Source organism: Centroberyx affinis, unplaced genomic scaffold (genome assembly GCF_046629955.1).
Source record: "Centroberyx affinis isolate AG114_WGS23_722 - 3 ecotype Tasmania unplaced genomic scaffold, CSIRO-AGI_Caff_v1 ptg000133l_1, whole genome shotgun sequence".
NCBI lineage: Eukaryota > Metazoa > Chordata > Actinopteri > Beryciformes > Berycidae > Centroberyx > Centroberyx affinis.
The window spans coordinates 51,644-186,947 of NW_027278833.1; the positions used below are offsets into that span (position 1 = coordinate 51,644).

At 38.7% G+C, this 135,304-nt stretch overlaps 1 protein-coding gene across 1 annotated transcript; it reads left to right on the top strand.

The window, feature by feature from the left end:
• Window positions 1–19,175: 19,175 nt before the first annotated feature.
• Window positions 19,176–120,509, top strand: LOC139653627 (glypican-6-like; the record flags this gene model as incomplete). Its single annotated transcript, XM_071530529.1, has 4 exons — window positions 19,176–19,335; window positions 54,220–54,378; window positions 100,395–100,786; window positions 120,344–120,509. Coding segments are annotated over exons 1-4 (877 nt in total), but the record flags the coding sequence as incomplete, so codon positions are not given.
• Window positions 120,510–135,304: the final 14,795 nt, after the last annotated feature.

Below are 135,304 nucleotides of genomic sequence, written 5' to 3' on the forward strand. Positions count from 1 at the left end.
AAAAGAGACTTACACACCTGACTCTTATTCATGTCCACAGAGACATAGTTGCCAAGTTTGACATTCATTCCATGATGAAAACTTTGACTAGTGTCACCCCTGAGTGAAAGAGGATATTTGGAGCGCTCTGACTGCAGCATAATGTCGAAATAGTGGTATATTATATTATACAAATTGGAGGTAATTTTGCTTCTTTTAAGCATTTGCATTACTTAGAAACAAGTAAAGAGTAATGGTGGCCGTCTACAAACAATGTTAAACTTGAAGGAAATAAAGGGTTCCCACAATTATTTTAGAATTAAATTCCAAAGCTACATTTCGACGTTTCAGTGTTTAGGTGTGTAAGATAATCAAGTTGAACTTAATTGAATAACCTCTGTTGTCTTCTTTTCCATTGGTCTTGGGTTATTTTTAATGAACTGGATCTCTATGGTGTTGGATTTCTATATCGTTGCGATAAAGTGCTCAACTTTGGCCGTTAACATGGGAGGTACTGGTTAAGTTTTAGCCTAAAGTGAGTTATTTTGTAGGCTGTGCTCTATTTTCTTGAAGGCCGTATGGATGCCTTGTTGTCTTTTTTTCAATTGGTTGTGAAGCAATTGCTGTCTTGGTTATTTGCAATGAAGCTGATTTCTATACTGCTGTGACAGAGTGCTTAACTCTGTCCCCAGTTCTTTTTAATGAAGATCTCTATACTGTTGTGATATAGTGCTTAACTTGTGCTATTAAGGGGATCTGGAATCTCCCTCACCGCCTGCACACACTACAGCACAAACTGCTTTTTTTTTTTCTTTTTTTTTTTATTTCTACAAGTCTGTTTCTTTTTGTGTTTGTTCCTGTGCAGTTGTATAGGCTAGTCTCACCAAAATTTTGTGAGTTTTGTTCTTATCGTGCTTTTACTGTTTTTGTGCCCTCTGCCACTTTCTTTAAAGCTTTACTTACTTCCTTACTTACTCAAAACATGTTCCCACACCCCAAGTCTTGTGAGCCCTTTATTTGTATGCAGAATTCTTGTTTTATCATGATATCCATGGGAGCATTAGACACACTATAAGATTTGGGGTCCGTAAGGAAAGGAGCATCCAAGACTAAAGTTAAGGTCAGAATCATAACTATGTATCATTACATCATGTATCATGTATCATTCCTGGATTTTAATATTCATCACCACAAATAGTAGTGTAGCTGCAGGATTGGAATTGACAGAGTGGGGTGCGTGCAGAAAAAAGGACCTATTGCACTCCTGCCTGGCACTTAATTCAAGATCTGAATCAGGCCCATACTGTACAAACTGCAGCTTGAAATACCCTCAATAAAGCTTTGGCACCTGGGACCATATCTTTCCTAACTCTTGCCGTGACACATTTTCCTTTATCCATTATTAAAACACATAAATAAATGTACAGACAGAAAATCATATTTTATGATGAATAATTCCAGTTAAGCACTGTAGCAGCCATGTACAATATTAATGCTGAACCTTGGCTCAATCCATAACAGCAGCCGTCTCAATGTAAATTAATATATCTGTGTTTTACAGGAACTAATGGCTTTATCCATGTTTACTTATTGGGTTGACACAGCACTAAAAACAATGGCTAATGCCATGAATGGCAGCAACTAAGTATATGTTATCAATATCAAAAAGAGTGCTAAGAAAGCATTTGATTGCTAAATAAGTCTTTTCCTTAGCATTCCACAAAGTAAACTCAGCAGGATTATATTGTAGAATGGCAATGTTTGGATAATGACAATGATCAAAATACTATATATTGTATTAATTACACTTGAGGAAGAGATGGAGAACCACTTTTATATGGATTTCAACTTATTTGATTTTTGTAATTGTAAGACTGCAAGAAGCCACAGTCAATATGTTTAAATTTGACACCAGCTTTAACGGTTAGGGACAATCTACAAATAATAATAGTATTTCCTTTTGATGCCACAATATTGATAAATTTGAATTTTCACAGGTCAAACCAGAATTTGCGTTCATGAACACGAGTAAAAAAATGAACAGTTACTCAGGTCTGCCAAAACATCTTTGGTTCCATGGTCCCTTTAGATGAAGATGAGTGGTCTATGGCCATATATTATGCTTAAAAGTATGGACCCAAGTAAATTTTTCTATTAGCCTAGAATTATTTCTTATTCATGCATGATCTAGTATTTATTCATAATTTGTTTTCAGGCATACTGTGCTTATAAGACTAGAAATCAAAAATGAGTCAGCATAGCTAAAATGGGCAAGCAAGACTGTCTTTCTGTCACAAAGATAAACAATAGAGACTCTGTTGCGTGCCCCATGAATTTTAATACAGCACTTTGGAGGTAAAGGTCACAGGCTTATGCAGGGGTCCTATTAAGTGTGTGTGTGTGTGTGTGTGTGTCTGTGTGTATTTTTTTCAAATCATACTCTGCATTTATGTAACACAGACCTGATGGTTGTTTAATCTGATGGCTGGTATCCATACTGATTTAATTGAGTTCATTCAATTCAGTTAATTTAATTTTTTCTGAAATTACATACCAAACCTCTAAATGAAGCAAAAAGTGTAGCTATATCCGATTTAAACCTACAATATGCAACTTTTCGCCTCGAAGCAGGATGTGTTTTGTTAGTCCTGCCCTCCTCCCCCTCAGTCGGTGAACTTCCCGCCCTGACACTTGCCTCCTATCTTGATGAGCTGTCCACTTTGAAACGGCATCCACCCTCAGGCTGAGGCAACTGACATCTGTAACGTCCACATCAGACGATTAAGTAACAGAGGGTGAACATTGGCAATCTGCAATAAAAAAAACAAAAAACAATGCCAATATTCACTTGTGTTTTTGAACGGGTCTGCCACACATTTATCTTCACTATTCTTTTGATTTTTACTGCGTGTTGTTGCTTAGACTTCCCTGCACTTGAGAGCCACAACCCACCTCACCACTGATTGTGCCCACAGCAAAAGGCAAATGAAAAACATCTTGAACATCCTTGAAAAGACACCTTCAGTTCGATTCAATTTGGAGCAAAATTGCAGAACTGGTAGCTACCAGCTACGCTCCTCCAAGTGGTTGTTTTTTAATGTACCCGGGGTTTTGACAGATCTGGGGAAAACTGCATTTTCCTACTATGCACCTTGGGCATGGAATAATCTACAAAATGATCTAAAATTAGACACATTTATATCCATTGATGAATTTAAGGGCATCATAAAGAATGTGGTGATGGAGACATGTAGTTGTTTTTCTGGAGAGGCCACTGTGTTTGAATAGCTGTACTTCTGTTTTATTGTGGATTTTTGCATATTATGTTGTATATGCTACATTTTAATATGTTGTGATTCTGTATGGCTGCTACCTTGGCCAGGTCTCTCTTGTAAAATATATTTTTGATCTCAATGGGACTTCCTGGTAAAATAAAGGTAAAATAAAATAAAAATAAAAAAATGAGCATTATTGTCTCACTGCACAAAGACAGAGCCTCAGCCAAAACAGAAAGAAGACTCACTTGAACTGACTTTAACTGAATTGCTCTACTTGTTCATAAGATGTGGTTATCCTGATTGTTCCAGGACTGTAGTAACTTCAACTACAGCAACAGCTGATGCTGCACACCTACCTAGATGCTGTGGGACTGGACAGCATCTGTACTTCTACTTAAGTACTTGTTTCTATGTAGAGTGAAGCAGTCCTTTTCCTGTTTTGATTTCATTCAATTTTGACGGCAATGGTCTTGTTTTTCTACAGCCATTATACTATCAAAATTAATTTGGGAATGATATATTGAGATATATATTCTACACAAAGGGGTTTTAATTGCATTCACCTTGCATTCCAGGTGTAAATCAATCCCTGATTAAATGACTAGAATGAAAACCAGGAGGACTCTGAGTTACCGAGTGCCAGGATTGAAAACCTCTGCTTTACAGCAGTTATATAAATAAATACATTATAAATACAAACCAAACAAAGCATCCCAGGGTAAAGTCAATACTGAGCAGAGATACTCACTGTCATCTTTCCAGTGAAAAAAATAATCAATGATTACATCCGCATTTGTGCATGAGATAATGGAACATTGGCTTATAGCTGACAGAATGTTGTGCCTTTCTCAGTGGTTACCATGGTATTTGTACTACTGAAGCAATGCATCACTTTTACACTGAAGATTTCCTGGGGGGAAACATACGATTTTTATTACTAGGGTCAAGAGATTAGGTGAGAGCATGGACTCCATTTTTGAGAGCTTGTCATATCACACAAATGCGCTTTTAAGTGTCAATTTCCCAGCACATGCAGTTTGCAAAGAAGAAATGGTTTCAGATAGAATGCTTTTCTAATATCACATAAGTTGAGGTCTCGTAAGGCTGTGTATCCTTTCTGTAGAATGCTTCCAACGGTTTGAAATAGATACACTTACATAATAGCTCCTTGCTTACAGTATTAAGGGACCCTGTTAACTTCAAATCTTCTTATAGAAATATGCGCACATGTCATACAGTACAATATAAAAAAATCATCACTTACAATCAACAAGTCCTGTTCATTATCTAATATCTTGAAGGACAGATCTTTAGCTCATACACTGAGCAACACATTTTTGGCTATGTTATGGTGATTACTTTTCAGCCTCAACCACACTGGAAACTCTCCCCGCAACTCATCAGAGCCTATTTACAATAAGACTCAGAACCCTAATTACCAAGCCTTAGGACATCATTAATTAGCTCAAAACATTTTTCATCCCAGGAAAACAACCACCTGAAACTATTCTGAATTATGTATGATACATTAAAATGGCTCGCACTGCAATAATTTGAATAAATTATCAAGGCTTAAATGGATATCACAGAAAACTAAGAGTGCTGTTAAGAATCAAAGGAAACAAACTAACATCATGGCATGTTACCTGGCACACCCAGTTGAAGTGTGTGTGGAGTGTGTGGGTCAAATAGTATTTGTTAGTGTTTGACCTGCTTGGAGTATGTACTTGTTAGGTAGATTGTTAATCGCAGAAAAATATACTAAGTTGACTCTCAGTTATCCTAAAAATCCTAAATACTGTACTCGTTATTGTTCTCTCTGGTAAAGCTCGGCCATCTGATACTCCGAAAAGCCTGAAACAAAAGCTAGGAAATTATGTACAAATAATATTTCACCCAAGTGTGTTTGCTTAATCTAAATAATGCCTGTCAACAATGGATTGATGCAACTTTGACATGACCTTTTCCATGTTGTGTGAAAATGATTAAGGAATGGGCGTACTGTGATTTAACATTTAAGCCAGCATGCAACTTATTGATTGCATCTTCACCTCTGAAATCATTAGCCAGTATGAGCTTCTTGCAATATATTTGATTCTCTTTAGCTTTCATTCTTTAGTCTAGTCTGCTTTGTTACAATTGCTGCTGTTTATATTATTTGTCAACCAGCATGGGTGTCTGTATTTATGAGCATATTTTAAACTGATAATCAGATCTGCTCCTTGATAGATTATGGTTAGTTTCAGTGGTGGAAAGAGTACTATCCTACTCAAGTATAAGTATTGTTACTTTGCAGATGTTTTTACTTAAGTAGAAGTAAAATTACTATTGTAAAAATCGACTTAAGTAAAAGTGAAAAGTAGCTAATTTAAAATGTACTCTGAGTGAAAGTTACTGAGTTATTTTTTAGAAAAGAGGACATTGTTAGATGTGATCTTTCCCATGAAATTCTAAAAGGACAAGAGGACAGAGTTCAAACTAGATTATTTTAATTGGAAAAAGTGTAAATTACAAAATAAAGTGCACAAACAAAGTAAAGCCAGATTACTCTTCTCTTCTTTGCTGACTGACCGTTCAATGCAAAAGGCTCCAGTCCGTTTGTCAGTTTATGTTGGTCTAGTTTCTGATGCTTATGGAGAGCCACAAAATGTGTACTCTTAAAATGTATTGTAGTATAATAATTCAGTAAAAATGTACTTAAGTAAAAGTAAAATTACTGACTTAAAAAAATACTATACTACACACAAAAAAGGTAGTTGATTAAGTAAATGTAATTATTTACTTCCACCCTTGGTTATTTTCAGGTTATTTTCAGGCATATTCCAATAAAACTTACACAAAGACTTACAATAAGGGGCGGAGGACAACTCTACCCTCAAGGCATGGCCAAATTTCACAAATATTTATTCAGAGAGAAAAAAGCCACGCCTGACTTTTGAATTAAGTTTCATATTTAATTGCACCTTTGAGCACAACCTCTGGGGGTCCTGATCTTGCCCTAGGTGAACTATGAAAAATACTTTCCTTATGCTTTCCTTATTTCAGTAACTTTCCTTTAACCCCAATCACAATTCATTTAAAGTCTGATGAAAACACTGTACACTTGAGCGCTTTAAATTGACACTATAGCAGCCTTGTTTTGCCTATTTTTTAGCTAAAATCATATGCTTTGTGGTGAAGTGTAACTGAAAACAATAGTCTCTTAGATACTCTCAGGACCCGCAAGTTTCAAATCATGCATTAGACAACTCTCGTGTTTTATACTTAGACACAATAACAGGATTTCTTGGTGTGCATAAGTTTAAAATAAATATACTTTCCACGGGCTCTCATTCTTTAGTAGTCATAAAAACACAAGCCGATCCAATATTCATGTTAAGATTATCTTGGCCAAAAATATTGCAGTAACTAATATTAAAGTAGCTTTTGTCAGTATTATGCCAAAAATGTAGAAAATAGGCAAAATATGCTTTCAAAACAAAATATTTAATATTCTATTTAAATCTTAACACAGTTACATTGAGCTCTGCTGACCACCCTCTGCCATGATCAGTCTTTCACTTACGTCTTTCACTGAAATGTATCTATCATTGTGTTGATATTCACAGCAGTCATGATTGGACATTGGTGGCAGTGTCATTAGCCTACCATTTTGTAGTTTTAGTCTTAGTGTACTAGCAGATAGTGAAACCAGCATACCAGCCCACTACACAAGTGCATGGAAATATACTGTATATTTTCAGACCTTGCTAAATTTGCATTGACACAGCAGTCATTGCACATACAGTAAGTACTTTTAACTGCAAAAAAAGTTTTGTGCTTACCACTTTTCCCATGTCCTTTCTTCCATCACAGCCAGAACAAAATGAAAGGTACTTCCTAAATTTGTCTCCGCATAACAAAAACAAGCACAGATCCTGTACAGACCCATGGCGCATGTGTTCAATTCAATTCAATGCACTGAAGCATCACGACACGGTTATCGGTTAAATAATTCCACTAATGTCAGATACCACAGGTAACAACGTTACCTAACGTTAAAGTTTATAGGGCAACGAAAGACGTGGATGTATGTAAATTAACAGCTAATGGCTATGTCATTACTAGTGTCTCAAAGATCTTTATCCGACTCACCGTTAACGAGAACTTCATTTAGCAACACCTTCCAAACGCTATATATTGCTATTATTTTGAAATGAATTAATATCACAATCAAAGAAAATTATGTTTTATGTGTAGGAGACTGTAGACTGGCTAGCCAAATATGCTTCCAGCGTTCTTGTTGGCAAGATTGAAATCCACCAAGCTAGCAGCTTGTTCAGTGCATTTTTCCATTTCCCCAGCTAGCTTGCCAGTCCGTACACAAAAATGATACATAGTCTGCATGAAATATGTATCTATGACATGGTTTGGTGTCACAAAAATTTAAACTTTGATGAAAAATTTGTGTGTTTTGTAGATGTTTCAAAATAATAGAGATCTCTGCCGAGCCTCGGCAGGTCGCGCAGAGCGGTTGCCACGGTAACGAGGGACTCAACTGCGTTGTTACAGCTGAAACTTACGGTGGCCAAGACGTGTCGAACGAACTGCATATCCAAAACGCTTTGCAAATTCGAAAAACACAAGTGCATTAACGGAAAACACAAATGCAAGAATCACAACACAAATGCAAAAGCCACAACACAAATGCAAAAGCCGCAACATAACAACAGAAGTGAGCAACAATGGATGTTGACAATGAAACCGACTATTATTGCCGGCGGACTATTATTGCCTGCACATGTGGAAGAGGAAAGTTCTTGCCCGTTTGAGAAGTAAGTGAAACGTTGTTCGCTAGCTAACTATGATTACTATCGCTATGTGATTGTCACAAATGAGCAATGTTGTTCAATGTCTTTATATTTCTACATGTGCACAAAACACAAAACACAGCTTTTTGGAGCCGGGTTACAGCTACTGCTACCACGCTGATGACGTCGACTGCGCGCACAGGTCACATCAATGTCATCAGTGTGGTGATGCGACATCTTACTAAGCATTACCTGACTGACTGACTGACCTACCTGCATTTGGCTTGTGATGCCCTGGCTGCGCCATGGGAAAAACTGTACAGATGCCTTGATAAGGGAGGTGAGTCAACTTGCAATGCACCAGTTTAATTTTCAATTACTACAGTCAAATAAACAAAAAAATGTCTGCTTCGATTGATAGCAATACACTCAAATATTTGGCACACTCAATCAACCACGATACCAGCTTACAAGTGGTTACAAGTACAAATTACTGCATTTTGTGATGAACTTCTATGTGAAGCACATTTGGCTGTTTTCAGGCATATTATTGAATTTAGACCTTGTAGTAGATTCTGTTGATTAACTTGAAAAATTCACATCCAAATCCTTCACTTCCATGACTAATATGCCCACTCCTTTACACGTTCAATTTAAATCTGCACCACTACTTATATAAATGTTTGATAACATTGCTTATCTGAAAATCATAAAAACACAACAACGCTTATAATGTGACGATACAGTGCATGCTTAGTGGGTTTACTAAATTACAAACGTTTTATCCCATTCATTCCAAAAGATTACTTTCATTATATATTTGTCTCCCAAAGAACAAGCTATCAATTTTCTTTAGGAGAACATTTTAAGAAAATTGATAGCTTGCAATTTAATGCGTGGGATTGCGGCATCACAGAAGTGGTAAAATTTGATTCCATACACCAAACCAGTTGAAAATTAAACTGTACCACTCAATGTGTACAGTTAATTGTCCCATAAATACTGTGGCTTAGAAACAGAGTAGGATAATTTGATTAGATACTGCATTGTACTGCAACTCTCTAGGAAAATACCTCCATAAAGTGCAGTAATACGTTTGAACAGAACAATCGGTAATTGGCATACTTACATAATGACCAATTCCTGCCCAAGTTAACTGCCTGTTATCTTCTCTATACTGATGTTTCAACCGCACCACTATTTGCATTTAAAAAAGCCAATTACCAGGGGTACAAGTGTGTTAAGGATCTTGTACAACAGATCAGATGAGATAAAAGGAAACAGACTTACCTCCAAACAAGTGTCAATGTGGATACTCCTCATATACATAGCATCATGAAATTTTAATGAGTTTTGTCCTCTCATTAGTTCTTTGTCAGGTGCATGATGGATATTTTTCATCATCAAAAACGCTGCCATGTTGAGTGGAGAGCACTCACTACATGGATAGCTCAGAGATAACCGATGTCCGAATCAAAGCTATTTAATGAGCCTCCTCATTTAGATGACAGATGACTGGACAAAGGTTTGTTCCTTTTAGAATCCATATATATAAATGCACCTTTGCAATCAGAAATCAAATGACATTTTTGACACATCATTCAGTAATTATAGATCTCTGCAGATTTTTTTTATCCTACATCTTTCAGCTGGAGGTCCTCGCCTGGAAAATGTTAAGATTCTGAGACCTTATTTCTTGCATTCTGGTAACTTTTTATTATATAAAATAATTGGGAAAATACAGTATGGAAACTGCATCTGCATCTTTTAATTTCTTGTAAAAAAGTGATTTTATTCAAAACAAGCACAGATCCTGTACAGACCCACGGCGCATGAGTTCAATTCAATCCAATGCACTGAAGCATTACGACACGGTTATCGTCACTTACTGTAGATACCACAGGTAATAATGTTGCCTAACGTTAAAGTTTATAGGGCAACAGAAGACGTGGATGTATGTAAATTAACGGCAGAGGGTGGGGCTCAGTCTGGGAGCAATGCTCAGCTAGCACGATTTATCGGTTAAATTACCTTTCCAACAATGTCACAGACCACAGGTAATAATGTGACCTAACTTTAAGGTTTGCAGGACAGAAGAAGATGCGGATGTCTGTAAATTGATGGCGAAGAGTGTGGCTCTGTGTGGGATTCAAAATGGCATTATCAGTATGGGACTCTATGTGGCATTTAGCCCATAGGCAAGAGGCCATCTAGTCAAAGACGCCCTCTCGAGGCCATCTCATGAAGCGACATCTCACTAAGCGTTACCTGACTGACTGAGTGACTGAGTGACTGACCTGAATTTGCCTCGTGAGGCCCTTCGCTGCACCATGGGGAAAAAAAAAAACACTTCATAAAATTACCTATTTCACTATTTATATTTCACAATTTAATCTGAACATATAGTTCTATACATTTTGGCCTATAAATTATGTACACACATTTGGATCTTCAACCTCCACTGAACTAATTAATAACAAAGATAATGTAAGGAATTCATCTCGCACATGCATACAACTGTCTAAAATTACAACGTTATCATACTACGCATGCGCCGAACGCGAGCACCTACGAGACATAATTGTTTTTTTTGCAAATTTAAAGACCTCACACCGCTATCTGTAGCTTACCGAGACCTCACAGATGATGCTGTTTTGCTTAAATCAAATAAGCCTCTTGCAGAAAAAAAAAATAATATTGGTCTGAATGTGACACACTGATTCCTAGCCAAAAAAGAAGCAGTGTAATCTGCCTAATGGTATTTACAGTGAAGACAGAAGTTGTCAGAAGTGAGAACTGCTAACAATATAAACATGGAGACTGCATTTGTATAGGGCCTGGATTTTTGTGTTACTATTTTTAACAAATATAGGAAATGGCCAGATTTTGAAATGTAATCAAAATGAAGAGAAATTAGACCATGAGAGAGCAGTGGGAGAGGGCCATGAAAAGTCTCATGGGAAAATCGTGAGAGTTGGCAAGTATGACGTCAACACTTGTCCACTTATTTGTGCACAGCAATTCGGTTACTTTGGCAACACAATTTGTTACAAGAGTAGCTGTGTAAGTAAGTGTAATTAACCAAATCAAATAAGTGTTGCACATTGTCTCAGTAGAAAATGAAAAAATGACAGGGGGAGGACCATTGTTTACAGGTGCAATAACACAAATGAGGTACATATTGGACTTTTGGACTCACAGTGCAATCACTCGTCTACAAAACAATTTGATTAATGCTGCACAAGCTGTTTGGGGTGATTTTATGGTTATTTTTGTCATGTTGTTTTGTTAAACATGTTGTCCCCCACCAGTTCCACCCTTGGGTCAGTCAGTGATTGCTGAGTGTACTTGAAATATGAGTGAAATTGTATAAGCATTGTCGTATGGGACAATGAAAGGACAGATTGACCATATATTTCTGTTGCCTACTCTCCTCAGAATTAGGCATACAAGTTATATCTTGAAATGTAGTAAACTGTAATTGTCCTGTTTTTACTCAATACAGTACAAAATATAAGAACTACAATACGCAATAAATACAATCTGTACATTACACAATGTATACTACAATACAATTTATAATACAATATACAATATAACATACAACACCAGGAGCGTGAGTGTTATGAATAATATAATTGCTAAATGATAAGTGATATATGGGATTGCACAGTAGGTAAGTGGTAATATGATATAAGTAGTCAACACTGACAGCACAACAGTACAACAGTCCAACAACTGTACAATAACTACAGTGTCTTGTGGTTAGAGGTTTGCCCAAAAATTCTCCATTGACTCTCACTTCAACACATCAACCCAGTCTGATGTCTCCAAGTGTGTAGCGTGTGTAGACTACTATGTTACCTATGATAACTTTAACTGTATTGCTTTACCACTGAGTCCCCATTCATTGTCAAGCAGCACAAAGTCAACGTTACAGTGTGACTAACGAACAAACTAACTAACTAACGGACGGAGACCGATCCACAGTCCCCCCTTTGGTGGGGGACAATGAATGAATTTCCATTTTGGGGTGAACTGTTCCTTTAAATGGTTTGATGTTACCCTTTAAACATTCTGTCTAATGAATAAAAATCCTACATGTATTTTCAAAACTCTGCTTTGAAAACACAAAAAATGTACAGTAGATCATTTGGTATTTCAGATAACATGCAAGCTATTTTGAATGACATAATGTGTATTTAACACCTGTAATAACCTCAGCAGGTCTCATTTTGGTCACACTGCTATTTTTGTGTTTAGCACAGGCATCAAAAAGCCACAGTCTTACATCTGGAAAAAATAAAAAAATATGATTGTTGCTTCTTTACAATAATTGAACATATTTGTCTTAAACATCCATGAATTATAAATACATGATTAATTATTCATCTCCTTGCTTGCTGTGCTAATGTGAGCAAAGTGACCTTATTTTTCATCTGCCTACAGTGCACCTCACACACAAGCTATGACATTGCATGCCATACCATTTAAAACAAGCAATGATTTAATGCTGTAAAGAACCACAAAACAAAATTACGATCACTATTACAGAAACATGGGCATATACAAATGTGTTGCTTGTTTATGTTGATGACATTGCATTACTTCAGCTGTGTAATATTTCTTTTCAGGAAACCTTTAAAACAAATGAGTAATAAATGATACGCAAGTAAATAGTTTAGGGAGAACTGACAATAGATTATCTTCAAAGAGGGAAAATAACAACACCTCTGCATGTGTGTGTGTATGTGTGTGTGTGTGTCCTGATTCTGCCCCCTTTCATCTCTGGTCCCACAGCATTTCAAAGGCTGATTAAACTGGTTGAATGGTTCTTAGCCTATGAGACCTGTTCTCTTTATATTTGTTTGCAAGAGCCTTCTCACAGAACCATTTAAGTAGATTTGTGATGACAACATATAGTATGATGCTATCTATCTATCTATCTATCTATCTATCTATCTATCTATCTATCTATCTATCTATCTATCTATCTATCTATCTGTCTATCTATCTATCGATTAATTATAAGTTAAACTTTGAAAACTCTGTAATCCCAGTATTAAAAATGTGAAATCAGATGACAGAGTCTCACAAACAGCAGGCCTGTCTGCTGAAAGCTGAGTTTTCCCTGTGGTGCACTGAGCATGAGTCATGATGAAGCCCGTGCTGACTCCTCGTGGTGAGCTATCGATCCACTACCAGGATCACCTTCTGGCCATCATCTCTAGGCCTCATTAGCAAGAGCTTATTAGCTTAGTCGGAGCATTAGCATCTCTGCTGTGGCTATTACAGCCCTTTGCTGTTAGAACCACTGGTGAACAGGAGAAATATATCTTGGACTTTCATAGCTGACTGGCATTGCCTTCTAGAAGAGAAGAGAAGAGAAGAGAAGAGAAGAGAAGAGAAGAGAAGAGAAGAGAAGAGAAGAGAAGAGAAGAGAAGAGAAGAGAAGAGAAGAGAATCACCTTGGTGCCATTACAACAACACTCTGCTCACAATTATACAAAGAAAAATACTAATAATTTCTCGTGCCTTCTCTAAGCAATCGTCAAATGTTTCATTGTCAGTGACTGCACCTCTTCAGAATCCATAGACAAAAAAATATATATTTCCATATTAATCTTATTAAACAAAGGCTTTCTATCAATGTGATAAAAAGGACAATATGAAGCTAAATTAATTTCATTTTCCATTTCATTTAGATCACATAAATGACTCAGTCTATCTTCCTCAGCAGTACCAAGATAAAGTCCAGTTTTGACACGGAGGGGTAATATCCTCAGTCTGATTTGGGCACACAGTGATCTTTTGTTCTGGGGCTATGCTTTCCATACAGAGTTTATTTTTAACCACACAGTTTGCCCGAGGTTTGGGTTAACTCCATGTCCATAGCTGTTGCCGATTTATTTTTCAACTGATAAATTAGATCTTATATTGCATTTATATCCATTTTTTCCTTTAACGTGTATGCTTCTTCATAGCCTACAGTACATTCTGAAATAAATCATAGATATCAACTGTCTGAAGACCCTTTTTATTAGAATTTGTTACAATAAGACCAAGTGCAAATTTCTTATGAACAACTGCCTTTATAAATCTGTTTAGATTTTCCATAAAGTGAGATTTTCTGTTACTGGGAGCTCTGTGTCATGTTTACTCAGGGTCCTTTGAATAACGTTATTATCATCATCCACAGCCATAAGTTAAACATTGTTTCAAAATAATTTTGGATTTAAGACATATTTCTGAATAATACAAGTCCTCTAATTGCATTTTTCCCCAAAAGTCTGTCCAGAATATATAATACTGTATATAATGTAGAATTTTGATACAAGGTATAATTGAACACATGTAACCATGTCTACCCTTGTTATAGGCTTGACATTTTCCAAACAATGTAAGGATGAGGATAAAAATACTTACTGTACATACATGACGTTTATGTTGTTTTCTAAATAACTGAAGCAGTAACGAGTTGTTCCTCTGAAGATCAGTAAAATGATTAATCTCCCAAAGATGTGTATCACAAATGTGGAACTGGAATTGTCTCGTGTGAAAATCCAAACAATTGCCATTACAGCAAAATACATACAATACATCTCATATGGAAATGATATACAATATCTTAGACACATCAATGTGGTTATAAACAAAAACACACTTTGGTTCTGTAGTATTATTCATGGTATAGTCATAATTTATTAAGGGGTAAATGATGGCCATGGAGGTCTGCATCAATGCTTGTAGCCATTGAGGACATTGGCCTTTCTGCCCTGCGATGGATGTGCAAAACGAATCATTACTATCAGTCAATCCATTTGCAAGGGTTCTATTTTCCATCGCAAAATCCTACATAAGGACATGTTCACACCGCTTATTTTTATTTTAATTTTTTTTAAAGCACTACCTCTGAACAAAAAATAGATATGCATACATGTTGCATGTACCACTAGTTTTGTTTTGTTTGCTGTATTTTGTTTGCTTGGCAAAGAGACGACCGTTTGGGAAAGAGAAGACTGTTGGAATATGTTTCACATTACCTTGTTAGGTTTGATAAATTCTGTATACACAAACAGAAATGTATTAAATTATATCCAGTACTCAAAATAGATAATTGTATTGCTTTGTTAAACCTGCAATAAGCAATATCAGACCTTATAACCAATCCTGAAATGAATGTGTGCTATGTGGAGATTTCATTGAGACATAATGATATAAACCAGTATCCACACAGCAGGCCAGCTGTGTTGCTGTTTTCACCTCTTTTCTAAAGCTTGTTTTCAAATTCCGCTCCAGAACGAAGCTCCTACTGGTCCATTCAGTAGCTTTTAATTTTTTTTAAACTAGCTTGTCTCCTCCCTCCCTGTTTAAAAGCGGCGCTCACCCCCTCCCATTCCTGAAAAAAATTATCGTACTAGCAGAATCGATGATTGATTGATTGATTGATTGATGTGTTTATTTGGGTCTCCTGCACCATTTATAGTGCCCAGCCCATATGGGCTTACAAGACACTAGACAACAACAACAGTCAGGATGGCCACATGACACATCATAATATACAGTTCCACAAATTCAAAAAGAGAACACTTCATAAACATTCAATTTCCATGACAGAAATGACCTATGTTGGATACAATGTTCTCTGTCTTAGTTGCCATGCATTTTCTATAAATCTTGCAAAGACAAAAATCACCTCATTAAAGAGCCAACTCAGCATATCACCTTCAGACAGCCAAAACAAATCAGGGTTCTTCAACTGAATTTTTTCAAATAGATGATTCCTCAAATCGCTGTACATGGGACAGTGAAACACAAAATGAAATTCATCCTCAACAACACCAAGGTTACAGAAAACACATAAACGCAGCACTTCAGGAATACCTTTATATCTGCCTACCTCAATTGCCAGTGGTAAGGTACCAGTTCTTAACTGAGCACATCAGGACCTCTGCCCTCTCTTTAAATTAAATGTTATATAAGGTTCTGTGAAGTAATCTTCTTTAATTTGGACGTAGTTTCTGAGCTTTGGCTTCTTCCAAATCTCCTCCTTCCATCGTTCCTTATGGATCTTTAACAGTTTTTGTTTGACCAGAAAATATTGCAGAAACCTCTCTTGACCAGGGATAACTGTGCTCTGATGAAGCGAGCGAGTAAACTTGTTCAACTAGTAAACTTGCTACCTACCTCTTTACTTGTCATTGTGGGACATGTAACTTTCAGTGGGAGAAAGTTCTGGAAAGGCAAGACTTCTCCGTAGGTACGTTTAGCTTAGCTATTAGAATTTATCCTTCCATTTGTCCTTGGTAGGCCTCCTTTGCTGTGTTTAGTTACAAATGTGTTACGGTTTCTGTCGCCCGCTAGTGGTCAGAAAATTTTGCTCTAGACCATGGTCTCGTTTGTTCACAATGATTATGCCAAGGTATCACAATTAATTTGACAATGATATATTGATGTATAAAAATGCACCTTTTAAAGGAAAACATCAACCAATACATTTTTAAAAAAAACAGCTATGCCAGCTTGGATGATGTACCTTGCATTCCTGGGTCCACTTTGTTTGGTGGTGTATTTTCCTGTGGATACCTTGCCAAATGTAGACAACACGTCATCAAATTGAGCCATTGTAGCACAGCTAAAATGGAGTTTAATAGGAGAAAATGGAGTTTAATAGGAGAAAAATTTAGTTTAATAGGAGAAAAATGCTCAACGATCTAACACATCGACGGTTAACATCAGGTATTGGTGTCAGTCCCTCAGAGTCAAAGAGGGCTTCTTTCTAGAGCCACCATTTTGCACTGACGTTCAATAATCACACAGGGAGAAATCCATCGGATACCAATTTCTCCACAGACAGCAGCCTCAATAGACCATAATGCAATGGAGCCACAAAGACACAAGACACTTTTTCTCAACTGGAAAAACTCACTCTCTTGCTGTTACTGTTGCTATCGCAATCTTTATAATCTTAATTGCTCTTTCCACCTTCATGCAAAACCAACAGCTGGATGCAACAAGTCCAGGCGAGTTGACAGGGGCATGTCAAAAGGCATTCTGGGAAATATAGGAAATTACTAACTGAAGCAAAAGTAGACAAGGCAGGTTGCAGGAAAGTGGATACAATAAAAAAGTAAAATTGCAACACTTGATCATGAAATGACTCCCGAAACGCATTAAACATCACAGATTGATAACAGTGTCAGAGTGTCTGAGGGTGGCATTTCCCTTTAAAGTAAAAAAAAGTTTTTTATGTAACTGAATAAATATGAACAGTAACTTGGAGGCAAAAAAAACCCCACTATGCACTATGAGGAGCTCCAAGGATGTGTTTCAATATCACACATCCTACGTTTTCTCTTATACAGTTCAAAGAGCCTATAATAATCAGTAACAACCTAACACTTGGACATGATTGATAAATTTGAGAAAATTAAGAAATACTTCAGATGTAGAGAAGGTGTTTCATTAGGCTACCCCGCTGTGTGAGCAGTAATTACTACATTTTGACCTGATAAGAGTGAAACCACTGGTGAAGTGGAGTATATATGCCCACACATCTGTAATTAGCCTGAAGATCATCAAAAGATCTGAGGCCTCACGAGTCTAGTAACACATGATGTGTAAAAGCTGCCTCTTAAACAGTGAAATTAAATTAGGTGAAATCATCTTCATAAATGTAGTTGAGGCCCTCTAAACACCTCTCCCCTAAGTAACTACACAATCCTCTTCTAGTCCTGCGTGCTTTAAAGCATTATGGTTCAGTAAGTAAGTATACCCAGAAAGACAGTGTAATTTAGGCGAGAATGGGCAAAAATAGATTGGCTGTCAGGAGGAAGGTCGCATCAAAGAGCTTAGGTAAGCAGTGTGTCTGTCTGACAGAGATCTAACCTAAAATGAGGGAAGTCCAAAAACAGTAAGTTTATCTTTTGCGTTGCACTGGGGATTCAAAAGAGCACAGAAATGGAATTGGTTTAAGCACTATAGCACACATTTCTTACTGTATAGGTGAGTAATTTATGTGCAGCTTGATTCACATGGTGTGTGGAGACAGATGAGTTGCTCATCACGGCTTTGAAATAACATTTTAAAGTGTTGAACGGTGATAGGAAGGCATTTTTCAATTTTCAATTATCTGGGATGGTAGAAAGAACATGCTCTACGTGTGTGAGAGAGAGAGTTTGAGTGAGAGACAGAGAAAGAGAGAGGGGAGAGAGAGTGTGTGAGAGAGAGAGACAGAGAGGAGAGAGAAAGAGACACACATAGAAAGAGAGAGAGAGAGAGAGAGAGAGAGAGAGAGAGAGAGAGAGAGAGAGAGAGAGAAAGCCCCTTGGTGATAAATTATGACAGCTGCTATAAATTAATCTATTCTATGTCCTCTTCTGGGTCTATTTAATAGCCTTTATCATATGACTTATATATACGTTATTATCATTAAATAGGCAAGAAGCCGAGGCTGCATGGTCATTCACCAGTGCTTCGGTGAGCTTGTGTTATGATGCTATAGGACTAAAGCATTGGTTCAAATGGAAATACCTTAAGTGTTGGGTTCATGTCTAGTTCCACCCCGCCTACACACACGACTTGCCCGGGCCCCCGCGCTCACCACATGTGTCTACGCCAGTGCAATGTGCTACACGGCGCGCATTACCAAGGATGCATAAAAGCACAGGACATTACGCACCTCTGGATGCGAGCCGCTGAAGTCGCAGCCACTCCACTCCATGTTTTGCCCTGCCCTGGTGCGCTCCGCTCGGCGTGCGGCGTGTGTCTCCGTTGCATTTTGCTCTCCTCGCACTGACAGAAACACAGCGGTCCTGTGTGTAGCGGAGAAGTTGTTGGCACAGAGAGCGCCAGGTACTGCTGCCTCCTGAAACGGATTTGTTCAGGCTGGGTCCAACTGGACTCAAAGGGTTCTTCTTTTCGAGGGGAAGAGACGAAGCTTTTTTTTTTTTTTTTTGGCAATGAGATGGACGTATCCAAAGTGAGGAGTGATTCCTGTCTGATGAACATATGACATTCTGCTCACCGGAGAACATCTTTCATTCAGTCTTTCGGATTGTTTTTCTCTTCTGACGGATTTATCAGAGCTCGAATTTCCCTGTAAAACACTATCAAGGATTTATCACTGATGTATGCGATGTGGAGACTACAAGTCGCCTTATGTACTCTGTCGGCGCTGTCCCTATCGTTTGGTGGTGAGAGCAAAGCGCGGAGCTGTAGCGAGGTTAGACAAGCTTATAACGCTAAAGGATTCAGCCTTGTCCATGTACCTCATCAGGAAATATCAGGTAGGCGAAATCGACAGTCCACCGATGCGTTTTGCCGCCTTTACCACGTGTCATGCCTTGTTTTCTGCAAAATCAAACAGTGTAATGATAGGCACACACAACCTCAACTATGTGATCTCCCTTAAACCTTTGAATATTTAGGGCGGCCTGTGTTACTAACGTCTTTTCATCTTCCCGTTTTATAACAGAGCATCCAAATTGAAGTAGGCTATGCATTATCAAGTCTGTGTCTTATTAAAAAATAGCCTTTTTTTAAATTGCGATAGCCTTTGTCAAAGCCTGAACCAAACCCCATGCGTTTAGCATTTTTGTTAGGCTTGTTAAATATTTCACTAAATCAGAGGATGCGTTACTGTTAATGCATCATGGTTAATGCGCTACTGTTCAACCATGTATGATTTCTGTTATCCTTAAAGATCAGTATCATCTCCTCCATTTCCACGTAGCCTAATGATGAAGCCACAACAAGTTGCATTTCATTCATTAACTTCCAAGAAGTATATGAATAGGCTACTGGATATAATATCCTCGCTCATTAGAAGATCTAAATATTGCCCAAATTATCCTAACCTGAATCAAATGAACAGTCATGCTGCTCAATAAGTCACAGACTTCCCATGTGATATCTCCATGGTAGGCTGTATTACACTATAAGCGTTGCAAAGGTTTTTTTTTTTTTCTCTTTTTCTTTTTTTTACATTCTACAGTCAGCATGTAGGCTTAGGCTGCTAGTTTTTTGCACTGATATTGGTGTGTGTATAGCCTATATAGTCTGTGAGTACTGACATAAAATGATTGGTCCTAATTCAAACTGAAAATATTAAAACCCACTTGTTACCTTTCAAGAGTTTTATTGATCATAAAAGACACGTGTTGCAGGACTCAGACAGGTGATTTCACCGCAAATATTATGGAACATTTTATATTAAGAGCAAGAAGAGCAGAAGTGTAACTGACTTCAAACAAGGAATAGTTCTCTGAGAAGACACTTCAATTAGAGATTTCTCTCCTGCCTTAACCCTGAAATCCAAATCGATCAAAATCAAATAGGACTACAAAAAGGAGCTATTGAAACGGTGACTTTAGAGCAGTATGAACATAACTGATAATAGCGCCTTACAGTTGGCCCCAGTTATGTGTTTTGAAATTCTTAGCATGGCATAGCCTACCTGTTGCTCATATTCAACAGAGCAGCATAAAGCTTGTTGTATTTGGCTAAATAGTGAGTATTGTTTACCAGTAGGGGGCTGTATGCACTCAGCACGGAATATTCCATTTTTCGAAATTCCTCAAGGCTACAGCTTAGGTTTTAATTCATGCTCTTTGGTACAGCAGAGATAGGGGTTTTTATTATCTCTTGTGTGGTGGTAATCACATTTATGGTCAAAGCAGGAAAGGAGATTAGTCAGTAAACATAGTCTGCTTCATGAGAGGGAAGAGAGGAACCAGAGAGGCCTGGAGTTAATCCCCCTATTGCCTCTTACAGACAAAAAATAGAGATACAGTATCGGTAATTGGCAGTGTCACTGTAAGGCAGTAATGATCACAGAGCTGTGTTAGTTGTTCTTTACATGGTTTTGGTTGGATGGTAATTTGATAATTGCATTATTGGTAGAATGTGTGTGTGTGTGTGTGTGTGTGTGTGTGTAATAATGTGTGACAGACATGTGATAGGTAGACATCTTCTACAAAACTCATCTAAGAGTTACAATACTGTACAGCTTCTTATCTACAGCAGATAAGAAGATTAGTGCACTCATTTACCATTTAGACCTTTCAAAATGTATCAGAAATGACTGGAAATATAGAACAATAAAACAATTTATATGTTCAAAAAAATAGAGAAGTTAAGACATGCACCTTGCAGGAACTGTAGTGTATTCTTAAAAAGAGCATAAGGGAAAACTTAAAGTTTCCCTACTGAATCTGCTCCAGTGATATTCAATTTATCAATGCCTCAAAAGCACACTTTTAGGAGAGGTCTTTATCAGACCGCTTAAGTAAAGAGACCACACCATTGGGGGAGAATAATCAGTGTGCACAATGTTTTTCCTAAGCGCTAACACACTCTTGAAATTTAAATTTTGATACCAAATCCCAACATAAGTTAGATGAAGTCTTTAACATTTATATAATTTTTCTTTTATAACTCATTTCTGATACGACAGAAGTCAGAACACAGAAAGACAGACATGGAAGTTTCTGGTGTTCGCTTCTATGGGGTCACCCACCGCCCTTTTTCTTGCCATTACCTTTTTAAAATAATGATTTGTAATTGATCAGAGATTTATACAGTGGATACAAATGTGTGAACAAGCCCTAAATAGTGTTTGGCATTGTGTAACTTCGTAGGGGCAGTGAATGTTAAGGCGGAGGTCACCAATTCAGTCAGGCATTCGCACAATATGCAGTATCTAGTAATGAAACTTGAAAGTATATTTCACAGAAAATTGTGTTGCATATTTTTGGATGAGCCTGTTTATATTTGGTTTATTTTGTAGTGTATTAGTCATTTTATGTTGTGTGTAACCTATAAGAACACATCTATGACCTCACTGAGTGCGCGCATGAGTTCATATGCGAGTCTTTGATTTTGAAAGTCCTTTTAGTGTGTAATCCAGTCGTGTGTTCCCAGTATTTGGCCACCAGATTTTAGTTTGTTTTAACCTGCCTGGAGTACTAGATGGATTGAGTATAAGACAACAAGAATTCATATGGTGTCAGGCAACTTGTCAATCACAGACAAATACATTAACTTGAAAATACTTTTGTTTGAATATGTCAACTTTTTTCCACTTAATATTCTGTCTCATGTAGCATCCCCCACCTATCTGGTACTCCCAGCAGGTTAAAACAAAGGCTTATTTATTTATTTATTTTTCTATTTGACACAGGTCTGTTGGCTACATTATACATCAAGCTGTTTTTGGGGCTGTTACATGGTGATGAAATCCTAATTACAATTCACGTAAAGCCTGCACGCTATGTGTAATTGGATTTCACTGTCTCCAAATAACCTTTGCATAAATACAACAGAGGTTAGATATAGCCCTCAGGAGATGGGACAGTAGAAAGCACTCAATTATGGCTCATTAGCAATGCTAATACAAACGTGTGGTAAGCTGCATGCATAGTGTTAGTGCTCATCCCTCCATCATTTGCCTTGTCATGCTAGTGCCATGCCTCTAGATACAAAACACACAGGTTTAATACATCTGCAGAGGTGGCTACCTTCGGTTGTAAGCTCCAATTTGCATAAGCTAATTATTTTGACAGCTCTTGCCACTGACAAGCCGAGCTAGATTATTACGGAGGTGACAAATACAGATTTTTTCAAATACAGGTTTTTTGTTTGTGCGTTCAGAACTGAACTGAATGAAACTAATCATAGCACAATCAAAAATATTTAAAGCTACATCCACAATTTAACTGCAATTTACAACCGCAAAATAATCCCACTGTGTTTTATTTACATCAAGTCTGTGCGTCTTCCTTTGCCAATTGAAATCTAAACAAGGGGCGCATCCTTTCCTAGATTTTTTTGCCAGATCCTTTTTGAATGAGTACAATACATTTACGTCCAAATTCTTCAGCTTATATCCAAATTCTTTAGCTGTAGAAGAGAGATAAGCAGCCTTATTTCCACACTGATGACCATACATTTTTTAAATATTACAACAGCATTGGAATGATTCTCATGGGCTCCAGAGTCATGAAACGTATCCAGTACATAAAGAATCCGGTAAACTGTCGAAGTGAAAAAACATAAAAATTGAAGTTTCAAGGTTGTCACTAGGCATCTACGTCATTTCTTCATGGCTTTTGCTGTCGTATTATCAAAATGAAAGGATTGTTGTGGGCAGATATTTTCAGTGGATTTATCATGTGCCCTTTGTCAGCCGCTGTATAAATGCCCAAAGCCATTTTTCAGTGACAGACTGGAAGGCTAATGTTTATTCCTTACAACTACGAATATAAACATAAAGCATAAACATTCGCTGTACAGTCCTCCATTGCCTCTGAGACTGTAAAATTTACATGTGTGGTCTCACCATGAAGAGATGTAAATGCACGCTCAGCAGTATAACGCAGTTCTATCATAATCACTGCAGTGCTTGGCAAATTGTCATCATACATATTTTTCCTCTGGGACTGAAATAACTGTTTTGGCAGCGATGTAGACATGAGGTAATTGGCTGTGTTAGCTGACTTGGATAGAGGTCAACCATACTACCCACTTCATTGATAAAAGAGTGCTACTTTCTCCTTCTGCCTAAGGACTCTTGAGTGCTTCAGCTGGCATACAGTACGTGACTGGTGGGAGGTAGAGGCTGAAAATTCTCCCACTTGTTTTAGACTAGTTTTTATACAGTAAGAGGCCCCCAGGAAGACTGTCAGCATTCTTTGCAAAGAGCAGGTGGGTGGGGTGGGGTTTGGAGGGGGAAAGTGCTGAAATATGTGGGGTGAGTTTGAAATAGGCCTGGACTGTTAGTGTCTGAAACTGGCTGGTCGACAGCTCTGTTAAAATAGACCAGGTCCAGCCTGCGATTCCTCCGCTCTCGCCGCTCATCCAGTCAATGCAACATTTCACCCTGTTCGTTACTCGCCAGTCAGCCGACAGCAGGGTTTCGCCGTGAGAGTCACCTCTGTGTGCATACTTTGAGTTTGAATGTGTTCGTGTGTGTACACCTGCATGTTTCTATGTCAGTCATCAGTTATAGTAGGGCTGGGAAGTAACTCAATATTATCGTTTGTCATCTTGCAATAGAATCATATTGTGATGAAATAATGAAATGGAGTTATCGTGATACACAATTCTGATGTCTAAATTTAGGGAATATTAGTTGAAAATCAGTTTTATCATACTTTGTTTCCATGCAGTTTAATGCTATGAACATCAGTTTGATTGTTTAATGTGATTTTGCATGCTAGCTGATATCGTCATATATAAATATTGAAAAAAATCCTTATGATAATCGTGACATTAATTTTGTCCATATCACCCAGCCCTAAGTTGTAGTGTCACTCCTTCGGTGTTGCTTCACTCTTCCCTTCCTAAGCACAACGGCTGACGGATGCTTCACTCAAGCCCGGCTCTGCCGCGGACCTCTAAAGTTGCTCTAAGGCTTTGCTGTTAATATCAGCATCTACTTTAGTTGAGCACTTGGGATTTTCATGGGTGGACTCAACTCTCTACTACAGCACAGCTTTGAAACAGGATCACTTGATGTATATAAATGCATTTCCTAAGTCTTATATTTCCTTTCTGAAGAATAACAATTACCTGTGGGGTTCATCCATAGCAACTTTAAAGAAAATGATTTGATTCCTCTCAACAGAACAGTTTATTAGCTGTTATACAATAAAGCACAGTACAGACAGTCAAATGCATGATTCTGTTTTTTCTCATTGTGGATTCCTAATACTCTCTCTGCCTATCACTGTGATCGGCACTTGGCTGTTCGCAGCTTCTGGGATGCATGCAGCCCCCAGTACCCCTTTAATATGGCTGGTAGATCAGATTTCTTGGCTGTATGTACCTAAATGGGTTTTAGGACCTTTGTGAACCTCCAGCATAGTTATATCGTCCACACAGGCATCATTGGAAAGGTAATTTTACCTTTCATTTGAGCTTACTTATATATCTGTCATATGAACACAGACAACACTCTCGCAGTTAGAGATGACCCACCCTACCTCGCCTATAAACACCTAAACCATTAGTTCTGCCTATAGGTTGACTGTGACCTCAGTATCAATATTAAAGACAAACACTTTTAATTTAGTATTTACACACATGTTTCAGGTGGGTGTGAGCCCATGTTGTTACTTATTAGGTAGATGTTTTGGAGCCTCATTCTGTTTATTTGCTGAACATTATTGAAGGTCTTTTAATGGTCTTAATGGTGATGCAAATGATGCATAATACAAATGATGCATAATTGAATGTGTAAATACAATTTTTCAGTGGTTGTGAAGTAAGTTCCCTTAAGACTTCAGTGCAGGAATCAGCATTTCAGGTTTAAAGCTATTCAGCAATATGTACACACATGCTGTATATCTCATAATTTCTGTCAGGAGTTTTGAATGACACATTGTAATAGAGAAAATGTGGTGACGCTCCAGTTTTGGTGAATTTTGGGCAGTTTTGGTGTTGTCACAAAATTATGTAACTAATATTCTATAAGTCGCAATCATATTAGATCTATTTATAATTTCTCTAGTTCATATGTAGTGCATGCAAACAAAATAATTTCAGTACTAACTTTAGATGTATCTTCAGTCATACGCCTAATCACTCAGTAATGAAATATCATGGGACTGTAGATGAATGTGTGGGAATACCACTCTAAAAGCCTTAGCCGAGCAAACATCCATATAAAAATTCTTTGGGGCATTTTTTTTCCTTTTTTTCAAAGCCCATTAACATGCTCTTGGCTCTGCCAAATTGGAAATAAGTCTCTTGCCAGCCTGTATACTTCTTCAGAGGGAGCAGTTGATGAGATGTGAGGGAGATTAGGCATTGTGTGTGTGTGTGTGTGTGTGTGTGTGTGTGTGTGTGTGCGTGTGTGTGTGTGTGTGCGTGTGTGTGTGTGTGTGTGTGTGTGTGTGTGTGGTTTCCTGGATGTGTGTGTCAAACAGTTCAGCCTAAATTTTCAGGTCTTGCCTTTGCATTTCTGGTACAGGTTGGCATACAATAACTGTTGTTTGTTTTTCATTAGGAAAGATAAAGGTGTCATAATGTATTTCCATTTCAGTTTGATTGTAGATCTTCATCCCAGCTGCACTTCTTCCCTTTTGTCAAATCTGGCAGATGAGAATATCTGACAGTTGTCCTGAAGGATGTGTCAACCCTCTGTAAGCATTCATGCCTGAAATGCATATGGTCTGCAAGCTTCCTGGAAGCCTTCCTCAGCACCATGTACGGTGTTTCCTGAGTAGTGTGAAAAGCCTCCGGCTGGCTTAGGAGACCGCTATAGCACTTTTTCAGTTTTCAATCAACTGCTGGCCTAAATCAGTAATGGAAGGGGGATTAAGGATTTCTACCCTCTCATGCCCTGGAAAAAAACTAGAGAATAACAGGAATAAGTTAAAGTAAGGATGTGATTGTAAATTTAAGGATTAGCATGGAGAGGGATGGAGAGAAAAGAGAGAGCATAGAAAATAGGAAAGAAAGACTTCCTGGGTGAATGAAAGCATCGGCCTGCAGAGCATCGCGGCCTCACCATGTGCTGAAATCACGGCTCCAGTGGGAGCTATGTAAGGTGAGAGAGGAGCTCTGGGATAAGAGCAGTGAACATGGAGAGAGGTGGGATGTAATCCATCTGAACTTTGAGGGATTAGTGATCTGACTTGCTGTTTGTGTTGGGCAGAGGCCATTTGTCCACACTGCTTGCTAAACTTGTTCCTATAGTAAAGAGAAGACACATTCAACTTTTCTTCTTTCAGAGTTACATTAGGACACAAATGGACTCTGAAGCTGACAGAGGGAAAAGTCACATGTGATATGTGTCCACTGGGAAAGCCATATAAAGCAATACTGTACACTACTGGGAAAATTACTAATCACTTCGTCTATTTTCACCCTCCAGCTCTGTTGATGCAATGATATCCCTAGTATTATCCGTTATGTGTGTGTTATAGCATCAGGGAGTTCTGTGTTGTTCATTGCTATGGCCTTTCTCTTTGCCCACAGAGCCTTTCGTCTCCTTAGGGTAATCTCTATATAGAAGTCCCAAGCCTGACACCAATGATGAGGCTCAGAGAGAAGAGCCGCGTAGTTCTTCGGGAAAACCCACATGGGTATATCATATCAAGGTGTCAGAGATGCAAATACATTTCACACTGGGGACTTTTTATTTTTGTTTTCCCCGACACACACAAGTGCACATGGCTGAGGTGATTTGCTGAATATGCCGCCCCTCAGAGACTTGGAAGTAAACAGGCATCAAGCGCAGATAAACATGCCATGCCAAAATTGTCATGGCAACATCAGATGCTGTCAACAGACGTCTTGGGCAGCATTGGAGTATTACAAACTTGACAATGACAGTGCCACTGAGTTGAAGAAACACTGACAATTTCTACAATGAAAAGCCCCCGCGCTTGTTACAGTCTGGTGAGACAAGCATGGGGCCTTTTTGATGCATCAGAATCAATAGTCCAGATGCTGCAACATTCAGACACTCTTTCAGTATGAACAAAGCCGCAGCAGCACAGCATTGGCTAATTTACAACCTATAGACCTCTCCAAGGACTCCAAATATAGTCTAGTGTTTTCATGCAATAGTTGGAAAAGGAAGTTGAATATTTCATCAATAGCATTGTATGGGTTCTTTTCTCTTTTCTTTTCATTTTTTTTTCCTTCCTCTTCTTTTTTTCATTTACGAGTCGGAATCAAAGACAGCGTTGGAGAGTGTTCAAGCCTTACATGTTGACAGGTTTAGAAAGACAGAGACAAGGTGAAAACAAAGGGGGAAAAAAAGTAGGTTATTCTTAACGGGCAATGCTGCACTGACATACTGTGTGAACAAGATAACTGACAACAATATTCATTAAAGATGTACAATGACAGTTTTGCCCACAAGTTAAAAAATGCCACTAGTGAGCACACTTGGGAAAAACAGGGCATTGAAAATTGTGTGTCCTGTTTTTCTGGCACACTCACACCATCAGCAAGGGGTGACACAGAACTACTTGAGTGCTTCCCTGATTGATTGGAAGGGCAAGCCGCATAGATTTTTTGAGAAAGCGAACAGAGTGGCAGAGCTTTCCATGCTACAGAAACTCTCCTAACATCTAAAAAAAAATATTATCCATCTTTAATTGCCATATGCAAACAAAATACATACGCAACATTCTTACCTATGGAAACGTTTATAGTTAAATTATATATGAGACAATGGTTGCTGATGATGCCTGACATTTTTTATTGCTGATGCTTTGGTGGTGCTTAGACACGCGTGTTTGGCTCTGTGGTGGTGGAGGGACGGAGAAATGAATAGAAGGGCTTTGTGCAATGCAGTATGCTATGCATGCGTTAAGCTATGTGTCGTTCCAATTACTCCCACACTAGAAATTAGCCACATGCACTTGACCAATCACAACCTTTGCAACAGGAAAAACTGTTCACCCTAATAGTCTATGGCAGCATAGTGCAACTTTCACCTTAAATTTGCAATCAGTAAACTGGTATTTAAGTTTATTCACTAATTCCATGACAGCATCATTGCACTAAGCTTAACAAGGGAGTGCAAACTGCATGACTGCATCTCTCAAGTGAATAGGTGATTACGGCTTACTAAGTAACAAGACAATGGAAAACCAACCTCTTTCAAGCACTTCAGAAAGTACATTAATGAGTTTAACAATGTATTTCCAATTACTAGTAGATGTTAGCCTGGACAGGACATGCAAGCAGAACATATGTTTTATTCTGCAATTTATTGGAAAATGTATGCCGATAAGATGAGCTCATGATGCAGTTTAGCGTGATCTCATTTGCATCTTCCAAGATGAATAGACTAATTGGAGACCAGTATTATTTTGATGTTAATTTAAAAATGTGGAGGGCTGAACTTAATTCCGGGCCAGATTCCTTGGCTTTAATTATAACATTATATAAAAGACATTGCAGTGAAATGTCATGGGGTTGCAACAATGGCACTGTTGCAAAAGATGTCAGCGGCCTGCCCTATGTTACCTCATTTCATTTTCCTCAGGTTTAGACACTATTTTCCTACTACTCTATGTTCCCTCAATGTCACAATGATATTGGTGCAGGCTTTTTTTTATAATGATTGATTTTTACATAAATAATAACATATGCATTATGTCTTTTGCAACATCGTGTGTGCACATATAAGAATGAGAGAGAGGCAGGCAGGGGGAGGGAAAGAGAAATGTTGGACAATTCAAATTGACTGTAAAAAGTGCGCATGAGTGCATGAGTGTATGATGGCGCTTTGTATTGTATTTGATGAGATTGCTTTGTAATGAAGCATCTTGGGTGTACTACTTAGGCTGCAAAGCGACTTTAACATTCATGTGGAGCTAAAGAAATACAGGAGGAGGGAAGCAGCAGTACATTTGAATCACCTAGCCTTTTGGCTGATGAGACTGCCATAAGCAGAGCGGTCTTGTAGGAGAAGATATCTCGGCTCACAGAGTCCAGTGACTTGAACGGGGCCACACAGCGCGTCTCCAGGGAACCTCGACATCAATACAAATGTGACAAGCTGAGATAACATCTAGGTAGAAAAAAGGACAGGTTTGAGTTTAATAGGTCCTGTAGACTTGTGTGAAAGTCGATGATTGAGACATGAGGGAGAATATCCCCAGCCGCAGCAATGGACCCATTTCTGTCAGGGCTGCTAGTAAAACGGGTGGAAGCATTTTGGATACAGCTATTAAGATTAATGGGTTGATGTTTGTGCATATGTTCACATCTACTTGACCCTTGAAATTTCTTAATGTTTTAAATCTGCCGTTGTGACGCGGCTTGGCACATCCTTGTTCTCTTGCTCCTAGAGGGTGCTAGAACCTGAAAAGAAGCCAGCCTTGTCTCCTGCTCCCAGTACCCTGCTGTTTCCGGTCCCCTGTGTAAGCTGCCGGTAAATGAGTGGGCTGGTCATCTCCCACCCTGGGGCTCTACCTGGGGCTCTTCAGACCACCAGCTGTTGTGTTTAGGACTGAGTCATGCACCAGTTAGCATGCTGAATCCAGAGCGCAAGTGCAAGGCTTTAACCCCACCGTATGTCTCTTCCCTCCCAGCCTCTAATAAGACACAGGCCTGATGAACTGCACTGGAAAACTGAGATCAAAAACTTTTTCAGTCATTTTTTTTTACCTTAAGTATTGAAGAAAACAGCAAACTATACCTGTGAACTCTTCATGCGGTCCGCATGAAGAGTTCACAGGTATAGTTTGCTGTTTTCTAACCTTATTGATTCTGAAAACTGCATGTATTTTACTAGAGAGGGGAGTCCTGCAGTTTGCCAGGAAACTGCAGGTATTCCTGGGTCACCTGACTTACAGTAGATGAGGTGAACTGAAAGTAGGTTAGATTTGATAACATCACTTCATAAAATCAAATCAAAACCTAAATTAGTAAGTGTATATTTCAAAGTGAATTTCAAGTTTCAATACATTTACAATGCAACATTTTTTTTTCTTCAAAAAGCAAACATTTGAAAAGATAAAAAGCAAGTATGAATACATGTTAGACTTTCAATGTTGTGGCAAACCAAGCTTTTTGCTGCATCTGCTTGATATTAACTTGTGTTTATTAATTTCCAACATTACTTTATTAATTTAAAGTAACATTGAATATAAAGCTATTGCTTACTGACAGATCAAGTGTGATCTATAAACATTTAAAATACGCATCTAAGTTGCACTCATCCTCCAGGACAGATAAAGGAAACTATAGTTGTTGAGCTTGGCTTTACATGGCTTGGGTGATAAATAGTTTGTGATGTTCTTTTACCCATGTATAAAAGTGCTAATGTATATGTAGCGTTTTAACATGTAAGATGTCATTGTCAAATTAACTTGGTATAATTACCATAAACAAATGAGACCATGTTTGAGAAAATTGTTAGGCTCTGTCTCACACTAGTGATATTGTTAGTGCTAGTGCTTCTCAAAATTAAGACAGAAGATATTTCCCATGAACATCGTTGTTTCCTGCACCCGCCCCACCCCACCTCGAAAAAAACTACTATTCAGGAAATGGTTGTCAGACTGTTATTTTAAGGACAAGCCAAATCCCACTGCTATACGGATAATATTTCCTTACTATTTTGTATACTTATTAATGTTTGATAGCTGTTTAAAATATTCAGAATGGAGTAACTGCAGCAGAATACCATAGTCAATGGCTGACATTTTCTCATATTTTCTACAATTAAATGCATAGCTACCATAGAACATGATTGAGAGGGTCTGAAAAACCTTTCAAAACTTTGGAAAAGTGGAGGAGACATCAGACAGCCAGGGAAGGATGCAACAACAGCGCCACAACAACATATAATGAGGGACATTACAGTAGACACAAACAGGGAGGGACACAACAGTAGACACAAACAGGAAGGGCCACTACAGTAGACACAAACAGGGAGGGACACTACAGTAGACACAAACAAGAAGACCACCTTACTAGAAACTACCAACAGACCAGGGATTGGAGGCTTCATATGTTGGCCAATTTGACTTTGATATAATTCCCTCAAGGAAGAAAAAGTAAGATACACCATTTTTCATTAATTCTAACTATATACACATGTGGCTGTTGTGTAATTGATTGCTATCCAACATAGAACTGTAAGTATGCGCCATGACGCATGGAGTGGGGATTGTGGAGGCGGCCGTATCCTCTATAGATGTCAGGGACTGGCTGGTAGATGCCCCCCTCCTATAGCCAAACTCTCCCTGCGGTTCGCAGCCACCTTCTGCTTGGCTATCATTGAACCGTTTCCTACATTGAGCGACGGTTCTACTACGACCAGAGCAACACGGTAACCATATGTGTTATATATTATATAACACATTTATTGCTCGTGCAGCGATTCTGCACCTCTTGCACAAGGACATCAGTTTTCTCTTGGGAGAAACTTTTGTGGTGGATCCACTCCAGTCTGTTCTCTCCATCACAAAGTTTTTAGAGCACCGTGACGCAGAGCGCACTGCATTTAAATGGAAGGAAAAGAGGTGATTTGATTGGTCATGATGACGCCAGGCCCTACCAGACCTACTGATAATGTATTCCTTTTAATCCCACACTGATTCCAACTGCGCCGCAGGTGTGCTGCGCACCACTGGCCACATAATTACCAGACATCAGTCACCACCCCATGTGCGCCCGTGCCATGCGCCGATGACTGCGCTTTGCACCATGCACCATTGATTCACGAAGATAGAGCTCTGGATGTTATAGACAGATGCACTGTAGTTAGGCAGAGTGCTCCGCAAAGATGGAGCTCCATAAGAGAAGGCCCCATGTGCTAAAAGAAGGTGTGATAGCTCTTGCTATAGTTCTGGTCAGAACAAAACTATTGATTGAATTACAGTCAACATGAAAATATCTGCTCTAACTGTTGATAAATTGTAATATCGTGAGCTGCTTCTAATGTGGCACCAGAATTATGCTTTTTTGAAGATAATACATAGGATTAGGATTGTTTTTCATACACAGTATATGGCTATGAAATTAGTAATACATGACTCATTATAATGCTACCAACCAACACAACTGTTGCCATTACAAACAGTAACCCCTATTATCTGCTGCAGGCTTTTATCTGATCCAATTTGGTCCAAATTCATTTTAAATTATGTAATTATTAAGTAAACCCTACATTTGGTGCTTTTAATGAACGTGCATGCTCCAGTCAAGCAACTAGGGTTTCTCAGAATATTGATTGTTTTTTTTCCCATGCATTTTTCAATTGTGATATCAGTTGTGATGCATGTGGGCACAGCTTTTACTACATGAATACTTATACATTTCAAAATATCTAAAAATTACAACATGGCCAGGGATTCTGCTCAAATCTGGAACACCTTATTTATGAATCTGGCTGAAACACTTCTCCTGTGGGTGTGATTTGGAAATTCATATGCTATTGCATTGTTACTTACTGTTCAATACAAGCTTCATAGAATTCCTACCATTTGTTAAGATCTGGATAATGTAAGTTCTGTTGGAAAATTGGTCACAGGTATTACCCATGGCAGCAGCATGAAGCTATATATTGTGAGTCTATTTTAATGGACTGTATGCATGATTGGAGATAGTGGCCACAGGCTCAACTCAAGTGCTCAACTTGTAAGATGCCTTACCTTTGACATTTACTGTAAGAGTTTCCAACCTGGCAGTGCACATATTGGGTTCAAATTACTGTTCAGGGGATATAGTCAAGGAACTGTAGAAATGCTCATAAGAGCGTTAATGCATATGAAATGGAGTTAGAATTAGCGAAGGTGGAGGACTGAAATGTTATATTGCCTCTGTGGCAGGGACACAGTGGTTTATGAAATGTTCAGCAAGAGAGCTCTTACCTGTAAATCAGAGAAATCTGTTTAACATAAGAAATGTGTTTAACATATAAGTACTTTTCTCTGTGCATGGGGCGGTGGTAATGCTCTTAATCAGCATACATTTGTGTTGCTTTTAGTGTTTAGCTGAAGATAGGGGTGGGTGATACGGACAAAATATCACATCACAACATTTTTTAGTTTTGCTTTTCTAAGGCTGGGTTGCAAGTTACTGGAAAGTACAACCCAACTGATAACAATGCAGTACTCCATCTACAGTCTTTAAAGAAAATATATGAAAGTTTTTAAATACTACAGAATGTTAAATAATAACAAAGACAAATAGGACTGTTTTCAGACCTTTTTTTTAACACATTCTAGTTTTAAAAGGTAAACAAGCATGCACCCAGCTTCACAAATAACATAGTTACACTCAAATAATGTCAGACCTCTGACAAATGTACATCTTAAAATTGGTATAAGAATAGCAGTCTCAGAAAAAAACCTAAAAAGAAAAACATGTATTTTCATCAATTTTGAGTGGATGTTTGATAGGTTAACTGTTATAGCTCAATAGAAATAAGCAGGTAAATACAATGAATAAATGTTATTGTTTAGCATTCCATTTTAAATTTCTATTTTCACTCTTTGTGTAACTTTTAAGCCTCACACATGCTTGAAGACGATTGCCCTAAATGTATCATCTCAGCAGTTTGGGTATCAGAGAAAATTCTGACTTTCCCAGTTGTATTTACCGCTGTGTTGAGTGGGTTGTTGATGTGTGCTGCTCATATCTCTGACAGCACCTGAAGGCAGCATAGGTTGGTCTCTGCGGCTGTTCTCAACGACACTCAAGCGAGATGTTGCACCATGTAATTTTAAGCTTTCAACATGTTCTTTTGGGTGCTTCCTTTGAAAATGAGTAAACATGTCAGTTGTATTACCCCAGTTGAATAAGTCCTTTCTTTGCAAATTTTTACAAATGACAGTGCTTTGAACAGTGTCGGATTTAGCAATTCTGAGCCAGTTCCAAATAATGGAGGTGGAACATACCACGCTCCGTTCTGTGTTTTCTTAAAAAAAAAAAGGTTTCCAACAGAGGGGGAAAAAAAAGAAACATCAGTCATGGTAATTTACTGCCATGCATGACACAACTGAATTATTTTGAGGGAGAGAGTGAGGGATAGGTTAGAAGGAAAGTTGCACTGCAACCTGGGTGAAAAGTTTGGTGAAAGCTGCGAACGTAAACAACTATAATGATGGTTCTGAATGGAAATTACACATGCATTGTTGGCTACTAGACTATATCACAACATCCACAATCTCCCATAACGGCATGTCATGCCAAAATTTTAACGGATGACAATCTAAGATCACCATATCGCCCAGCCCTAGCTGCAGACATGGTCTGTACTATCAAAGGCCTGGAACTTTTTATTATTCTTATTTTTTATTTAACCTTTGTTTTCCCAGGCAGGTTACTTAAGAACTAAAAAGGTTTGAAAGAATAACCAGACTTTCAGACTTCTTCCCATTATTGATTTTTACTTTGCAAAAATGTGAGTGGGGTCATTTTATCAGTAATTTGAGAATAATCAAGATAATGGGATATTTTAGAATAACATATCATATTTATAGAAAAATATTTTCTCCTTTCATGGTTTTGACATTGGTTAGTCTAATTTCAACTGAACATCATCAAGCAACTACTGGCAGAGAAGATCATGAAGGACTCATAGTTGCAAAGCTTATGGATTCAAAAGAAAAACTCAAGCTGAAGTGCTGGCTCATCACTTAACGCCACTGAACCCATGTAGTCTACTCCATGTAGTCTACTGGCAAATAGACTAATGTACATAAGAGCCGCAATTAAAATTAGAAATGCAAATTTGCAAATCACTTTCTGGAGGATGGAACCATTGCCTTTTTCAGTCAGCAGTTATGGAAGTAATTTAATAAAATAAATAAATAATAATAATAGAGCAAGGAGAGCTGGATGTTAACATTGTGGTCCAGGTAAGATTGCATAGCATATTGTTTTGTGCTACAGTTGCTTGATCTACAAGCGCAGAATTTTTGTCTTATTCACTAAGAAATAATGTAAATCAAGTTGTGGTCTAAACAAGCCCTCAAAAAGAGCACTGTGCAAACAAATAGACCTTTCATTATCAGCTGCTATCACAAATCAAATTAGAAATTACGTACTTCAGCGTTAAGACTAATCCACCAAGGCGGGCATTCTTTCACCCTAAAGCGGCCTTTATAATTGGAGCGTTTTGTGATTTGATCTAGATTCTAGGATGGAAAACTCTCTGCCTTGTTGGCAACAATGCCTGCATCTTTGAGCGCAGCCATTCTGAATGGTCAAATCCCTTTTTCCAAAGTCTTTATGCCATCTTTCGATAGATCTTATATTTGCTACAATAATTTGGATGAGTTGGCGTTGCATGTTAATTATTTGTAGGCAAGGACATGCAAATCAAAACTGCATCCAATTCACTATGTGGGCAAAATAGATTTACATATAATTTATGTATATATGAAAGAGGCTTTAGTTTTATGCCCAGCGCTATTAGGCACACTTTCCACTCATTGTGTACGGTTAGTGACTAGTATGGTATTCTGATTCGGTCAATTTGTTGATAAAGTGCATGCTCTTCCCTGCACAAACCTTTAGTAAATCAGGGTCTGAGTTTCATGTCGACTGTCTACAACGTGAGAATTACAGCCTTTTCATATTTCCAACTTTAACTTAATAATAGCACCTCATTTCTGCCAATTGGGTTTGTATTGCACAAGAACCAGGCTGGTGCCATTCTGTCATTGTGCAAAATGGAATGCCTCCAGCAGCTATCATCTTTTGGGAAATTCAGCAAAAGATGTTTGGAGAAAAATAGAATGGAAAATAGGAAAAAAGGGCTATGGGCTTCAAACCCAAACTAAACATCTACATTTGCCCTGGTAGGTAATTAAATTAAATTCATACCCTGACAAAGATTATTGTTTAAAAAACCAACGGTTCGACAGCAAAGCATTCTGCATCGGCGCTACGGGAGTGCGGCTACAATCTTTTATATTTAATTTCTGTTCCTGTGAGCCAGCACCCTACTAATACTGGTGTGCGTTTCAACCTACTTTCAAGGTCATTAAAGGCCCACAATCATATCTACCTACAGTTGATTGAAGGCATACTGTACATATTGCTTAAACGTGATAACCGTGATGGGCAGATTGATAATTCTTTTATCTACCTAACCTGCCATGCCTTCAGTTTACATTGACGGTCTTCAAGTACACTTGGCACTTGAAGACCGTCAATGTAAACTGAACTGAATTATTTGTAGGCAAGGACATGCAAATCAAAATTGCATCCAATTCACTAACATGCAACGCCAGCTCACCCAAATTATTGTAGCAAATATAAGTCTTCAAATTTTCTCTGTAAGAGAACCTTTGAGAAACCCCTCTGAAATACTGAAGAACTGTTTTGAACTTGGGTGTGAAGTAGGCCATGGATTTTCAAGATCAATCACTATCAGGAAACCTTGGTTTCATTCCAGCATGGCTTGGTGAGTAAAACAGCACAGTTTTATCTATGACATTAAGCCTCACCTCACTGGTTCATGCCACATTCTGAACCATCCATTTATCCATCCATCACTGTCAAGCAATTTTCCAACTCTGGAAGTTATGTGAAAGTTAGGACATCTTTTAGCAGTCTCTAAGTGTAGTAACATATGGTTGGATCTGATTGGGGAATTATCTGTGTCATCTTGTTTGGACATATTCAATTTGGGTCTCAAGCCCCTGTGGAAATAGTTGAAAGTGGGTGATTTGGGCAATAGGGAGGAAATCCAGATGGCAAAGCAGCAGTAAGATCAATCGAGCTTGATGTATTTTTCCCACTTGCACATGCAGACAGATGTGATTTAACACAGTGATTGGATATAGATTCAGGTTCTGAATTTCTGTTGACAAATAATAACACCTCATAAAGCATCTGCAAACTTAGTATAAAATTACTTAACAAATAGACTAATAGACTAGACATTTATTTTCACATTATAACACCATATACACACTTTTTATAGCTTTATGTAGCCCTACATTTCTGAACTTGAGCTTTTGATGATTTTTCCAAAGGTTAAAGCTCCTTGGTGAAAAATTATGACAGCTGCTATATGTGTTGAGGTCATGTTGAATATGATTAGCATGAAGAATATGATTAACGTTTACAATGTGGACCTATTACGTAGTTGTATTGATTGTGTTGTTATTCAAAATACCACCAGTGTTTACGAGAATTTTCCAACTTCAAAAGCATATATTGCACATCTAAAAGCAAAATAAAATAGTGAATAAACTATCTAATTAACTTACTGTTGTACCACAAGGAAACTGGTTACAGTTTCACCTTAGTGTGTTCAGTATTCAGTGTGCTATGGTTCTTTTGAGCTTATGCAAAGCTTGCTCATAGAGTTGTGTAAAGAGTTTTGTAACCAAATGCATGACTTTATTACTTTATTACTTTTATTCACTGAAAGGTAATATTTCCCCCCAAAATATGTTCATCTGCTATAATGCTAAATGAACTTTGGGAGAGAAAAAAAAAACATCATTCAAACACTCAATAATGAATGAATTGGAGTAACTCCAATTCAATGGTGACTCATACTCTTACGCAAAATGATGGATACCATATAATTCTAACAAATTATATTACTTTTTAAATGACTGGACATAACCTAAGTCATCGGTTGATAAAATTATGTCACTTTTGCAAACTGGATCCTCACATTATTGAGTGTTTGAATGATGTTTTTTTTTTCTCTCCCAAAGTTCATTTAGCATTATAGCAGATGAACATATTTTGGGGGGAAATATTACCTTTCAGTGAATAAAAGTAATAAAGTAATAAAGTCATGCATTTGGTTACAAAACTCTTTACACAACTCTATGAGCAAGCTTTGCATAAGCTCAAAAGAACCATAGCACACTGAATACTGAACACACTAAGGTGAAACTGTAACCAGTTTCCTTGTGGTACAACAGTAAGCTAATTAGATAGTTTATTCATTATTTTATTTTGCTTTTAGATGTGCAAAAATTGACAAAATATATTGTTTGGTTTAACAAAAGCTGGAAAAAAGTACCCTCATCACAGTTTGTACTGTTGCCTTGCATTCCTGTTTTGATGTGAAATATAACTTAGATGGGTTTAGAGCAAGAAGATCCACTTGACTGATGTCCCAATACATATGCTTTTTACTGTAGGAAACATTCATTGTTTATGCTGACTTTACAATATAAGCTAACCCCCATAACCATTGCTCTCAGGAGGAATATATCATCTGCACTACCAAACCGTTATGTAACTGAGTTTGAACTGTAACTCTGATTGCAAAGCCTGCTGATTTTAACCTATTCTGCTCATATTCTTTTAGCTATCTTTTTTCCTTTCACAGGATTCATATTCCATCATTCGACACCCCTTAATTCTCTCTGTGACTGTGATTGATCTCCCTTCTGCCCTCTAATCTAGGTCATGTCAGCTGAATAAAAGGCCTCTTTAAAGTGCCGCAGCCCAAATAAAGAAAGGACAGTCGTGGCCCAGATGTGCCAGGGGTCTGAGCTGTACCTGAGTCAATAGATCGCAAAGATAAAGGCGTCAACCTTTCACAAGGGAGCCGAGGCTCAACCTACCTCTTAGCTCTTACTGTCCATGGTGCTGAACTTGGCTGAACCATTCAGCCCAAAGAGACAGCGAAAGACAGGAAAAAGAAAAAAAGAGAGACCACCACAGTCATCCACAGACATTTTAAGGGCGATTTAAAGACGCCCTTTCAACACAATGGCACTCACCCTACTATAAAATCTGCCTACATTCAATTTTCTGATTATCCATTGCCTGAAACTTGCATATATTGCAGTATTAGATATGTTATTTTAACTAGTGTGAGCTAGTTGGCAAGTATACCATTCAAGTACTCTCATGCTGCATCATATCGAATTTTCTGTAAATATGAATTACTGACTGAAAAATGGTCATATCAACCTCCTAGTGGTATTTACAAGTAGGATAGGTGGGAATTTTTTGCGGGCTTCATTATCTCCCACCTTGCGTCAAGAATTGCGGAAGTGTGTCAACACAAGCAGTAAACATAGCAGGGAATCCACCGATGTCGGCAGTCCAAGGCATTAAAAATCAAAATGATCAGTCATATTCACACTAGTACAATCAACTGCACTTACAAAAAGCGAGGAATATCTGCTGCGGTTCATTTTAAATTCATAAATACAACTGATTTTGGATGTGGGTGTTCCAACGAGTAAAACACTGCTCACACACAAGGAGGTGTGTGAGCAATGCCAAAAAGCATCACTTGGACTATTGTAACTGTGTGATAATTGTTCAATCACAGCAGTTTAAAGACGTGTCACTGCAGTATGTGTGTTATTGTGTGTAAAGGACGTTTTAATCCCTTTTTGGGTTGGACTGCTGGAGATTGTACTGGGTGTGTGCTAACTGGAGGTACATAAACCTGTACAGTGAAGTAAGCGACAAGGATCTGAACCTAATCAATTGTCATGATGACTAAAACTTGGAAAATGGCCCAGGTTGAAAATAACCATAATTATCCTTTAAGGAGGTCATGGAGACCTGGCTCAGTTAAACTCCATGGATCTATGGAGAACCCAAGAGCGTGGACCTGCTACAGTCCTATGCCTTCATTTGAAATTAATGAGTCTCTGTGCACATTGGTGCTTTGCGGCAGCTAGATGAGAGAATAAGAGGAGGGAAGAGCAACCAGCCCAACTAAGGCAGCGTTCCAGACTCAGCTCTGAATGACACTGTGCTGGAATCTGATGGTAGATCAATGATAGTAAATGTGATTTATTCAGCATGGTGTTTGCCAGTTATTGAGCTTGGCTCTGCTGTGGTGTGAAAACACCGCTAACAGGCTGGCGTCTGAGATTTCACGGAGCCAGAACAAATTCCTGATTTCAATGAGAATGTTGGTTACTTACATAACACCTATGCACGTGTACCCTCTTTTAGGAATTGGGTTTTTGGTGAACGGAATTGGATTAAAACTCACCATCTCATGGTGCGATAAAGCTCCCACACTCTAGAGAAATTAATTTAATTAACTGCATCAATACACCTTGGTGTTTATTTTCAGCATGGGTGAATGATATTTTATTTTTCTCTCTTTCTCTTTTCTTTCATAATGTGTTGGCTTGTTGTTTGGCATGGACCACTAGCTGGACTGTCCTCACTTTATAAATGCTGGCAAGAGTGGTCAAGGGATCTACCAGATGGCATGGCCCATATGCAGTTTACCCTTTGGCCAGGTAGACTAATGAATCCTTTTGGGAGTTAATCACACTCTCTGGCATCAGACCCCTCTGTGGGCATAGAACCCACTCTTTTCCCACAACTGCCCGGAAATATTTTGCCAGAGCTTTCACATTTCGCTGCAACATATGTTTGTGGTTATGGGGGTAAAACAGAAAAAAAGTCTCTTTTTAGTGTTTTACATTATTACTGCAAAGGAGAAAATTGTGGAGTAGTCATGGTGCTGTATAACTGTAGGTTAAGGCTACTTTTGAGTCGCCACTTCACTTGAGCCATTAGTCATTTTCATTGTCGGTGTGATTATTGGACAGGGGCTTTATCTATAACAACATTAATAACTCCTTCAAAAGGCTACAAACCTGAGAACGAATAATATCTTTATACAATGTACTGCTGTCCATGATGATGTTGCTCCATTGACATTAGATTGACTTTGTGGATTGAGAGAATACTTTTTTGAACTTTTAAATTCAAATAAGTTCTGATAAATATACAATTATGAATCAGAAAAAGAAACTGTATATGGAAAATCATTCTTGGTACTGTCAGAGTGACCTTTTCTATTTTATGTATTTGGGTGTGGTTTTTAACCTCTGCAGGTGTAGGCTGATGGAACTCACTCAGTGCTTTCTTAAGACCAGTTTCCTTTTTGGCTGGACCGCAACAGCGGGGCCAGCCCTGCAAACGCGAATGTCTGTAGCTGACTGACTGACTGACTGACTGACTGAGTGACTGAGTGACTGAGTGACTGAGTGATCAAGTTACACCATTGGTCGGCCGTGGCACGTGGCACATCATAGGATCACAGAGCCAGAAATTTCAGTTTCGTTTTCTCCGCCGTCTAGTTTCTCCGCTGAGATCAGGAGCCCGTTTCTCCCACACAGTAAGCAGGCTGACCAATATCATGCATGCAAGCTGAAGCTAAAGTAGAATCTATACAATTATATCATATCACCGTTTATGTCGATGCATATGCGCGAGCTCAGTCCACCTGAAGCCCCTCTGTTCTGTCGGGGGAGAGAGAGACACAAACGAGCATGGAGGTTTCATCACGCCGAGGGCTTATTTCCGACCTTCCCGAAGTTTCCCGGGGCCACGGTTCCGGCCAGTGCCACTAGCTGGGCGCCGATTTGTTCCCGATGATCCGGCCGAGATTTCGGCCGGGGTCCCGACGACGATGCGCCCCCGGTGTCCGGCGAACAGCGTTTTCGGCACCGAGGGGTAACAGAGCGCCTGCCGCTTGGATCGACAGGATCAATGCGGGCCGTGGGCGCCGTGGAGACGACAGCGGTGGAGAGAGAGACGGGACGCGCTGGAACGATCAGTATGGATGTATGGACTATTATTCTGTATTAGCAGTCTATAGCCAGGGGTTACGGAACAATCCGGAACGGTGTTCCGGCACCTTCGATTAATAAGTAAATAAATCTGATTGGCAGTTTCATACATAATAATGACAAGCGAGTTCATAGGGCTGCCAACTCTCACACATTGACCAAGAGACTCACGCAATTGACATTTTTCACACGCTCTCACGCCACAAGTCCATTTTCTCACGCAATGAAAAAGAAATTCATAACTGATAACATCGCGACGTGAAAAAAGGAAACTGACAGCAGGACAGACGAGACAGAGCAGCACCGTGCAGCGAGTTATTCAGACCATCTGAATAGCGAGAAATATACACAAATTATTATATTATTATATATATTATATTATTATTATATTATTATTATATTGTAATTTATTCCCATGCATGCTGCTCAGAGTAATCTCAGTCAGCAGCTCTTCTGCGTCTCTCCCTCTCCTCTTGCGCCGTGCGCACGGAGGCAGGAGTGAGAGTGAGTTGCTATGGTTACGGGGACGCTCTGTGTCTGTCGCTCTGAAACTTTCTCATGATTCCCAATAATAGGTTTTTTAGGTTAGTATGCCTATGCAAGATCATGAATGTAAGCACCTCAATGCTGAAATCTAAGTAATATATATATATATATATATATATACTGTATATATATATATATATATATACTGTATATATAATATGTTGCTGTTTCTTGACTTAATCCAAGTGGTTAGGTGGTGTAGAAATGCAGGAAATTTGTTTTAAATTACTATTTTTTTCGGACCCCTCCACCAATTATGTATCTACCCCCCGTACAAATGCAGGAAATTTGTTTTAAATTACTATTTTTTCTGAACCCCCCCCTCCGAAACAGGGTTCCCCCACCTGACAAATCCCACTTTAACCCCTGTCAACAGTGGAGTTAGTTACACCATTGGTCGGCCGTGGCACGTGGCACACTCATACACGGTCCAGCCATATACTAGGTTTTGACCTAGTCTTGTTTCATTTTGGGACCTGCTATCACGGGATGACAGGTTACCAAAACTCTGTTACCTGTGTAAACAAGTTACCTGTGAGCGCATGTGACTTTAGTTTACAAGCCCTGGTTCGCTTGTAATTGCACAGTGTGAACCTAATGAACCAAATACAAAAATGCAACAAAGAAGACTTTTCAACTACGGTTGGACCAAAGAAAATTAACTGTAGGTGTGATCGCACCCTACGTATCCCAGCCGAGAGCCATATGGTCCACATGGCACAACACATAAACATTATGCTTTTTTGTTAGTATAATTTTTGTATGCCAAATATGTCTACTATCCCTGGCCAAAGAATGAGAACAGAACATTTTTTTGCTGTTTTTGCCTGGTTAGCCATGGATGTTCAGTCTTTTTCAGTGTAGATGGCGTGTTCTTTAAGCCCTGGCAGGGAACACTGCCTGGTCACATTGCCTTACAGTAAGGGGGGATGTTTAACTTTTTCCCTGCCCTCTGTGCCTCCATATGATATAGGTGGAATTATCATGAAGTATGGCTTCTAAAAGCCTGCTAGGTTTAGATTTGACAGGATTGTGTTATGACTTCACAACTGAGCAGTAGTGAAGCAAGAGGGGGTTATCTTTAATTTGTCTGTAATTTATTTTGATCATTGTTTTACTTCTACTTTACTTTGATCAGCTAGCGTGTTAGAAGTTGGTGCCTTAGGACAAGAAATCATGACTTGACAAAAGTGACTGACTGAGACAAATTAGCGCTCAAGCCAGCAGCCTGTGACTGTTGAGGTCCCGCGCCTTGTAGTGCAATAACACAATATACAGACTCACTTTCTAGCAACCATAGCAGATGATATAGCTGCACAATTATTGTGTATAAATATGGGTTAGTGTTGCAAGTCCATGTACAGAACTATCTTATGTGAAGATTAAAAAGAATATTTGGTTTCACTTGAGCTATTTTGTGCCCCCAACTGAAGTAAACCAAATGCTTATCATTTCTTTTCGGTCTCTCCACTTTGCCCTTGTTATTAATTGCCTTCTGTTATAACTGAAGCAGAAAAACATTTTATCATGATGAGCCATATTCATACAGCATGCCATTCAGTCCTTCCAGCCCAACCATGTTACATTGAAACACATATAATGCATCTCGTTTGGTTAAAGTGATATTTCACTTTGGCAGAAATTTTTTTCATCTGAGTGAAATATTTAAGAGCAGTCAACTTCCCCTATGGATCCGCTGTTGCCACCGACATTTTCTTGAAAACTATGATCGTGGACACAGAAAGAAATATAAACAGCAAACATATCTTACACTACATACTGTACATACATAGAAGCACTGCTTCTATAGTAATGTGATGTATGAATGTCAAAGTATGTTCTCTCTTAAGATCATTTAAATATTTAGCTATGTATATCACCATCCATAACTGTATCCCAGCAAACCATTGCATACAAGTCAATGAAGAATTAATTTCCCATTGTGTGACATCTGACATCTGAATGTTGTCATCTAACATATTTGCATATGAGAAGAGGACTGTGGGAGTAAAATGGGGAAAATTGAAGATATGATGATTTATGGTGAAAGTTACGTTTTCACAACAGCAGATGTCTTGTTTCCTTTCATTAATTAGATACTGCTTAATGAAGATTGATTTTCAAGAAAATGATTTTCTGTACACTGTGAAATGAAGTTTGATAGTGTACAAGTGCAGAAGAGTGAAGTGTCTCACCCCTGACTGACTATGTTGAATTTGGCTCTTGAAGACCACAGTGCTGCGGCGACTCTACGGTGTCAAAAACCTCAATAACAGCGGTGTTACGAGAGGAGCTGCTAAGTGGCTGTCTAGGGCAACACCTCGAAAGCGCTCTCCCTCTAATAGCATGTGTGCTAGTATGTGAGTGAGTGTATTGTGACTAGGAAAAGCACAGGCAGAAATAAAAGGCTGGTTGGTAATACCTACAGAGTTTACTGTTTGATGAAAGTGGAAAATGCAAGAGTTAGTGGAGTGACTATCGTGATGCAATATCCCAATTTGACACTTGCATAAGTGGAAAGTGTTCTTGACATGTGTCCTATTTTCAATGACAAGGTACATGCAAGAATTTCTCTTTGGGTTGTGGTCCCATTTATTGCAGTGTTTGAGTATTTACAGTTTTAAATGGAAACAATTACCGTGCTTAGTAGTCCAGTTAATTCATTAGTTATTTGTTGGCTGAGTATACGTTGAGAACTGTGAGCTCCTACCACCTATGTCTGATTGATTCATTTCCTAGAGGTGAAAAAAGTGTGAAAGCCCAAAATGGAAATGGTCACATGATAAATGGCTCCTACAAAGAGTGATTAGCTCTTTCTCACCTTCTCTTGTTCATTTGTTTTATCTCACCTCCTCTTGCTCATTTGTTTTTCATAGAGAAGTTTGCATCAACAAAGCTAAAGAGTAAAAAAACAGGCAGGTTAAACTTCAGTTGCAGTCCATTTTAGGTATCTGAGGCCTTCTAAAATCTAAATCCTTTGCTCCACGTCACAAGGGCATCTACTTCAAATGCCAATGACTTCCAAACAAACTGTAAGGCCTGCTGCCCACTTTAACCAACCACCTTTTAGAAAGGAAAGGTAGGGAATGTTCCACCCTACATGCCTGTCCGTCAAACCTGATTGGGCACATGCCTGTCAAATGCCTACATGCTTCTTTAACATCAAGGGAAATTAAGCCAAATGGAATTGAGGCCAAATACATGGAAACTGTTGAATATAGCATACCATATGATATTAGTTCTTCTTTTATCTCTGCGTGATTAAACGTTCACGTCCATCCACTTATTTCCACTGACCTATATATCCTTGACTTGGTTACTAAACAGATACAAACTTCTGGTTGGTTAAACTTGCACGTCACACATTATAATCTCAAAGTGATGATTACAATGGTATAGAGAGCACTGTATTCTCTGAAAGGAACTGTGTCTGTCTGACTGATTGCATGTGTCAAATGGGCATTGTCTTACCATCTTTTCTCAAACCATTCAGCACACTGAGTTGGCCTATGTGAGCAATCTCTGAAACTGTAGTCAGCAATTTCACCTAATTACAATGCTACGCTTCAATCATGTTTTGAGGTTGGCAAAGATAATGATCCAGAACAGCCAAACACATCTGTGCAACAAAGAAACCGAAAAAAACAACTGATATTTGATTGCATTTGTAAGACGAACAATATTTCTTATGCCTCACTTCTTTTTGATTAGGAAACAGTTGAGCTGATGCCAGAACATTTCACTGTAAAATCCCCCAAGAAGATTACCATTTGTCCTCAATTATCTTGCCTTCTGTAATTACATACATTTAAATCTCTGATCAGCTCGTTCTTAAGGGGAAAGATGTGCAGCAGTGCCTCCTGACATCTGTGCTCGAGCAGATTCAAACAAGGCAGCTGCAAGGTCAGTGTGGTACACTAGCAAGCTGGACTGGGTTAAACACGTGAGTGAAGGCCTTCCTCTAGTTATAGATCTCATCTGTCATCACATAAGTACGTGTTGCACTTTGCGATATAGGTTTTGATTTCATACTGTCTAATGTTAAATCAACACACTCAAAAATCCTGTGTTCCATTCTGTTTCAGTAGCTGTAGATTCTGGTGACCAGTTAATTGAATTTCTTCTGATAGACAGCTAAAAAAGTTAAAAAAAAAAAAAAAAAAAAAAAATCACAGATTCCATCAACTACAAATATGTTCTAACTCATAGGTAGACTTATCAGTAAATAGTGTATGAAGGTGTGTGTGTGTGTGTCTGTGTCTGTCTTTGTGTCTGTCCATCCATTTACTTGTGATCAGGTTAGGGGTATAACAATTCACCAATTCAAATCGATATGCTGGGCCTAATATCTAAGATACAGCTGCATCGATTCAATCAGCTTGTATCTGGCAGGGAATCGCAGATAAATCGATGCAGGTTTCTCTATATCGGAAAAGCCGGATATGACGCAAGTATCTTTTTTTATTATTTTAGCACTTAAAAATGTAATTTCCTTCTTGTGTGTTTCTCTCCCTCTGAGTCTATATGCTTGTCCCCCCGACCTTTGTTCAGTGAAAACAAACTTCCCCCCCTCCCTCCCGTTGCTCCTCTGCCCATTGTTTTGTCAACAATGTTGATCGACAGAGAGCAAATATAGGATGCACTGAACACTTTTGGAATAAAGATGAAAAACTTGATGAAAGTGCTGCAATATGCAAACTTTCTGAGCAGAGAAATAGCAGTACTAATCTGGCAACCCATTCTAAGAGATGACATGGACTCACTGTGGGAGAGAGTGTTCCTGCTCGCCCCTCTTCATCAAAGGTATCAAAATGTTCCTCCATGCTCCACTTACCAACAGCCCTGCACAGTCAGAATCAATTAATGAAGCTATTACAGTAGCAGCAAGGTACAGTACCGATCAGTGGCACTCGTTGCACTCTCAAATTCCTGCATACGTGTATACTGTACCCCAAAACCAGAACAAACATAGCCCTTGACGGTCTAAGCCAGCCCCCCACAATGCAACACTCTTTAAACAGAACCACCCCATTGCAACACTTTTGTTGTTCATTTGTGCATCACAATGGATTTCAAGATGGTTTGATCAAACTGATATCGGATATGGCTCATTTTCAAAAAAATAAAATTGGATCTGTGCAAAAAATCGGAAATGAGCAGTAACACCTGCAGTGTGAATGTAGCCCAATTGTTTTAACGTTCTTGATTCTTTCGGGCTGTCCGACAGTAGTGAATCAATTCACAACTGATTCATTTGATGCAGTGCCAGCAGCACTTACAATACACATAGGCTAACATAGGCTACCTTAAGTAACATTAGACTTGGTCCAGTCTCAAATAATGATACATTTGGTAAACTATGTCTACCACCATGAATTTTGTCTAATTTGCAGCGGTAAAAACTCAACATTCTGGCAGAATAGGGGAATAGGTTTGGGCATTGTTCTGTTCAATTAAGCAGCAATCCTTAGCGTATGATCATGTCATTTTTGTTGCCATTGGTATTAGGTTTAGAGGTTGAACTCATCCTGACAGAAGCTGAACACAACTGTGATCTTGCAGCATATTGGCAGCTTGGTTTCAAATTCCATCTTGGGCATGAAGCAACCAACTAGAACAAGACAGAAATGGTCTGGCAAGCTAAAATTCCATCTGGATTTGGGATCTGGAATTATTCCCATGTCCACTAAGGTACAGATGCAGGTTTGTTTTGTTTTCGAAACAGGTCTCAAAAATCCCGTCAAAATGACAAATGTAACCAGCCATGGAGAATTCATGTAGACATTTTTGGACCTGTAAAGACCTGTACTGTGAGCTTTAAATTGACTAGAACTCTATAGATTGTTTTTATGGCGTTTACGCTATTCTTGATATTGTATAGTGGAAAGTGGCAAGAAAGATATAAGGGCGAGAAAAGAGGGGGAATAACACATGAGCCAAACTCAAAGTCACAACATCATAAGCACACAGCATGCCCTCCAGCCTGCTGTTCGCAGAATTCCGCTTTTATGTTGCTTTAGGTAATTATGCATCATCACTGTTTTCATCACTGTTTTCATCACTGTTTTCAAAATGTGAATGTAGATGGAGGTGTCAAATTGTGTTGTAAGGTGTATTATCTTTTAAATCTTTTTCAGACCTTGCGCATTTGAATATCTCATTTTGTATAAATCCATTTCTCCCCAGGACTGTGCCTCCTTGACTGAAAGACATTCAGACAGTGATTGTGTATCATGCTGTTTATCATGTACTGGTAATGAAATGGACCCACGATCGCAGATGACCAGATCTGATCTCTTCCTGATATACTGACCGCACATACATTGGATGTTGATACAATAACAAGATTGAAAGGCCAATAGTGGCATTCCACCTACTCTGACAAGTTATGTCAATTTATTGCATCAACAGAAACTTTGAATTGAAGTCGACTTACTTCATAGTTGTCTCCTAATGCAGTGGGAACACTTAATTTTTCCTGAGTTATCCATCATTATGACAATAAAGCCCTTACTTTTGTGTCAAACTCTGTCTCAAACACTACAATTTGGACGTAGGGAAACATGCCCCAAAAGACTGAAATGAGGTCAGTTTTGCCATTTTCCAAACAGCTGATGCATGCCCGTGCAAGCCGACCCCTGGTGAGCCTCGGTAATCCCACCACTCCTCGGTGTAAACCACTTCCTCTGAAAACAAGATGTGAGAGGCCATGCTATATTTGACTTATCGTTTCATGATACTTCTGAACTTATGTTGCAATAAATGGGAGCCAAGAGGTAAGCTAAGCCAATAATAAAACACGGACACGTAAATTGGCTGAAAATGTAAACAGGAGGGGTTTATGTAAGGAAAACATGAAACAAGATGAAGAAAAATAGAAAAAAAAAATAGAAAGAAAGTTAATACCAGTAACCTACACTTACCACCTGTTCTGTAAAAAGATCACAGCTTGGAAACAAAGATTTCACACAGTGTTACATCTCCACACATTGGAAATCATCCGAGACATCCATTGACAGTTGGGGAGTGCTGTACTTTATTGCATTGTTAAAAGATTACAGCACGGCCCTGTAAAGGTGAAATTGAAGTGCCTGAAAGAATTACCAAATTGAAATCTGATGCAGCACTTCACTTTATTTTGTTGTTTGAAGGATTTCGGTCTCTGTGGCCATGTAGTGTGTGCATTACTCTGGGGACCGTGGGCTTGCATTGAACTGTTGATGGTGCACCTCATTACTGCTGCTTGGCGAATATGCCTCTCTAAGGACTGATTAAGGATTAAGTACAATTCAGAGTGCCTGCACGTACTTGCAGGCATTCTGCATCCTCCTTGTTACATTATCCACACACAGTGCTTGCATCTATAGTTCCTATGCATGCAAAAAGACCAGAGTGACTGCCAGTAGCTGCACTGTACAGTGTGGTGTCCATCAAAAAAGTCCCCCATTCTGCATCTATCCTGCATCAATCCTCCTCTAGTACATCAACAGCCATTTCAGTGTGCTCTTTCTCAAATGTCGTAGATAGGTCTGAATAGCCATGCTGTAAGGCAAACCTCTAATCTTTCAAACTACTGCTGGGCAGATCATTGTTTGAGCACTCTGATAATGATGTGTGATCCTGGCAGATACGGAGCAACAGTGAAGCCGTAATGCAGCAAGTATGCAGTAAAATGTGGCTCTTGTACAATTGTTACATCTCTATGTGCTGCATTGTAGCCTACAGGATTCAATTTTGTAGTCACCATAAACAATTGTGAGAATTGCAATAGCATAAACATTTGGGAACTAAGCTAAGACACCTGTAATTATTTTCCAAAGGATTTGTACCTCTGCAGCCCCAGAGCACTCTGCCAGTTTGGGCAACATCCAATGTAGTCAATTCTCTTATTAGGCTGTGTAGGCTATAAAAAATAAAATTGTTGGAAATTGCATATGCTGTGCAATATTAGATTCAAATACACTAATGATTTTGTCTGAAGTCTATGAAATGGGCTTTAGTGGATAATTTATTGCACAAAGCAGTAAATGCTGCAATCTCTCCCACATTGTTGCTTTGGCCTAGCCTGCTATCAAACATTAACATAGGCTTTAAAGTCAAATATACAGTATAAACATGGGTTTTAGCAAACATTTCACTTACCACCATGGACAATATGGACAAAATATCAACACAGTAGTTTCAGATGTTATCACAATTCATGATACGCATCATAATATTTTTTCATTTTGCTTTTCTAATATTAGGTTGCAAGTTACTGAAAAGTGTGATCCAAATAGTACCAGCACAGCACTCAATTTGCAGCCTTTAAGAAAGTATGCAAGTAGAGTTTGTTGAACCCAAGCAAAAGAATATCTTAACAGAGACCATCAGGATCAGTCAAAGTAGGCTTCCTGACCTATTTAAATGAATTCTATTTTCAAAAGGTAAACACACTGCACAGCCTCCAGTCACAAACGACAGGAATAGTGAGACTCAGTTGGGGCTCTGAAGTACGAACAGACCTTGAATCACTTGCCATGGTAACAACATCATTATTGGGAATCAAACCCCTAATCTTAGTATATTAGCGCCACACTCTACCCATTGAGCCACTTAACACATAAGCCCAAAATGACTCCAGTGATGACCTAAAAACAGTGTCATGCACAGTGTATAAAATGTGAAGTGTCTTTTTATGACCTTTCGGCAAAATTAAAGCATAAAAGTACCATTCAGACTGATTGCCCTGCGCCACTTTTGGCTTTTGCTTCAGATGAGTAGATGTCCCTGTGGAAATGTTCATGCTCAATCGTAATTACCCATTTGAGAGTCCATGTTAAAAAGGGCAGTTCAAACAAATGTGCCTACACAAGGTCAACCTATTCACTGTCCAAAGGAGCAACTCTAGAAAGCAGCTTTTGATGACATGGATAATTTTAATCTTGGTTGTGCTGATTTGGGGAAAGAAATGCTCATCACAAATATTGATTGAACTGCTGATTGGAGTAAGCTATGAATTCCACTTTAGGATAGATATTTCATATTTAGATACTGCCTTTAAGCCTTACTCAGATTCAAAGATTTTGTAATTACTAAAAGAAAAGATGAATAATAACAGAATTGTACTAGAAAATACAAGATCCATTACATCATGCAGAAAACAACACTGTCAGTTGTAACAGTGCCTTCAGAAAGAATTAAATCCCTTTGACTTTGTATAGCCTGAATTCAAAATGAATTGGCTTGACTTTTTCCGGTGGCTTTGTGGTGATGAAGTCAAAATGAAGTGAAGTGAAACTGAGATTTTTTTGTCAACAATCTACACAAAATACATCATAATGCCAAAGTGAAACATTATTTTTTTGCAAATTTATTGAAAATGGAAGAAAGATTTCAGAAACATTTCATTTAAATGAGTATTCAACCCCCTGTGTCAATACTTTGTAGAAGCACCTGCCAGCGATTACATGTCTGACTCTTCTATGTCTTCGTCAACCTGGCCATGTGGATTTGGGGATTTTCTCCTATTGTTCCTTGCTGATTTGTTCAAGCTCGGTCATGTTGGATGAAGAGTGTCTGTGAAGACACTGTAAGTCATGGCACAGGTTCTCAATAGGATTCAAGTCTTGGAACTGGCTGGGCCACTCGAGGACTTTCACATTCTAGCTCTGAAGCCATTTATGTGTTGATTTGGCTGTATGCTTACAGCCGAGCTACATCGGGTGTCTGGCATTTACATTGGGCATCAGCCATTGAGGGAACACTCCGCTTAAAGTCAGTTGACCCTGCTGCACTGGGTGCATTGCGTCCGATTGGCAGCAGCCAGAGATCGTCCAGCATCAAGATGTGCGTAGTTCAAATTCCCAATGGCTGACACTATATAGGCTATAATTGCCAAGTGCAATATACGTCTAGTATTTTCAGTTTTGTGGTAACTAAATTGTTAAATGGTATATAACCTCTTACCCAAATTATCACAATTTACATAGAATGCATTAAATCAATAATATTTATGCATAATTAGTCAGGAATAGCTGATGAAATCAGGGCAATGGATAATCAGAATGCTATGGAGTTGGCCACTCTGTGCAGCAGGTGGAGCGTCATACCAATGTGACGCTGATGGCAACGAGAGACATAAATAGTCATCCCAATCTAAGGTCTTGGGCTCTCTGAAGCAAGCTCTCCTCAAGAATGTGCCTGTATTTGGCTCATTCCCTCGAATCTTACAAGTCTCCCACTCCCTGCCCCTGAAAAGCGCCCCACAGCATGGTGCTGCCATGACCATGTTCACAGCAGGGATGGCGTTAGATGGGTGATGAGCTGTGGCTCTGTCAGAGTGCTATGCATTACGGCTGAAAAGTTCAATTTTTATTTCATCAGACCATCAGGCCTTGTGATCTCATTTGTTCAAGTGCCTTTTTTGCAGACTACATGTGCCCTTTTTTTCCAGGAGTGGATTTATAAGGTGATGCACTGACTGTTGTCCATTTGGCAAGATCTCCCATTGCAGCCAAGGAATGCTTTAGTTATGTCTTAGTGGTTCTTGGGTTCTTGGTCACTTCTCCTCACAATCTGTGGGACCTGATATATACAAGTATGTTTCTTTGTAAACTGTGTCCAAACAATTTAATTGGACACAGGTGGACTCCAAACAAGTTGTAGAGACATCTCAAGGACATTCAAAGCAACTCAAAAAATGTCAGCATTTCATTTTCAATTAAATTTGTGTACAAGTCTTAGTAAGATTGTAAATAAAAAAAAAATCGACTTTGACATTCTGGGTTATTGAGTGTAGATCAGTGACAAAAAAAAAAAAAATCTTAATTCAGCTCATTTTGAATTCAGACTGTAACACCACACCAAAAGTCAAGGGGTTGAATAATTTCTGAAAGCATTATAGTTATGGTTTTTCAACCATAAAAAAAAAAAATAGTAATAGTATTATATAAAAGTAAGTAAGCACGGGAGGACATAAGCCGTGCTGACTGACATCTCCTCTGTAATGATAATGATTCTGCCTAAAGCATACCATCTACAACCAAATCCCAGCTGATATGTTATTCACAACAACTTTTGTTTTTTTATTTGTTTGTTTAAAGATACTGTATGCTGGAATCTTTTGTCATGTTATTCGGGTTACTCTTACCTTTGAGTTGGTAGATGTAAACACATTATGGCTATTACAATACCCTTCATAAGTTTTATCCTATTTATGAGAAACATGGGCTATACCAATACTATCTAGATACTGAGGTACAATTTCTGTATACTCTTTATTCCATTTACTACGGCTTATTACGGTCCATGCAAGCTTAGTTGCCATTATTGCAATCCATTGGACGTTGAAAATCCTGCATGGGATGCCTTATGTATGCACTGGTTTAACAAAGTTACACTCTGTTTCACATGACAGCACGTTGCTGACAAATATTAGTCTTCCCCATTTGTTCCAGTCTGTCCCGCTTTGATAGCTTCGGTGATGGGAGTACCAAAATCACAGGAGAGCTTTGATCAAAGACTCAGCTCAGCCTTTTGAAAACCAGAATCCGGTGGCAGCGAAGAGCTCTATCGGTGATGTGTGTAAAAACTGTGTGCTCTGTCTCTCTCTTTCTCCCTTAGGTGAACACCTGCGTGTCTGTCCTCAGGGATACACCTGCTGCACATTCGAGATGGAGGACAAACTCAGTCAGCAGAGCAAATTGGAGTTTGAGAACTTGGTCGAGGAGACCAGCCACAATATGAGGACTACATTTGTCTCAAGGCATAAAAAGTTTGATGGTAAGCTAGATGGGTTTATTATATCTGTTTTACATGCAGGGGTTGACATCCAGGTGAATTTTCCATTGGCCAGTGGTTTTTCAAAGTGACTAGCCCAAACACTGCCACTTTGAGATAATGTGTTCTCATCCAGGCAAGTCTAAATTGTAATTTCAAACATTTTAAAAACAACTGAATAATGACGGCGCTCATGTTATGATTATTATGATTACTAAGGTATAGCCACTGGGATTTTGGTGTGGGTGTAAACCCTGGAGGCTACATCTATCCACCTTCTGCCTCTCTACAAATCATGAAATCATGAATAAAGACTGATACTCATGATAGCAGCAACACTCTATTGGCCTATCAAATATGCGGAATAATAGCTGAATGCATATTTTTTTAATTTATGACATCATTACATTTCACTGAAAAGTGTCATATAAATCAGGTTTATATGACACATGGTAATATGATACATAATGGATAAGTCAGGTTCCAAAAGGGAATAATTTCTGTCTTGTCAAAATGCACATTATCATAACAGATTTGTTACAGCAGAGGCAGAAATGTATGTGTGGGCCAATTGTGTTACATAAGACATGATAGAATTTATCAATGAACTTTCATTTTTCCCTAATTTTACCCTCTTGTCTGCATATGCAGGAAATTCTCTGCATATTTTATGAAATAACTGGCCTTTCGCCACATCATGCCCTAACCACGGCCGTCATTGTGGCCGGTGAGGCTGAAACTTTCTCTGTCTCTTCTTTTCTTATTCTCTGTCCCTCTCCCACAGCTCTTTTTCCCCATCTCTTTCTCTTTGGTACAGACTTCTTTTTTTTCCCTGGCACATGGCCTCCCTAGCAGACGGGGACTTAAGAAACTTCTAGCTAGTTAACTAACTGTCATTTTAGTTCTTAGACATGCACGTGTGCGCGCACACACACACACACACACACACACACACACACACACACACACACACACACACTGTATGTTTTTCTGATTGACTGACACAGCAGTGATTTGTGCGTCATGCATTGCACTGCTTGCCTCTTTGGAGCCACTGTGAGCCACCAGAACAAGGCAGCGTTCACGTGGCTGCATAGTGCAAAGCACGTTAACACCATTCTGCATTTCCAGACAAGATAGTCATTCTGTCATGGCACGACCAACAACATTTTTTTTTTATCACTGGCTTTGAGAAAACAGTGTTAGGCCAGCAGGCAAGTGGCAACGTCAAGCTCTGCTCCTTGGCACAGTTAGTTTAGTTTAGTTTAGTTTAGTTCGTTTTTAAAATTGTGGATTAGAGATTTTTAGATATCATTATCTGTTCTTATCTAAAGGCTGTAACTTCACTTTCTGTGCATGGTTTAAGGCAGTAGTAGATGTGAGCTTTTGGGCAATATACATTGATTGGCAATCTAAAACTGAAAGCACAGCAGCTGTTCTGTTGATCTGGTATTCTAGATTTCAGAAAAGGCTTTTGTCTAGTTTTAGGAACCAATTCAAGATCATATTTATATTAGTTGGCGTAAATTAAATTTAAGTCATTCATTCAATTATTTGATTCCTCCCACAACAGTTCAAATAGGCATGTTGAACAGTTTTGGTTGTTTGGCAGTATATGTCTTGCACAGTAATGCTATGGGGGGCGCCTCTGGTACCAACCACACCCTAGATACCTCTGATCTCATGGTTGCAGGGTCAGTGATGTGCAAAATCCAGAAATCTGCTGGCCACCTTTGAACTTAATTTCATTTCAGAAATCTGCTGGCCACCTTTGAACTTAATTTCATTTCAGACAGTTTCAATTTCAATTCAATTTTAACTAGAATAGCACTCAGAGAGATGCTACACCCACGCTGCTGGCATGTAATTTAAGGGTCATGAAGGAAAGTGTTACATATGGCTGTCATGTTTTACAAAGTGGAAACGGGCTGATTGAGTCTGACCTGTATATTGTGATTATAGTCTGTGAAAGGTCGGTAGCTCTCACAAAACAACAGTGTATAAACAATGATTTAACAATTGTTGGTCATCTATTACATAGAATTATAATACACTCAAACAGAAATACTGGAAAGTCTAATTAGAACATGGTGACCAGATTTTTAGGAGCAAATCCAGGACATGTGTCATTCACATGCACTATCTCTTCCTTTTATTTCTTTATTTAAGTTTAAATTCAAGTGTATTTATTTATATAGCCCTTTATCACAAGCATGTCTCAAAGGACTGTACAGAGAATGAGTGTAGCTAAATCTATCTGATCAGCAGCTAACCGTAGAACAGAATGATATAGGACAAACATCAGGAAGAGCAAGACACACAAAAACAGATTATAAACAGATTATCATTTAAATTCTATTTATGTTTATATAGCCTAGGCTGCTCTATTTTTCCTTGTCCATTTTGCTCAATCCTATTACTACTTTTGCTGCTACAACCACCTAATTTTCCCATGAGGATCAATGCAGTTTGATCTAATCAATCTAAAGTAATGCCGCTCTACCCACCATCAGTTATATGGTGTGTAATACAGATGTTGTGCGCAAGTAATTGCGCACGACAGTAATTGCGCAATTCAATCCAGACGGGATAAAATTACCCCAGGACATCAGAGTTCACTCACACAGTAGGTAATTTCAGCCTTAATTTTTACTGAGGGAGTCGAGAAAATTACTGACAATTAATATTACTATATAGAAGAACTCTGGTAACGTAGCTTTTATGGAGTGAATCAGTGATTTCAATCCTGTGCAGATTGTAAGTGGTCCTTTGTCGATTCTAGTAGGCTGCTGTCTGGATTGCTGCTTCGTGATTCAGAAATTATAAATACTTTGCACAGGCGTATTGTGAAATCTGACAGAAATGACAGGCCCCCTTTGAAATATGTGGGAAAAATAAAGTAATACATATATGTGGCCCAAATTGCATTAAAATCACTAGATTACATTACCAACATTGTCTTGCAATACTAATCCCATCCAGACAGCCAGACAGGATAAAATTCCTGTAGTCCTGAGGTAAAAATGACAGTCAGCAGACTCTCCTGGTAACAAATGCCGTCCAGAGAGGGGGAATCTGGGAACAGCGCCAGCTGGGGACAAAGCACCAAATCCGGGGACTGTCCCCGGAAAATGGGGACGTCTTGTCTCCCTAAATTAGAACAACAACAACAAAACCTTTAACCCTAACACATTGCTATAACATTAAGCGCAAGGCATCATGGGACGTTGCTTTGAAACAACATGGCGGTACCAGTCCAATAAGATTACTGCGATGAATTCGGTGGACTGTGCCAAAAACCGTACATCCATGCTTTGAACAGCACAGGTGTAACGACTCATTGACAATTATTGTAGAAAAAAACAAGTCTCTACACCTCTGTTAGGTAGTAACATCACAGTATCAGTCTAACCTTCCCTTCCTGTCACTTTTGAGACTGTTGGTCAGCATATAACCTATTACTGCCTTACCAGAATGACTCCGTTGCCTATTCTAAAATTGTTTTTATTTTTCTGTAAATCAAGCATGATTGCCTCATTTGTCAGATAGCTTCATATCAACCCAAGTCACTCATGCTGAAATGTGCGATAACTTTGATCATTAAAACTTTTGTCCCTGACAGTGAACAACACATTTGTCTTCAAAGAAAATACAAAGAATAGTTCCAGCCTTGACTTAATTAATTCAAAAATCCATGAGGCTTTTCCCATCAGACTTTTGAAATTCTGCACAGACAGATGTGTGTGTGTGTGTATGCGTGGGTGCGAGGAGGGAAGCAGGGCCATCAATGCCAAATAAAAGACATTAATGAATCTTGAATCAGATTATTGGGACATGGGGAAAAGATGTAATTACACCTGTTTTTATGCTTGCCAGAAGGGCAAGCATCTAGATACAGTGTGTTGATGTTGCCAAGAGACTGAAGGATTTTACAGGTTCCTTGTTGGAACTGCGCATATCTGAAATACCTCTGTTAGTAACCAGATTTTTTTTTTTTCTGTGCCAATTTCAAGTGAACAAACGGGAATTATACAACAGGTAGTTCCGACCTAGCGATCTGATTGGTCAACTAGACATTTAGAACGTGCTCAAATCAGCATGACAGCACACCTAGCCGTGCTCATCACTAAATATTACTCCGCCATATTATCATACAATATATTTAAATATAACGCTAACTCTGTTCAGCCTTGATGTTACCAGACGCTCTGCATCCTCCATCAGCTGTGCCGGTGAGTCGGTGACACGGCGCTACTAGCTTAAAAATACATGTGAAGTTCGCGGACATAGTAGCTAAATCTGTCCATGGAAAAAAAAATTTTTCAGCAGATATCTTAGTTACAACAAGATTGAGCTAGCAAGGCAGTTTTGTGTTTATATGTGTGGTATTTATTCAGTTTGGGAAATCCCGCGATCTCTAGAAAGCATTAGCTCAAGTTGGCTGGCTGACTCAACAGGGACTAGAAATCGTCTCTGTTGCTAGGTCGTTACTAAGGCTCCGCCTACTTGCTGGAGTAGTAAACTAGGTTCCATTACATAGGAGTCTACTGACGTGACTAATTGTTTTCCAGTTATTAGTCAGACTCCATGTATTTCCAGGGAAACGGAGATAACACTAGCAAAAAGTTTTTTATTTTGAGAGCGAATTGCCCCACAATATGAATACATTTTGTTTATATCTTTTATTTTGTGGGTAACTGTTGTATAATCGCAATATTACACGAGAGGGTGTGCGTTACCGTCATTATTGGCACTTCAGTGATGCTTACGAACCTTGGCGCAAGCGCCTCGGTCCTGACCGCATCACTGTCGTGCCAATAATGACGGTAACGCACACCCTCTCGTGTAATATTGCTTAAATAAAACACAGAACTGCAACCGGAATACCTTTGGGTTATGTTCACAAGAAAATCTAACTTGTTTTTGCTGAAGATATCTATTTAGCCACTGGTTTGTTCATGGTTTTGCACCACAAACTAACCAATTAACTGAAAAAGATGTATGCCGGCACCGGGGAAAGTAATGACGGGAATAAGAGAGACTGAGATTCTATTCATAGAACGGCAGACAGCTAAGACAGTGTCAGTCCTCAGCAGCCCCGTTAGAAGTCTCTAGCAACAGATCTGATGGAAGTTCAATCATAACATTTCAACTGGCCCAAATGTAGTCAGGATTTTTTTTTTTTTCCCTGTCAAAGATGCCACTGCTGAGTGGTATGTTAAGTGATCCATCTGCAGTGTATTGTCTCACTGTCAGGCTGATAGTCAGCTGAGGGGAATTACCTGCCCCTCCTCATGTCGCTGCCATTGTAGTAGAAAGGATTCAGCTGTGGACAGTTTTCTTCAGTGACTGGAAATGATGTGGTCTAAATCAATTTCTTTTTGTGCCAACTGACAACCAATTTTTTTTGTTTTCTGTACTTAAAAAGCGCTATGCTTTCCTGAACAGTGCATTAATTGTATCTCTGGCTTGTTTTTCATTGGTTTTCAGAGCTAAGATTAGTTTGTCAATACAATTTTGAAATACAGGTTGAAAAGCAGAAAAGACTGATACATTGGTTTGTATACTTGCAATGAATAGTTTACTAGTACATTTGTAGTGGTACACTAATGATGATCCTGATTACAGGCAGGAATGGAATGAATTTCATCACTTAATATGCTGATATGGAATCAATTTTGAACACATGTTGTTGGGTTTGGATCATTGTTTTTAAATCCCCTATTTTTTACATATGTTTCTATTGAGCCTTGAATTAAGTTATGGATATGTACAGCAGGTGCACATCCTACGCATTGTTTGTTGGACTCGTTTTACTGTACGTGGGCTGAATTCTTTGTGGAGGACGTAACATTACCATAGTATGTTAGTAGTAATGCTAGTTGTTAAGCTGTAGTAGTGAGCTATTATTGGTGATAATTTTATTTTTCATTGTTAGATTTCCATTTGCCACGATGCTCACAGCTGCATTAGGGTTACGTGACGACCATTATCTATTTCCTTCAGTAACACTAAAGGGTTACTATTGTCACACAATGAAAGAGTACACAAATTACTCTATTCATAATTGAATAAATTACTTAATTAAAAGGTTATGCTTTGCTACGCCTCATTATCCCCTTAATTTTTGAAATGCAGATTTTAAAATAGTATGCCCTTTATGCACCTGAGTGTTGTTAGTGACAGGTACGCTGGAGAAGAATTAAAAGTTTTCAGTAAGTACATAGAAACTTCTGCACGCCATCTTTTTAGCTTACAATTCTAAAAGAATGTGTGGGATATTTGTTTTGGATAATTAATTCAGCCTGTCATCTTGAAGCTCAGAAAGTGATATATGTGTTAGTATCTGTATGCTTCTTTTGGAACTTCAGCATGAACTAAACTGAAATGAAAACAGAAAAATGTAAACGTAGCCTTTGTTGTCTTTCACAATTTGTTATACGTGTACAATGTAAAAAAAAAAATAAAAAATATAAAATAGTGTTACAGGTAAAAAGTCTTTAATTCAGAGCTTTGTTTTCAGATTGACCCTACAGAATCATGGTATTGGCTCTATACCTATTAAGAACAATGTAAACCTTCAGTTGACGTAGAGACATTAAAAACACCAAAGTTTTGAGGAAGACAATTCCAACAGTGGGAAACTTCCAGGAGAACGGAGGTCCAAAACCAGTTTAAAAGAACCAAGCAGTATAGCAAAATGGAACGACATGCTCAATACTTACATGATTGTAATGCTTCAATTTTATCAGTCCAAATTTTAGCCATTACTGTTCATTCATAATTATACTAAAACAAATTCATGCCTCCTGCTATAAAACTTGAAAAGGTTGATAACTTTAGATAACTATTGCATCTAGGCATCAACGGTTAAAAGGCTGCAGTTTCATTCTAATTAACCGTACCCCTTCAGACAAAACCCTTTGTGAACAATGTGTAAGATGATGATAGTGAGACATTAGACATTAGTAGTAACAACTAATGACACCTATCATTTATGCAGCTCAGTCTTCTACACATGCCAGTATTGCCAGGCCACTCAATCCCATTCCTTCCTCCTAGCGTTAAGCTGCCTCCACCTTGTGGAGTTTGAATCATCCCTCATCAATTTTACATGCCCTCATTTCTGTCCCCAGTTATTTATAGGGCCCTATTATGAAAACCTTAACTTACTTTTTGATTACTGACTGCTTCCCCCGGAGGCTTGTGGGTTTTGATGCATTATTGAGTAATCCTGAAGCCATAAGTGACTGTTGCACACTGGAATTAAGGTTTGGGTATTCTGAATGTCCAATCATCTGGCCCAGGGATCTTTTTTCCCGTCTCTCAGTATTTCTTATTTCTCCCATAGAGACTTGGAGCCTGGTCATATTCCAGTCCAATTGATGCACCGTATAGAGAGAGATTCCCAACAGGTTTGTTTCATAAGTCTCTGGAAGCATTAGTGTTCTCTGTTGTAGCCCAGCAGATGCCCTAAGGTGACCTGAATTAAGCACAAGAAATGGGATAAATATTTAGAGTGTGTGTGAGAGAGAGAGACAGAAAGAGCGAGAGAGAGAGAGCTAGAGACAGAGAGAGAGACACAGAAAGAGAGAGAGAGAAAGAGCCAGAGTGCTAGAGTTGCATCACAGCTGTTAAAGATTAATTGCGGTGGATGATCCATGTTAAAAGATGTCTCATAGCTCAGTAAAGTATGAGTTTGGATTGAATCCACTGTACGGTAAATTGTCTCTCTGCCGCTGCCACAAAGCTGTCATTTTTATATCTCTGTGATTTCTGGTCTTCTCTCATATCTCGTATCAACATGACAGTATTTCAGAGACAATTACACTTTAGAGACGATTTACTGAAAACTCAACGCTGCACTGGGACCCTATAGCAATGTTGAACAAAGTTTATATGAACCTGTAACTCTCACGAATCAAACAATTTACTCAGTGGACATTATTGGAATGCAAAATGCTATTATTATGAACACATAAACATAACAGTGATGCTGTCATATTTATGCCCCTAGTCATTTGGGAGTATATACCACTAAAAGCCTTTTAATTAATTTAACTATTTTCAGGTATTGTAAATGGGTCGGTTTAAGAAGTTTTGGCTGCCTTTCAGTGTCCAATGGCCAATGTCCAAATGGCCTCCATTCTAGTGAAGGTTGGATTAATGAGGTCAGGTCACAGCTTAATGTCCTTCATAGGTCCACTGGTGTGAATGGTCTAAAATACTAAACATTACTGTTAACACATGAGTATTCGAGGCCTCACACAAAAGAGCAGATAGAATTTGAGACTTGTGTCTGGTTCCCCCCCTTGCTATCACTTTCTTTCTGTCACTTGTTCTTGTTGTGTGTTAGATGCTCATTAGATTCTGTTTGGTTGATGCCTTGCCTTTCTGTGCTCCTGTGAGATTTAGGCAAGAGATTAGTGAGTGTGGTTGGTTGACTAAAGTCTGGGTTGAGTAGCAGCCTTGGTTGACTGACTTCTTTGATCCTGCCCCAGTAGAGCTTCTACGCTTCTCCACTGTACGCTCAGAGCCGTAATATCTAGCGAGTACTGTAGTATCCCTCATTCACATCAAGCATCCTTTATTCACTGCAGACCAGAACCAAGACTGACTGCAACACAACGCCCCATTCTCTCTAATCCGTGGTCTCTCTTCAGATTCACAAACTGCTGGTGGGTTGTGTAAGCCAGCAAACAGGCAGGGCAAAGAGAAGATTTCAATTACTGCATTCCTCAAATTGCTTCTTTATCTATAATATTTATTTATCTCCATTCAAGGTGAAGTGCCTCAGAAATATGAAACTTCTCGTGGCTTAACAAGTTTTAGTGGAAAAAATTGAATAGAGTTCCCTGCTGTCAGGGGGAGACGAGCAGAATAAGTTGTCCATACAATAATCCATTATGCAGCAGTTATTTTCATAAATTAGGATTACGACCCATACTGTCACGGCTTTTCTTGGGCTTTTAATTAAATAAGTTTATATTACAATTTGTTCACGACATTATACTAAGTCATAGGGCTGTGCTCCATTCAACTATATGATGCACTTTGAAGAATAAGCATCAAAGCAAACAAGCACATGTATTCTATTATGCATTAAAGAGTAGAAGTGGATCTAAAACCACTTTTTTCTTCCATATTATAATAGCTAACACATGGATGCATGATCACTGACATATCTTAGATTTCTGTTATGGACTGATGAGGGGAAAAACAAAGGTTTGTTGTTGTTTTTTTTGCTGGAAGATCACAGGGTGATAACTCACAATGAATGTTATTTTTCAGAATCGTCCCCATTACAGGCAGATGAGGGGAAGATGAAAGATGTGTGAGCCTGTTTTCCCAACATGTTGTATCTTATTACCTCAAAAATAACATCCAAATCTATCATATCAAACTGACAGTTGTTCCCCTTAAATTTTACACAAATGCTCTCCACTAAACCAAAAATATAATAATTATAGCCTAGCTTCTGTCCACATTTTATGTAGTTGTTGTGCCGTTGAATGCTTATGATCATCAACTTTCTGCCATTGTGTGCAGCTTCAGTTTTATGAGCACTGCTGATTGGCACAGGGGGCGTGGCAATATCAAGCCCAAATATTTACTTCAAGCCTACAGCCCTTTAAATGAAGATTAATGGAGCATGAAAAATTCATCAAATATCATCTATTAATTGTAAATTGAATATGTACTATAATAGAATAAGGGAGCAAAGCTTCCAATTATCAGGGATGCCTAGAAATACCTTAATTTTATAATCCGAAAATTATGATTTGACATAATTGTAGGCCTTAGATTTATTGAGCAGGCCCATTCATAAAATAAAACCTCTCCATACAAAATGTTTTTTTTTTTACTTCCATATGTGACTGTGAACTGCAGGAGATTCTCTAGTCCATTCTGTTGTTAAAGCAAGCCTAACATAAGGTTACATCCAAATACATTATAGAACTGTCAAACAAAATGTACTTAGAACTTATTACTCGGCTAAGTTACCAGTGACCTTATACACTACATTTTCCTTTTTACCACTAAGAAAGGTAATGAATACAATGTTGTCGCTTCACTGCTCTTGGTCTTTGTTCATGGAATTTAGTTTTAATTTTGTTCATGCTGGATGTTAATGGCAAGATGCATCATTCACCCAAGGTTCATCAAATTCAAGCTGGGGGACAATGAATACAACTGATAATGAATGATAATAAAGGGGGCGGCCAGTCATCCTGAATTAGCATTCTGCTCTAAAACATTTACAATAAAGGCTCTGGTCTCTGAAATGTTGAGTGATAAGGCTTCACATTCAAAGCCAGTTGAGTCCTTAAGGAAAATTAAGAAATATGATAATGGGCATATTTTTTTTTTTCTTTTCCCAAAGTAAAACTTTCTTTCTCTGTAATATCTCTGAAACTTCCATAGACATGACAAACTCAGAGTCTATACATTAATTATTCATGTTCCCATTCATTGAAGTACTTAACAAGTAAAATTCTGATGGTTGAAAGAAGATGCCCACAATTCATAGCTGACATCAAATGATAACATCAAAACAGGATCTCAAAGGTCCTCATTATACTTGCCCCAGTTCTGCTCTAGAGTTATGAACTGGAATTTACAATAACCCATTTTGTCATAACAAGCATTCTAATGCTTTGAGAAAATAAAAGATTTGTTTAATATTACTGTATGTCACTTACATTTTTAGTAGGTCACCCTTAATATCCTCAATAAAACTACTGATTCCTATTTTGCTACTGCAAATCTAAATGATATGCACAAGCCCATTATGCTATTTCAGAGTACTTGAGTTTGTCGACTGATTTGTAATTCCCATCATCCTTTGTGCATGATGTAATAGCCAATATTATTAATTGATATTATGAATAAATTGGATAAAGAGGCAACACTTGATATACACTGCAGGATTTTGACCAGATTTGGCCCCAATTAAGCAATTACACACAATTTTGTGGAGCACTAGCTAAAAAATTGGCCAGAATGACTCACTTGTTACTAAATTACTGGCAGTGCATGTGCCTTTAATTACTACTGATTACCACAGCAATTATGCCTGTCCTATAATACTGTTATTGATATTTACTGATTTAAGCTACGTAGTAACAGCTAACAGTAACATACTCTAGTAGCATGTTAGTAATAGCTACACTACACATTTACAATTACGTGTTCAATACTGTGTTAAACATTCCAGATATTTCTAACATTTATTCTTCCACCTGACCTATCAAAATCAGTGCTGTCTTTGTGTGTTCTAGAAACGCCAAAAATGATGGAAACTATTTCTCATTTGTAGCTTTTGTTTCCAACTTTTGTTCCAGTTTTGTTCCAGCTTTAAAACACTGATGACAAGCTATTTTCAAAATGTAACATTTGACTTTTATATGACCTGTATTTACTTTTTTATAGCTGCTCTTTCAGTGTACCTCTTCTATCATTTGACCAGGAGTATCTAAACCTGTCTGTTTTTTTCAAGATAGCTTATCTCAACATTTTAGCATCTCTACTGTGGTTTGAACTGAACGTGTCTTAGATGTTCCCATTCCAGTGAGCTGGATATGAATGTGCACAGAGTTCCTGTTGACTGCAGTCACAAAGTGTAAAGTGTTTCTGCAAGTGCATTCCATCATTACAACTACTTATAGTGTGGTCACTCACACTGAATGGCCTGCTTTTAAGAACACATCATGTTGATCTAATACTGTTAAAGTATAAAGGTTTATGTATGAGAAATATACCATAACCACTGAAATCCAGCCAATCAAATCAATACATATCTTGCTTTCAAAATCAAACTGTTCTGCTTTTCCATTTTATTGGAAGTGGCATGGAAACTACATAGCTTTAATGTTAAATAGAACATGAAAAGCTGCCTTTTGAATCAAGGCCAGTGCCAAATTTAATTTAAAAAATAAGCCTATTGAGGATTTCTAAGTGTATGACCTAAGTTTTGCCAGTAGAGAAATTAGATGTCATCCAGTGAAAGAGCAGATTAGATGTTCTTGTGTTCTGTCTTGGCTTGTGCAATTTAGTGTCCTGGCCTGTATAATGAGACTTTTCTACCATTAGGTGGCTGCTGTGTCCTGTCCTGTCCATTTCTGTGTCATTTATGTATCAAATGACAATGTAGGTGATCGTGCAATGTTTCTGAGTGTAAAACCAAGTTTGCAATATTTGCAAGATGCCCAATATTAGATTAATGAATAATTCTATGAACAAATTCTGCTAAATTATATGATAAATGGTAAAAAGGCATTGGAATTTAGACTGTCCAATGGTCCATTTTTCTGTCAGGCTATGTTGCAATTTTGAAAAAAAAAAAAAGAAATAGCTGCAGACTATCTAGGTTACAGACTGAGCTTAATTTACAACCTTATATAATATAAAATAACCTTATAAAATGTTCATAGAGCTGCATTTTGTCTTCCAAATGTGTAAATAATGGGACCAATCCAATAAAGGTTTTTCTAAATGCAAACACAGATGTGTCATGGCAAGACAATAGCCACCTAATGCTACAGGATACACATTACAGGGAACAAGACACAGAAATGCACAGGAGACAGAGGACAAAGGACAGGACAGGACACCGTACCCATCTAATGCTACAAGACCCTCATTACACAGGAGAAGACACTAAATTACACAGGGCAGGACACTGCGCAGGACAGGGCACAAATTGATTTAACCCCTACGGTCCGGTGATGCGGCTGAAACCTCCATGACAGCGTCATGTCCACTGTTAATGAAATTCAAAACCAAGCAGACGTGCGGTTCCTGGAAGTGCGCATGAATAAATAACCTTTGTTTTGGTGTCCCTGTGTTATCCTAAGTGAATGTCGGGAAGACTGTAATTCTCTGCGGACAGAGGAAATGGGGTTTGTCCAGCAGTATTTTAGCTCAGAGCTGGTGGCAGCCTCCGTCATCTGGCACAGGCTGCAACCCAGTGTCATTTCTGCACTTCAGGATGGATGGCTCTCTGCGGCCTGGACACTGTTAACTCTGTCCCACTGGTGAGTTTCAAGGAGAAGCTGAATGAGGCACACCCTTTCCACAAGCTGCTATTCCAAAAAAAAAATTTAAAAAATGAGAGGGAGAATCTGAGAGCCGTGCCGCACGTTGATTCTTCTTTTTAATATATTTATTTCATTTCAATTTTGTGTCAGGTATTGAAACCTATACAGTGCTATAATTCAATTTACTGAGAATCCTAGCCCCAGGATATTGAGTTTACTCAGGCCACAGCTGAGATCTTGCTCTCTATTGATACAGATGAAAAATGTGCACCCCCCCCACCTACACACCCCCACCCCCACCCCACCCCCCCTCCTTTACAAAGGCAGTGATATGCTTCCTTTTTAAACCTCCACTGTTCCACCGCCTTTTGATTTCCGCGCATCACTTAAAACTGACTGAATGTGATGGCCGTGAGGTTGGCATAAATTTCACTGAAGCGTTCATTTACGATGTGACAATAAGTAATGGGCATGTCAAACCTAACATATAAATTGCAGTGTGGCATATTTTACATCACAGGAGCGCTAAAAGGAAAGGCAGTGGTTTTCCTCACTTTGCTGACTAAACCCCTTCATGTTCTTTTCCGTGCTTGGAATATTTTGTTGCTCTAATACTAATGGTTTATCTCAAGACTATAGCGTTTCTCATGAATCAATTTCGCTGTTTACTCTATGAAGTGGTTCACTGTGATTTAATATATGGATGCCGAAACCAGATTAATGAGATACTTAAGAGAAGCCATATGAATTTTTCAGGACCAATGTAGGATTTTTATTGTGACGGAGAAAGCTCTGTTATTTGATCCTATGCCAATGTGGGACATATGTGTGGCTCCAGTCGGTGGGCAAGTTAACCACTATCTCCTAAGTAAAATGTTAATAGATTTTCACATCCCACATCCACATCGATGGATTGTGGTTGGCTTGTCTGTTTGTGTATGTGTGTGTGTGTGTGTGTGTGTGTGTGTGTGTGTGTGTGTGTGTGTGTGCGCGCGCGTGTGTGTGTGTCCATCCACCAAGATATTCAAGTGTTTTAATATAGAGCCATGAAACTACGATCAGAATGCTCAGTGTGGCCAAGTATCGAAAATTAATCCATGACCCTAATCTGATTGCTAATATGAGTTACAAGCTTCTTTTATCAAGTTGGTGTAAAGTTCCCAACACAGTTCATTCACTAAAATTAAACAAATATTTGTGGCTATCTATTTTGAAAAAAAAAAAAAAACGTTAACTACCACTGAGATGTGTGACTCAATTTGGGAGGATAAGGCTTGATCATTGGCTGAGGAGATGAGCAAGGCACAGTGCCACACCACTTGTGGTTGGCAAGAGTGGGGCGGCACTGTTGGCAGTATTGGGGGAGGCCCTTGTGCATTTGGTTTACCTACAAAAGCAAAATGATCCACAAATTAATGCAAATGTAATATGATTCACAATGCAGATTCAGCAATGTATATGTGTCATTTTTGCTTCTGAAAATATGTATATATAATATATATTTGTTTCAAGCAGTTTTTTGTGGATGGTCAAAAATATTTGTTTCTTATTTTTCTTATTTGTATTCATCCTAGCTTATATACTTCTTAATACTGAACTACAGTTCACTCCCCAGGAAAGGGCCAGGCTTTATAATCCTGTTCTGTGGCCAAGAAACATGCAGAGCCATCAGGCCACTGCAGCCCTATTGACTAAACCAAATGGTGTAAAATCAAGAGTGCAAAAGACGACAAAACACAACAGGCAATAACTGGTAATGTTAAAATTAACTAAATGTTATTAATTATAAGAGGCTCAGTTCACTAAATCCCTCATAGAATACAGTATGTGGAATGCGTTTATGTGACGTTTTCCTCTGTCATTTTATTCTTTCAACCCACACTCATACACTGCTATGTTTTAATGAGCTAATCACACGTAAATCAGTTCAATTTGCAAGCAGTTGCCCATTGCCTTATTCCCAGGCAAATAATACTTCATATAGTTATTTGTCTATATATAGTATCGGCAGAGTTTTGATTGTGCTAATTTTCTCAATGAATAGAGCCAATGACGATTACACTGTAACAATGGCGGAGCCAGGGGGTGGCTGGGGGTGGCCGTGGCCACCTTACGCTGAATCCTGGCCACCCCATTGGCCACCCCAAGCACTGTGTCACTAATGTTTTCCCCTGTGCGGAACCATTCCTGCACTGCCGCATCATCAGCGATTGCAGGCCATGAATCTTTCTAACTGCAGGGAGACTGTGTATTTTTGGAGCAATGGTCTTTTGTTTCGGGATAACGGTCTGTCGGACAAATGGGCTTTCAGTCCAATGGGACATTTTTCGGACTATTGGGGTTTCGGAATAATGGGCCATCGGAACAATGACATGGCACCATTTGCATAAAGTAGCCTACACCTCAACTTTTTCATTCAAAACCAGATAGATCATCGTCCTTCAATGTGTTGCATTTAAAACTTGCATCAGTGCAGATGGATTAATCAACAACAATCAAATTGATCATTTAATGTTTGTGCTTCTGTGGTGATATAATGTAGATATGACCATCTATAGTGTATTTCTATGGTGTTTTCCTGTGAAATATGCGCCGCAGCACGCAGAGAAAATAGACCAGACGCGAAAACTGGCGCTACAGATTGCAAGTCCATTATGATTCCTAATGGTGCACTTGTAAGCATTGGTGCTCATTTAGCAGTCACTGTTGCCTGAGTGAGTGAATGAAAGGGTGAGTGACCCAAAATAGTGACTATTTGGATACGTCGCCGTGCTACGCAGAAAAAAAATGAACAAGACACCGATTTCTGTGCCACCCCAAAGTAAATACTGGACCCAGCCTGGCCACCCCAATGAAAATTGTCTGGCTCCGCCACTGCACTGTAATAGTGTGCTAGACGAGGAAAAGAAAAGACATTGGGTACCACTTGGGTACCAATACCCTGTAGCCCTTTGTTCTGGTACAGGTGGGGGGATTGTATGTGGAGAAAAATGTCAGAATTGCCAGTACAGTACATTTTCCAAGTCATTTTTTGTGGCACGTGTTTAAAGGCAAAAGTCATGAAACTACTGTATGGATATTGCATTTACAGTGTTGGAGAAATTTAATTTTAAAATCTCATCACCCTGTGGCATGGGCTCTTGGCCTTTCTAGAGTTTTCTCATCATGTGACCTTGTGCTACATACATATACAGGCGACATGCTGTTTCTACTGATTCATGCTCTTTCGACTGAGAACCTCAGCATCCTCACTCAGGCCCAGGAAAAGCTCTGCAAGATGGATTAGTCTGACAAACCTCTGCATGGAAGCTTTCCTGGAGAGAGGCACTCCAACAGCCAGGTTGAGACAAAGCTGCTTATCCTGTGACATGGGGCCTCAGTAATGTAATGGTGTGTGCAGCCAATTTGCTCTTTGCTATGCAACGGGTGTGAATGTCGTCCATAGGAGGAAATCGCTTTGATTTTCTGAGCCTTCCTAATTGAGTTCCCCAATGTCTCTCTGCACTGAACTCTGTGTCAGATCTGGGAACACAAAGGTGCCCGCAGCAAAGGTGGCTTTTATCAATATAATTAACTAAAAAGACAAGAGGAACAGTAGCTTTGCCCCAGAGTTTTGGTATAGAACTAAGTTTGAAAGTGATGAAATAGATAACCTCTACTTTGTATCATTGTGTGTTTGACTCTATTTGATTTCAGTAGCACAATGCAGACTCTCAATATCATTTGACTGCACAATTGATACATTTTATTGTTTTACTGGCAGCACTATTTGTGAGGTATATCATTGTATATATGCCTTATTATAGCATTGTAATCTTATCAGAAAATTACATACATTGTAATGTATTCTGTGTTATAAGTGCCCGTGTTATAATATTTTGTTGCATTTACTCTTGGGTGTTTTATCTCAGATCAGCATTCATGAGCTCTAGTTGATATTTATTCTGTCACAATCCTTTATCACTCATTAGATCATCAAGTAGCATCAAGTGGGGAATTATGAATGAGTCATGAGAAAATATACATGAACATGTACTCAGAGCTTTGTGCTTTGCGCCACTCCTCACTAATTTGTATCCTTTGAGTCTCAGATAACATGAGGAGCTGGAACATGTGACTAAAGTGCATTGTTGCATTGCTAGTTGCACATATGTGTCTTACTGGTAATTCAGCTACCAATCTAGTCACAGATGTTAGCTAAGCCCATGTTAGCCAACTCTTAACAAATTGTCACTACTGCATGCTTCCTAATGGTCACACCATTAAAGGTAGCTGACTTTAAGTATTTATGTTAATGAAGCCCAACATAGATTTGCCTCTCCATCCTAACATCATGGAACTTCTTTCTGAGTTGTGAAAGTATTCAAGATATCACAACATGAACTAGATACACAAACAAGACCAGAAATACTTAAGTGCACAATTTGTAGTGTAAACACCATGTTGCACTGGGGCATCAAAAGTGGTCAAAATGACGTCAAATCAGCAAAGAACATTAGGCCAGGATCACACCTAATTTGCTGAATAGGTTACACTCTGATGGAAGTTCACATATTTCAAATGAGAGAATCCATTATGTTATTGCTGATGCATTTTGTTGCAATGAAAGTGTCACATGCTTTCCATTTTTTTTATATTTATGTGCTGATAATATGTGTCAATGAAAAAGAATGTTGTTTTGCCCAGTTTTTTGCTTGCTCTCCATAAAGTTTTTGTGATGAAATCATTTTGTCAGTGAATCAGAGGAGCAACAAAATCTGTTGGAATACTACAATTGATAACCACATCTAATCAACTTAATCTCAGTACGTTTGAACCACAAGATCCTTGTGCAGAACTGTGCTCACAGTTTGCAACAACACAAATGCATTATGGATTAATTGTGATCTGGGAGTTTGCAGCAGGCTTAGAAAACGTTCAAAGGGCCACTCTTCCAGCACATCTTGAGTAAAGAGGCTACAGTGCATTAATAACAATTAAATAAATGTCAAAAGTAAAAGGTGTAAAAGGTGATGAGGTTAGTTTAGACTTGATACAGGTGTGTTTGTTTTCTCTGTCATTGTTCAGTTTCTGAGGTCAAGTCATTTTTTGATAGCCTTACAAGTGAGATGAGTCTGGCAAGTTGATCGCACTACGAGAAATGTCTGGCCTCCCTCTCCCTGATAGTGATTTCACTCAGGGGGCGTTGCCGCCTTGCATTATTTAAATGTTCAATCCAATCAGAATATCATAGTCAGAGTCATATTATGTAAACACAATGCAACTCTAGGTTAGCTGGTAAACAATGTTACGTATTGTCCCAGTCAGATTTTCTTAATACAGTGTAGATGAGCGTATGTTCCACCATTTATCATTCAGCAACCAAGATTCCAGGCTACTGAAACAAATCTGGCAACTTCCATGGATGATCTGAGTCATTAATAGCAAACTGCATGGCTGTGATACCCAGTTTTGGTTTGGTTTCCCGAGTTAAGAATGAGTATTGGGTTTTCCCTCTGTGCATTCGGTTTCACCACCAACCAAGCTAGCTGATAGATCAATCTCTTGCCGAATCCAGTAGGAAGAAAAGCGAAAACATGTCTCCTCCAAGATATGCCTTCAGTGTTATTTGTACTTCTTTAGATGCATTTATGCCCTCAAATTCTGAATTAACTGCTGCCATACTCATCTGCTGCATCACGTTTCGCATACGTCGCCGCCCTTGGGTCAGCCTCCAAAACTGTGATTGGACGGTCCACATGGTGGACAGATCTGGCTTATTCCCACCCTCATATTGGGGAGGGAGGCTAGTCTAGAGTTTGTAATCTATACCCGAGCCTGATGGGACCCAGCCTCTCTGCTGACATCACTCTGCTTACAGACTTGACAAACGCACACTCGAGCTCCACTGCAATTATACCTTAAATTTAATACAGCAATAATTTATTCTCACAACAGCTGCGAGTATGTTGGTAGTTTTACTCTAGTTAAGTCCATTAAGCTAAGGCTTTATGATTTCAGCCTGTGTGTCAGCGGTCAGGGCAGATGGTGACAGACTCAGGTCCTCAAAATACTGCTAATGTCCCGCACATTTTGAGGGCCCAAGCCTGTCACTATCTGCTAGTTCTCAGTTGAGCTCGGGCCGGACCAATCCAGGCTCAGCTCAGTCCAGGCTTGAATTTGTGGGCCGGATTCAAGCTCTAAGTCAGATGTTTCTCACAGTGTAATCAGTGTAAGGATAATTTTTCATAATTCATTTTTGTGCTTAGAGACCTAGTCTGTAATTACAGTGTTGTACCCTCTGTTGAAGCACTGTCACCCGACTACTGGCTTTGTTTACTGAGTGGTTTAATGGATTGAAGCTATTTTTTACCCTCTGAATGTAACTGCTAAACAGGACTGTTTTAAAAACTGCAGTTGTGTTTCGAGTTGTGATACACAAACAAAAAGCCAAAAGGCTTATTTCCCATCCAAAAGTTAAGCATGTGAGTGACATTTAAAAGAGAAATGACATCATCCACATGACAGTAAAATAAGAAAGCGGGTAGATGAAGGAATAATATCTTCTTTAACAATGCAACTTTGCAATTAGTTCTTCTGCTGAGTTTTGTTGAAACATATTCCATTTGCAAAAGCATAATCATTATGATGAAACTATCAGGTAACATGACACGATGGCTGGAGCAAAATTCAATTTCGGCTAAATTCATTTAGGGACTTTTCTCCACTGGATCAAACCCATGGGCCATTGCCTTATTACAGTAATTGTGCAATATTATAATTGATTTGATTATAATGCTAACACTAACTGAAGGATAAAGAGTCAATAAGATTTACTCTTGAGCAGTTAGTAGTCAACAGACTCAGGACACTGGATGGTACATTGGGAGACACTAGTTGAAATTAAATGAATGTATCCAATCCATATTTCAAATGTATTTTCAATGTTATTGTAGTTTTCAGAGTGGTTCTTGTGGCATTATGCTATGTTTTACATTTGTATGTCTTTAAGCTGAATAAAGGGAAGATTACTGTATATCATGAGCAATGTGAAGTATAACTGCCACTATCTTCTGTGATGAAATTACATTAAGGCATTTATTTAAAACAACCTACAAGAAAAAAACAAATCTGTGTAATACAAAAGTGTGCTCACGTACTCGCAGCAGGGTTCATCACATAACAACATCTACATCTATGTGCATAAGTGGCTGAACTGAAAAAAATCAATAAATGCTATTGGCTTTATGAAAGAAAGTGAACAAACCAACAACATAGAAAGTGGGATGCGGGGTGTGTGGCATCACCCCCTTACTGCGCCCGATCGTTTTACATTTTGCTTTTCTTACATAAAAAATGGATCTTAAGTGTGTTTTAGCTCCATCTCTCTGTCTTATACATTTATTTACAGTACCAAAATATGTGTGTCTCATTAAATGTGACATGAATTACGACCTTGCACAGAAGCAGAACATTGTCCATTTCTCACTGCAAGTGAGGTGTGAGAATACGTTCCACTTTTCTCATGCCTAAAACTCTTCAAGCCTCATTAACTATGAAAACAAGCCAACTAGCTGGTGTGAGGGGTTCGTAGCATTCGCTTGAGGCTAGCAAATGCTCTGTACCCCATGGAGGGAGAGAGACATAGAGAGAGTCTCTGCTAGAAGTGAGCAGGCAGTCACTGTGGCAGACAATAATGGAAAGGCTTGATGTGGAGAGGAGCTGTTGGGACTTGAGACACACTGGCAAAGTGGCAAAGTTTACCACAATGTGCACAACGGGTGAGAAGTCTCGATGCATGTGCTGTGTGATATGAGCCAAAGTTTAGATTTATTTTATGGTTATGTAACAATAATATTAAATGTTTGAGTTTACTTTAATCTTGATTTCGATTTTTTTGATAACAAAGAACTGTTACGTCCCTGACAATTTGCAATATAAGCCAGTGTTAATTGCTGCCTACCTTATCTCTTGAATTCAGCACTGTGTTCTTGGACAGTTACAGCTGGCTGGGAATATCATACATAAGAAAACACACCAAGCTCATAAAATCCTTCTCTTACCAAACGTCATCAAAATAGTTTTTTAAATATTGCCATATACATTCCCCCCCAATATAATCAGCATAACCAAGCAGAAAATAGTGCCTATTTCCATGTCCAAAACAGAAGATCTCGGCTATGTACCTTAGAGAGTAGGCTAAAAAAAATGTTCATCATAACTTCAAGTGTCCTTGTCTACTGCACCAACAATGCTCCTTGCCAGCCCACTTATCCCTCTCTGTCCTCCATGGAGTTAGCAGGCTTACATTGTGTTTGCAGCATGTAGCCCACTGTATCTCATATCCAAGGCAAATCCCGTTGGTGCTAAATAAATCCATTGCTTACTTTCAGTGCTTGCGATCCTAACAAGCATATCATTTCGAAACAATTCGCTCTCATTCATTTTTATTTCTGGCCCAAAACTGCCTAAACCATGACTAAAAATGAATTCTGGACCAACTTGTGTACAACATTCTAGTTTTCTTTTCTGTGCAATGGGACTCATGCATTTGTGATCCCCAGTGTAGTTATCTATTGGGTTTGTGGAGAGAGTGGTGAGAAAAGTCATGAAAATAGGGCTTGGTGGTGTAGGGAATGAGAAATGGGGCTGCATGGATAAGATGTAATGCAAAAGAAAAAATGAAACTCACCAAAGGTTAAACAGGCCAAAGAAATGTCATCAAAATGCCACTTAAACATGATTTGGCCTTTTGGATTCTTTCATCGCATCAAACTATATGCCAACACTGTGGCTTGAATATGAGTGTAAGTGCAGTACTGTCTCGTAAAAAGAACTGTTTTGAAATGTAACCTGGCCTTTATAATTATTTACAATGATATATATATATATTTCATGGAGTAGGAGATACTGCGATTACTGATTACTATGCAGGTCCAGTGGTAGAACTTAAGTATTTTCGCACTAGCTAGTACAGTGAATTTTCTACTAGCACGGACAAATTAGTTGTAGCCAAATATAGATAATGTAATATTCAAGTTTAACGAGGCAGATCATGTTCTAAAATTATATATATGCAAAAGATTTACAAGTTTGTGTTCTTTTGTGCATTTCATATTTTTTTTTAAAACTATATTTTTATTGGGTTTTCTCATTTGGGTCATTCTGGGTTTTTTCATTTTTTTCTCCACAAAACCAATAATAATAATAATAATAAAAGCACATCAACAATAATAAAAGAAACAAACAAAAAATTAAACATAAACAGCTCAGATCAATAAAGATATACAGGAGATTACAGGTGAGTCACAGCATGCAAGAGTTCAGGTTCAGGAGTATAAAATAATGGAAGAGAAATCAGGTTCAGGATATGTCAGATAGGGCTTGCACACTTTGTAAAATTGATCTGTTTTAGAGTGCAAAATACATGTAAGATATTCCAGTGGAACCAGCTCAAATATAACCTCATGCCAGCCCTTAACAGAAGGACCCTTATCACTAATCCACTGTAATAATATATTTTTCCTAGCAGCAAAAGTAAGAATGTTATATAACCTTTTGCTAGCTGTGTTATATTTGTTATATTTCCGCTTGGGAGGCTCCAAATCAATGACATAGGATCCATTTCTAATTCTTTGTCAAATATCTTTTCCATTTCACACAGTACTTCAGACTAATACCTCAGTACTTTACGACAAGACCACAGGCAATGGGTTAAGGTACCTATTTCCATTTTACATTTGAGACGCAGAAGAGAAAGCGAGGGGTTAAAAGAATGCCTGTGATTGGGAGATATATGTATTGTATGTATAAATCTAAACTAGATTGCCTTTGTTCGAGTACAGATGGACATCTTTTCAGCATAACTCCAAATGTCTTCCATGTCCCATCATCATTAATCACTGACAATTCTTTCTCCCATACACCTTTAACCCTCTGTGTATTATGAAACGCATGACATCATAGAACAAACACCTTCCCTGGTGACTGAAACAGCACTTTATCAATAGAAGACATCTCAGAGTTATCAATAAGGTCGTACTCTTTGTAATATAATGCCTTATTTGCAAGAGACGTACATTTCATATTTTATTATTACTAGCTCAGTATATGTAATTTAATGTTCAAGTTTAACAAGGTAAATCATGCTTTAAATCTGTATTATATTACAATTGATATACATTATGTTATTGTCACCATCTGGGTTAGTGCTCCCTTTTCTGGACTCACCTGCTCAAAGACTGACCAGATTTGGAGCCAAACACAACTGGCTTTAAAAGCTGATAATAGTCAAACTTGCTAGCTGTTACTAAGTTCTACTCTGCTGATGTTCCCCAATTCAACACAGTCATTGTTAATTGGTTTGCGCCTGGCAATCCTCCCTTGCCTGCAGCCACCTTGCCCAGCTTGCCTCCGTTGTCCCTCAGATACACTAAGAGTCAACGAAAGTGGAGGATTTCACCTGTCCATTCTTGAGCCTCGGGCTGTGGGGTCCAATTCACAATAAATAGTGGGATCAAACTGTCCTGGAAATGGGTGCAATGCAGTTTCTCAATACAATACCTCTTTAAATTGCACATGCTTACAAAAAACCAAAACCAAAAAAAAACATGGATTGTGTCCATAAGACTGTTTTCCTTTGGGTAGTATTTGTTTTGTGAGTTTTGCATCATTTGAATGCAGTTGTACAATTCACAGAGCTGTCACCTCTGTTGTATAAGAAGCGCATTTCTTGATGTGCTTGCACATTTCAGTACATGGACATGTGTAGGTCAGTGGAGCTGCCTTCTTCCTTGTGCCAGTGACAGCCAGCCTGTTAGTGTGGCAGTTGCTGTAGTGATGAAGCAATTTGGAAGGATTGAAGCCTATTTGATATGCAGATTGCTCAATGAACTTCTCATGTTAATTTCAAGCTCAAATTGACCTTACACTATTTATATGCTGACTGAATATGATACTGCATCTGCAGTGGAGGTTCAGCAGAGGCTTTGGAATACATTAATGATGGAATGTGGACATTGCCTTGACAGTTACCTCTGATATTGGTATGAATTGTCACAGCCTTCAAAATCTTGTCTTAATCCTTGAAGTGAAATGCAAATAGCTGTCAGTGAATAATCTCCTCACATTATCAATTTTCAGCATATATCATGGAAAATATTTTTTGCAGAATACCAAGACAAAACATGTGCATGACTTGCATGAGTTATAAGCACCTTGTGAAATTCTCATGTGCACAAACACACTATGCCTCTGAGCCGCGTGGAGTGACCCAGCAATTTAGCTGACTTATTAGCCTGAAAAATGAGGGACAGTGAAAGGGATGACAGCGCCTCAGCTTCCATTAACTCTAAATCACTCTCCACCCAGAATGCAACAGTGCACAAAGGTAATTAATTTCCTCAAGGACAATTATTTTAGTGCTTTGAGATGGTGACAAGAACTCCTCGAAATTCAATCTTGAAAAATAGGTGGTTCTGAAGGAAAATCGTCTCTAAAGGCCTAAACCAGAATGAAAGAGCGCCACCTCAAGATTGATCCACTATTCACATTGTTTACAAAAGCTAATACCAGTATAGTGTTCTCCCCAGAAATTGAGCGGTGCCATTTCAATATTATTTATCTAAAAAAGAGTGGTGCCATTTTCTGCATTCTAGGGCCTTACAACCCCAAAAGAAGCAGGTAGCGTTGTTGCTGTGTAGGTCTATTTCCCAAGATATCGTGGATAGGGATGGGATAGCCTCCTATGCACTCAAATGCCCTTCAGGTGTGATTGTAAGGACCTCTACTGTGGTCCACGAAGGCACACTCACCATGCCCAGCACTGTACTTGTTCCCTGCCTTCAGGGAGCCTGGGTTACATACCCTGCTAATTTGTATCTAGTAGATTCTTGGGGAATATTGCATCATACTCTACCTAAAGTATACTTCAAAACAAACAGATACAGCAAATAAGGTCTTGTTGATTCATTCCTACGATGTGTCCTATCAGCAAGACATATTTCTTGCCCTGTTCTGAGGGTATTACAGTCGCAAGGGGAGATATAAATTCAGGGTACGAGACATCAGGCTTTAATGACAGCAGTTCCTCATGCAAGAAATGACATTGCCTGCCTGCCTCTACAAAGATTAGCCCAGAATGGGAATCTCCTTGTATAGTATTCTTTTTAAAAAAGCATTTCCAAAGAGAAATGATGAATTGTTTCCCTTGATTTGAACAGATAAACTAGATTTTTTAGTTCATGTATCTAATATGTTTTGAACCCCTGATTACACCTTGGACTCAGTGAGTTTAACTCTGCTTGTATCCTTTCATTTTTTATACTCTATGGACCTTATTTTTGTGACGGTGCATGCCACAGGCTTTGTGCCAGCGAAGTGGTATTTTTGACGGGCACACAGGTTTTATCCTCACCTGCACTTGTTTGGTATTTTGGTGACTCGCAGTGAACTTTGCTTAACCTAGGTGGGAGGAGAGTGGCAACCCAGCAGTGCAGTGCAATTTTGGTGTCAAGGATTACCAGGATTAACCCCATCTGCCTGCTCAGACCAGGTCAATGGCGCATGGCACAGTCGTCTTCTGCGGTATTTTCATGACTTTACCAAGCGATACGCACATGAACAGATCCTGTTTAAAAACCTATCAACCCTTTTTGTGGATGTTGTGTTGGCCAATTTGACACTGATGTAAATCCCTCAAGCAGGACATTTTTTTTTAATTAAATCTAACTATATACATGTGGCTGAGATTGTCATCCAACATAGAACTTTCAGTGTGCGCTAAGAAGCATTGAGTGCAGACTATGAAGGTGGCCGCACCCGCTCTAGATGTCAGGGACTGGCTTAGTTTAAGGCGCCGTATATTTGCTTGTGGTTTATTCTGCACCTCCTACACAAGGACATCAGTTTCCTCTTGGGAGAAGCTGTTGTGACTGTTCTCTCCATCACCAAATTGACACTGCGCTGTGGCGCAGGGCGCACTGGATTTAAAGGTGACTGCTCTGTAGGTGCGCAGTGTGCCTCTAGCCTTGACAGGGTTAGCCAAACATAGTCACCACACCCTGTGTGCCTGACTGCACTTTGTGCCATGCACCATTGATTCACGTAAATAGGGCCCTATCTGTATTGATGAACAAACATGCATGCACTGAGCCACCATAGAGGTGGGTGATGGAATTGCTTTCTTCAACAAATTGCGTTAGGCTATTTTACAGGACAGTATTCATTATTTTGAAAATAACTAATGTGTAGATGACAAAGTGGATATTTGATTATATTCCACCCTTACAATTTATTGGATACAAATTACTTGCTTGCTACTAACTTACTATTCTTAGAGGAAGCTGGCATGGATATCCACTCATCCTTTATTTACAGAGCCAGATGGTTGATTTGGACATCATCAAGCATCTTTTAATACAACAGATGCTGAATTGCCAAATTTCTCTTCAAGTGTTTTGGCTGGGTGGCTCTATGTCGTTATGTCTAAAAGCCCATTATCCAACGCAAATATGTGACCCCCCTCTGCCACTATCAGAGAGCATCAAGTACAGCCAAAGTTATTTCTGTGGGAACAGCGAACAGACTCCCTCTTGTCATGACCGGCTCGAAAGCCATGACAAGTAACGGGAGAGATACGAAGAGTTAAAGTAACATAAATCATTTATTGATTTATTATGGGGTGTGATAATCAGTAAAGTCAGTAGTGTGAGTGTGTGCATGCGTGGAAAGAGTAGTGTGGTGCTGTTGTGGAGTGAGGAAAACAAATAACGATGAGGCGCGTGGAGAAAGTCTTCCAGGAGCACGTCCGCGTCTCCCAGGAGTCTTTCACAAGGCACTGACGGTGGCATGCTCTTATATAAGCCACTGGGAAACACCGGGCCCAGGTGTTCCCAGTTACACCGACAACCCGACTCTGCCTACTAGGCACCTGCAAGACAATTACAACACACAAAGACAGACAGACCTAGCAGCCAATCAGGAATAGGGGCATCACACTCTCAATTCAGTCTGTCAGCTCTCTGCATAAAAGTCTTTTGCACTCAACCTTTCTCCCAGCAATTTCAGCAGAGATTCACTGGGCTGTCAGAAAACAATTGCTCTTTGTAAAAGGCAGTGGCTGGTGCAACTTTAATTTTAAAGATGTTTTAAACGAGCTGCCAGTGTATGATGGATGGGCTGTGGGAAAGTTGCCTCCTGTTCCTCTATATGCTACAACAGAGGCCTTTAATTATGAGACCCTTGTATTGATGCTGTCAGTTCCAGTGTGATATGCATCATGCATGTGGGGAGAATTTTTTTTCACCACCTGGTAGCCCCCTCTGAACGATATCATGCACAGAATGTCATCTGTTGAAATTGCAGTGTCATCAGAGGAGAGTGATTATTGCCCATGGATCAAGGCCATTCAGCATGATCCAGAGCCTGTGGTATTCATCTATTCAGTCTCGCTTATTGTTTAAAGTGAATTTGATTGTGATTGATGAACAGTCATGCATAGACTGAGCTACCATTTAATCAGTATCTATTGTATGTCTATTCTTCATGCATACAATCAAATCAGAAACAAAGGGAAGATTATAAGGCCAATGCTAAATCTTGCAATACCCTCTGTGCACTCTAAATAAAAGAAATGTTAAAGCTCTGGAAAAGTGCATGTGGATAGCTTTTATTTTCCATGGATATCAAATTTGAGTATCCTTTTACCCATTCACTGAGGTTTGAAAGACCACTGACTGAATATAAATGCTGTTTTTGGGGTGGTAGCTGAAGTGTCCTTACCTATAACTCAGGACTGGAAGGGCATGGATTTGCAGTTCTATCCTGAATCCCTTATTTTGCCAAATGTAAACGCGCCTTTATAGATACTCTTAGTAGTGAAAACAACAAAAACCTTTTAGTAGGGATTTGATGCTGCTGAAACAATTGGCTTAAAGAGGAGAAGTAGATTATGGCAAGTACAGCCTTACATATACGCATGTTTGCAATATACACATTCACAATCTACACAAGAAGTGACTCAGCCACGTTTTTTAGTCATGTGCCTCCGGGAACAGAAACACTCTCATTTTACTCAACACTGTTGTCTACACCGGCTCCATACAGGCATGCATTTCAGCTCCATCATGCATTTCATTTCCTTCTACACTCATACACCCAGTGCATATTTTAATACCAGTATTTTGGTGTGTTTTTTCTGTTAACACTAGAAGGGCCATAGGAAGTAACTGAAACACTGGAAATGTTATGGACTTTTTCAAATATTTGGGCTTCAGAATTCTTTTTTTTTTTTTACAATTTTATCCCAACAAAATACCCCTAACTACGCCAGTACAACAGGCTACAGAGCGTTGGTTCGCAGGTTTCTCCCTATCCTCCTCCATCACTGTTCAACGCTTGAAGGCCAGTGCATTTTCTTCCATTGATCAACTGAGCGGCATCAAAACTCCATGGAAACGAATTCCACACATACTCACATACCTTTAGAACAATGGTGTGACGAGGCACACAGAGTTTCTGGACGTGAAATGTGGGATACGTCTGCGGAAGAACTGAAAGAATTCATTGTGCAGTATTGCGTTTCTGCATTTCCAAGGAATATACAAACGTGGATATCAACAGGTACTGGCCAGAAATGTTTGCACAGACTATCTTCAGACAAACCTACGTTGAGTCAAATCAACATGACCTTAAAAAAGACGGCAACATTCACCAGCTATCTAATGTAGCTTTCAAGGTGAGTGTAGGAAAGTCACTGTGGTTATCAAGTACCTTCCTTCACCAATGTTTTGTTGAATTAGGCAGTGGCCACACTGATCTGTCAAAAAACTGAAGAATTATTGACAGATAGATTTCTGTCTGTTGGGTTGTTTTGGAGCGTCAACATGGTGGGCGAGGCAGGACAGTAAAAATTTTCATCATAACAGAGCTACTTCGTAGGAAAAGGAAGAAACACACTACATACATGGTATAAATTAAATAAGAAACTGACCTGAACATGATCAACATGATCTCACACAAATACGTTAAATGAACACAATCTCTAAAACGGTGATTTACGTGCTGTGGACACTTATTATGAGTTTCTCCACCACAAAATTAATTATGTTCCCCCGCAACGAATTGAAATGCGTTCCTCTGCCACGAATTTAAAAACGTTTCTCCGCCACAAATTGAATTACGTCCCAAAGGTTGGTTAACGTTTAAATTTAGGCAAGTAAAACAACTTTAGTTAAATTTAGGTGCGTAAAACAAGGTTTGGTTAAGGTTTGGATTAATGTTATGGTTAGGCAACTAAAACAACTTGGTTAAGGTTAGAGAAATGGTTTGGTCATGGTTAAATAAGAAAAACATTTGTTAAAAATTTAAATGTGACTTAAGGTTGAAATGTACTTTGAAAACGCTGGGAATCGAACCCCAGTCGCCAATGTCAAAGCGAAGTGTATACGCCCATCCACCACCCCGACCACACACCCTTACTGGCCACCGTGCAACTTCAGTGTGACACTATGTCCTGTTTATAGTAGCGTCTCCTTCACGTAACGTTCATGTTTTGTGCTGGGAAAACATAAATTTAACATTCCACCAACATGTAATTTGCTGTACATGTTGTGTTCATTTCATGTTTTTCTGTGAGATCAGTCTGTCCCAACGTTACACCCGGCTTTCTCCGTTTTATCCTTGTTTTGGTCGTTCTTTTTTCTCTGTGATCTTCCCTATTTTTTCCAAAACAAACATAGGAACACCTCTAATTGGTGCGACACAACACTACTTTACAGTACACACTGCCATCAGTATTCCTTTCTATTCCAGAATATGCACATCCACATGAATATCCACATTGTCTCAGCTTAGGCTAAGCTAAGTCTGACTGGCTCTGCTGGCTTGACTGGCAGCTTTACCTGAATGTCAGGGCCCGCTCAGCTGTCCAGTCAGCCTCTTGTTTATCTAACTAAGTCACATGATTATACAGAGGCCCGGTTTATGCTGGGTCTAAGTATTAGACTATGACCAAACTAATGTGCAAACAAATTCTAACAACTATGCTAATGTGCAAGAATGCTACAAGGCTAATTCTAACACAAGGCTGCCTCAGTATTTCCTCTAAACACTAAGGCCCCATTTATGCAGGCTCTAAGTCTTACTACTGCTACTTCATTGCTGTTTATCATTTAACTGCCTAGTTCTTTTTGGCATCTTGCTTACTCAAGTGCTTTTGGTGATGTGCCTGTAATATTTTATATAATCAAGGCCTCCATTTCCCCCCTGTATATATTGTTGTATTTTAGAAATAAATACACAGGCATTGATTTGGTTGTGTTGTTTTTTATTCCAAAGCTTGCTTGCAGTGAAGTTCAGCTGGTTAGTTTGACACCGTTGGCTGCAGTTGTAAAATTTACAATAATCTGCTGCACTTAGTAGTGCATGGAGTGTCAAGGTACGAATGCAGCCAATGTATCAATAGAATGTAAACTATGAGACTGGTACTTTAGTGATAAAATCTTCTTGGAATGCTTCTCAGCCAATCACAATGTAGGGTGGAACTAACTGTAAACAGTGGAGGAGGAAATTTGTATTGGCATTCCGGACTCGATTACATGACATTGGCTCTGTTCGAAACCGTTCCCTATTACAGAAATAGTGCACTATATAGTGTATCCGCCATTTTCTACTAGTGTCCGAATTCTCAACGGTTAATTTGATTCACTAAATAGTCCACTATAAGATACCCACAATGCACTACAAATTGTAGTGAACAGACAGTGTACCCTACAATTTCTCCTGTATACCACAATGCAATCTGATCGTGTCTTACGTGAAGAAGAAGAAACAGCTAGCTAACATGTTAGCTAATAGAAACTGGTCTATTTACCGGTTGACAGCGTTAGCAAATCAACAAAACGTATTAGACACCTCATTCGAGTTTCCTCCATTTTGAACCAAGAGCAGCAAAACTGCAGGAATCATCGTTACAGGTCAGCTAACTACTTTATCCACCAATACAGGACAGGAGGTGATATGAAAGCTTCTGCTAGTCATTAGCTCACAAGCTTGTTTACCAAACCAAAACAGCTTGCTGCCATTAGCAGACGGCACCAAAGTTGACAAAACCACACTTGCACAAGATTAGAATTTCAACAATTTATTTGTAATTTAATGCTGAAAACTTGTCAAAATCAATACGACCTGAGTCCATTTCAACCTCCTGTCATGATGCTTGGTTTATTTACGTGATGCTGGGCGCATCCCGGTGCGTCACACGAATATCCAGCGCATTTTTTTGACGCAATTATATTTACTGTAGTGTCCGAAATTTCGTTTGGTCGTTGCCCATATAGTTCACTATATGTTAAACACTACATGGGGAATAGTGAGTGAGGGAATGAGTGAACCATTCCGAACGCAGCTATTGTCTTGGGGTGACCTCGGTCAGTGAAAACGGGGGTGGAGTTAAGAAAAATGTCCAATTCCATAATGACACCTTTCTTTCTGCTACTGTTTTTACTACTGTTTTCAAACTTCCCTGATCTTCATGAAATCCCAATGGTAACAAGACGGCATAACTCTAGAGAAATCACAGATTTCAGTTTCTTGTGGATTTAAATATACTAAATGGCACCAAAAAGTATTTATTTGGCTCAAAACTAAGGGGCAACCACTGCAATATGCACATGTGGAAACAAAAAGCTGGCTGGAGGCAGACAGCAAATAAGAACACGCAAAATTGCCAATTACCATTTTCATTCAACTTTTGCCATTTTCTTGCAAGGCACATTCTCAATTATAATGCTGAACCAAACTGACTGAAAGGGAAAACAATTTATTATGCTGGGTGAACTGAAGGCGTTCCACAAAGAATTGTCACATTATAGTATAGTTGTCAAAATAATTTTGCTAAAGTGGTATAAATTCTATGAACAAATGATACCATTACTGCATTAAAAAATGTTTTACTTATGTCTTGTGTATAAACTCTATTCCCCAGCAACCTCCTGTTGGGGTAACAATAAAAGAGAGTCTTATCTTTATCTGACTGTTTCACATACAGATGATGCTCACCAGAGCATTTGTGGGTTTGCAACTAATACTCAAATAATTATCCACAAGAGAGAAGGAAAGACAGAAGCAAAACATGTCTGAAGTCTCAAAGGACCGCTTGTCCACTCTCAGTCTGCAGAAGGTAGCATACAGAACAGGAAATAAAATCTGCATAATTGGCAGAATACACATATGTTATATTATCTTGTATCTCTTGCAGGTGTAATAGACTAATAGAATATAGCTGAGAACTAAGCAAAAACAAGTAAACAGTAAATTCATAGTACTCCCATGATGTCACATGCATTTCCTACCAATATGGCACTTTGCAACACACAGCTCATTGGCTGTGTTTGTCATTTGATTGTAATCACCTGTTAATTTATTACATTCACCTGTTATTTTCCTATCAAAATTGCCATGATGTAACAGAATACTATCAAACCCACGAATGATGTAGTGGCGCAAAATATGTAGTAGAGATAAGTAGAAAGTAGAATTTACAAGTTATAAGTAGAAAATATGTTACCTCATGTTCCTTGATTGTAAGTGGAAGGAAAGGGGAAGAGGAGGTGCCATGTTAGCGTTCAAGATATTGTCTGTGATGTGCAGTAATTAAACATTGTGGCGCCCCCTTTAGGCCAATCAGTGCCATTTTAAAAATACACAAAAGGAGCAATGAGATGCATCATTTCCCAAAGTTTCGCCAAAATCCGAGTAGTGACATCCGAGATATTGTGCATGACGGACAGACGATCCATACTTCCTCCACTGATTTCATTGAAGAGGACAACAAACAACAGTCAGTTGCTGGCAAGATGCTGGCTTTAGGGAATTATGAGATTGAAATCGTTGAGGTTGACGTTTTTAGCTAGCTCTCTATAAGTGCACAGTGCCAGCATGTACTGTGCACTGTGGGTGACAGAAATGTATAATTGAACAGTATACCTACTTTGAAGCCCATTATTCAAGTCACAATTAAATTAAACAAAAACAGTGTATTTTTAGTGGTTAACTCATCGTGTACCAGCAGGCGTACATAAAAATTCTAACCAATAATACCATCACAAATTCTAAGGCTGCTCATTTTTATTGGCTTATGTCAGTGTGTTATTGTCATATGCCAGTAGCCTAGTCACCACCCGCCAAAAATTTAAAGCAAGGTCTGCCTCCAAGAAAATTTTGATATCGGCCTATGGTAGCTATAAATACAGTCCTTTACCACCACATTTAATGACAAGAACAAAATATGCAAATTTAAAGCAATGTACGCCAAGTCTAACCTACAGTGCATTCACCAACACATTGGATTTTTATATACAGTATATCATTATATCATCTGCTGTAACACTGAGTTATGCTAATGGGATAGATCAATAGTTTCCCTAATGATGTGGGCTGACACGTTTCCACCGCAGTTGCACTGAGTTTAGTGAATGACTGGAATGCCAGGTTTAGTGAGTGATGTACCGCAGGCAGCGAAGGTGTCGTGTGAAACCGCCCCTCCATCACAGCAACCAAGTCTCAGAAACACTAATGTGGAATTCAACAGTTGCTCTCTATTGACCGCCAAGAATCACAGTTATGTCTTCCCCCCCCCTTGTGGTCTTGTCCCTTGTTGTGGTAAAATGTTGTGGCATGCTTTGTGCTATACTAGTGATTCTCAACCTTTTCCATATCAAGGATCCCGAATTTAGTACACATTAGAGACACAGACCCCCATTTGATGAGATTTTGTCTCTTGGACGTAAATCTGAGAATATTTTTTTGTTAGGTATGATTTTGTCCAGAATTCCATGTCTATCTGTATTGTAGGTAGAGAGATAACAGTGAAACTATGGTCAAAATAGTCATACTTCTACATTCTATAATTGTGTTAACTTCTTGTAAATGAAACAAGACTAGGTCAAAACCTAGTATATGGCTGGACCGTGTATGAGTGTGCCATGTGCCACGGCCGACCAATGGTGTAACTAACTCCGCTGTTGACAGGGGTTAAAGTGGGATTTGGCAGGTGGGGGAACCCTGTTTGGGAGGGGGGGGTTCAGAAAAAAATAGTAATTTAAAACAAATTTCCTGCATTTGTACGGGGGGTAGATACATAATTGGTGGAGGGGTCAGAAAAAAGTTGTAATTTAAAACAAATTTCCTGCATTTCTACACCACCTAACCACTTGGATTAAGTCAAGAAACAGCAACATATTATATATACAGTATATATTACTTAGATTTCAGCATTGAGGTGCTTACATTCATGATCTTGCATAGGCATACTAACCTAAAAAACCTATTATTGGGAATCATGAGAAAGTTTCAGAGCGACAGACACAGAGCGTCCCCGTAACCATAGCAACTTACTCTCACTCCTGCCTGCGTGCGCACGGCGCAAGAGGAGAGGGAGAGACGCAGAAGAGCTGCTGACTGAGATTACTCTGAGCAGCATGCATGGGAATAAATTACAATATAATAATAATATAATATATATAATAATATAATATAGTAATTAGTGTATATTTGTCGCTATTCAGATGGTCTGAATAACTCGCTGTGTGCTGTGCTGCTCTGTCTCGTCTGTCCTGCTGTCAGTTTCCTTTTTTCGCGTTGCGACGTTATCAATTATGAATGTCTTTTTCATTGCGTGAGAAAATGGACAGGCGCTCTGTTACCCGTCGGTGCCGAAAACGCTGTTCGCCGGACACCGGGGGCGCATCGTCGTCGGGACCCCGGCCGAAATCTCGGCCGGATCATCGGGAACAAATCGGCGCCCAGCTAGTGGCACTGGCCGGAACCGTGGCCCCGGGAAACTTCGGGAAGGTCGGAAATAAGCCCTCGGCGTGATGAAACCTCCATGCTCGTTTGTGTCTCTCTCTCCCCCGACAGAACAGAGGGGCTTCAGGTGGACTGAGCTCGCGCATATGCATCGACATAAACAGTGATATGATATAATTGTATAGATTCTACTTTAGCTTCAGCTTACATGCATGATATTGGTCAGCCTGCTTACTGTGTGGGAGAAACGGGCTCCTGATCTCAGCGGAGAAACTAGACGGCGGAGAAAACGAAACTTAAATTTCTGGCTCTGTGATCCTATGATGTGCCACGTGCCACGGCCGACCAATGGTGTAACTTGATCACTCAGTCACTCAGTCAGTCACTCAGTCAGTCAGTCAGTCACTCAGTCAGTCACTCAGTCTGTCACTCAGTCAGTGACAGACATTCGCGTTTGTAGGGCTGGCCCCGCTGTTGCGGTCCAGCCAATAATGGTGACGTTTAACAATTCATCATTTAATTGGAGACCCCCTCGAAACCAAGGACCCCTGGTGGTCCCCGGACCCCACGCTGAGAACCATTGTACTATACTACAGCAGCACACTGGAAAACACAGTCTCTAATTAGCTATGCAAATTAGATGGTCAATTTTAGTTATACTACACAGAACGAGAGAATTTTTGACATCATCTCCCTGTATAAAATTGCTGTATGGGAAATTGATAAGTTGACACAGAAAGAAAGGCGAATATTGCATAATATAATTTTGTGTGTGTGTGTGTGTATATATAAAATGTCAATCAAACCAACTGAACAATACTGAATTATACTTATTTGTACTCTGTGCTGTGCTGTGTCTTCAACTTTAAAGTAAAAATATGTGACATTTTCATATAAACAGTTTTCTGTTTTCATACTCTCTGTCACAGATTAATATAACAGAATAGCGATTCAACTCATACCCAGTGCATGAAAGCATTTACTGTTCTAAACATCTGCAAGCGGGTACTGTAGGTCTTTCCAGGGAAAAATCTAGTGGCAAACAAGAAATGATGCGTTTTATGTCACTAAAAGCAGCAACTGTGGTTTGTTTGGAATAAATTGTAGCACTCTGTAGTTAGAGATCGTCACCATGGCTGAACAGACAAAGAAAAGACCGGTGCCTACAGAAACACAAATTGCCTCAACAGAAAATTCAAGGAAAAAGACGCTATACTACTGGTGACACTTTTTGATTGCCAAGTGATCCTTGGGAAGTGCAGTGCAACAACAACACAGCAGTGACAGCTTATCACCAAAGATGTGCCAGTATCAAAAACAAGAATCTCACAAATTACCAATTTACAAACAAAACAAGGAATAATATGTCAGTCTGTACTAGTCTGCATTCTACAAATTCAGCTGTATTTTGATTGATTTGATAGTTAACAATAAAATAATAATGAACTTATGCTAAATTATGTTAAATTACCATTTATTGAAGATGGTTGATATAAAGGGTTACCCAAGGTTCAGTTTGTTCTGATTTATCTGCACATCCATGTGTCTTTTCGTAAGTCTGTTTTATGTAACATTTACTTTATCCATTCACTTTCATCTTGACACATCTTCACAAATGGCATAGTTATTATCGGATAAAAAAAAATGGATGGAATGACTGACAGTGAATAAAAAAAAAGACAGAGTAGGCTGAAAACTGACTAAATTAAAAATTGCTCCTATAGCTATAGCTCCTGTCGTAATTGGTGTAAGATTTAAACTGTTTACAAAAATATTTCCTGTTAAATATAGCTGAAAAAATCATTGTTAAGTCAAGTCATATTGTGTGTGCCTGTACAAGCTCATGTGCGAGTGGATATGGCAGCACCAGCGTAACACCAAGGCACAATGCAGGAACAAAATAAATTACAGAGTAGCAAGGACCTCAAAGACCAGTTAAACCGCATTATGAGGTAGCACCCAAAGGAAACAAATTTAATTGGTAAAACTGTGCTAGATACGTACACATAACACCAATCCCGCAGGTGTTGTCAGTATCTATCACTAGTCTTGCTACAAGACAAAATATCAGATGTCACTTACAGTTTGTGAAATGCTGCTCATTTGCTGCCTTCTAAATACAAACTGGCAACGGTCACTGTGGGAGTTTGTCATACCTGATTACAACACAACCTGATCCCAAACCTTTCTGCTGGGAGACCATTATCTGTGATGGAGCACTGTTGAACTGTAGTCCAAGCTCTCATGCCCAGCATCAGATGTCTGATTAGAAATCTTTGTGGGTGCACCCTATTTGGAAAGCAGAGGACATTTTACACTTAATAGTTCTTACCTGCTGAGTGGACATACAGTCTATAAGCCATCATTGCCAAGAGCAGTTTCATGTCAAGGTGGAAAAGAATGTTCAATCAAGGAAATACCCTCCGCCGTGACAACCTGACACTTGAAAATACTGGGGGATATTATTTCTTGTGGAACCAAAGACTACTGGCAAGGTCAAATTTTCCAGCTCATGCGGCTTCAAATTATTTAGAGTAAAATAAAGGGTTTAAAATAATGGCGTGTCTTAGGGTTGACTGGCCAGTGGCTAAGGAATTTACACACCCAATTTGAATGTTATGACTCCATTGTATGGACATTATCAGGTGTCATCAGCCCCATAAATATGAATCAGCAGGGGTCTAGTACACCTACAAGTAGATTCAGAGTGCTATCATCCATACATGGTCATATGTCTCCAGTTGATGTTTGTGATGAAACAAGTTTTAAAGGAAAAAACCGACCTAAAACACTTTAATATTGTTTAAAAAAAACACCTATTGGCAATGTACCTTGCATTCCTTGCATTTTGGTGTGTGCTGGTGTATTTTTCTTATTCCCCTGGATAACTTGCCAAACATTGATGGCATCACAGCAAGATATTTCCAGTGTAACAACAATGGAGTTTAATAGGAGAAAAACTGTCTAAAACATCAATGGCAAATTTTGGTGTCAGTCCCTCAAAATGAACGAGCTAGGGCCTCTTTCTAGAGCCATCGTTTTGCACCGATGTTCAACAATCACAAGACATGGTGCATTTTGCATAAAGTGAGCGACTCACGTTTTTTTTCAACTTGCAACGACAGCTAGCGTTATTGCTACTGCTTTTTCCATCTACATGTAAAAACCACAGCGATGTTAACTTAATATTAGACATTGGATATTTGATGGGTAGCCATATTTCCACCTTCAATAAACCAGCAATAAACAACATTTTCTGACCACTAGAGGGTGACAGAGACTGCAACATCTTTGTAAATAAAACCATATACGCCCACTGCACTACAGAAGCCAAGCACCGTGCATAAAGGCTAATAGCTAATCTTACCCATGGAGAATATCGGCAGTTACCAATCTCGCTTTGCCAGACCTTTTTCCCACTGAAGGTTATGTGTGCTACAAACAATGACAAGTGAAGAGGTAGGTAGCAAGTTTACTAGTTTACTAACTTTACCCCCCTCACTTCATCGATTCCGCTATTGCAAGAATATTTTCAGGAATGGGAGAGGGTGAGCGCCACTTTTAAACAAAAAAAATGAAAAGCTACTGAATGGAGCAGGAGGAGCTTCGTTCCCGAGCGGAATTTGACAACAAGCTTTAGAAAAGAGGTTCAATGAAATCTCCACATAGCACACATTAGTTTCAGGATTGGTTATAAGGTCTGATATCGCTTATTGCAGGTTTAATCACAAAATAACTCAAAATAAACTCACAAAATAACTGTGGATTTTTATTATTAACAATTACGATGCAATTGCAAGTTAATAGCACTGAAAATATCCATGCAAGGCTGGCCTAGCCACCAGTGTACTTAGGAACCGTGGGAAAAGTGGGAATACTGTATGTAGTTTAAATTGCAGTAATGTTTTTGCTTCCTGTGGTGACAATTCCCCTGTCAAGTGGTAGAAATGTTTGACACAAATCCACCATAATGGCTGATAATGGGTTTCTCACTGTACCCAACAATTGGTATGGTTTTCCATTTAATGCTGATTCAAAATTATACAGTCATTTCAGCTTAATGCTGCATTCACATTGTATGGGAATAATCATCAATAATCATCGGACGACTTGCTGGTTTAAAGCATTGACTTGGAAGTTTTCATGTGTTCAGACTCACTTGAAACTGTCAAAAAGCCATTCTTTCAATTTTCTGTAGATTATGATTGCTCATGATCAGCTTTGCTTTACTTTTAAGTTACTTTTAAGTACATTTAAGTTTGTATACCCAACGTTGCAATGTCAACCACAGGAAACGAAACATCTGGCAAATAGTTGTGTCCTGCCATGGCATTTTAAGAGTTGTGATCACAAAATAACTTCATTTTATTTGAAATTAATATGTGATTGCCTACAGTTGAGTACAGGTGATATAGTATGTACCAATTGAAAGATGAGGTAAATGGTATTTCCATGTAGGAAGCTTGTATCTACTGTCTTTCCCATGTGACATAATTGCAGCATTAGGCCGCATCTTTGTTGTAGTACACTTGTACATAGTGAGTAGAAGCAGAAGTCTCGCTAAAATGCACATCTGATATTGAGCTGCTAGCTATGCTATCACAGCTACCCATTGATGCCACAAAGTACATCGTCATATTATCAAATTACAATATATTGCTCTGTCCCCTTAAATTTTGTACACTCTGCAACATAAATAAATAAATAAATCCATGCTGGTCAGCATGGATTTATACAGCAACTCCCCTCTGGTCGTTCAGGGCTAATTGAACTTTGGTCTTAATTAACCATATGAAGAATTAGAGCATCCATTGTTTGAACCGGTGAAAAATGAGCCACTGACTTTGTAAGCAGTGTAATGAAGTGAAATAAATATGTGAATGCAGCCTTTTTTTGCAGATAAAGTGTTATTATCAGAGCAGCAGAAAGGTCACCTTTATTAATCATATTAATTATTTACTCTAATTAGGCCAGATAGCAATGGAACACTTATAACCGCTCTTCACTAATAGAGAAAATTGATTCTTCACACTTAGAATTACTTCAATGGTAGTAATACTTTGTATACTGCATAATGTGTTTCTTTGTTTTTGTTTTATAAGTTGAACGATCCATAAGCTTCTTCGTATTTATGCTTTGCAGTGGTGAGATCACTTCATCCATTTTTTTTTTGAAAAGACAATAAATTGTGAACATACTAATGTGAGGTTGAACATAATAGAGATTAACTAGAACTTGGTTTAATACAGTTACAAGGCTGAATTCTGTCACTGGTCATTTGATGCTCATGGAAAATAACACTATATATAATCTTTACAACATGGCTGATATTATTCTATACATTGTTAACGAAAACTGCATTTCATTCAGTCTCTCTATTGTTGGTTGAATTAGGTTGAAGGCTAGGCTAGGCGTATATGCTGCTATGATGTTTTACATTCTCACTCATTTAAAGACATGCTTTGCTTCATAGCTTCAGCTTGTTTATATATTTTTATCAGTTTTCTTTATTTGCTGTGTTTTGTACTAGGAATAAGCCTATGGGTGGCAAGATATTGATAATAATAATTATGAACACTATTTGTACAGCAGCTTTTCAAGAAGATTTTTTTTGGTGTGCTTTACAGAGCATAAAAAGGCATTACATAAAAACAAGAGATTGCATAAAAAAATGAAAATAAATTAGCCAATAATTAATAAAAACAAACATTTAAGAAACTAAGAACTGTTACAAAAAGTAAGATTATAAAAGTGAGTTTTAAGAAATGATTTCATTTTTTTTTTTTGCATTTGGGATCATTTGAGTTCAATTTGCTGAAATTGCTGAATGCTTTTCGGTGGTCTGCTAAGTGATGCATCAAAAGCAGACAGAGGATAAATAATGAAATCTCCCACCGGAAAGCAGCTCACAGGGATAGAATGTAGTACTGATGGTCATTATGATTATCGATTTGACTATGGTGCAAATCTTACAGGTAGCGCCTTTATGCTGCCTCAAAATGAAGGTGAGCAGAGTTTATTTCTAACAAATGATTCCACAATCCAAGAAATCTGATATTGCTATTTGCTTAAGCATAATAGAAAATTCTATTCACCAAAAAATGTATGTAATTCTGTATCTCCCTATTTACTTACCTCTTGTTTTCCGTTTTTTTTTTTTTTAACCTAAAGCCAATTCAATAGGCATGCAATTAAGATATTTAAAAGATAAACCTTTTCACTTGCATCTGAACCAAAGTGATCCTCCCCGAATTTCTTGGCATATTTTGCCTTTTCTTGCCATAACCGGCACACAGCCTTTCACAGCTTAGCGAGATCCCTCGGAACGTCGTGGCCAGAAAGGTCTGAGTGCGAGATGATTCCCCAGCGGATTGTATCAGTGTACGCATACACCCATGTATCGACATGTTTGAAGACCCCAAAGGCCTTGTAGATGAATTCCTGAACATTATCCAAGGTCACTAAGTATTGAGGATAATTCGCTGGCCAAATATGTATTTTGGCCAGCAGAGAGCAATTCACTCATGAGTTGGCAGGCTGTAGCTGCTATCTGAAACTCTCAGTGCAGCCTGCTTTCCAGGTAAAAGGCCTTGTAATCACATGAAAACCCAACAGTTATGCAAGAACAGAGTACAGAATATTATGCTGCATTATTAAATTAAATTCAGTTTTACATACAGTATATTACTGTGTCGAATCAACTGGTTAGTTTAAAAACTCTGGGGTTCAGATTGTCATACTTTTAGTTTTGATCAATTGAATAAACTGATTTGTACTTCTGCTTATCGTAATATCTGCGTATCTGCCTCTGTTGTAAAAAGTGTGTCCTTTTAAAAGGCATTAAAAATACCCGCTGAGTCATTTTCCTCTTGACATTCTGCAACATAAATTTAAGCAGGACTGTTTTTGAAGCACGCACAGCCCATGTAAAGACTGTCTTCAAAAAGCAGCAAAAAATCCGTTCTTACAAGTGCAGACTGACACATTCTTACAGTGATGGTAAGAATTTGTGGAATCCATCACTGTGTTGCATGGATCTTGACTGTAATCCTAGCAGTCCATATGTGTGTGGCTTTCAATCCAACACAGTTCACAACAGCCTGAATGGCAAACAGTCAATCATTCAACAAGCGGGGTCATTTTGATGGGCAAATCAATAACCACAATCCAACAGTATGACCAGCACTCTTCTTAGTCAGCCGCATATAATCTCAGAAACCCAGCATGTCGTTATGCGGTCAGTGTCAAACACAGAAAGCACCATTGGCTTTTACTGGAAACATCAACATAAAACATTAAAATGTGGACCACAGCCATGAGATTCAAAGGTTACATTTTATTATTTATCTAATTATTTTCTATTAGTAATCTTTAGCATTAATTTAGCAAAGAGTAGTGTGACTGTGTGTGATAGGTTGGTAATGACCACTCATATCATTGCCACCGACTCGGTTAGCCTATGCAGAGCTCAATTAATTATGTGGGTTGAGGATTTTCTCCTCAACATCATTCCGTCACTCTCATTTTTCAGGCTTTGATCCATGAAACTGAGTGATTTGAGGGGGAAGTTATGGCGCTTGTAGAGGGTGATATATTTGTTTTTATGCAGACTATCTTTATCCACTCTTTCTAGTTCTGTTTAATTTATTTATTCCTTTCCTGGGAATCATTGTAATGGACTTCCATAAGTCAAGAACATTGAGAAACAACTTCTGCATTTTCATATTTAATTTCATACATCTGACTGAAAATATGGTCATACTGGACTGTAATAACCCCCCAACAACTCAAACATGTACCAAAAACAGACTAAAAATTGTGTTCTGTACGTTAGAGTCCATACAGTAAGTTATAAATTCTGAATTATTAATTCAAATCCATTCTTAGCAGCAGGACAATTGATCTTTAGATTAGTCTGGGCTTGTTGACTTCAACAGCTGAAGGGTTTTCTTCACCTGCTACAGTTTGTTGTGTGGCCACAGCCTCACAGAAATTGTTAAATAATGCATAAGTTAAATTGTTTTGCGTTTGTGTTGTCATCTGCATTACCCATCCTGAGAGCTGTTTAAATGGCAGTACAGATACAATAATACAAGCTCGATACGCAGTGACATGTGTCTCGTTGACTCAGTTCTAATTTAAAAAATGCCCCACAGGCTCTTATTACTTAATCAAATGTGGGTGTAATGGCAGGTGACGCAGCTGCAAAGAAACTAGAATGAGTGATTGGTGACTGGTCCCGTACCTGTTTTAATTGTAGAGTAAGAGTAGGAGAACCTTTCCAGGCCTTTCCAGGAGAGAGAGGAAGAAGTGAAGTTGAAGTTGTACAGGTCGCAACACAGGTATGAAATGCAGAGCTGGCCGTAGGAATTTCAGAGCACATTTCAAAATACCAAGAATGGAAGTGGTGGGAGAGTAATGTTTGCCTCCGAATAACAGCACATTGGCTTTGTTTGCACAGAGAATTCTGTTCTTAACTCAGTTACTCAAATAACCTGGTTTTGGGTCGACGCATGTAAACATCACAACTCAGAATAACCCAGTTAAGCTCATACTCTGATTATGAGAAACCAGGTTAAGATGCCTGGCCTACTCCGATATTAAATGGGTTACTGTAGCATGTAAACATCTTACTCATTTCACTTTTGTTTTTCATCATCTGCACAAACGTAGGCTCACACAGGTTTCTAGGTACATTTCAATGACAACGTTATACATGTTGGTGAGCCATTCTATCTGAGGGTGGGAAATTATTATTACTGTACAACCACAGGTGCACGGCAATATTCTGCTAATTTGTTTATTCATGTCAACAGCAATATCGGGGTGTCAGTTCAGTTTGCGTGTAAACAGCTTAATCCGAATAAGGTGTTAACCAATAGTGTGGCCAGTAGCCAGTTTAGTCTGTGCATGTAAACATAGCAAGTGTCTGTACTCCACAACTCCTGTTCTCTGTTTGTCAATCAGGGTAGAAAAGTCACGGAATGGTTGCACTGATATACAGAATAAAGATGCTTAGATGACAATTAAAGCAATACACAACAGAGACAGCTACAGTGCTGTGGGGCAAAGAATTGATCTATTATTAGCAGCATATTTATCCTGAGCCCTGAGCCAAACAATAAACACTTGGGCTGGTCCAATCCATAATACAAATGTAAATAGAAGAGTAGCCCCACGATGGAAACTCAAAACATGAGATGGATTTTTTTTTTTCTTCACTCTGAAACTGATTTACACACATTCCAGAGCCTCGGACTGACAGTGTATGGCAGCATGATAGTTGTTGGATTTATTTATTTTTGTTTGCTTGGCACATCGTAGTGAAATAAGCCTGTATTTTCAAGTACAAGCAGTATGGCATGACAAAGTTGTGAAAAGCTTTCTTTTTTTTATATATATATATCTAAAATAAGGAATCTATTCATATGGCATTTTTCTGCCAGCAAACTACTTAACCAAACAGGCATAATAAAACTATAAAAGGATGTAAAAATACTACAAGTTTATAAATTCTATGTTTACTGTAAATGAATCCATGCCAGGCATTTTGCTCTGTGTACACATGCATGTTTCATATTTTTGAATATGCAGTTGCCTGTTATTTAAGTACATTTCATTTATTAATCCCAAACTATTTGTTCTTTCAAATGACTTCCACTCAAATTGACTTGACGAGATTTTACCATTTGTACATAGTACTGGTGTGCCAAAAACTTTTATGTTTTTTGTCTTACCTATTTACCTTTGTCTTTTACCCATTCTGCAGTTTTTGTTCACTGGGTGATACTATACAGCAGAGCCCTGCTGCACTGTGGTTAACAGCACAGGCTACATGTGGCTGGCACTGATTCATCATGCCTTAAGGGTTAGTCACATTATCATGGGAAAGAAAATGTATTATTATAGGTAGTTTTGACCACCCCACAGGGGTGTCACTATTATCAGCAACAGCGCAAGGAAATGTCACCCAGCTAGAATACCCGGCCAGGAGAAGAGCGCTGAATGGTTTATTAGCAAGCATGACACATGAAATGTCTGCAGCGTTTGTTTACAGAGAAAGGAGGAGGCATATTTGACATTTGTGCATGGAGAGATGTTTTATGATCCTCCCAGTGTTTATGCCAGTACACTCAGGAACATGGGATCCTATTAGGCTTCAGTGAGATTCCCCAGCTAATGCTGCTTTCTTTTTCTCTCTCTTCTTTTTTTGTTGATTGTCTGTGTTAATGCTCAGGAGAGCAAGGGCCCAAATGGAAGAAAGCCACTTTGACAAATGACAAAGAAGCAATAATTTAATTGTTGCAAATGTTATATTTGAAAATTCAGTTGCATGTATGTTTTGATGGCAATGTTTACAATAATTTAAGCTACAGAACAATGTTTTATGACAGCTGTGTTATGTGTAAGTCATGTGTTATAAAACATGTTTGTTAGATGTTATGATATAAAGTTACACAATATAAGGTGTGTGTGTGTGTGTGTGTGTGTGCGTGTGTGTGTGTGTGTGTGTGTGTGTGTACGGTTGAATCAATGGTGAATATAATCATAGAAAAGAAAATAGATTTGCTTGCCTCACAATGACACTGTTACTATAATATCAATGTAGCCTTGCGATAATTCAATAGGCAGATATTAGAAGATTTCAAAATAAAGTGAATGAAGTTCCTTTCAATATACTGTAACACAATATTCAGTTATAGGCTTATAGGCCAGCTGCCTCAATGGACAAATAAATTGTCTCTGTGAGAAACAAATGCATCTGGGAATAATGGTTGGTACTCAGGATGATAATGTATACTAGTGTCTGTGTCTAAAACTTATGAATATTTTGTTACAGTATGCAATCAGAACCTTTACATTAATCATTCATAGTCCTTGTGGCCCATTATTTCTGCGATTAAATTATTAATGCTTTGGGCTGACTTTCTTCACATAATCAAGTACCTATTATTGGCTGGTATACTTTGCCCCTGTATATGTGGACAGAGCCATAAGACGAGACATTAAATTACATTATAAACATTATATACAACAACTGTGCTCTGCTCAGATTGTACACACAAACCTAAAGCACTCTTCCTGGTTTATAATGTAGGGAGGATGAACTACCTCAGATACTGTAAATACCTGCATAATGACCAAACTATGTCTCCTTCTCCCCCTACCCCCACCCCCAAACCACCCAACTAGAGTTTTTCTTGGAACTGCTGGACAATTCCGAGAAGTCTCTCAACAACATGTTCACGCGGACGTACGGAAAGCTGTACATGCAGAACTCAGAGGTGTTCCAGGACTTGTTCACTGAGCTAAAGCGCTACTACACGGGGGGCAATGTCAACCTGGAGGAGATGCTCAACGATTTCTGGTCCAGGCTGCTGGAGCGCATGTTCCAGTTACTCAACTCCCAGTACCACTTCACAGATGACTACCTAGAGTGCATCAGTAAATACACAGATCAGCTAAAGCCCTTCGGAGATGTGCCCAGGAAGCTGAAAGCCCAGGTGACCAGGGCCTTTATTGCTGCACGGACCTTCGTCCAGGGGCTGACGGTGGGTCGGGAGGTGGCCAACAGGGTCGCGAAGGTGAGTTTCACTTTCTCCTAATAGCCATTTTGACTGTTGTTGAGTTTCTCATCTCTTGAGTGATCTTCTGCTCAAAAATATTGCTCTGTTCTTGTTGAATACAGGGGAATAACCATTCATGAAATATAACATACTGGCAATGTAAGGTAGAGCTGAAGAATTAATCGGAAAATAAAATCGAAATCGCAATATGAACTTCTGCAATTTCCAAATCACAGAGGCTGCAATTAATTGCTTGAGAGAGAGTTGCGTCCAAAATGGATTTAACAAAATCATTTTTCTTTAAACAATTTTATAGTTCTAAAAAATTGATGACAAGGAAATCTTGTGATGATATGAATCACAGTTTAAATCGCAAGTGCAATATTCTGTCAAATAATCACAATTAGATTTTTTTGGCAATATATTTCAGCCCTAAGGAAAGTGTCTGTTTCTGTGAGTTGCGAGTGTGTTTCATCAGTCCATGAATGATTCCAGCCCACTTTCTATGGTTAGCCTAATTAATGGAAAGTCCCACACAACAGACAAACAAACATTTGGTTTCAGTAGAATATCTTTCTCTTCTGAAGTTCAGCAGAAGGTCAGCTAACACCTTGTAGATTGACTTATACTAATCACAGTTTCATATGTTCTGAGGTCTTTGAAACATATGTAATGGAGCTTGCATCACATTCTTTTAGAATAACATTGCATATGAATTATTTAGTAAGCTTGCATTTATCCGCCGAACCCCCGCCCACCCCCACTTTCCAAATCTCCATTTGTCTATCTCTCTCTTAAATGCATGCATTTTACCTCTGGCGCTGAAGAGAAAATGTTGTTATTCCATATCAAGATGTTTGTTTAGATGCACTTGAACTCCAGAGTGAAGCGGTGACGTTTCCTGATGTGATTGGCGAACTATATGTCCCACATTCCATGAGCGATGCAGAGGAATCACCCACAGAGAGCCGAGATTAAAGAGCAAATGCCCAGAGGCAACTTATGCGGTTCTGTTTTCAATGTGTCTCTTTGCTATTCTCATTTTGGTTTTAGATTATGTTTATTGGAAACTCTGTAACATCTTCCATGTTGCCCATTAATTTGAATTTTCCCTCTCTGGTTGTTTACAGTTTAGAAATGGGTTTATTAGATTTTGAAAAATAAATATGTTTTTAGACTGTTATTAAACAGTGGAGATTAGAAATGTATTTTAAAAAGGCTCAGCGGAAATGTTTCCTGATTCCATGTTAAACAAGTTATGCAACAATTTCTTGTGGACTCAGTTTTAAACTTACATAACCAAATCAGTTTTTTGTAGTTGGTAAATAAATATTGCGTGACTCCATGTTATGAAGATGCAATGAATTGGTTTGAATGTTAAGAACATTGGCAGGAATGTTAAGAAAAACTAGTAGCCTGACCTTACCTTCAATTTTCAGTGTTGAAAAACATGTTTCAAGTCTGAAATTCAACCCTTAAATGCCTTACAGAGAGTGGGAAGCCTGGAGAATTCAAACAGTGGAAATAAAGGTGTTTTAAAGCCTAGGGAATCACACAAAAATCTAGCTTCCTAAATATAATACTTGGATTATTTTTCTAAAACTATTTTCATTTTAATAGTAATAATTATAACCATTTCTATAACACTTCTAATGCAAAGTACAAAGTGCTTCACAATTAAAAGAATAAAAACAAACACTTATGCACATGGGAAAGAAGCAGCAAAACAAACATATGGACAAATGTTGTCTATCTATGTCATTTGAAACATCATTGAATGTATTGATTACAACATTATATTAGGCCTACATGGGTATTTCTAAACATGGAATAAAAATAAGGAATCATGGAAGAAAATAAACTCTGTATATAACATTTAGAAAAGTGGTTCAAAATACTAAACTTATTGCCCAGTATTGCCTGTAGCTTATGATTTGCCTTTGAAAATAGTAACTGCTTTTATATGTTATACAGATAGTTATTTTGCAACAATTATTTTTTATTGATTACTTATAGGTTGGAATAGTAAAATTGACTATTTCAATCTGGGCTGGCATGGGTAAACTCCCAGAATCAAAATCGTTTAGCTGCAATCAGAGATATTTTATATAAAAGTGAAGACTTTCTCTGGCATCAGGTTTAAAAAATATCATCAGAGTTTAGCAATGCTATAATTCTGTTTTATCATCATTTTTGGCTTAAAGCTCACTGTCCCTTTAAGTGGAGCAGGAGGGAGACAAATTGTAGGAAGAGGAAAGAGAAAAAAAGAGACAAAGAGAGAGCACAAAAAATAAATGTGATGTGTTCAATTTGAGAAAGACCTTTAATCATTCCTGTGTTGGAGGCTGAAACCCCTATTTGTGAACAACTCCCTGTGTTTAGCACTCGCCTGGGTGGCAGAGACAGATCATAGAGGTCGATAGATCATAGAAATAACTGAGTTCACTATACAATAGTAGAACCTAGGAATGGAACAAAATACAAATGTTTGTTATATCACAACATAAAAATATCACCATGTGAATCTTGTTTTGCTTGGTGATATCAGCTTGCAATTATCTGATGCCCAAATGGATAAACTTAGAAGCCGTCTCCATTGTATCACAGCTGTTCACACCAAAACTGAGAGAAACAAAGTTACACCAGCCAATCTAGCTAAACTTCTCAGCTGACATACCCAAACAAATTTCTGATTTACCAATTCAGAATATCACTTATTATTCAGAGAAAGACCAATTCAAAGTAACCAAGTCATGCAAACTAATATTGTTTCAGCTGTAATACAGACACAGACTGAAGCAACTTTGTTGGGGCTAATGTTTACATTTAGACAGCAACGTAATTTCAGTTTCTTACTAATTACTGTTTGTCTCTGGTGTTTCAGTAAAAACAGAGCATTTCCATATACGGGTGTATTGTTTATTTTGTGATTTTGTTAATCATGTAAGCTGCTTCCTCAGGATATTATATATTTTTGAATAAGGGCAGTAATATTTTGCATGTATGTAAATGCAGTCAGTATTCAGTAAACACTTATTGATAATATTTGAGCGGAGTGTTAATAGTCTTTTGAGAATGCATATTGCAGAAAAGGCAAAAATTCTATGGCAACCAAACATGATTTGAAGGGGAATAACTGCTTTTTGAAACTGCTCTATTGTATTTACACAGAAGAAAATGGTATATGTCACTGAATGCTCCCCTGGAGAACAACATTAGCCCATACTGTACTGGTCTGCCTAGTTAAAAGAGTTATTTTGGTGGTGTTTTTTTTTTTTAGGAAATAATCCCTAAACACTTAAATTCATAATCAACCACAAGGCTTTCTCTTTATTTAGAGATACCATTGCATTGTCAACTTTCATTACTATTGTGGCTCAAATTGAACCATGAGCTTGATGTATCATCACTCCCCATGTGGGATTTCCTATTTACACTCTAATTTAATATTCTAGCTCCATTCTCTCAAAATAAGAAAAAAGACATTTTAAAATGTATAGCCTGAAGATAAATGTCCCTGCTATATTCACAAAATGATATGGGGAAGCACCCTGCATCACAGTAGTATGCACATACTGCAGCTATATTGGGGGCTTCCAACTGTACGCTGCTGCTGTATATCATCTCTAAAGAGTCAGTCATTCTAAATTGTTTATCAGTGTCTTTTAGTCTAGCACTGAGCTAGCTTTCCAAGAGTCCTTAGTGGCATAGGCATTTTAGATGGAGTGTTAAAATGAGCCCCTCTATACATCTGTCCTAGGCCTAAAAGGCACCCTCAGTCTGGATCAAATCCCTTAGTCCCCACTTCCTCATCAATTATGAAGCGGAGCCAGGAAACACTGTGGCATTGCTGAAGGCTGTCAGGCCAGTGAACAACCATAGAACTGGAGGTGAAAAGTTGCTTGACATGACAAATCACCTTGACCTAAGAATCACCCTCAGCGCTTGCCGCTTTCAGGGATAAAAATCCATTTGCATCCTTCTACAGTCTAAAGGCCAATGTCCACCAGATGCGTTTTGGATTTAGATGTGTGCGTGTTGGAGCTGACACTGAGCCATTTTATCCAGTGGTGCTGTGTCCACCGGGCGCGGACACCGCCTCGCTCTTTCCCTGTCTATTTTTGCCGACCCGTTTGTGTCCGTGAAGCATGGAAATACACTATTTTGACATGTGTATCTATCTAGACACAATAAAGACACAGAAAATCAATATATTATATGATCTCTATTATTTATTGCGCCAAAATTTCAGATTTCCCGATTGAAACCAACGATTGTTGACATGTTGACAGCCTTTTTCCTCAAGTTGCTCTGTAGCCTAGTTTGTTGTCTGTTTTGTCAGCTCTGTGGCTATAAATGCATGTGTAAAACTAACCTCTTTATTGTGCCAGGAGTTCAGTTTCCTGATTGAAGCCCACTGACTGAAATGCAAAAAACTGAGATGGGAGACACATCCAAATATTAAACGTAAACATGCTCTCCGGTTGATGCATGGCTCATCCATAAGTAAGTAAAATAAAATAATGAAGAAAAACCAACAAAAGTCCGGCTGTCGCTGCTTTGCTGCATCCACACGGTAAACGCTGGTGATGGACGTTACATCCGTGACCCCAACGTCACGTGACCGCCGCAAAACTGAGATGACGGAGGCAGTGGACAAAAAGACCACTGTCTCACTCTGTAGTGTGTACTTACTTATTGTGGCACTATATCTTAAGAAATCTGTGCCTTGCTGTTATCAATCGGTTAGAAATTTGTGTTATAATAGCAGATTAAACTAAACTAAATGAAGAAGGAAAAGCCAGCACTCATAATGTCCTTTTGTCTTTTAATTAAATGGGCAGCTGTAGAGCACAAACGACGGACGCGTTTCAGCAATAAGCCATCATCAACGTTGTGTTGCTCAAAGCGGAAGTGACACTTAAATACATATATGGATACAGTTCAATTAATTATTCAATCAATATGAAAAATACATGATCAAAAAGTCACTGTCAAAGAGAAATCAACATACCAGCTTCCCCCACTCAGTACGGATTAATACCAGGAATACACAATCCACAACATAAACATAACACTTAGGAAAAATAAGTATCAAGAAATATATAATATAAGAATAGAAGAATAGAAAATACAGACAAATGTCTCTGCACATATATCTCACAAATTTGTATCATTTCAAAATACAGATCGTCTACACAGAAAATGGAAATGAAGGGAGGCTAAATTTTCCCTTGTACAGGTGGAAGATATTAGCCTTATGATACTAAACAACTGCACATACAATTGGCCAATAGAACATGCAGTCAGCTGCAGCAGGCAAATCTGCCCAAACAGCCTGGGCTCTCCTTAAAGTTAGGAGTAGAGCCACTAATTAATAGCCAGCCTCCGCATTTTCAAATACATATGAGCCCGACAACAAAGTAGAGGGACTGGAATGCGTGCAGCACATATCAATACACCAACAAGAAAAAACTTAAAATATGTATTCAAAAAAATGCATATCTATTTCACAAATACAAGTTCAGACAATTTCAGAGAAAACACCCTAATAATTATTCTTTGTTCAGACCTTTTGGGTGTTCAGTTTGCAAAGAATGTATCCAAAACGCCTCTCTCTGCAAAAGTCTCTCTATCACCCCCTGCTGAATTAAAGTGTCTCGCTACTGAGGACTTCTCATGCCTATTCCTAAGGCAACTTTTATGTTCAGATATCCAGGTTTTTAGTTCTCTTTTAGTTTTACCAACATAGCACATCCCACATGGGCATTTCAAAAGGTAAACCACATGCTTCGTCTTACAATAAATCCTACTCTTAATAAAAAACTTTTTGCCAGAGTGTGGATGTAAAAAAGACTCTCCTCTAATCATAGCATTACACTGAACACAATTAGAACATGGGAAATTACCATTGGGTAAATTGGATAAGAAATGTTGAGGATGTGTGTAACAGTCAGCTCTGACTAGTGTATCCCTGAAGTTCCTAGCTTGTTTGTGGGCAAAAATAGGAGCTTTCTTAAAAACATGACCTATATGGGGATCACTAGATAGGATGTGCCAGTGCTTCTTAACGCACTTTTTAATTTCATGAGAAACGGGGGAAAAGGTGGTAGCACACACAATATTGAAGTCTCCTGAGGGGGAGGGTTTATGAGTTAAAAGGTTCTTTCTGTCAATATTTCTTACTCTCTGCAGACAATCATCTAGGACTCTGTTGTCATAACCCTTAGACCTAAACCGTGTACATAACTCAGCAGCTTGTTCCTCAAAAGTGTTCTCAGTACTACAAATTCTCTTAATTCTCAACAACTATAGGGCAAACCCTTTTTAAGACCAGGGGGGGTGATAGCTAGCATAATCCAAAAAACTGTTGCCATCAGTTTTCTTTCTATATACTTTGGTCTTCAGCTGTTCTGCTTTGTTCACAAGTACATCTAGAAAAGCCAAAGATTCCTGACTATACTGTAATGAAAATTTTATAGAAGGCATTCTAGAGTTAATATACACTCTGAACTCCTCCAGTTGATCAAGTGTCCCCGTAAAAATAAAGAAGACATCATCAATAAAGCGGAACCAACATCTCAACAATAAAAAGAAATTATTGTGGTACACAAACTCTTCTTCAAATTTGCCCATAAATAAGTTGGCATAGTTAGGAGAACATGGACTTCCCATACTTGTATGGCACCACCCTGACACTGTAAATAATATGAGTCTAATATGAGTAAAATAGTTCCTGTTGAGAATCAATTTAGCCATATCCACCAAAAATTCATTAGGGGGAGTAGGGTTCTGTCTCTTATTCAAGTAGTAGGTCATAGCCTCCAGACTCTCTGTACATTAGTGTATAAACTGGTCCATAGTACAAACAAAGTCACTTTCCTGAATGTTCTGTATAGAATCTATCTTATTCAAGAAATCAGTAGTATCTTTCAAGTATGATGGGAGCTGAGACACTAATGTTTTGATGTGTACGTCGATATACTGAGATATAGGCTCAGTCAGAGACTCTGTACCTATAGGGTGCCCAGGCACAGGCTCCACACAGCTCTTGTGCACGATGCCTCTTGCCCCCCCTCCAGGTTGGACATCTCTTGCCGATGTTCTGGTGTAGTATCTGTCTCTCAGCCTTTCTAAAAAAACTCGTCGCAGCCTAGTCGCAGCTGCCGGACCCGCATTGCCTGCCTCCTCAGTAGATAATTCACTGGAGACTGTAGACTCCTCTCGCCTGCGTGCACGGTGGTGACACTTGTAGCCATCAGTAGATAACCACGGGTAAACATGGTTATTTTTTTAGTCCAAAGTGTCTCTGCGGTACTTCCTAATCTTCATCTCGGTAATCTGTTTCTCGTATGAGTGCTTTAATGCTGTACACTGTTCCTCAATTTTGTGAACCTGTTGGCTGTTGAACTTCTTGTGATTCAATATCCGGATACGGAACTTTCCAAGACTTGGCCTGAGAACACCCAACAGGTTCACAAACACGGTTTAGGTCTAAGGGTTATGACAACAGAGTCCTAGATGATTGTCTGCAGAGAGTAAGAAATATTGACAGAAAGAACCTTTTAACTCATAAACCCTCCCCCTCAGGGGACTTCAATATTGTGTGTGCTACCACCTTTTCCCCCGTTTCTCATGAAATTAAAAAGTGCGTTAAGAAGCACTGGCACATCCTATCTAGTGATCCCCATATAGGTCATGTTTTTAAGAATGCTCCTATTTTTGCCCACAAACAAGCTAGGAACTTAAGGGATACACTAGTCAGAGCTGACTGTTACACACATCCTCAACATTTCTTATCCAATTTACCCAATGGTAATTTCCCATGTTCTAATTGTGTTCAGTGTAATGCTATGATTAGAGGAGAGTCTTTTTTACATCCACACTCTGGCAAAAAAAAAAAAAGTTTTTTATTAAGAGTAGGATTTATTGTAAGACGAAGCATGTGGTTTACCTTTTGAAATGCCCATGTGGGATGTGCTATGTTGGTAAAACTAAAAGATTAGCATTAGGAATAGGGATGAGAAGTCCTCAGTAGCGAGACTCTTTAATTCAGCAGGGGGTGATAGAGAGACTTTTGCAGAGAGAGGCGTTTTGGATACATACTTTGCAAACTGAACACCCAAACGGTCTGAACAAAGAATTATTATTAGGGTGTTTTCTCTGAAATTGTCTGAACTTGTATTTGTGAAATAGATATGCATTTTTTTGAATACATATTTTAAGTTTTTTCTTGTTGGTGTATTGATATGTGCTGCACTCATTCCAGTCCTACTTTGTTGTCGGGCTCATATGTATTTGAAAATGCAGAAGCTGGCTATTAATTAGTGGCTCTACTCCTAACTTTAAGGAGAGCCCAGGCTGTTTGGGCAGATTTGCCTGCTGCAGCTGACTGCATGTTCTATTGGCCAATTGTATGTGCAGTTGTTTAGTATCATAAGGCTAATATCTTCCACCTGTACAAGGGAAAATTTAGCCTCCCTTCATTTCCATTTTCTGTGTAGACGATCTGTATTTTGAAATGATACAAATTTGTGAGATATATGTGCAGAGACATTTGTCTGTATTTTCTATTCTTCTATTCTTATATTATATATTTCTTGATACTTATTTTTCCTAAGTGTTATGTTTATGTTGTGGATTGTGTATTCCTGGTATTAATCCGTACTGAGTGGGGGAAGCTGGTACGTTGATTTCTCTTTGACAGTGACTTTTTGATCATGTATTTTTCATATTGATTGAATAATTAATTGAACTGTATCCATATATGTATTTAAGTGTCACTTCCGCTTTGAGCAACACAACGTTGATGATGGCTTATTGCTGAAACGCGTCCGTCGTTTGTGCTCTACAGCTGCCCATTTAATTACAGTAAAAGACAAAATGCTGGCTTTTCTTTCTTCATATATTAGCAGACTACTCGCGGTCAAACTTGTGGTCTATTGCGAGGTGTGTTTCTTGTCATTATATGCCTGGCCTGTTGTCTTATAACCGCTTATTGTCACATAAACTACAAGTATTTAAAATGATATCTAGGGTCATTTAAAGAGTAATTCTCACGCTCCTGTATACACCTGTGTTTTTTTTAGTTTAGTCTCATTCCGTAAACCATCATGAGGGTAGAAAATGTAGCAACTACAACTAAGATATTTTCTTGCTATTGAATTAAGCTCTAACATTACTGGCAATAGTATAATCATTGTTATTATGGTACATTCCTGTATATTGATGCACAATTCCTGCTTGAGCACTGTTGGACAAGAGCGGCATGGAATGTATTTTAGAGTGATGCAGTCATGCAATTTTATGACTGTATATTGTATTTGGATACACTAATACTCATGGCTCCCAGTCAGCAAAATTATAGACATACATCTATCTTCTTGTGAAAACTGAATAAGTTGAAAGAGTAAATAAATGCTTGGAGCATTTCAGTAATCATTAATGGCTAATTGTGGGAGTTGATGGATATGGATATTAAACTTATTTACATGTGCGGTTTTGTGATGTTTATAATGAGAAAAATATATGCTGCTGTGTATGCAACATTATATAAGTCTAAGAAAAAAATCATGTTTCTGTTTCTTTCTATACACACAGCTTTTTAGTCCTAAATTTATGTGAAATTTAATATGGCCCCAGGAGGGTGGCTCTAACTAGCCACTTCTCTAGCTCAAATAGCCAAATCAGCCTTGTGATGCACAGGAGCCCTGGTTGTAAAATGACAAATGTGTCTTTTAGTTAAAATGGCTGCTTTCGACCATCTGTCCGTTCAATTTCCCATGCTCCTTTAACAGTACAGGATGATGTCCTGACGATGATGAGCCATGCATAATTACTGCTCACACACAGCTCTGTACGCAATGAAGTCAGAATAGCAAAGATATCATCCCATAAAATGGGATTGCACTTGACTTGCACTGAGCAGTTTCCTGGACCTCTATCCTGGATTAAGAACAGAATCTCTCTGGATTACAGTTTATGATGACCATTAAGAGTTTTATCCTGTGGGTACTTAAAACACAGTCCAACCTCATAAGACCTGCTCAGAGAAGATTGCAGGGATTTGGACCTTTTGAACGGTTTAAAGTTCAGGCATTTAGAGCACTTATCACTCATTCTGCATAAGCATGGGGAGCTGGTCTAGTGCTCGGCGCATATTTAGTCACGATGATGGGAGGAAGTAGGGTATTTTGTACTGAGGGATTTGTTTTTCCCGATGGCTTATACTGTCATGCTGATCTTATTATACACTCATTTCCTACCACGAACTGTCAGATAGTTTAACATTAAGCTCCAAGGCAGTGTCTAATCTTTACACAACATTTACCTTAGATTAATGCTCTGCCAGATTCCAAAGTCTTTGCTGACATGTGGGAAACGTCAGGGTGAGTTCTATACGCTATCCATAGTTTTTTCTTTGGTTTTCTTTAGCTGTGTGTGCTCTCTGCAGTTTTTAGTTTGTGCTGGAACTCGGCTCAACATATATCACTATTCAACCATTAACTCACCCACTATCATAGAATACCAACCAGTTTCCCTCACACTGCCGGGGCAAAACAGCGTAGTGCATTCAACACTGAATATCGGATGCTCAGACAAACGTGCAGTTACAAGGCATTACTCAACATTTACAGCAAACAAATGCAGTTAAAGTGATGATAACATCTGTATTTATACAGCAAACCAGAGCACTACGTTTGTTTGTTTGTTTTCTTAATCAGGGCTACAACCAGCTAGAAAGAAGGTTAGCTGGTCTGGTGGGACAGAAAACTAGTTGGCAAGCATAGCTAGCTAGTTCTGTTGAATGAATATCTTGCTACAAAACTGAATTACACTGAAGCAGTAAACCAAGCTAGATAAATTACATGTCTGCTGGGCCCCAGGGTGCTCCAACACTCCCTTAACAACAGTGCCTGTTGTTACTTTTTGAGATGTTTATTGCATTATAGAGTTTTGACAATGGCTTCCATCTTAAAGTAATAAAAACAGTATAAAAACTGTGAAAAACTGTTCCAGTTATTCAAGAAACACCAAGACAAAAGGTACATTTAATCTGGGAAATACAGTGTGCTTTGGTTTAGCTCCAGATCTAGTGGAGGAAACTGTTGCACGTCCAGATACTAGACAAGGGTCACTGGACAGCAGATTCCGCTCGGAGCAAATTAAGTGACCTTCTGCAAGAGAAAGTATGGTCCTCCCATGTTGCTCAGCTGAGGCCCAAGTGTACAGATGCACCTGACAAGCATACTCTGCGTCTCTCTCTCTAACGAACTCACAGCTCACACAGCTTGCTGGGGATAAGGCCTCAGCCACAGTGCTGTGACGGCAGATGGCAACTGGCTCAAAGAGGTTGGCACGTCATTGGGAAATGTGCTGCACCAAAGATGTCCTTTTTAATTAAAAGATTTTGATCTGTGGTGAATTGCAGAATGTTGGAAAGAATGAGGGACAGCATGTGGTCTGAAATATAAGGACATGATATGAAAGGATAATAAAGAAAGAAATGTACACTCTTCTAGACAGTATATGCTCTATTCCACTGCAGACTTGAAGGGATAAAGACTTGGTAGGCCTTGATTTGATCCTGAGTGCGAGGACATTTAGAGTTAAATACAAATGGATGCAAAAGTGAGCAAAATTTCCATCACATTGCCGCACGTTCAGGAAAGGGCATCCTGTCATGAACTAGAAGGATCCTTTATTAATCTCTCTCTCTCTCTCTCTCTCTCCTCTCTCTCTCTCTCTCTCTCTCTCTCTAATCCAACACTTAATAAATATCTGGATCAGATCTTCTGATTCTCCCGTATAGGATCACATCTTCAGACTGAATCTCTGCACCTTGATTTAAAACATATGGAACCACATCTTTATTTAACAAGCACTCAGGGCAGGTTGTCAACACCAATGTTGTGACATTTGTCCAGGGGTTTCTGGTAGCCGCAAGAGACCTGTCTGCGTCTGACATTCACGCTGGGCTTTGGACCTTCAGGGTCAGATGGACACAGAGGCAAGTGCTGCGCTTTAATCCGGGTGGCACTAGGGCAGTGGAAAGGGTTGAGGCAGATGGATAACAACATACTGTATGCAGGTCTTGTATCCACCAGAGATGGTGCAAGGCTGCGCTCAATCATAGAGTAGCTTGGTCTCGGCTTTTAACATGTTTGCGCTTGTCTTGGTAAATTACAGAAACAGTTCCAACTGCTGCTATACACATGCCACATAACATGGTACATGTCAGGATAAATCAATGGGCAATCCCATGCCCCACCAAAAACAGACACTTGAGCTGACTAGTGCGGGTCACAAGGGCCCGCCAAGTACCACTGTGCTGTTTCACGGAGGTGCAGTGGCTCACATGTGGATTCAATCCGCATTCTCCTGTCAGTTTCAGACGTTCACCGAGTTGACAGCGACTGATTTTAGTCCAGTCTCCCTGGGATTGTCTTTGGCTCTGTCTACATTTAAAATGCTGAGTAGTGGGAGAGTTTTAAGTTCACACAAAAGCACAGAAAAGAAAGGTGATCAGGGAAATTACAAAGCACTGCAGACCACAAATGTGGTCTCCAGAGGACAATATACATCTTAAATTTGTCCATTTGCATAGCTTAACCATATTCACAGATAACTTGGCACTTCAGCGGCTCCTCTGGTCAGAATTCGCAACTGCACTCTGTCGATTTTACTGCCGTCACTCTCTTAATGGAATCAGACAACAAACAAGCGTGTACTTACTGATCACATAAACACTACACTGCCATTGTAGAATACTACTCACAAAAGGCTAATATATAATTATGATGCTAACGCAACCACAGTAGTTAGGATTAGCATTAGCGTTTGTTAACGCTACTGTTAGCAGACCAGTGTTATATCCAGCACACCGCCGCTCAGAATCAGCTGTTCCAGAACGTGTCATGTTGGTTTTGCTGGAGTTTGGAAAGGCCAACTCCACCACTAATAGCAATTAAAAGTGAATGTTTTACCACAAAAAAGTTATCACTTTAAACTCATTTGTGAATTGGCAAGTTCGCAGTTTACGATTTAAATATACTATATTTGTGAAGCTCTATTTGTGTGGATGCTTTTGCGACTGTTTTGAGACCTCGGACTTGTCTCGGTCTCATACTTCTATTGATTTGGTCTTGTGTTGACTTGACTTCTTCTTGCCTATCTAAAATTTAAAAAAAAAAAACATTGATAATTTTATTGATGTTTGGTATATTTTTTTTTCCTAGCACTACAAATAATTTAAGGGACAAACTTCTATGAATTGATTAGTCAATTCTTATAAACACTACTAAGGGATCACAGCTTTACCTGCTTTTGGATGAATAACATACCCTTAATTTTTGAAAATCCTATTTCTTTAACTGAAATAAAACATCAAGAATTAGGCAAAGAAATCAATGGCATGCCGGCTGACTCTATTTCTCTCTTCACAAAGTTGCTGGAGGGATTTTGTTCAGGTTGCCCCTAGCAGCAGATGGTAGTCTGATTTGCACAGTGACAGATCACTCATATTGCCATTGACACTAATGGCTGTGGAATTGAGTGGGGACACTGGGGCAGCAATGTAGTCTTACATCCATGTCCAATCAGTGTGAAGCAACACATCCTGTCACAATAATTATGACAGAACTATTGAGACAATTTTTTGGCCACCGTCTCACTGTCCCACTAGTGCTCCCCTTGATTGGCCTTGGTGCCTTGCAAAGTCATTGTCATTTCTCACAACTTCATTACTTGGTGGCATAAAGCAATTTCCATCGTCTGTGCTCTTCCCACTCTGCTGCCCCTAAAGGGAGCTCACACCATATGTGCATGCCAACACCCTGTCGAATAGACAAGGTGATTCTTTTCATGAGTGCCTTTTCAGGTTATGCCTTATTATATTAGTGAGTCTCGTCATTTTCGTAATAATGATTCCTATTGTCTCTAATGACACTCCAAAGTGATCTGGGATCTCTCTGAACGCAGATAGCGAATTCATGTGAGTCTGATGGCTGACGACTGTGGCATTTATGGAATGAAGTTAGAAATGGCCTTGCTTTATTATTGCTTAGGCTCATTGGCGCATTTTTAATCCTCAATAAAGTTAATGCTCACATCGGCAGTCTGGCTGCACAGCTGACCGCATCTTTAAGCTGCTCTTTTGAAGCAGCAGGCTAATGAGCAGGCCACTGTTTATGCCTCAACCCCACTCTCTTCTGTCTACTTCCCACTCAGTCATTTTTTTAGAGCATTTCTCCGCCAAACACACACACACACACACACACACACAAACGCATACGCACCATGCAGTATTATCACAGCACTTAAACACCAGATGAGTAGATTAGTGTGTTAATCTCACCCTGAATCTGCGACATCTCACTCCCCACTCTTTCCCTCAGATTGCTGTGAAATACTCCATGCACTCTGCTGTAAATAAGTGCTAACAAGATTATCAGATTACCCTCCATCCAGGGCACCCAGCTACTGCTGGGCACAGTAGCTGCAATAATGTAAGATAATTGTGTTAGAAGGCACCATTTTAACTCAACTTTTTCAAAGTCTGTCAAAGCTCGGGGGCAGCTTAAAACAGATTTCCTATTTGCACTATGAAATATATTTCTTTGGTAGCCATGACAAAAGTGCCACTCAATATAAAGAGTGTAGTTGGAATGTTCAGTAATTTCATCCAGTTTTTTTTTTCGTTTTTTTTTTCGTTTTTTTTTTACATGTTTCTTGAATAGATTATCTAGAAACTAGGCCAAGTTTAATTGAATTGGCAGAAGAGAGATTAATCCCAAAACATTTTCAATTATAATATAATGATGAATATACAGTGTACTTCCTTTTAACAAGTTGAGTGAAAAAGTATGAGGTATACAAATAATAAAAATGACAATTGCAGTGGTAGTGGGATATGTTGACTACATGATCATTTTTATTTCCCTCACCCTTCACATAAAGCCATTTCGCTAGTAAAAGTGAGTTATTATCAAGAGGCTGACAAACAATTTTATTAGTTGGGCCTGGGCATTCTTGTCTTCTGTCTAACAAATGGTTTACTTGGAAGCATTGATATATAGAGTTATACGGTACTAACAAACTTTTGGTATCACTTTACAGGAATTCTATATTATAAAATTAATAATTTATGCACAAGAGCTTCTTAACAGCTATGCACAATCATGGACAGTGATTTTCTGACTGACCCTTTCTCTTTTTCTTTCCCTTTCTCTTAAATTTGGTTCCTCTGTAATACTAATGCCATTTAAATCATAGCAGTCGAACAGTGAATTTCAGCCAGCAAATTCAAAAACGTTAATCCTGGTAGTTATCCTGGCAAGCTATCCTCGCATTTACCATTTCTTTTTTTTTTATGTGGTATAAACTGAAGTTTTTGTCAAGTCGTGCCACATGTTGCCCCTCACACCTAACTCCTCCTCCTACCTCACATCCAGTCCCACCCCCCGCTGTCACTACTGTCACTAATTTTAGCAACTTTTCAGATCAACAACTTTATTTCTCAAAAGCAACTACAGTGACAAAAATAGCTGCTTTTTCGGACCATTGGGCAAAAGAATGGTAATGTGTTGACTCCTAAAGCTTTTGGCAACAAATTGGCACAGCTGATGCCAGTGCAGGTACATTTGCACTAATGGCTTGTCTTATGCAGAGATCTGATCACAGTGCTATATACAGCACTAAGAGTGAGCGGAGAGCAGGAGGGCCTTTCTACACACAGGCTTTCTCTGTCCAGTCCAGTCTGTTTCCATCCTCTGTAAGACCAGCTAGTAGTGTAACTGACGGTTTTATTGCTGATCCCAAACTTGGCACAAACACACAGGCACTGCTATGTTTTCTGATTAAACTCAACACATAGTTGTGCTGCAGTCATTGTAGTTTTCAAGGTTAGCTATGTCTTGGCCGCTGGTGGCAGCCTGAACTCAAAGCAAGAAATGAAGATGGAAAATCATCCAGTTGCCCACTGGTGTCCTCAAAGCTCAGTGGGGGAGGGGTTGATCTCTCCATAAGGAGTTTGATTAAAAAACAATCTATTACTGAGTACAATTAATTAAACTTGGCAGGGCAGCAAGTCTATTGCCATAACAAACTTCCTTTACTGATAATTACATCTCTGGGCTGCCAAAGATAAAAATTGAGTTTTTGAAAGTGTTCACAAATGTTTGCAATTAACTTCAGTGTAGATTATTTAAGTTTACAACCTTACAAACATTCTCTGAAATAATATAAAAATCATCTCCATTTCAAAATTACAGTTCTAGTAAAGTTCTATTCTCCCTCCAATTTTCTTTAAATATTTTAGAAGATATGTTAAAACTGATTGTCGTGTGCACTCCAATTAGTTCATCACTGTTTTCAAGAGTTTATTGGATGTATAACTTCAATTTATAATGGAATCGTTATTGATGTTCATTGCAGCTTTTAAATAGTTTTCAAAGCAATTAAAAACATTTTACATTTTACATACAACATTTTCTGTTGTGTGTGATAATATTCAAGTCGCATCACATAGTAGCATTAGGGTACATTTGCTCTCTGCAAACCAACACTACAGAGTGCAGAGCTCCAAGAGCCCTGCAGATTGGCTTAGGTGGCTCGTTTTGTGCGGACTTTACAATCGGATAGAGGACGGAGAGATGATTACATCATCAAATTAAAAGTCCCCCAGAATACTAGAGGGTCGTTCAATGGCAAGATGTAGCAGTATGATATGAAAACAGCCTCTGAGTGCGATTCAGGTTTGATTTTTTTGTACTCCCACCAAAATATCTGTTCAATAGGTCCGCTCAATATTAGGCAATGTGAAACCAATCAGACCGATACAATGTAACAACTTAACAAACTCAGACTTTAGAAGGACTATTATAATGTGGAAACGCCCTTAGTTACAACTGTGCTACCACAGCACTTCGGTATTAACTCACTCGAATCATGCTCATCCCCCCTCTCCAACTTTCCTGTCTAGCCCATGCCCACTTATGGTTTAATCTGAATATAAATGCCACTTAATTATTTTGAGGGAAGTGACTGTTTTGAGTGAGAAAAATATAGGTTATGAAAGCATGTAATTCAACTACTGTACCTTTTTCTTACTTCATTTTAAAGAATTTAGCAAATTACTTTTTAAGATATGGATTATGTACTGTAATTTTATTGTTTTTGAATTCAATATGCAATATTGAAGCACATTAATGAGGATTCCTAAATCTCTGTGATGTTAATTATGATGTGGAAGCTGCAGATTGGCAAAAGTGATATTGAAAATTTTCCATACACGGCTAATATTTCTCTTTTTTATGTACCAAAAGGGGGAATGTAATGAACACAATGTAATGAAAATCGAAGGAAATCTTAGTGAAGTTATAAAGTAAGACAATAACTTAGAGAATTTCCATGTTTTACTTGAGACGTCGCTCGATTAATAATAACACCACACAACCCCTCCACATAAGTGGTTTCCAAGCATGTCCTCTGTGATATATGTTCAATTAAATTAATCTGGTTTGCTGAAATCTCCAATTTGTAAACCACATTCCCAGACCGATTGAAACAATTTGCTACAACACATACTAGCGAATGACATGGAACGATGGAATTGACAGCTTTGCAACCTAATTTAATGCCCCTCTTACAAGACATCACTTGATATCACTGGCAGATTGCAAATGTCAAAGACGCCTCATTTGATGCCTGTTGCTCCATGCTGAGCTGCAGTGAAAGGAACTATTCTAATAACTTGCATCTCTTTGTCTACCCACCCACTCTATTTCTATTTCTCTTTCTCTCCCTCTCTCCCTCTCTCCCTCTTTCTCTCTCTCTCTCTCTCTCTCTCTCTCTCTCTCTCTCTCTCTCTCTCTCTCTCACTGACTCACTCACTCATTCACACACATACACACACACACACACACAGACCTGCACGCGCGCACACACACACACCCACACACACACAGGTGGCCTGGTCATCGTACCATTGAAAATCAAAGAGGAACTGCAGTTTTAAAAACAGACTAGATAGAAGACTGAAGTTGAATGTAGTGTCACAGCACAGCTTCACATGTTGCCATGGTGCTACAGAAGTGCACTGATGTTTTTCTTTTTCAAGCAGTATAAAAGAGTTCTCTCTCTCTCTCCCTTTTATCTTTGTATTTATATCACTAGACCTTGCGCTCTCTGTCTCTCCCTTTTATTTTTATCTGTATGTATGTCTATCTATCTATCTATCTATCTATCTATCTATCTATCTATCTATCTATCTATGTATCTGTCTGTCTGTCTGTCTGTCTGTCTGTCTGTATGATACAACATTTTTTAAAACTGAAAAAAAAGTCTAAACTGACGTGGAAAATCTCTTGACTCTAAAACCTCTGACTCCCAAACTAACTGCAATGTGTAGCATATGACAAAATTCTAACAATATTAATGAAACGCATGCCTATTAATAATACATTCTTATAAATTATGAACACCATAATATCTCTCTCCAATGTGTACTTGCGGTTCTCTTTTGACTTATTTGACAAATAAAATATTTGAGCAAATTCAAATTGGCCCTGACAACCAAAATTAAATAACATGAAAAGACAAGACATTCTCTTAATATAAAAACTAAACTAAATAGCTAACCAACTCAAATTAAAATACATTTAAATCACAGAGAATAGAAAATCAATTATAAACTAATGCAAAATGCAAAAGTAATCACTATTTTGCTCTGATGGCTCCATTTCCAACGTTGTCTTACTCTTTGAGAAAGCCTCTAAAATCGTATTCAGTTCATTGATTTAGCTGTCCGTTCAAATCAGAGTTCTTTGATGAGCAGATAATTTTGTTTGGTTTGCTTCTTGCGCCACAGGCTGCCCTATTATATGCAGGGCATGACTCTGACTCTGCTGGTGTATGGTCCTTCTCATGACTACCACTGACCTATCTGCCAAACTTCCCCACACATAGCAGTCCCTAGAGTGTGTGCTGGACAAAATCTAAAGTCAGGCATGAATACAGAGGCTGACAGGCCAATTATCAGATGTACCCTTCGTTCTGCATCCCCACCTCTGAAGGGAAGCAGATGTGAGAATCCTGTCGCTTTCACTCAAGCCAGCACAATGACATGGCCCAACAACAAAAGACATAGCCTTCAGAAAGAATCACGATGGACAGAGTTGTAAACCTCATCCTGTCATACCATTTTATCTGGTGGGCTTTCACGTTTCAAGCTTCAGGAGATGTGATGTAGTGTGGAGATGTTTGTCAGAAGTCGATAAAGCTTCTGACTTTTCCAGCCGAAGTTTGAAATGGGAACTCAATTCTTTACCATTGCTCTGTGATGCTATATCTACATTGAATGTGTTATACAGTGTTTGCTGTGGAAATCTCTGTTGTGTACAATATGAAAATGTCTCAAGAGGGCACTTGTGGCATGCAACACTACTGTATTTTATCACAACTTCTCTCTCCAAGTTACATTAGGAATTGTATAGCTTTGTCATTGTGAAATTGCTGCTTAATGAAGTGGATAAGACAAGTCTTGACGTAACTGAAGAATCTCTCTTTGCTCCATAGGTGAATGTAGTTCCAGCATGTATCAAAGCCTTGACCAAGATGCTGTACTGTCCATATTGTCGTGGCATGCCGGGGCTGAAACCCTGCCACAACTACTGTCATAACGTTATGAGGGGCTGTCTAGCCAACCAGGCAGACCTAGACGCTGAATGGAACCTCTTCATTGGTAAGAAAAAGAAAAAAATACTGAATTCTCAATTGAGTGCTCTTGCATCTGTTCTTCGCTTTCCCTTTGTCTTCTTTGTTAGGTGTGTGTGTGCGTGGGCGTGTCTGTCTTTTGTCTGTCTGTCTGTGTGCGCACTTGAGTACTTCTTCAGCTTCAGATTCAGCTTTAAAGGATTTCCAGAGACAAAACTGAAATCTTATTTGTGCAACCATTCCCTTTTTTTCTGTCTGCAATGTTGTTTGCTATCGCTGGAACCCTGGCATAGCGCTTAAAGCTCTGGTCCCTGCTGTTTGGGATTGATAAAGAAGAGCAGATCCTAGGCAAACACATTTTCTATAGTGTTTCCAGCTGAGCTTGGTGAGTAATATAGCACTTCAGTTAGGCCTTAAGTAGCTGGCTGCTGTAAGCCTTCCTGTTAAATGGATACCAAGGAGGCACATAGAGCATTCCCTCTGGATCTTTTGTAGGCCAATGCTTTATTTGTTATGTACCCCAATCCCACCCTCCCACCCCCACCGACAGATAAAAAAAAAATAGGCCGATGTTTTTTAAGAGACATCCCTGAAGATTGTGTGTCAGGCGAGCTGCACTTCTGAGCTGGTGGCTGTTCTGTGACAGGCCTGTCGTTCGAGGAACCATCAGATGACGTGCTGTAGAAGTCTCTGATCAACACAGGCCCCCGTGCACTGAGTGAGATGTCTCACAGCTTTAAGACATGTGTTAAAAAGTTTGTGTCTTGTTCAGTTGTGAGGAGGCAAATCTATTGCCGCAAAGGGACGTTGTACTTGACAGTAATGGGAAAAACTGTTGTTGCCATGGAATGATAAATCTGGTTAGACAAAGACACCCTTGAGGTATAGAGAAAGTGGATTTTTAATTTTGCACTAGTTTTCTTACAGACATGTTTTTTTGCTTTGGAAGGATAGTGTTGTTGGTATTGTAATTAGAAATGTGGAACCCTGGGGATGTTTATTTTCACAATGAAAGATTCATTTTTTGATGTCTACTGACATTTTGTATTCATTATCTGTAGCTAAAGAATTTCGATTTGCTTACCATGCAGCTTGCAAGAAATATTGATTTGCCTTTTAGAGACAACTTCTAAATGTATCACAGGTCAGTTCTCACCACTGGAGCACATCTTTGCATTATAGAAATTTATGGATTGGCCCCATACACAGTCTCTCATTGTCTTTCTCCCAAATCATCATTTATTAGAGAAGGTTGCATCAGACTTTGTAAAGGTGCAGCCCTCATTTTGTAAGAGCACTCAATGACATTTACCTGTAGACTTTGCTCATGCTTAAATGTCACTATCAATAGCATTGATTGGCAAGACCACAGGAGAAAGGAGATTCAAGGCCCTTTATCTAGTTTTTAACTTCCAGAGCAAGAGTGCAGAGAGAAGTGTTTTCTGAAAATTGTGCTATAATTAGTCTGAGTCTGTCTGAATCAGGGTCACTGAGGTAAAACCTTTTATTCCCTGTCTTTGCCCTGCTTTTATTTAAAAAAAAAAAAAAAAAAAAAAACAGAATATCAAACAGCCAAGTCAGTTCTGGTCCATCCTGGTGGACACTGAAAACAGATGATTTTTCTTCTTCTGGTGAACAACTTTCAGGTTTGCAACTTTGAGCAGGTTTTATTTTCCTCCCCAATGAAATCGGGGGAGGGACTATGGATCAGCCACGGTCCGTCCGTCCATCACGCAGAATATCTCGGACGCCATTGATCGGACTTTGGGGAATGATGCTTGTCATTGCTCCATTACAGCATTTTCAAAATTACACAATACATATACACAGTTTGACAAAACTTGGGGAAATAACGCATCTCACCGCTGCATTGCAGCATTCAAAATTACACTGACTGGCCAAAGGGGGAACTACAATTACAGCTCAAAACGAAGTGACATATTTGTTACTGATTGGCCAAGCCAAGGACATCATTCGTGGGGGTATTTTTGAATCTTTGCACAAAGTGCAGTCAACGGCGCAGAGCGTGGCGACTAATGTTTGGTAATTTCATGGCCAGCGGTGCACCTGCAGAGTAGTTAGAGTCAGAGTGGAATTACAAGGAATACATTATGAGTAGGTGTGGCAGGGCCTGGCGTCATCATGACCAATCAAGTCATCTCTTCTCCTTCCCTATTATATGCTGTGCGCTCTGCGCCACGGTGCTGACAATATAGTGATGGAGAGAACAGTCCGGAGTAGTTCCACCACCTCTCTCAAGAGAAAACTGATGTCCTTGTACAGGAGATGCAGAATCGCCACAAGCGAATATACAGCACCTTAAATTAAATTAGATTGGGAGGAGAAAACACATTTGCTTAGTGTGCTGCTCTGGTGGTACAAGAACTGTCGCCCAGTGTAGGAAACAGTTCAATGATATTAGGTGAAGAGCCAAACAGAAGGTGGCAGTGAACCGAAGAGACAGTTTGGCTATGTGAGGAGGCATCCAGCCAGTCCCTGACATCTATGATGCATCCGCCTCCATAATGTATATAGTTAGAATGAAGGGGATTTATATCAAAGTCAAATTGGCCAACATATGATCCACAAAATGGTTGGTAAGCTTTTGCATAGGATCTGTTCATGTGTGAATCGCTTGGTAAAGCCACAAAAATAGCACAGAACACAGTTGCACCTTGAGCTTTTAAACTGGTCTGAGCAGGCGGGTGGCGCAAGCACAAATCCTTGATCCTTGACACTAAAATTGTACTGTGCTGCTGGATCGATACTTACACACCCCCCTACTGCACCTCCTACTTCGGCGCAGACTTCATGCCAAGTCACCAAAATACCAAATGGGCACCCAACCAAAATGCCAATTTGCCGGCGCAAAGCCCCATCATCACAAAAATAGAGCCCTGAATGTTGTATGCACTACCTACCTCTTGTGCCTCTAACAAAGCATAATACAGGAAGTTGTTGAATAGAAACTACAAATGTTGTGAGAAAGACAGAGATTAGATATTGGTTGTCTTTTTTCTGAAACTGTGCTGAATCCCGCAATCTGGCTAGTTAACGTTCTTTCATAGTCAGGTGACTTATAGGCTAATTGATAGCAACAGAATCAGCAGTGTCAAATTAGGTAAACTTTTGTAATTGTATGTAATTGTTTGGAATGGAAGCAGTAATAAAAAAGTGTTAAAGTGCAGAGAGCTAATTACAACATAATATTTGCAATATTCATGTAGATTTAATAAAAACAAACAGCTTTGTTATTATTTTTTTCTAGGAACTGCAGATACCATACAAGAAATATATTATGATTGTATCCAAACACACACACAAACACACTGTAACTCATAGTTGTCATCTGCTATCAGTCCATGAGGCGAAATACAATGTCTCCTCAGACAAGTTTTTAATTTCAGTGGTGAGTCTACCCTATAAAGGTTTTACAGTTGGGCCTTTAAGGCTGGGGTTAGGGTGTGTGTGTGTGTGTGTGTGTGTGTGTGTGTGTGTGTGTGTGTGTGTGTGTGTGTGTGTGTGTGTGTGTGTGTGTGTGTACACGTGCCAGGTGACTCCCATCATACTGTGGCTACATGAATGCAATTAAATTATAGCACCAAAATGAAGACAGATCCAAAATTTTACTTGCAAATAATGCTGCTGTTGTCAAGGACTTTTGACATTTAATCTTAAATCTGTTCTTAACAGTAACATTCAGATTTTTGAGTTTAACTGTTATACTCCATATAATACTCATCTTATTTCTCTGTCTCATCCTATTGTGCACAATCTTGAATAATTATGTGAAACTGTTTTCCGGGGGTTTTTTTGGGGGTTTTTTTTAATTTTGCCTAGTTTTTCTTCTTTTTTTCTTAGATTTTTAACAAGCTGAAATTATATTTTCTTACAGAACTGGCAGAATTCTGTTTGTCTCAAAACAGCAAGAGTTGTGTTAGAGTATTTGTCTTGCATTCCCTATCCCTATTACATAGTGTCTATTAAAATTTATAAGAGAGAATAGATGGATAAAAATAGAAAACGTTTTAAGCTGTAGGCATGGATCTAGTCAAGTCCAATTTACTAATAAAACACATTTAAAAACAACAGGAGTTGATCAAAGTTCTGCACAAACCTATTAGATCATATAAAATCACACTAAACATAGAACATCAACACAACCAGAAAAAAACACAAGACATACATATAACCAGGCAAATCAAAAGGACTTAAAAGCTAGAGAATAAAAGTGTGCAATCTAATTAATTGCTGCATCCTGTCTGCATATAACCACGGATAACCACGCATAACATTAATCAGCACATATACAGACAAGCAGTTTAGATATTAGGATGTCAAGACAACTCACACAGTGGCTTTTTCACTAGTGTTACTGGAGAGAATAGAATAAATATGTCACCGATCACAAGGATTGGTTACTGCAAGCTGCGTAGCATCGAAACAAACATGACCTTAGTGAATACTTTGATGCAGCCTATATATCAGTAAGCAGAACACGAGGGAGAAATTATTAGAGCGTGCATAACATACATTTCAAAGTTATTGCTACAGTACAGTAGTTTACAATTTGTAAAGGCTGCAGTTACGGCTTCATGACGTGTGCCAACCTGCAAATGGAAGACACTGTCAGTGAACAATGAGCATGAACATGGTGAAGGACGTGATTTACTTGCTTTACCTGTACTGATTGTTTCTGGCATCCTGATTCTCAAGCCATTGTGTGTTTATGCGTGTGTGTGTGTATGACAAACAGACATAGAGAGAGTGTGAGAGAGAGAAAGAGAGAGAGCAAGACAGAGAGAGAGAGAATTCATGGTTTGGCCAATGAATGACACAAGACCATCAGTCACCTGCCAGCATGACAAATTCACCCAGCTCTGTATCATGACAGACACATCATTATCATTTTTCTTGTCAGCACCTTGTTAAAATACCCTCGAAAAAAAAAAGAGAGAGAGAGAGAGAGAGAGAGAGAGTAGGATTTATGTTATTATTCACTGCCCTACTGTACCACCTCCTCAGTGTTTTAGACTCACACCATGATCAAAGCTATTCTTGACAGGCAAGTGACATCAGTATACAGGCAAAGCATGAAAGATATTAGAAAATTTGTGTTTAATAATATTAGAAAATTTGTGTTTGAAATTATAAATTCAGCAGTTACTTACCCTATGCGCACAAAATTAATGGCAACCCAAAACTACAATTCCCTGTATAATATTCATGGATTTAGTGTTAAGTAATGATCTTTTTCTATCTTCCAGTGTGACGCAATTTGCAAATTACTTTGTATTCCCTTATTGCATACTCTTCTCAGCTGTGCCTATTTACATATTATTCCTACTAATTAAGATTTAGGCTCGTGTTGTCCTCTGTTGAGTCCTTTGACACCACAGTGTAAGCGATCCACATTGATTTTATTTGCTCATTTCTTTTTAATTGCATGGATTTTGTCCCAGTGTAACTGGACCTCCCCACAACCAGCCAGTTTGTGAGAATTCAAGCCAATATTATTTCTGTCCTCTAAGAAGGACTTCTTGTGAGATGATAAAAAAGAACACCTTGCCAGTGCTTTACTCCAAATGATAATAGATAGCTTGGCAGGAACCAATCATACAATGGAGAGACAAGTAGTGCAGTACCTACAGCACAGCCTTCGAAATCTACTCTGCCATAAAAGAAACCATGAAAAAAAAATCCTTCCCCATTCCTAACATTTTATGAGATCTGTGGTGTCACCCAGCATTCATGTGCTTTTACCAGAGTTATTAAATTATCTTATCCAGACTCCTGCTGAAGTACCACAGGAAAATATTGCATCTTTAAGGTAAATCTGAGACCTTTAACAGACACACACACACACACACACACACGCAGACACACACGCGCACACACTGACTCTGTAAGCATATCGAGCATGATGGTCTCAGTGACAGACATGACAGGTACAAACAAGCTAGTGGGTTTCTGCCTGCCTGTCAGACAGCTGAAGGCAGGATGAGTCACTTAGCCCGATAGGAAGGATCTCCATATCCTCAGCATCATCACCAACCAGTCTCTCTTCTTTCTAATTGCTACTGGCTGGGCAGGAGAAAGTGCTGCTTTTACTGTGAACGTGGGAAGAATGCTTACCTAGCTAACATTTTACGTAACAGCAACATAACCTGTTTGGACCTTTTGATATTTTGATGTCTTACGAGCTAACATGTTGTGGCTATATTCTATGGTAGTAATTTTATTAACCTCCACTCCCCATTTCAGATTTACCAACTCACCACGTTGTAGTTGCGTGTTCTGATTGTAAATATCTAATGTTACCAGTCAAATTACCATCCGGTGACAGGTTAGTTGTTCAGGTTAACTGTAAATTATGAAGAAACCCAATGAGAAAACATTTTCTATAATTAATAATTTACCCAGTCTTGATATTATAGTCATTTTTTGTTTATTCTTCTAGTGTATAATTTGTGTGATCATAATAAAAGAAAAAGGACAGAGTTTTCAAATTTTAATTTTTAAGTAATGCAAAGTCCCAAACTGAAGAGACAACCAATACAACCAATGTTATGTTCCAAAATGTTCTGAATACACCCCGATATTTTTCTTTTTAAAAGTGATAAATTGTATGCTTTTATTTTGAAGGCAAAATCGCCAAATTCCGGTCTTATCCTCTCTGTCGATGCTGAACGCAGCTGCTGACTGTGTTCTTGGAGGCGAGTACATGACCAGCTGTTCAGTAATTGTTATGGAAATGATTCTCGTTAGGTAAAACCTTGTGGCTTTAGACTAGTTAACATTGTCAACAGCTGTTAGCTGCAATGCTAGTTACATATAAAAAAAAAAAATCAAAACAAAATCCACTGGACTTAAAATTAAGAGTTGAAGATGTTTCACCACTCATCCGAGGGGCTTCATCAGATTTTGTTCGGATTTTGTTTTACATTTTTATTTCGACATCTTACTATCTGGATGACTGAAATGAAGCTACACAGACATACATAGTTACATAGTTACAGTTACGTGTCAATTCACGATTCTACAACAGTTGATTCATGTTGTTTTGATATTAGATACAATCGTAACCCTGGTTGCTATCTGTAGTAATCCATGGGCCAAGAGAGTTGCCATATAGCAGTAAGTGCAGCGGTGTGGCTTTGCTGGCACTGACTGACTGAAGGACTCCATCACACACATGAGTGAGGGAGACTGTAAGTCTTTTGTTACACATAATGTATACTGTAAGCTTTACTATTGCAATATTATACAACAGTTAGTTCCGGTCAAGTAATTTGATTAGACAAGAGGCATTACATGAGTGCTGATACAGTATAACAGCACTGGGACTTTTTACTCTAGGCTGCGTTCACACATAGGCTGTGATTATCTACTGAATCACAGCCGTGCTTATATATAGTACAACAGCACTCCCTCTCGTGTAATATTGCTTAAGTATTTACATTACAGTTATAGACTTTCCTATCCCAAACAATACTTGGACGGTAGTTTATTATGGTGTTATCGATGATTAAATTTGAATGATTAACAATTTGTGGTCCAATGCATGGACTAGCAACTTACTATGTTACTAAGTTACGTTGTAGCAATGGATCCTGGAATTTATCTTTTCCGGTTGTCACAGTGTAAGTTGTTACGTCACTGTGACAAATCTCTGGTTGTCTGGTTACATTGTCACATTGTGGTGACTCAGTTTGGGTAACTGGGTGCTCAGCTCTTGTCTCTCTCACTCTATATGTTTAAATTCAAAGTGGCTTGTAGGCAGACAGCGGTTTCGACTGTTGGATCGGGCCAGCGTTGACTCAAATGTGAAAAAGAAAACAGTTCTACTCCAGAGTAGTTAAAGATAGAGCACACACACGTCTAGAATGAAGCCAAATCAGAGATCAAGTTTCTTCAGGAAGTTCCGTCCCCTTGCTGCTTATCTACTGACCCTGAAGTAACCTTAATGCAATGACACTTTGATTCCCCTTTCATTGGCTTACATGCTATCTTTATGATTATGCAAATTTACAGTACATTGTCTTGAGATTTACAGCAGATCTTATTGATTTAGGAGGTTTGATACCAGATAGCAACATATTAATAACAAGTTACAAATATGATAGCAATGGTTAAAAGTGTTGGGAAGATAATAAGTATTTCAAAAAGAATGATGCATACAGATGAGAATAGGTAAAAAAAAAAAATAAATAAACAAAAGTGAAAGTAGACAAAAACAAGACTAGGTGTCCCTAGTGATGGCTGAGCTGTCCGGACCAAGCCTCCAGGCAGGTGCACTTTAAAATGTTTAACATCAGGGCAATGACATCAACATATGGTGCTGTGCCTACATCTCAGCCCAAAAATAAATGTATGTATGTATGTATGTATGTATGTATGTATGTAGGCTATGTATGTATGTATGTTAGAACATTTTTTAATGGTGAATGTTTGAAGGCTCTTAAGAAGGGTTGGATTCAATTGCCACCTCCCATATAAGTCCTTATATTTGACTATATATTTGACTCTGAAAAAACTATTTATGGTCTGACTATTGCATTTTTTCAAGTTCATAATGAATGTTCATCCAGAGACAAAAACACCAAATATTTTGGGAACCTTAATATAGAGGGGGGGCTTTTGGGGTGCATTTTCTTATATTTCATCTAATAAAGGTGAAAATACTCTCACATTAAACTGACAGTTTGCACTGTAAGATCAATGTCATTGTGTAGTTTGACATCTGAAGTAGTAATATAGAGCCAAAAAATGTAACACTGTCAAAATACTTTTAGAGTTCACTGTATAAACTGTGGTGTTAAATGTGATCATAAGAACAGTTTGTGTTTCAAAAGGTTGTCTTCAGTCCACAGTCCACAAATGTCTCTGGTCCGTCCTTCAAAAATTCAGTCAAACCAATACCTAGTTTTATTGCAATGCTTTCTTATTTTAAGTTGATGTAGATGGAAGAGCAATTTGTAAACATAAAAATGCACATCTTGTAGATGGTTGACCTTTGTTACATAAAAAAAAAAAAAAAACAGTTCTGTTAAAATGTGTTTCCACCAGTATTGTTACAGAGAAAATAACATTTAATGAGATGAAACTATTCCATACGTGGGTTTGCTGAGTTTCTTCCAAAGGCAGTGAGTTTGTAAGGATAAATAAATGTAAATCTTTTAGAATTCCATTAGAGAGTTGAGCAGATGCACATGGCACTAAAACACATAAATTGACATATCAGACAGATTTTTTTTTTTTACATCTTTGTTGTCTCCAAAAATAGTGTTTTTCTGTCCCCACAAAAAGGCAGCTTTCATAGTCAAGTAGCATTATAGGCTTTCTCCACTGGCTCTTCTCTCATGTTGTCAATCTTGTCATTTCAAGGCGACTATATTTCCAAACAATATGAAACCAGCATTCCAATTAGTAAGTATCCACTCTTCTCTAACAGAGCCTAATCCTCTCCCAGTACAAAATGTTATTTCAAATGAAGTCATCCTCTTCACTCCTGTGCCACTGCCGTGCTTTGACTTAATTGGCTCCTTTTTTTTTAGTTTGAGGGATTTTTATGTCTCTTATGAATTATGGTGATCCTCCTTCAGGCAAAAACTACTTTCCATTACCCTCCCTGAAGGCTTGAAAAAACAAACAAACAAATGATGATCCCCTAGACCAAGGAGTTGCCACAATTGATTAAAATGAAAAAATAGTAATGGAAAGATGTATTGCACATTGTATTGTCACAGGACATATGAATACATATATATATCAAAACGTATAAATAACCACATATCTAAGCTACGCTATAACAGAGAGGATTCATTACTTATCATATACCGCATCATCTTTCATAGCACAATGTTTATGACCAATACAATATATGGCACACATAATTAATTATGGCACAAGGGATAGTAACATCTTATCCTTTGTATTGATAAATATTCCATAATAAATACATTCCCAAGTTTTTGATGACTGAAATTATTGCCCCATAGTTTTGTTTTCTGTCTAAAGCGCAACCAAGGTCAGGTTAGGTCTCTTTGATAGGCTATACCGTAATAAAAAAAGAAAAGAAAGAAAAAAAAAACAGCGCACTCCATTACCTTGATCAAAAGCAATAACTTGGAATGGTCGTAATCCAAGAAATTAAGCTTACTCATGCGCTTATGTAGCCTATGTGATATTTTATAATAGTGATAAGGTGAAGCGATGGCAGTGATTTCAGTTGGCCTTTCATTTTTCATATCTTTTTACTCATGCTTCAAGCATTTCTTATCGTCTGATCATCCATTTTACCATTGTCTTATCATCCCAGCTGATGTGCCGGGATGCTTCTATTTAGGTTCCATTGTCTGATAACAGCTACAGGTAGAAGTCAGCTGTCTTAAATTGTGTGCGCATGGGACACTGTAACTTAAAAAGAGAACATTCGATTTGCATTGTGTTGCTCAGGTCAATTTTAATTTCTTATATTTTATAGGTAGCTGCATGCATTATATACAAATACTCAGCTTTTGAATAGTGTGTTGTTGCTGGAGGAGAGGTAATTTGACAATATATGACATATATTAAAATATAGTAAATATAACACATTCCAATTGGAAAGTCAATGATTATCAATATGCAATGTCAGTTTTATAAACACCTCCTTTTATGAAAACGTAATGGGACACTCAATATTGAGAGTAAAGACAAAACACACTGCAGAGAGGGAACAAAGGACAATAAACAATTTGCCAGCAGAAATGTGGGCAGAAGAGCAATATGAAGCACAGCAGAACAGACTAAGGCCAAGACAAGTGTTAATTCAAATATAAATAACATAAGAGACAGTGTACATCTGGGAGCAACAGACATGGTATTGGAGACTTAAGATGAGCAAGAACAATCAAGACATAGCTGAAAGCCAATAAAACAAACAAAAGCCCTATCAAAAAAGATTTGTTAGTGCTGTTATTGAGCTGGAACCCAGCTGTAAGTACATGAGCGAATGCCTGTAGAGAGTCCTTGAAGACAGATAGAAGTGTTGCCAAGTTAGAGAGTCTTTTACAATTCATTCAACTCTTGCAGCTGCAATTTGGAATGAGTGTCCTAGGGAAGAGGTGATGGGGCCTTTTAGCAGGATTGGATCGGCAGTGTGTGTTTTACAGCGGACATCGGCGTTGAAAGTAGAAGGTGAGGTCTGCATTGTCAAGCTTGTCACATAAGGGAGTGTCAGAGCAATGAGCATTTTCTATGTGAATGTGAGCCAATGAACTTTACCTGATGTCCACTTTACAAAGGAAAACAGTGCAGCGTTGTATCTTGTAAGGGATGATTGTGGCGAACCAGATGGCAAAGTGACTGAGAATCAAGCTGATTAAGAGCATCCTTACCCCCTCATTTCTTACCTGCTTTGTTAATTGATATATGATATGGAAGATTTGTTTGTACTGTGCTTCATAGAATTACAGTCCATATCTCAAGCTCAAATATCTCAAGCACTGTTACTCCATAACACATTTGTGGAGACGTAATGTGTCTCCGCAAATGTGTTATGTGGAGACACATTATGTCTCCACAAATGTGTGGAGACGTAATGTGTGGAGATGTAATGTGTCTGTTTTCATCTGTCCGCCCACCAGGATTGAGCTCTTGAAACAAAGGTCAGGCTGTTCAGTACACTGGTGGGCCAACAATGAATCCATGTGTTTACCCCAATTAGTCTCAGCGGGACACTCTAACGGCATGACCACATTTCTTTCATACTTTGTCTAATCATTGTGAAACTTACTACATGTGCTGAGTGGAAGCATTTAAGCCAGTTTTGCTTGGTCTGTTCCCATCAACCCAACCACATTAGGAATTCATAAAATGATTATGCTACAGGTGAAGCAGGTAAAAATGATCTTTGGATCTGGATTGTTGTTGGCATAGATATGTGTTTGTGTTGCGGTGCGGGTGAAGTGTGGAACTGAACATAAATACTGCCACACAAGTCCCAAACGGTTTATGTTGAATTCAGCTGCAATTCTTGATTTGGCTACCGGGAAATGCAGCGATGTCTGTCACCTCTTATCACATCGCCATCTGGTGGTAAAATGTTGGCCGCAGTGTTGATGAGCCACGCTTTATGCTACAGCAGCACACTGGAAAACAGATTCTGTAATTCTCCATGCAAATTAGGTGGTAAATTTTAATTATAGTATATTAGAACTGCTGCACTTTTAGAAGTATCTGCCTGTATAAAATTGCTGTATTGCAATGTTATGACCACAGCCAACAACGCCGTGCTGATGGTTCTGATTTCCATTTTCATGAGTGATGACTCAGTGATGACTTTTGCAGATTCATTTGAAGAAAGGCATCAGGCTGCTTGTAATTATCTGCAGGGACATCATGCAGACTAACATTTGAGCCAGGCCAGGCGCAGTTGGATGAGAGAGATCTGTTTTGTTCTCATGCTGGAAAAGTCAACACCCATCAAATGAGACTGAGAGGAATCATGTGCTCAATGCACCGTGACCACAAATGACTTTCTCTTCTTTTAGTTAGAAAATGTTTTGCATAATTACATATGTTGACTTTGTAAGATTTATAATGGCAGCATCAGTAAGGTGAGAATATATGATGTATTGATTATTTTGATTGATATTTTAAAGTGAGCCCTTTTAGCAGTCATAGTTGAAGTGTCTTGCGATACTGGTCACTCCCTCGTAGCACAGTCCTCCATCATTGAGCAGCTGCAATGTGTTGAGAAAGGAATGGGTGGGCAGTAGGTGGGGGAGTGAGATTGGGAGTGTCTTGAAATTCCGATGGGAGGGGAGTCCAAATTCCGCCAAGTGCGAGCACAACTCGATCAAAAAAAGATCCTCCTCAGGAGCATGGCCAAAACTGATATTTGTAGAAAGAAAAGCCAGCACTCAGTCCTTTTGTCTTTTTAATAAATGGGCTGCTAGTGAGCACAAACAACGGCTATAACGTTTCAGCTATAAGCCATCATCAGCGTTATGTTGCTCAAGGCGGAAATGACACTTAAATACACAGATGCATACAGTTCAATTAATTATTTGATCAATATCAGAAGTAGTAGAGAAGAGGGGAGTTTTGTTCCAAAACAAAAAGAGTACGAGCCAGACAGTGAGAAATCTCAGCACATGGTGAAGTCATCGTTGTGCCATTAGTATTAAATATCAACCCTATTAACCATTTTTTGCTGTGGGGAAATAAAAATCTTGCCTTTATAAAGGCATTCTGAGCAGGATTTTTCCCTCTTGAAATAGCATAAACTCATCCAAAAATGATCCTACTCAATCATTACTTATGGCCCATTGCTAGTCTGTGACAGTGTGTGTCTGCAGAGACCCTGCCTTCTGCCTGGATTTTCTTATTTCTGAATGTTTGGGACGTTTCTGGGCGTCAACCGTTTAGCAATGGGTGTGTCCGCCTGCAACCAAAACCACTGCTGAATCGTTTTATATCTAAAAGCCACACTGGCTACGGCTATGGTAGCTACATATCTAGCCAAGTTAACCGGTACCTACCTGTCAAACAGAAAACAGGCCAACTGCATCGCTCTTCATCCCCATCCTATCCTTCAATACTCGCTAACGGGTGAAAGCCAACCCCAGATTCACTCTTGTTTTGGAACGAGACTTGTGTGCTTGGTGTTTTCGCCCTACTGTTCTTCCCTTTTGTACCGGCAACCACATTCAGAAGGGGCATTTGCTTTGTGTCTTGTTGAGCTAGGGAGGGTCAACTTTGAAAGTTGTGTTTACAAGCCACAACTGGCAAATCCTACTCAGTATGCCTTTAAATTCAAAAGAGAAATAGAATTTTCTCTATCTGCTAAATCCTTTTTAGGGTTTAGGGTTAGCCCAACGTGTCCCAGCATGCACTGGGCGGAAGGCAAGGAGACACCCTCGACAGGTCACCAGTTCATTGCAGAGCTAACACAGATTGACACTCTCATTCATACCTATAGGCAATTTAGAGTCTCTAATCCCCCTGACTTGCTTGTCCATGAAAATGCAAAAGGCACACAACAAGGCTGGGGCTGAAAATCAAGCCCAGGTGCTTCTTGCACTAAAGCAATGCCAACCACTGAGCCTCATCTAAACAAAGTGTTACCTCAAAATATTCAGTTTTTCACATTTCTATTTCCCATTTTCATTTGGCTTTTACCATTTTCAATTTTCACTTTATGAGCTGCACGTAAGTGAGGAGGCATGGCCCTCTTATCAGTCAGCGCCATGTGAGGGCCGGTCTTAGATGGAGAGGCTACAGTGGCACCTTTTCTATTTCTCTTTGAATTTAAATTTTGCTATTTATAATTAAACCTTCACTTTAACATTTTATTGCGCCATTATTATTCCAAGCAGAACAGTAAATAATGAAGAATTTTGCGATTCATTTTTAATGTAGCAGTTTTTGATCCTCCATACACTGATTCCCTGGCCTTTATGAAGTTTGCCATCGCCAGTTGTAGGAAGAACTGATACCAGCTGATCATCTTATGCACTGTTTGTATAAAACATGTGCCTTGATGACTGCAATTTCCAGGATGTGCAAAAACACCATCATGGGCAGTGTAGTAATCAACTGTCTCAGGCAATTTATGTGGGGTGTCATCAACTTCCATTGTTGGATGCCTGGTGCTTAGTATGCAGGCATTTCCCTCCAGTTTGCACTGGCAGATGGTGAAAGTTATTCTTCCCATTTTCATCACTGTGGTGCTGAATTGTCGAGCAGACTTCTATTTGTGTGTGCTGGGTGGCAATTCCTTTTGCTGTTTGTTCATCATTCCCAATACAACAGAATTCTCTCCTGATTCATTCA